Source organism: Callospermophilus lateralis, chromosome 11 (genome assembly GCF_048772815.1).
Source record: "Callospermophilus lateralis isolate mCalLat2 chromosome 11, mCalLat2.hap1, whole genome shotgun sequence".
Taxonomy (NCBI): Eukaryota; Metazoa; Chordata; class Mammalia; order Rodentia; family Sciuridae; genus Callospermophilus; species Callospermophilus lateralis.
In genome coordinates, this window is record NC_135315.1 from 82,244,732 (window position 1) to 82,388,910 (window position 144,179).

The window sequence follows — 144,179 nt, forward strand, 5'->3', positions numbered from 1 at the left end:
TATTTCTTGAAAATCAGTGGCAAGGTATGGGAAAGAGAAGAGTGTGTGTGTACGTTTTTTAAAAGAAATTTCCTTATTTTTTATAGACACAACATACCACCCTATATTTTACTGTTATAATGCAATAATGGCAAAAGCAGTAGAACTTCAGGTCAAACAACTCTTGCTACTAATGTAAACTCATTCTCAGAAAACTATTCTCACATGGACAGTGGTTAGAAAAAAGTACATGAATCTGCTACAAAAATAGAGCCACAAGACTTCTCACAAGTAAAATAAATTCCTCTGTATAAGTCCACAGTTGACCAAGGTCCAGCCTCCTTAACAGTGAGCAACAGGAAATATGCTGCCAAGTCACCATCTTCAGTTCTGAGAGTGAGTTTACATGCTTCCCCAATGGCACAAAGTCTCATGACAATCCAATGAATCAACAGACACTTGGGAAATATTAATAAACAATTTTTTATGAACTATTACAACAAAGAACTTCAGCAAGAAGGAAAATGAAGTTTATGATCTTTGAGTAAACATTTTTAGCGTAACAGTCTCTGCGACCAGATATTTAAAGAGAAAAATCAAGCTTATAAAACACCATTTCTCTGTTATCAACTGGAATACACTAAAAAGAGGGTAATGGAAATACATGTTCTTAAAGCATTTCCACAGGAAATGTCCATAATTATGACATTCTAAATCATTTAGCAATTGTATATGCTACATTAACTAAAACAAAGGTATTCCTTATTGCACATTTTAAAGTTGGAAGGATACTCTAGTTTAAGTGGGAGATATTTAAGGGGAAAATATTTTGGCTCCAAATGTATACTGTGCCAAGGCAGCTTCATTCTAAAAACATAAACCATTTAAAAAAAACTTTTATATTTTGAAGCCAATAATCCTTCAACACAATGAATAGTTCATAGTCCACTTTCTGACTAAGTGTCAGAGGTTAATTTTATGGGCCCTGTTTTAAGGCCTGTGAACAGCCCTCACTACTCTGAGAATCGGGTGTAGTTGGAGGCTCATCTTTAAAGCCTGAAGACATTAAGTCTTTTGCAGCAGGTGGTGGCCCATAGTCTGGGGGACCATGAGTTGGAGGTGGTAATGGGGCACCAGGAATGAAGTACTCTCTTGGGTCAAATGAGCCTAAAGGTCTAAATGGTGCAGGTCCTGGAAAAAAATCACGAGGGTCAAAAGGCAAATCCCGTTGTCCAGGTGGAACACCTGGTGCATATTCTCTGAAGCCTATTGGTGGATGCATATCAGGACCTGGAAAATAAAAAGGAAGTTATGTAAATACCCAGAAATTTCTGAACTTGGGTGATTTCAAGTATGTTAATATAGTCTTTAATTTCTCCCAAGCCTAGAACATCAACTGGTGAACACCCTGACTTGCCAGATGAGGCAAACTGAAATGGAACAAGTTTAGGTTATAGCCTGGCCAACCAGCCATGAAGCAACATATTAAGGATTTAAACATGGCTCTACCTAGCTCCAGGCTTATCTTTTTTCTTTCCCTACTATATAATTGCAGAATTATTTCTATCTCACAAGAGCTCCATTTATATTTGGAAGTACTATATTACCATGACAAGATGATAGATTATGAAATAAGAACTTAAAGAAATTTTGATAAAAGGAAATCCCACTATTTATTACTGTATCCATTAAAAATTCATGAAGTATTTCAGCATGGACTTTACACATGCCATCAGAATCAAGGTGCATGCCCTCCTGGAAAAGGCCTTCAACAGCCACCTAATTAAATCAGCAACATTTATTAGGTCACTGTTAAATCCTCCTCTTTAACACTTCCCTCTGACTTTTCTCAAGGTAAGGAGGGTTTGACTTTTCCTTTTCTATATTCTATAACCTACTGCTTATGCTTCCATTATGGGTGATTACAAACTTTATGCTATAGGATTTTCATATCTGTGACAAAATTTTAAGTTATGGCATGTGTCTCATCCACCTTTCCATCTATTGCAGTGCATATCAACATATTTTCAACAAACATCTGCAGAAGTAATATTTCTGGCTTTTCTCTATATAGCCCTTTATCCTTGTCAATGAGATAGCTATTGCCAATCTCAGTATAAGATTATGTATTGTCCCATATGTCCCAGAAAACTGGAGGAAAAGTTAAAATGTACTCAGCTGTATCCTTTCATTGTTAAGACCTGAGATAGCAACCAACTGTTTTAGCAAGCAATAGAAATGAAAGACGAATGTGATTTATAAGTCAACCACTACTGTTCAGATCATCATACCAAATGGTGGAGGAATTGGCCGAGGCCCAAAAGGCCCACCGAGCTGAAATGGCGGTCCATACCAAAAGGGAGGTGGTGGAGGCCGTCCAATCGGGGGTCCCATAGGGGGGCCCATGAAGGGTACCCCTGAGAAAGGAGGGGGCCCTTTCATAGCCATATTAACCTGCAATTTAAGATTTGAAAGCAGTTAAAAGTTTTAAAATTCCTATGTATTAAGACAAAGTACCAACACCGAAAAAAGATAAAACCCAAAACAGGCACCTGTCCAGAGAACACCATCAGTGCAACAAAACTCTACCCACCCCTCCTGTGTATTCCCACTGACAGCTTACAGAAGTTAGAAGGATTCCACAAGAGGGAGCAGTTTGTTACTGATTATATCTGCACAGGAAATGGAAAGGCAAGAGGACTGGCAGAGGTTATTAACAGAGGTGATTTCTGAACAGTATGTCATGCTGTATTCACTACAACCTATTTCAAAGGGAGTTCCCCCCTCCCCGTCACTTCCCTTTCATCACAGTAGCTCATTACTTCCATATTAAGAATGAACAGAATAAAATGAAAAATCCATTCTCTACCCATGTAATAATAGCTACAATTCAGAGTATCTTCAGTACGTCTTTCATATATTATTCAACCTCTGAGATCTTTAAGTAGACTGTCTTGTTTTAAATAAGAGGGAACAAAAGCAAATGGATTATCATAATTTGTTGACGGCCACACTGCATATTAAAGGATCTCAATCCCAGGTTTGCCTCCAAGCCATGCTTTCCCACCTCTACTCCTCTCTAACAACAGGTCTTTGCTCTCTTTTAAATCTTCTACTACAAAGGGGTTTGGGGGTCTTATCTAAGCTGCCCTTAGATTGCTCCAGAGATGTATGTTCCTGGAATATGTATACACTGGAACTTGAGAAGTATTTTCCAACACAATGCTATATACACAAATTAGGAAGACAAGGCTTTAATATTTACTTTCATTTACTGTACATCATTTGAGATATTGATTTATCATTTCCTATGAGTAGTGGGTTTGAAACTAAACAATTAAAAATTTATTTTATTATAGAGCTGCAGAAGACCTACCAGATATAATAGCAACACAGTTACAAGAGAATGCACTTATGTGAACAAATGAGACCATTGCTTGGGACTGGCTCAAGAGGTCATTTCAGATTATCATTGTTGCACTGAAACAGTATTTCACTTTCAGAAAATCTGATACCAATCTAATTCAAATCACTCAAAATAGGGTTTGCTCAAATGGAGGAATTCTTAAATAGCATTCTTCCAAACAAAAATAAAAATGATGAATTATATAATTTATAATGAATTTACTTTGCCTTAGAACATTCAACACAAAACACCATATAAAGTTAGAGTGATAACTTTTCACATTCTGTAGTTCATTATAGTTGTACACACTTAAGCCACATTTCCAAGTTAAGGAGAAAAGTAAGCTCAAAATTGCATGCAGTTTAAATCAAACAAGATCAGTGTCATGCTCTGACTATCCTTCCCAGAAATGCACAGAATAAAACCCAATTCAGTTCTCAACCTCTAAGTACTTACTCCAACTGGATGCTCAGTCAAAGAAGTAATGGTAGAAACTGAGTGGGTCTCAGGTCCTTGGGGAACAGTTTGCTTTTTAAAAAACAAATGGGATAGTACAAATAGAACACAAAGAAGGATAAAGCAAAGAGCAAGTACTGTAATAAAGCTACATGTTCCTCCACGACCACGTGATTCACAGTAACTACAGAACTTACCTTGCCCTCATCCGTCACCTTAGCTGGAGAAGAACTTCTGGAGCTGCTGTTCATGTGAGCTGGACCACATCCTGGGTCTGTTAGAGATCAAAGAATGGATTCAGACTTATGCTAACATGAAAAGAATAAAAATCCTGTATCCACAATTACAGATTCTTTGAAATTACTTGTCTCTTTACCGGAGGCAATGGGTTTCCCAGATGCCTCAGAAGACCATTGAGTACGAGGTAAAGGTCCATCCATTGACTCTTGGGAAAGAAAGATCAGAGCCCTTGTATGTATTTTTCAGAAGAAATAAACCACTGGTGGACAGGTCAGGGTTCAACAATAACTAGAAAGCAACATTAAAAATGGGTTGCCCAGGGGTTGTGGTCGTAGCTCAGTTGTAGAGTGTTTGCCTAGCATGTGTGAGGCACTGGGTTTGATTCTCAGCACCACACCATCTACAATTAAAAATATTTTTTATAAAAAATGGGTTGCCCAATACAAAAATCACAATTTATGAAGAGACTTAAGTAAAATAAAGAACTCCCTTGGGTTGATAGAATAGCAAATTAATATATACTGGTCCTAAGCTTTAAGCTATAGACTTGAAGTATGTGTAGGTTGGCTTTTCTTTAGTCTATATAACCTGACTTCCAATCTTACCAAGACTACAATCCTATTTAGAATTGGAAATAAGACTCAGTATTTCATATTGGAAATATGTATGATACATAAAGTTTAAGGCTACTTTTATAATATTTGGGAAAGGAACACCATAGAGATTTAATTTAAAGATAAAGGTTTACACTTCACAGTGTAAAATTTAAAAGAAAAAAACAATACAGGGACCTCCAGGAAAAAAAAATGTTTTCTATTCTAGAACAGATTTTACAGAAAACATTCACTAAGATAAAGTAAGAAATTATCTTCTATATATTGTACAGGCCCAAATTCTATGTTTTCATTAGAATATTCAAAAGGGAAAAAAAAACAAAACCTTGAAGCAGTTTACTATAAAGCAACATGCGAATGCTCACCAAATCCATTTCTAGGCATATCTCTTTGATTAAGAGTAGCAGAAGGAGGTCTCCCAGCTGGCTCTGCTGTCAGTGGAGGGGAACATTCTCCACCACTCACGGGGGATAGACCAAAAGAGCCATTATGGCTCAGTGGACCTAAAGACAACAATGTCGTGTTACTACTTTAAGTCAGCCTTCTCCCTGACACCAACCCCCACACCTCCCGCTTTAGCAAATCATTCAGATTATTTCATAACCATTACACACAGAAATAAAAAGTAATTTACATACATTCTGCACCAAGAAATAAAATAGCTCCTTTTACAAAGTGCCCCCTACCTCTCCGAGGAGGATTTTGTAAATTTGGTCTCCCCGGCATTGGTTTTACAATCACAGGTTCATCTTGCCACATTGCCATCTTTTGGGTCATTTCCAGTAGTCTTGAATATTGAGAAAGAATGGGCTGAATTATGAAACAGCAATCCTAAATAATATCTAGCATAACCTTAAAACACTATAAAACATACAGTAAGACACAAAAATCACATACTTCTGTCTCAAATTAGCAACTTCCCTTTTCTCTTCAGCTATAGCTCTTTCTGCAGAATGAGCTTTGAGCTATTAAAGAGAAAATATTCAAATTCAGTTGCGGTAGGCTATGCAAAAAATAAAGAAGAGGGGGAAAAAAATCTTACCCAATTATCATGAGCTTTCTTCTCATGCATAGCAATCTGAAAAAGACAACACATTAAAAAAATGTTTTTAGGGACTCATTATAATAGCCTATAATTGTCTGTATTAGATATCAAAGAATTCTGCAACTACAGGACAGTATTAATTACTACCTGGTTTTTAAATGAGTGCTCGGTTTTCTGTAATTCTTCTTCCATCTCTTCAATTCTCCGCCTAAGAATTACAACAATTGAATAAAATTTGAAACATTCTGACCATTTTCTCTTTATTCCATCAGCTATACTTTTTAAAGACTTTTATCATACATAAGAAAAACATTTCTATAGTTATATGAATCCAGTGTGATCAAAACTAATACTATAGACCAGGTGCAATGCCACATGCCAGTAATCCCATGCCAGATTGGGAAGCTGAGGCTGGAGGATCACAAGTTCGAGGTCAGTCTCAGCAATTAAGTGGGAACCTATGCAACTGAGACCCTGTCTCAAAGTAAAAAAAAAAAGGTCTAAGGATGTAGCTTAGTAGTAAAGCACCAAAAATAAATAAATAAATAAATAAATAAATAAATAAATAAATAAATAAATAAAAACCTAATACTAATAACTTCTTTATCATTTAATTGCTAGAGATTCTGAATTGATAAATTATAATTTCCTTAACTGCTCATCAGTGTGTTCTCAAGTAATTCTGCTAGAAATACCTTCCTCCTTAAAACTTTTTTTTTCTTTTTTTCAAATTATATCCATAGAAGATTTCCAAGGTCTATCAAATGCCACACTTTTGTGGGTCTTGATATAACACACAGCAAACTGATTTCTTAAGAATTACTACAACATACAAAACCCCCAGAACTGTTTGCATTGACCAAGTTCCCTATGGTCTTGCCCATTGGGTACAAGTAAATTTTTGTTAACATTTTTTATTTGTTAAGTTGAAATTTATTTTTTCTCCTGTGTGAATTGAATGTGTTCATATCCTCTCGTTATTATACTTCCATGCTATTTTCTTCTATCTACATTATGTAAAAAAAGATTAAAAAGAAAGCTAACACTAATTCATTAGACATTGACACCCTCATTTAGAAACTGAACTCACTTGTAATTTTTAACTTCCTGTACAGCGGAAACCACCTTTTCATCTGCAGCTGACAGCTGCTGCTCTTTTTCTAGTCTCTCACATTCTTCTTGACTCAGTTTCCTAAAATAAAGCCAGTTATCAAATCAAAAGTTTCTCTTTGTGAATATCACTTCCCACAATTCTATAAAATGCTTAGGCACATAAAATGGGAATTCAAACCTGCAATTTCATAAATCAAACTCTGGCAAATCACTTACATTTTCTAACTTCTCCTCTTAATTCTCTACTTACCAGTAAATAAAATAAATGTGAAAATAACATGTACCCCAAGGGCAAGTCTCCTGTGTGTAAGATAATAAAAACTCACTTTACTTCAATGTGGAAGATCAGGACTGATCAACCTAACATAATTAAACATATTAGGATAAAGCAGGGGATAATTCTTTTCTCGTTTCTTCCATGGGTAGGGCACTAAGTATATCTTTGTCATGGAGGAACTCTTTTCTCAATCCAAGACTGGTACCATAATAAACATATAGTCAGTCAAAGAAAAAATCTTCTAGAATATGTCTTTTAGCTATGCAATTAACCACAGAACATTTTTCACACTTTAGAATTGTAAATTAAGCAAAAAGACAAATCTGAGTTTTGATAATGTCTATCACCCAGAAAAAGAAGCCAAACTGACCCACTATCAGAGTATTATCTACTGACAAGTTTTAACTCTGATCATGAAACTCAAGATGTTCATCTACTGACACAAAGGTAGCCACAGTTAATGATTTAAAAAATACTATTTTCTGCTATCCTTGTACTACTTTAGCCATAGTTCCAATTCAAAAGATAATTAACTTGAAACTTAATTTCCATAAATCAGAAGAACTACAGTAAAAAAAGGATTACTGATACCAAATAGAAAAAGGGGATTATATATTCTTATATAGCTTCTCATTTAATTCTTCAGCAAGTATTTTATGAGTGGCTATAATATACTAGTTACCTTGTAAGATGCTAAAGAATAAAAGAACTCACTGTTTCAGGTATAAATGATGCCTAAAGGAATATAATAATTTTCCCCACTGGCTTAAGAAGGAATATGGAGAAAACTGAATCTTGAAGAACAGAGAGAATTTTGTTTCCAATTATCAAAGAGTTAGTCTGAGAGCACTAAGAACAATCAAAACATCTTTATAAGAATATAAAATTGTGTTTGAAGGTATCCAAGCTAAAAAGTCAGTGAAGATATATGTATGTGGCCAAGATCCATTAGAAAAAGGAATCTCAGAATTACAAGTAAGGCTGGCACTTTAAGGTACTTTTCTCCTATTAAAGATAACACAAAGATATGAGTCTGAACCAAGCCTTCATTAAATTCCTGGGCTTAGAGGAAAAAAGAGGCTACCAATAAAGGGACCCTTAATAAAAGCCCTAGTCTTTGAGTTTAGATTAGAAAGTACTGCACACTTAAGTGATGAATAGGCAAAAAATCCAAAAGGAACAATACTGAAACATTGAAAAGACAAGTCATTTTTGAATTATCTTAATTGCTGACTAAGTTTAAAGTGACAATCTTACTCAAGTAACCTCAACACTTTTCTATAAGAAGATAAATTCGTCTTAGTCCTCAAATTTCATCTATAATTATCACAACAATGTTGGCCAATCAAAACTGACTAGGCACTCCATAAGACAAAATTCTGTGAGAAAAAATCCCACAGAAAAGGAAACCAGCTAATGGGGTTATCTGCACATGTTTTAAAATCACTGTGCTTTATATAGTCAAAAAAGTAAAGTCAAGATTATGAATTTCAGGGCTGGGAATACAGTTTAGTTGGTAGAGTGCTGCCTTGCATGCACAAGGCTCTGGGTTCAAACCCCAGCACCACTAAAGAGGAAAAAAAAAAGATTATGAATTTTGTGAAAGGATTAGAAACTATAACACCAAGAAATAGTTGGGTGTGGTGACCTTTCTACAGTCGAAGATACTCAGGAGGCAGAGGCAGAATTATGAGATTAAAGTTAGCTTGGAAAGCAGTAAGACCCTAGTCCCTTATGAGAAAGAGCAAGGAGTCTGGAGAGGTAGCTCAATAGTAGAGCACATGGCTCAAGGTCCTGGGTTTGAGCTGTAGTACTGAAATAGGACTGGGGTTGTGGCTCAGTGGTGAAGCATGGGCCCCACATGTGTGGGGCACTGGGATCAGTCCTCAACACCACATAAAATAAATAAAATATTGTGTCGGGCTGGGGATGTGGCTCAAGCGGTAGCATGCTCGCCTGGCATGCGTGCGGCCCGGGTTCAATCCTCAGCACCCCATGCAAACAAAGATGTTGTGTCTGCCAAAAACTAAAAAATAAATATTAAAATTCTCTTTCTCTCTCTCTTAAAAAATCCTATAAAAAATAAAATATTGTGTCCATCTACAACTAAAATAATATTTTAAACCCTGAATTTTTTAAAATCCTAAACTCAATGAATGATTTTAGCAGCAGATTTGGGGAGTAAAATAAATCCTACCACTTTTAAGACAGGTCAGAAGAAAATATCCAGAAGAAGTAAATCCAGAATGTAGGAGGCAGGGGAAATCAAATTCTAATATGCATTATTATAATCAGAAGAGAGAATGAGGTAAAATCAACATTTAGAAAAAGACTCAAAAATTCAAGAAGTGTTTAATGGTCCCAAGCAACATAACTGCAAGAGGAAAAGTGGGTGGGGTGGGGAAAACTACACCTAGGCACTTCCCAATACAACTGTTAAAAAAACAGAGAAAAGACTACAGAAACTAGGGGAGGGATAAGACTAAACAACAATGATAATGGACTCCTTAAAGAAAAAATTTAAAACAGACGGGTAATTAATTGGATATTTTTAAATTGCTAAAACTAAGTAACAGTCAAAATTCAGTAGCCAAAAGAAAGATCCTTTAAAAATGGAAACTGGTTTTAACTCTAATCATGAAGTTCATGTCAACCTAATACGGATTATAAAGGTAGCAATGTTTAGTGGATAAAATACTATTCTCTGTTTATCCTTGTACTACCTTTGATACACTAATCAAATCTATCATTAAAGGACAATGTTCAAATAGAATGAAAATAATTTCAAATAAGAAACCAACAGTGTAGAATGCAGAACTACAGAAACTTTAAATATGTGTATAAATTGAATGAATGTCTTGTGGAGTTCACAGTATATGAAGTACTAACATATAATGCCACAACAGTTATCTGATTCAGGAGCTACTTAAAGCCCATAAAAAATAATAATAAACCTATTAATCTAAGTCAGGTTTTTATTAAATCCAGAATATATACCATGGCCTTTAAATTATGAGAAGATGAATAAAATTATAATTATATAATTATAATTCCATTATAATTTATGATTATATCAAGCATACACAGGGGATGAGGACAATAATTAAAAATATATAAACTATTAAAAAGATACAAGGAAGAAAAAAAGAACAGGTCATCAAATAGAAAGCAAATTCTTCATAAAACACAGGCACATATTGACATGGACAGACTTATATTTTAGAAAGTCCACTCAAGCGGCTTTAGAGAAAACTACTAAGAATTTGAAATAAGTTATATACAAATATAAAAAAAATGGAGAATGAAGACAGATGATCTAGGTTAGAAACAGAAAAGATGACAGAGGCATGAACTGACATAGTACCTGGGGATGAGTAAAAAGAGTACAAACCACAGATGATGACTGAATGAATTTTGGAGGAGTTGAGAAAAATAGTGCTACAATTTAATTGCATTACAAAGAAAATTAATTGCCATTTAGGTCATTCAGATTACTAGTAGGGACAGAGAAAACAAGTGTTCTTTAAATAAAAAAGTGATAAAATGAGAAATGTTTCTTTGAAACAGGCCAGGAATTTAGAACTGGCCTGAACAAAAATTTGAGATTCTAAAAAGGTCACTTGGAGATCACAGAATTTTAGAAAAGTTAATGGAAAGGTTTCAATATTTAATGCATTAATTAGGCAACAGAAGTCAAAATACCTAAAAATAGTTAGGTCTGTAAGAAGGTCTGTCTTTGCTTTACAAGATATATATATGCCGAAGAGTAAAATCAGGTGCAAACAAATAAAATCTGACACAACCTATTTTTAGAGAATTCAAGTATTTTTGTGGATTAAAAACTTCAAATGAACTTTCAAAAAATAACTACCTCCACACTAAGAAGATTAATACATAAATATTTACTCCAAACAAGTACTTCTGTAATCATAACTCCTAAGGTCCTTGCCACAGTTCAATTTTGTGTGAACATCTGAGATATTCAAGTCCAAAACTTGTACCATCAATAAGTAAATATTATTCCTTTTTGAAGTTTTTATTCTACTAAAACATGTCATTCCAAATCACTCAGTATTTTTAAAGGTCCAGAGTTAGAGATACAAGTTCAAAACATTAGAATTACATAACTGATCACAATGAAAGGTAATTAAAATAAATAGGGGGATCATAGAAAGGGTCTAGAACTTTGAGAGGTATTTCCACAGTGAATGTTAATACCTTTTTAGCACTTCCTGCCTTCATATGAATTTGACAATTGATTATGATGTCCTCACAGCCTTAGTTTATGGTTCCAACTACCTCAGGACTCTTAAGACTGACGATGGAAAGAAAAATGCAACTTATAGAAAACAAAACACAAAGGAAAAAAGACAAATCTCTACTTATAACAACTAGAAGAAATTGTAAATAATCTTAAGAAAAGATAAAATTATCTATTAGTTCACACATTGATAACAATAACAAACAATGGAAATCTTACTTTTGTAGTGCCATCTCATTTTTCTGGTAGAGTTCATTTAAAATCTCCATTTTCTGCCTTAGAGTTTTGCATTCCTCTTCTAGTCCAACTTTAGAAGACTGTAGTGAATTGCAGTCACCTTCTAATTTCTTTATTTGGTCTGTAAAGGATAAAACAGCTTATCTCTATATGTGTACAAGGACTTAAGAACTTGTTTGAGGGAGTAGTGCCAAGAAAAGTAAGAAGCATGAAAGCAAGAAGCCATTCTTTATCTTTGCAATAAAATTTTAAGTCTTTCCAACATGGCAATTTCTTCTCAAGAAGAACCCACCTTCTAGATTACATTTTGTGGACATCGAGGCTCTTAGCTTAAGTTGTAAAAGTTTTAGATCCTCTTCAACTACTGATATTGTAGTTTGTGTCTAAAAATTGCAGAAAAGAGAGGTATTCTTAAAAGTGAGGCACAGGAAGAATTCACAGGCACTATGGGACTCTTACAAAGAACTATACCTGAGAGACATCCATCATCTGCTTAATTTGATCTTTGATCTTCTCATTCCGATCACCTAAAAAACAAAAGACTTTAGCTTTTTCTTTCCTTACTTTTAACTCTATATTCTCCTAACTTCCCCAAACTAAATAATGATTGTGTTCAAACACCAGAAGAAAAAAAATCAATTAAATAACTAAACTGATTAGACTAATGACTTTTAAGAGAATTGCAAGCTTAGATTTAAAAAAAAAAAAAAGAGAGAGAGAGATGAATTTCAGGCTGGGGTTGTGGCTCAGTGGTAGAGTGCTCACCTAGCATGTGTGAGGCAATGAGTTTGATCCTCAGCATAAAAATAAATAAAAGTACTGTGTATGTCTTAAAAACAAAAAATAAGGTGAATTTCTAGTTTGCACAACTAAAATGTTATCTATGCTATTCTTGTAAGATAAAATCTTTTCTTCTCTCTCAGATCTATCTTCACCTGGGCAAGTAAGTGTCTTATTTAGAAAGATTCAATCCTCTATTTTCTCCCTGAATCTACTACCAGGTGTGGTTTGAAATACTTGCTATGTAAGCAATATCCAACTTGGGAGAAAACATGTGGAAATATTTTCCTCATCAGTAAACACTGTTACACTCCCTCTCTCTAGCTTTCTGATAGTCTCTAGCCTCTGTTCTCACAGCCTTAGTTTATGGTTCCAACTACCTCCGGACTCTTAAGACTGACTGTGGACCTTAAAACCACAGAGCCATAGAGATGATGAGTATCAAAATCAACTATCATCTGCATAAGTTAAGAAATAAATTTCTCTTACTGTACAATGTTCAATACTCTAAGTATTGTATAGGATGTGACTATTGTAGCTGCAGTGTACTTACTGGTTTTCAATGGGATAGAAAAAGTCAGTGTTCTTCACATGCCTATTGCTACATTATACCCCAGCAACCCACCTCTGCCAATGCAACAGACATATCTATAGATCCAGTGATATGTGTCTACAACCCTGAAGCTTAAGAAGAAAATCAGCCAGCTGAAAAGTGGCATCTGTATAAATACTTAATTAAAGACAAGAAAGCAAAAAAAGGATTCAACCTCCCTGAGACTGATCTTACCTGCTACCTCTCTGTTGGTTAATTCATCTGACTCATCTTCTCTATTTTGATCCTCAGATTCAGATTCACATTGTAACCGATTCAACTGTGTGATATAATTAGTCAAAGCCTAGAAAAGAAGCAAAAGGTTGGAAGACTCTCGATTTTAATTCAGAAGATTTCAGGAGAATTCATGAGATGAAACATGTATTTGGAGTATAAACTTACATTAATAGTATCATCTTTGTGATTAAGAGCTACAAGTAAATCTTTCTGGAACTTCTCAAATGATTTGATTTGTTCACTGAGCTCAGCGTGTGATGCACTCCAGTCTTTGACTTCCTGCTGCAACTGAAAAGTCAAAACACATGAATTCCTATGGGTTAGGGGGGGTTTCTGCACTGGATACATCAGGACTACAAGACTTAGACAAATAAATAGAGAACCATACTCCTCGGTGGCCTGCCTCAAATGAGGGGGTTGAGACCTTGGTTAAGGAAGAGGGCAGAGTGGCCCCAACTTTCACAGCTGCAGTAAGAACATCAGAGCTCTCAGGAAGTTGACCCTGCTTATTGCATTCCCCAGAAAATTGCTGCCAATTCAAATAATTTACCTCCAGCAGGAATGGCTGGGCACATATGACTGTCTCCTAAATTTATACTCCTTATCATGTAATCTTCCCTTGGCCGGTGAATCAGTAACTACTCAAAAGAGGATCATAAAATACTTAATTTTCTGGTTTTAAAAGTTTCTTTGAGGCAATGCAAGTTAATAACCGATTGACATTTTAAGAAAATACACATATACAAGATAAAAATCAGGATGAATAAAGTTTATTACATTTGAACAACCATTTTAATTGACTTTGCACTGAAAAAATACACATTTTGTATAGCTTTCACTGGACAGACTATCAGGAGGTACATCTTCAGGTTTTATGTCCATTTCCTTTTCTTTCAATGTCTGTTCTCAATTTCCCTTTGGTTTTCATTTTCATTCTGTTTAAGTTTGTGCAATGGCAGAGAGGACAAGACAGAAAGAAAACCTGTCATCTTAAAAACAGCATATCATTCTTCTGTACTGGTATGATGTGAACCAGAAAGTGCTTGAAATAATATTTAACTACAATTTATCAAGAGATCAGCAGTATCAAGAAAAGGATAAAACATTCAAGTGTAGAGATAAAAAATGCTTTAATGGCTTCAAACTAATATACTCTATATAGTGTGGCAATAAGGGTTGTCAATAAAGGTTGCTCCTTGGTAGAACAGTTTCTCCTACAGCAATGCCAGATTCAAATTATCTTAAACAGAAAGCAAGGCATTTTGACTCCACCTACCTTACATCTAAGTGATCACCAATATGTTAAGCTCAGTAACTATAAAAATACGTCACCTATCAACAATAAAGACAAACAAATCCTACTGCATTGTTGATCTACTGTTCCTAAATGCACCAAAGTCAATACTACCTGTGTTTGCGTACTGCTGCTGCGCAGCTCACAACACAGCTTCTCTCTTCCAGCAAAAGACAGATGCTTTAGTGCTACCAACTCTTCTAAAAGCACCCTTTCTCTTTCTGAAACCAGGTTTTTGTTATTTAATGAGGATCTCTAAATAAGAAAAGAGGTCATGGAAGAATATTGATTGTGATAGAGGTAAAAAGCAGAAACATCAAGCATATTTCTTTTAACCCCTTGGGACCAAGAGACCTTGGTTCTACCTTATGATTCATATTTCATTATTAGGGATTAAAAGGCACATATGAAGTTCAATGCAAAATTCGCAACTTTAGAAAAAAAGTTATTTAAACTTAAATATTCAGGAGTTTGTATAGTTCGAGTAATATTTTCTCTGTCAATTTTTGCATTGAAATTTTAGAAGAATAAATTCACAAAATGCAATGAAGAAAAGAAAAACTGATTTTTCTTTTTTTTTTAAAGGGGAGAGAGAGAGAGAGAGAGAGAGAGAGAGAGAGAGAGAGAGAGAGAATTTTTTTTTTAATATTTATTTTTTAGTTCTCGGCGGACCCAACATCTTTGTATGTGGTGCTGAGGATCGAACCCGGGCCACACGCATGCCAGGTGAGCGCGCTACCGCCTGAGCCACATCCCCAGCCCCACAAAACTGATTTTTCAAATGATATATTTTATTCTCAAATATCAATTTCCCTATTATTTTATATTTAAAAAATACTCGTTTTAGTTTTCAAAATTAAATTCAATAAATTTGTTTTCATAAGAACTTTCATGCAAATATTTCTTGCTTTTCTGCAATAATTTTGTGAGTATATTTTATATAGCAGTTGATAAGAATATAGCTCCCAAATACCATGAGATATTTAAATTTAGAAAAGAATGTTATATAAATTTGAATTTCTCTAATCAACAAGAGATGTGTCCTCTGAGAGAGTTCTAGAAAGAGATTACTTCAGAAGATTTCCATTCACGATTAAAAAGATGGATTAAAGATAGCTAAAGATAAACCTTGGAGATGGTAATTGGTAGACTCACAGAACTACAAATGAACATTGAAAAAGTGAATGACAGCAACTGTATACTCAAGTACCTCAGTATAAAGTGCTTTAGCTATGTATGGTCAATAGAATTTTTAAATTTATATTGTAGTCACATTTCCAGTGCCTGAAAGGCAGTTAAATAAAATGATAATGCACATTATATCAGTTGAGTTAGGTGTGCCTAACAAGGTCTAAAGTTGATCCCAGGAACTTCCTGATGTTAAGCATTTGTAATTTATTTGTATCTAGGAAAAATAATTTTGACTTAAAAAAAAGCCACATGAAAAATACCATTATTTCAATAGAGGAGAAAAGAGACTCTAAAGTTCCATACCTGGGCTAACTGTCTATTAAGTCTCTTAATCTCTTCTTGTAGCTGCTCCATGTGTCTCATGTGTGCCTGCCTCAACAGTTCTGTGGCCTGTTGATGTTCTTCATACTGTCGTACAAGTTCTTGCCTCATATCTTCCAACTGTTCTTCGTTTGACATCATTTGTCTAGAAGCATCCATGCTTGATGTCAACATCTTACCATGAATCTTTGATAGGAAAAAACACAAGCAAAAAACTCAATCATAACATATTTTGTGGTAATTAGTCAGCACTGATACTTTAACTGAATATGAAAACAATTCTATTAACAACATAAAGCATCTGAGTTTTAGTTTTATTATTAAACAAAAGCATAAATCACTTTTTTTAAAAAAATTATTTTTTAGTTGTAGATGAACATAATACCTTTTTTCATTTATTTTATGTGGTGCTGAGGATCAAACCTAGTGTCTCACCCATGCAAGGCAAGCACTCTACCACTGAGCCACAACCCCAGCCCATAAATTACTTTTTTTAAAAAAGTATTTTTCTTATTTATAATTCCAAAACAACATGAAGTTAATTTATTACCACCATACATGTTATTTTCCAAAAGGAAACAGCTACTTACAAGATAGTTTAGCTAAAATCTAATTCTAACAGAGAAAAACAAAATACTCAAGATTCTTTATCCCCCCCTCCAACCCCCACCCCATCCACTTTTTTTTCCGCCCATACTAGAGATTGATCCCAGGGCCTCACACATGCTGGGCAAGTGCTCTACCACCAAGCTACATCTCTAGCCCCTTCTCTTAATAAAGTTATAACTCCTTTATATCTCTTGATATTTTATAATGGGGAAATAATATAAACAACAACAACAAATATACACACACACACACGCAAAGTTTATAGGGCCAGGGTTGTGCCTCAGTAGTAGAGCGCTTGCCTAGCATGCATGAGGCACTGGGTTCAATCCTGGGAACCACATAAAAATAAACAAAAAAAATAAAGGTATTATGTCCATATACAACTAGAAAAATATTTTTAAAAATTAAGTTCATAAAATATAAGGAATTTTGCCTATTTAATTTTTATTCATTGGTCATCACCGTATTATTGAAAACTGCTTATTCAAAGAAAAATTATAATAAATTTTATTTGGAAATAAATGCTTTACATTTATGAGTTTCTCACACTCATGACAAGTCAATAGGTTCTATGAATACTTCAATCCCTTAAGATACTAATTAAAATCATTCTGCCTTGAACAGCTATAGCTAAATTAGTTTTCATAAACATTTCACAAGTTTTGCATTACATAAAAAGCTGACAGTTTTATTTGAATACTCCTCTGAACAAGATATATCTATCGTGAACACATAAAATAAATTTGAAATTCAGATAATTTTAAAAGAAATAGAATTTATTGTTTTCCAATAAAGGCTGCAATTCGTTGGGGTAACAGATCCTCAACTAACAAGAAAAAAGAATTAGTATAGAGATAATAAGATACTTTGAATTGTCTTCTTGAATTCGTAGCAATTTCCTTTTATGTTCTTACATTTAATTGAGCAAATCATTTGGCCACAGGTATTACCTAGTTATAATATAATTAATCTTCAATTAGTTTAAATAAAGCTAACACAGGTATAATTTACAATGAGAACTTAACATGTACTATGTCCATAAGACAACCAAGAATACAATGACCTGATTTATTTTATACTTCACACCAATATTGTTTCACTTAATCAAATACCTTATAATTAATAAAAAACATTAAAGTCAAGACTGGACTTCATACTTTCATTCTCTATTAATCAGCATTATTGCTACTGTTTTAAACTGAAGATATTATTATAAGTTTTTCTTTTTTATATTCAAAGAAGCATACTTACAGATTCGCTAACTATAAATGTTTTGTCTTTGGAGAACATTTCTTCTGAAATAGTTAGTTGGTGGACCTCTGATTCTGTTATATCATCAAGATGATCACTGTTTGGTAATAGAACTTCTCCATCTTCTCCTAACTCTTTACTAAGTGGCTTAAATTCTTCTTTAAATTTCATGTCCAATGCATCAGAGGTCTGAAGATTAATTTGATCCTGAGATAATTTCATTTCATTAAAATAATGTTTTTCATTTTGCTGACAGAAAGTAAGTGCTTGTTTTGATGACATAGTATTTTCTTTTCCCTTTGATAGTCTAGATAGTTCAGTTTGTTGAGTAAATGCAACGCTCATTGACACAATGACCTAAAGAAATCAATCAAACAAACAAAAAAGGATTAGATTTATAAATACCAGCTGGATTTAAAAAGTGGGTCATTACTCAAAATTATATGAATTAGAAAAAAGCCTGGCCTCATAGTTTTAAAAACAAAAATAAATTCTCTGATAAAATGATACAGAGATAGGCTATTTTTCAATAAATTTAACATCAAAGTGTTTTACTGCCTGCCTTTTAAAATAAAACAAGCAAAACTTTTCTAACTATAACATCAATAAATGCTCAGTACAAAAATAAAAAAAAATAAAAGTCTTTATATTTCTTCCTTCCAAGAAAATTCACTCGGTCATGAGTGATAATGTTCTGTGACAATCCTCCATCAGTATCTGTAGTTATTATCTAACATTACAATAATTTATCAGGGTAATACAACTACTTTTTCTCTTCATAACTTTTCCCTCATTTTTAGAATGCCAAACTCCTTCACAAGGTAACTATTTACAATGTAACACATATATAAAAACTTGTGGCATTCTGAAAAATTGTAATTACTATTCTATATCAAGAAAAAATGTTCTTTTCAATGAAAAGCACCGCAAAACATTCTATGAAGCAGCAATTATAGTTGATGCTGTTACACAACTGTTTGATGGAATATATATGAAACTTACAAATAAAAACAAAGTACATACCATCAATAAAATCCATGCTTTTTTTGACAGTTCAAAGATCAAGAAAATCTATAAACCAAGAAAACCTTGCAGATAAACTATAAACTTACCTTAGCAATTTCTTCTTCTAATCTTTCTTGGTATTGTTTTTCCAAAAATTTAACCATGTTTGTTTCTTGTTTCATTCCACATTCCTTAGAAAACTAAATTGAAGGGTGAAATATGACAATTTACACTGATTTTATACCATTAATTTTAAGGATGTAGTCAATATTCCAAAAATATCACTATTTTTGGACACTTTCAAATAAAAATAAATTTCAGTTATCTTTTAACTAAAAACATTTAATCTAATAATCCTACAAAATAATTACACTTAGTATAAACTTAAAGATGCAAAGAGAGAAATATATTTACATATCTTTAATTATTAGCATAAATTCTAGGGTGGGTTAAAGATACTTAAATATAATTAATAAGACATAGGTAAAATGTTAACAAGTGGCTATGTTTGATAATGAAATCATGAGCAAATTTTCTTCTTGGTATTTATTAAAAGAACACAATTTTCCACATACAAATTATTTTATCAATTAAAAAAATAAATCTTCTTTTAGAAATGTAGATATACAGTCAACATGAAAGTATTTGTTTATTTACCAATTATTTGAATTTCATCCAACAGACATTTAATAAGGGATGAGTGTGGCTCATATCTCTTCTTAATATCCAGAATGAGAATGGGCAATAGTCAGTGATTTTAATTTTTACTAGAATTTAGAATTATTTAGTGAAGATGAAGATGCAGTTGGGGGTTGAAAAAAGTTTTGAATAATACCATGTCGAGGACAGGCAGAGAGTGGTTCAGTGGCAAGCACGGTAAAAAAAGCATTTTTCTATCATTATTTCTGTTGGAAGGTGGCCTGATCCATTATTCCAGCCCTAGCACCTTGGATTTTAGGGAATCCTATACACCATTCTGAAGATACGCTCCGGTTCCATAATGGGAAGAAAAGACTATGTTGGCCATGGTACTGAAGCTGATTTGTTACACAGCTCATAAAGAAATGTTACAAAGAAAAAATTTAAACTGTAACAGGGGAGGAAAATTCTCAAATTTAACTTTCTCTGTGTTTTTCCTATGCTATGAAAAATATTTCTATAGACATTCTGGATCTTTTACATAAGGTATTATCCTCATGATTTATGCTTAATCTTAGCCAAATATTTACTACATAATTACAAAACTGAAGACATAAAATTGATAGTAAGAAAAAGTATCAGTGTACATAACTGTTTAAAAATGAAGATTAAAAATAACATACCTCTATTGCATGATCAAAATTCTTTTTTAGACAACTTCCAGGATGTACTACTGATTTCTGTATATTAGATTCTTTAATTACCACTGAATCAACAGAGAAGCTAAATATAAATAAAAAAGTATAAAAAAAAATTAGTGTTGTGTGTTTTATCCAAAGTTTCTACCATGTATAACGTGTACTGAGGCAGTGGGGAGACAAAAATGATAGTTCCACCAGGGTTACAAGTATTGTAACTTAAAACATTTTTGACTAAGTTTTCCAATTAAAAGTAACAATGAATATTATGTCATTTAATGAATTTCAGTATAAATGTATGATAAAAAATTTATTATGTAAAAAAAATTTTTAATAATACTTTTAAAAATAACATCTTAGATATGCTTATATAGCAACAGTGTACATAACATACTATTTACACTGATACTACACACTACTTATATACCTAAGATATATGATACATATTATTCATATTTCATGGATATCTAAATTACACAGACACAAAACATATAATAATATAGAATAGATTATATTGGATTAAATATATTAAAAGAGCCAGGTACAGTGGTGTGTGCTTGCAACTCCAGAAATCTGGGAGGTTGAGGCAGGAGGATCAAAAATTCAGGATGAGCCTTAGCAATTTAGTGAGATTCTCTTTCAAAAAAAAAAAAAAGGGTTGGAAATGCAGGAAGATGGCTGAATAAAGTATTTGCTTCCCTGACAGATCTGTGGAGTGAACCAAGAAAAGCAAAAAGGTCACTTTTATCAATAAGATGGGTGAATGGTCCAGAACTAGGAAGCACTTAACTGGAATTTAATACTGGATACTCAAAACAGATCATGGACTCAAGAGATCCTGTATAATAAAATAAGGGGGAAAGATCCCCAGCTCCAGAGCTGTAAAATAGCTGGAAGTACAAACCAGAATAATCCCTATGTGAATGTAGTAAAGCAATAAAGGAACCCCCAGTCCTAGGAAAACAGAGGTGTTTTGTGGTATGGAGAGCTTAAGAGCTCAGAGATACTGCTCAAAAAACAACAACAACAACAAAAAATCAGTAAGCTGTGCTGCACAGCATGTGTGTACAGGAGGGAAGCCACCAGCTTTCTTGGCGGCATGCATGGAGGACAGCAGAAAGAACCCTTGTGAAGCAGTGGCTGGGGGGCCTGCAGTTAGGTGAGTCAATTATTGGCAGATCGAAGTCTGGCCCCAAAAATGTGCAAGGCAAACCCATGCTGTGTGATAGAGAGTGTTCCAAAGTGACCGGAGAAAATCAAGCATGGAGGGACATTTACACAGGAGAATACTGATCATGGAAACCCACCTGGCTTTCCCCTCCCCATCCAATCAGCTGCTTGCAGTACTGGCTGGAAGAGAAGTGCCTGACTGTGAATTTGAAAGGACAGGCAAAGAAAGAGATCAAGTTTGGAGACCAAATGACGACCAGGGTTCATGGGGTCTGCAGGCAAAGTTGTGGGCTAAGAACAGATTCCTACATCACATGTGTAGAACCTAAAGGAGATTCCAGAGGTACGGTCTTCCAAGGTGGACAGACAATTGCTGAGCCTTGGAGGTGTGATGACTTAAAATCTTCAGACCAATAGGCACGCAGTGAAGAGATTGGAACATACCTAAGCCTACACCTTGGCTCTAGTAGTTCTGCTTCCAGGACTAACACTCTCACCCTAGCAACCCTAACTACCCTGAGGGTAGAGCTAGCATCAAATTCCAGACAACATACCTAACTGCTCAGAAGAGAAGCTGAGAAACTTGAACTGCAATGGAAAAAAGTGTTCAATTTTTCATCCAGATTCCTTTTTTTTCTTCTCTCACATGTCTACCATTTTTGAAACCAAGTATTTTTCATGGATCATTTTATTGAGGACTGGGATATCTGAATAGTACATTACAGTTTTGTTATTATTTTCTTTTAAAAAATTATATATATATTCCCCTCTCATTTATCTGTTTCCTTGTATTCTCTTTCTCACTTTTCTCTTGCTAACACCCAACCTCTATTAAGTCCTCCCTTCATTCTTCCTATAATTTTTTAACTTCTATCTTTTCTGATCCTTCCTCATAAACATCACACCCTACATGACTTTTGTTCTCTCTTTGTCCACCAATGGAAACTGTAAACTTTTTTGCAAACTTAATGTTTATATTGTAGACAATAATTGAACACATCATTTCAGTTTAATGGAATAAAATTGTGGATGCCTTAATAGGAGCTATTTGATTTAAGGCTGTATATTATTTGTATTGGGTGCAGTTATTATTTGTCTCTTCCATAAATGCGAGGTACTAGAAATCTTCAGGGACACTATTAATCTACAGGGTAGACACTGTACTGCTTGAAATCCACACTGCTAGAAGGACAGACATAAGAACAACATGAGAAAACAATGGAACAAAGTGGCCCAAACAAACCAAGATGATCCAATAATTAAACCCATAGACAACACAGTAAAAGAAATGTAGAAAAGGAATTTAGAAAGTACATATTAGACTGACCTGGTACATAAAGAATGATATAGGGAATAAAATCAGAGATAAATTTGAGGAGGTAAAAGATCATTGCAGAGGCAGAGATTCTCAGAAAATTACAACAACAACAACAACAACCCCAGAAATCCTCAAAATGAAACAATCAATAAACCAATTAAAAATTCAATGGAAATTATTATCAATAGACTAGACCATTTGGAAGATAGAACCTCAGGCAATGAAGACAAAATATATAATTTTGAAAATAAAGTTGACTACACAGGGAAGATGGTAAGAAACCATGAACAGAACTTGCAAGAATGATGAAATAACAAGAAAAGACCAAATTAAGATTTATCGGGATAGGTGAAGGCATAGAGATACAAACCAAAGGAATGCCCAGTTTTTCAATGAAATAATATGAAAAAATTTCCAAAATCTGAAGAATGAAATGGAAAATCAAATACAAGAGGACCTCAAATGTACAAGATCACAACAGACCCACATCAAGACACATCATTAAAAAATGGTCAAATATAGAAAATAAGGATTGAATTTTAAAGGCTATGAGAGAAAAAATATCAGATTTCATATAGAGGGAAACTAATTACGATCTCAGGTGATTTTTCAACCCAGACCCTCAAAGCCAGGAGGTCCTGGAATAATATATACCTAGTTCTGAAGAAGATGGATGCCAACCAAGAATTTTATATCTAACAAAATAAAACTTCAGATTTAAAGATGAAATAAAAACCTTCCATATTAAAAAAAAGTTAAAAGAATTCATAACTAGAAAATCTGTGCTATAAAACATTATCAACAAAATATTCCATGAAGATGGAAAAAAAGTCAAAAATCAACAAAGGGAGGAGCAATGCAAAAGGAATAATCAATCAAAGGAGAAATTAATTCAAAGTAAAAAGTAGAAATAACCTAAAATGACTGGGAACACAAATCATATCTCAAAAATAATGTTAATGGTCTAAACTAATAAACCCAAAAGACATAGATTGGCAGATTGGATTAAAAAAACAAAACCCAAAAATCTGTTGTCTCCAAGAGACTCACCTCATAAGCAAAGACATCCACACAGTGAAAATGAAAGAACGGGAAAAAACATATCACTCACATGGACTGAGTAAACAAACAGGGGTTTCTATCCCCATGTCAGATAAAGTGTACTTCAAGCCAAAAGTTAATCAGAAGGGACAAAGAAGACATTTCATACTGCTTAAGGGAACTATACATCAACAAGGCATAATACATTAAATATTTATGCCCCAAACAATGGAGCATATACATATATCAAACAAACCCTGCCTCAATTTCAAGAATTACATAAACCATAATACAATAATACTGAGTGACTTTAACAAACCTTTCTCACTACTGGATAGATCGTCAAACAAAAACTAAACAAAAAAACTATAGAACTTAATAATATAGTCAATAATTTATACTTAACAGACATATAAAGAGTATTATATCCATCAACGAATACATGTTCTTCTCAGCAGCATACAGACTCTTCTCTAAAATATGCCACAAAGCAACAATTATGAAATAAAAAAGAGATTATACCCTGCATTCTCTCAGATCATAATGGAATGAAATTAGAAATAATTGATACAATAAAAAATAAAAAACTCCAACACCTAGAGACTAACCAATGGATATAAGAAGAAATCAGGGATGAAATTTTTAAAATACTTACCAGAGATAAATGAGAACTAATACAACTTGTCAAAATCTCTGTGACACTATTAAGCTAAATTCATTAAAAGAATGGAAAGTCAATGAGTAAATGACCTAACATAAGACCTCAAAGCCCTAGAAAAAGAAAAACAAATCAACACCAAAAGCAATAGAAGACAGGAAATAATTAAAATCAGAGCTGAAATAAATGAAATTGAAATAATTGGAACAATTAAAAAATTAACAAAACAAAAATTTGTGTCTTTGAAAAAATAAATAAAATTGATAAACTCAATCGTGCTAATGAAGACAGAAAACTCAAATCACTAAAATTCATAATCACAAAAAAATATTTCAACAGATACTGTTGAAATACAGTAGAGAATCAGAAGCTATTTTGAAAATTTATACTCCAATAAAAATGAAAAATTTAAAGACATCAACAAATTTCTAGAGACAAATGAGCTACCCAAATGGAATTAGGAGGACATACACAATTTAAACAGATCAATTTCAAGCAATAAACTAGAAGAAGGCATCAAAAGCCAACCATTTAATAACGCCCAGGATGAAAAAGATTCTTACCCAGTACTACAAGACCTTTGATGAATTAATACCAATAAGCCTCAAACTATTTCATGAAACAGAAAAGGAGGGAACTCTTCCAAACTCATTCTATGAAGCTTGTATCACCTGATATCAAAATCAAAGACACATCAAGGAAAGATAACTTCAGACCAATATCCCTAATGAACATAGATGCAAAACTTCTGTATACAATTCTGGCAACTCACATATAAAAACATTAAAAATATAGTTGTTATGGTTTGGTTGTGAAGTATCCCCCAAAAGTTCACATAAGACAATGCAAGAAGATTCAGAAGAGAAATGACTAACCTAATCAGTGAATAATCCCCGATAGGAATTAAAAGAAGTGGCAGGGTATGGCTGGAGGAGATGGGAATCGGGGGGATGGTTATGGAGTATACATTTTTTTATAATGAGAGTGGAGTCTCTATATGGGGTATATATTTTGTATCTGGAGAGTGAAGTCTCTGACTCTGTTTCCTGATCACTATGTGAACTCCTTCCCTCTGTCACACTCTTCTTCCAGATGTTCTGCCTTACCTCAAAGCCCAAGGGATGGAGCTGGCCTTCTATGGACTAAGACGTCTAAACACAATGAGCCCTCAAATAACACCATGAGTCCTTTTCCTCTCTTAAAATTGTTCTGGTCAGATCTTTTAGTAACAGAAATAAAAAAGCTGACTAAAACAATAGTGCATCATATTCAAGTGGGATTCAAGGTTGGTTCAACATACAGAAATAAATAAATGTAATTCATCACATCAATAGACTTCAAGAAGAATCATATGATCATTTCAATTGGAGCACAAAAAGTATTTGACAAAATAAAGCACCCTTTAATGTTTAAAATACTAGAAAAACTAGGGATAGTAGAAACAAATCTCAACACTGTAAAAGCTATACATGCTAAATCCAAGACCAAAATCATTCTAAATGGAGAAAAACTGAAGGCATTCCATCTACAAACTGTAGTAAGACAAGAATACCCTTTTTTTTTTTACCACTTTTATTTGATATAATCCTGGAAACTAGCCAGGGCAAGTAGACAGAAGAAAGAAATTAAAGGGATACGAATAGAAAAAGAACTCAAATTATTACTATTTGCCGACAATATGATTCTATATGTAGAAGACCTAAAAAATCCACCAGAAAACTTCTAGAATTAATGAATGAAATTCAGCAAAGTAGTAGGATATAAAATTAACAACTATACATCAAATGCATTCCTATATATCAGTGATAAAGCCACTGAAAAAGAAATTAGGAAAACTACCCCATTCACAATAGCGTAAAAAAATAAAATAGAATATTTGGAATCAATCTAACAAAAGAGGTGAAAGACCTCTACAGTGAAAACTACAGAAAACTAAAGAAAAAAATTGAAGACCTTAGAAGATGGAAATATAATTAACATTGTCAAAATGGCCATACTACCAAAAGCATTATATAGATTTAATGCAATTCCTATTAAAATTCCAATGACATTCTTTGTAAAACTAGAAAAAGCAATCATGAAATTCGTTTGGAAAAAAGAGACCCAGAATAGCCAAAACAATCCTTAGGAAGAAAAGTGAAGCAAGAGGCATCATAATACCAGAACTTAAATTATACTACAGAGCCATAACAGCAACAACAAAAAACAATGGGATGACACTGGCACCAAAACAGACACATAGACCAATGAATGATACAGAATAGAAGACATAGAGACAAACCCATATAAATACAGTTATCTCATACTAGACAAAGGTAACAAAAATACTCACTGGAGAAAAGATAGCCTATTCAACAAATGGTGCTGGGAAAACTGAAAATCCACATGAAGCAAAATGAAATTAAACCTCTATCTCTAATCTTGCACAAAACTCAACTCAAAGTGGATCAAGGATTTAGGCACTAGAACAGAGACCATGCATTTAACAGAAGAAAAAGTAGGTCCAAACTCTACCATCTCAGCTTAGGAACTGACCTCCTTAACAAGATTTCTAGAGCACAAGAACTATAAGCAAGAATCAATAAAAAGATTCAAACTAAAATGGTTCATCACATCAAACAATCAATAACATGAAGAGTGCCTAGCGAATGGGAGAAAACCTTTACCACACATACACCTCAGAGCATTAATCCCCAGGATATATAAAAAACTCAAGAAACTTAACAACAGGGGCTGGGGTTGTGGCTCAGTGGTAGAGTGCTTGCCTGGCATGTGTGAGGGACCTAGGGTTTGATTCTCAGCACCACATATAAATAAATTTAAAAAATAAAGTTTCATCAACAACTAAAAAAAAAATTAAAAAACAATAAAAACACCAGAAAAACAAACCAATCAATAAATGGGCTAAGGAACTGAACAGACACTTCACAGAAGACATACAATTGATCAACAAATATGTGAAAATACATTCAACATCTCTAGCAATTAGAGAAATGCAAATCAAAACTCCAATGAGATTCTATCTCACTCCAGTTAGAATGGCAACTATCAAGAATACGAGCAACAGGCCTAGGGACATAGCTCACTTGGTAGACTGCTTGCCTCACATGACCAAGGCCCTAGTTCATTACTAAGCACCACAAAAAAAAGAAAAAGAAAAAATATGCAACAATAAATGTTGGCAAGCATGTGGGGGTAAAGGTACACTCATACATTGCTGGTGGGACTGCAAATTGATGTAACTACTATAGAAAGCAGCATGGAGATTCATAAGAAAATGTGGAATGGAACCACCATTTGACCCAGTTATCCCACTCCTAGGTTTATACTCAAAGGGCTTTAAATCAGCATAATACAGTGATGCAGCCACATCATGTTTATAGCAGCTAAATTCACAATAGCTAAACTACGGAACCAACCCAGGTGTCCTTCAACAGATGAATGGATAAAGAAAGTGTGATATATATCTTCCCAATGAAGTATTACTCAGCCTTAAAGAAGAATGAAATTATGGCATTTGGTGGCAAATGGATAGACCTGGAGAATATCATGTTAAGCTAAATAAGCCAATCCCAAAGAACCAAAGACTGAATATTTTGTCTGATATGCAGATACTAATTCACAATGGGTTGGGGGGGTAGGGAAGAATAAACATAATTTGGATTAGACAAAGGGCAATGAGGGGAGGGGAGGGTTATGAGGGAAGAAAGGATAGTAGAATGAATCAGAAATTACCCCAGGTACATATATGATTACATCACATATTCTACATCATGCACAACCAAAGAATGAGAAGTTATACTTCATTTATGTATGATATGTCAAAATGCATCCTACTGTCTTAGATAACTAGTTAGAAGGAAAAAAATTGTTAGAACTAAAAAATAATAATTAGTTATTGAAACTACATATATAGAAATAATAGTTCATTAAAATTGATTTGTCTAACATTACCCAACTGGTATGTGGTAGATCTGAACATGAGATATTTTAAATAAAAACAGTAGTTCTGAAAAAAAAAGAAGAGGGATGAGGATGTGGCTTGATGGTAAAGAGCCCCTGAATTCAATCCCTGATACAAAAAAATTATATATATATATATATATATATATATATATATATATATATATATATATATATATATATATGTGTGTGTGTGTGTGTGCATGTATGTATGTATATATATAAAGATATACCGAAGATATATTACTGAGTTAAAAAAAGCTTGTAAATTCTCACTTGCATTAAAAGCCTGTTTTAACATATATGTCTATATAAATAGGAAAATGTCTGAAAGAATACATATCAAAAGTAACAATGATTGCTTATATTGGAAATGAAGTGTGGCAACAGGAAAGAGAAGGTTCTTAACTTACAGTTAGTTTAATTTTAACTTACAATCAGTTTAATTTTAATTTTATCTACCCACATATCTTTTGGTATGTATGTCCGAATTCTGTATTGTTATATAAGCATTCACTACTTTGTAACAATGTTTTCTTAAAATGTCTAATCTTATAACAATAAGGCAAGATTAGTATTTAGAAATCATGTGGATTTAGAATACATCAGTGACTTAAATAGACAACGATAAGCTTAAGTTCCTAGGCTGGGGTTGTGGCTCAGTGGTAAAGTACTTGCCTAGTGTGTATGAGGCACTGGGTTCAATTCTTAGCACTGCATGTAAATAAATAAATAAATAAAATAACAACTAATAAAAATGTTTTTTTAAAAAGGCTTAAATTCGGAGGACCCAATATGGCTGCCGGCAAGGAGGCAGCACTTTCAATGCCTCCGCAGTAACGGGAGCAGAGAGGACCATTAATTCACCTGCATGCGGCCTGCTGAGGGACTTCTAGCAAAATTCCGTTGAAAGGAGACCTGCCGGGAATTAGTAAGTCTATTAGAGGGGTCATTTTGTCCCAGACGAGTGAATCTCAGCGAGTGAAACTCAGCAGGAACTCACGGCCAACGCCGAACTCCCGCTGCTGCCCACACTTTGCAGCGTACTTACAAACGCCCACAGCCTGCTTGGGCCCCAGCCGGCCTAGCGCAGAGGCGGTTCCGACCACCCCCTCCCCCCCACCGGCTCGGCGCTGTGAACAACGACCCCCACCCCCCCACCCCTGCCCCGCCGCGCTCGTGTGAACAGCTCCCGCGGGGGGCGCAGTCCCGCCAGCTCAGCCGAAAAACCGCTGCTCACACATTGCAGCGAGCATACGGAAGGCTGGGTCCTGCCTTCCCAGCTCTGTGAGCCGCCTTTGGAGGTTTGGCACTGGAAACAACCACCCCAACCCCCAACCCTGCGCTCGTGTGGACAGTCCCCGCCTGCCGGGCGCTGCTAAAGGCCCCGCCCGCCCGGCTCTTGCACGGGGAATCAGGAGTGGCGCGGGACCCACGGCGCGGAATTCCGGCTACCGCTATCACCAGTGCTGACAACTGAGGTCTCTTGCACCAGCTTCCAGGGGCGTGGCTACCAGAGGGCAAGCAAATTCGCTGGGGGTTCTCAGCCCCAAGCTCTACAAACTTAGGCTCCAAGGGAATGGCAAACAGGGAGAATGTGCCCAGGCGTTCTTGAAAACAGGGCTCACAGGAACAGCAGACTTGGTGTGTAGCCAATATTGTGGTGAGCATCACCGGTGCACTCAGGATTAGAGACCCGCCCAGTCCAGGAGGAAGAGCTGCTGCACAGCGATTGGCTCCCGCCTACTGAGAGGAGAAGCGTGGCCCGGTGGGCACAGCTCCACCTACTGGAATAATAGTGAATCGAACTCTAAGACTGCATGTATTTTTTTTTTTTTCCCTCTGGTCTCCTGTTTTATTCACACTATGGATGATCTCTCTCATACCAGAATTGTAGTTAACAATCTGAATTGATGAGTCTAAAAGACTGCATGTATTAAAAATTTTTTCTTTTTTTAATTCATTTTATTTTATTTTTTAATACTAATTTTCATTTTTATTATTGCGATTATGATTTCTTTTTAATTCTTTTTAATTTTCTGTTTCCTTTCTCTCTCTCTTCTTTTCTTCTGTCTTTGCATTTATTTTCAATTCTCATATTCCCCCTTCCTTGAATTCTGCCTGCTTACTCTCATTCTCTTTGGTGACTTATTCCCTCCCCCTATAATACCTTTCCTCCCGAGCAGCAAATAAATTTATAGGAGTAATCAACAACTCAGTAGTCAAACAGAACAAGAAGCAATATGAAAAAGCAAGGAAGGAAAGGAGTACAAACAATGCAGGAAGGCCTAAATATCCAGGAGAATATAGATTCATCAGAAAAATGGTCATATAAAGACCTCAAGGAATACCTTAGACAGATGGAATGGAACCTTAAAGAGGATACGAGACAGCAAATTCAAGCAGCAAAAGAACACATTGAGAACGAATTACAAAAACAGATAAAAGAAGAAGTTAAGCATCTTTATCAGGGGATAGAGATTATAAAAAAGAATCAGACAATAATCTTAGAAATGAAGGAACTTATAAACCAAATTAAAAACTCAAATGAGAGTATCACTAACAGAGTGGAGCAAGTAGAAGCCAGAACGTCAGATAATGAAGACAAAATATATCATCTTGAAAAGAGTCTAGCCAACTCTGATAGGCTGGTTAAAAATCACGAGAGAAGCATCCAAGAGATATGTGATAACATTAAAAAACCAAATTTAAGAGTGATCGGGATAGAGGAAGGCACAGAGATTCAAACCAAGGGAATGTGTAATCTACTACATGAAATAATTACAGAAAACTTTCCAGAAATAAAAAAGGAAACAGATATACAAATTGTAGATGCATACAGAACACCGAGCATACAAAATCAAAGTAGACCAACGCCAAGACACATTGTTATGAAGATATCCAATATACAGAACAAAGAGAAAATATTAAAAGCTACAAGAGAAAGGAGGCAGATTACATTCAGGGGTAAACCAATAAGGTTAACAGCGGATTTTTCATCACAGACACTGAAAGCGAGAAGATCCTGGAACAACGTATTTCAAACACTGAAAGACAATGGATGCCAACCAAGAATTCTGTATCCAGCAAAATTAAGCTTCAGGTACGACAACGAAATAAAAATCTTTCATGATAAACAAAAGCTAAAAGAATTTGCAGCCAGAAAACCAGCATTGCAAAATATCTTGAGCAAAACACTACACGAGGAAGAAATAAGAAACAATAACCAAAGCCAACAGTGGGAAGTGCCCCAGTAAAGACTGACGAAGGGGGGAAAGCTAATCATGGAGAAATAAACTAAATTTAAATAAAAAAAAGAGAGAGAGACAAATAATCAAACATGGATGGAAGTACAAATCATATAGCAATAGTAACTCTAAACATTAATGGTTTAAACTCTCCAATAAAGCGACATAAACTGGTAACATGGATTAAAAAAACAAATCCAACAATATGCTGCCTCCAGGAGACACATGTGACAGGAAAAGACATACACAGGCTGAAGGTGAAAGGTTGGGAAAAAATATACCATGCACGCGGTCCTCGCAAACAAGCAGGTGTGGCCATCCTCATATCGAACAAAATCGACTTCAAGACTAAGTTAATCCAAAGGGATAAGGAAGGCCATTATATACTGTTAAAAGGAACCATTCACCAACAAGACATAACAATTATCAATATTTATGCACCAAATAATGGTGCTGCGACGTTCATAAAACAAATTCTCCTCAAGTTCAAGAATCAAATAGACCACAATACAATAATTATGGGTGACTTCAACACACCTCTCTCACCATTGGACAGATCCTCCAAACAAAAGTTGAATAAAGAAACTATAGATCTAAATAACACAATCAATAACCTAGACTTAACTGACGTATATAGAATATATCAACCATCATCAAGTGGATATACTTTTTTCTCAGCAGCACATGGATCCTTCTCAAAAATAGACCATATATTATGCCATAGGGCAAACCTCAGTAAATATAAAGGGGTGGAGATAATACCATGCATTTTATCTGATCATAATGGAATGAAACTGGAAATCAATGATAAAAGAAGGATGGGAAAATCCTATATCACATGGAAAATGAACAATATGTTACTGAATGATCAATGGGTTACAGAAGACATAAAGGAGGAAATTAAAAACTTCTTAGAGATAAATGAAAATACAGACACAACTTATCGGAATCTATGGGACACAATGAAAGCAGTTTTAAGAGGGAAATTCATCGCCTGGAGGTCATTCCTCAAAAAAAAGAAAAACCAACAAATAAATGAGCTCACACTTCATCTCAAAGCCCTAGAAAAGGAAGAACAAAACAACAGCAAATGCAGCAGAAGGCAAGAAATAATTAAAATCAGAGCGGAAATCAACGAAATTGAAACAAAAGAAACTATTGAAAAAATCAACAAAACTAAAAGTTGGTTCTTCGAAAAAATAAACAAGATTGACAGACCCTTAGCCATGCTAACGAAGAGAAGAAGAGAGAGAACTCAAATTACTAACATACGGGATGAAAAAGGCAATATCACAACAGATGCTACAGAAATACAGAAGACAATTAGAAATTATTTTGAAAACCTATATTCCAATAAAATAGAAGATAGTGAAGACATCAATAAATTTCTTAAGACATATGATTTGCCCAGACTGAGTCAGGAGGATACACACAATTTGAACAGACCAATATCAATGGAGGAAATTGAAGAAGCAATCAAGAGACTACCCACCAAGAAAAGCCCAGGACCGGATGGGTATACAGCGGAGTTTTACAAAACTTTTAAAGAAGAATTAATACCAATACTTTTCAAGTTATTTCAGGAAATAGAAAAAGAGGGAGCTCTTCCAAATTCATTCTATGAGGCCAACATCACTTTGATTCCGAAACCAGACAAAGACACCTCAAAGAAAGAAAACTACAGACCAATATCCCTGATGAACTTAGATGCAAAAATCCTCAATAAAATTCTGGCGAATCGGATACAAAGGCACATCAAAAAAATTGTGCACCATGATCAAGTAGGATTCATCCCTGGGATGCAAGGATGGTTCAATATACGGAAATCAATAAATGTTATTCAACACATCAATAGACTTAAAGATAAGAACCATATGATCATCTCGATAGACGCAGAAAAAGCATTCGACAAAATACAGCATCCCTTTATGTTCAAAACATTAGAAAAACTAGGGATAACAGGAAATTACCTTGACATTGTAAAAGCTATCTATGCTAAGCCTCAGGCTAGCATCATTCTGAATGGAGAAAAATTGAAGGCATTCCCTCTAAAATCTGGAACAAGACAGGGATGCCCTTTATCACCACTTCTATTCAATATAGTTCTCGAAACACTGGCCAGAGCAATTAGACAGACAAAAGAAATTAAAGGCATAAAAATTGGAAAAGAAGAACTTAAATTATCATTATTTGCGGATGACATGATTTTATACCTAGAAGACCCAAAAGGGTCTACAGAAAAACTACTAGAACTAATAAATGAATTCAGCAAAGTAGCAGGATATAAAATCAACACGCATAAATCAAAGGCATTCCTGTATATCAGCAACAAAACTTCTGAAATGGAAATGAGGAAAACCACTCCATTCACAATATCCTCAAAAAAAATAAAATACTTGGGAATCAACCTAACAAAAGAGGTGAAAGATTTATACAATGAAAACTACAGAACCCTAAAGAGAGAAGTAGAAGAAGATCTTAGAAGATGGAAAAATATACCCTGTTCATGGATAGGCAGAACAAACATCATCAAAATGGCGATATTACCAAAAGTTCTATATAGGTTTAATGCAATGCCAATCAAAATCCCAAAGGCATTGCTTGTAGAAATAGATAAAGCAATCATGAAATTCATATGGAAAAATAAAAGACCCAGAATAGCAAAAGCAATTCTAAGCAGAAAGTGCGAATCAGGCGGTATAGCGATACCAGATTTCAAACTATATTACAGAGCAATAGTAACAAAGACAGCATGGTACTGGTACCAAAACAGGCGGGTGGACCAATGGTACAGAATAGAGGACACAGAGACCAATCCACAAAGTTACAACTATCTTATATTTGATAAAGGGGCTATAAACATGCAATGGAGGAAGGATAGCATCTTCAACAAATGGTGTTGGGAAAACTGGAAATCCATATGCAACAAAATGAAACTGAACCCCTCCTCTCACCATGCACAAAAGTTAACTCAAAATGGATCAAAGACCTTGATATCAAATCAGAGACTCTGCGTCTGATAGAAGAAAGAGTTGGCTACGATCTACATATAGTGGGGTCGGGCTCCAAATTCCTTAATAGGACACCCATAGCACAAGAGTTAGTAGCAAGAATCAACAAATGGAACTTACTTAAACTAAAAAGTTTTTTCACAGCAAGAGAAACAATAAGAGAAGTAAATAGGGAGCCTACATCATGGGAACAAATATTTACTCCTCACACATCAGATAGAGCCCTAATATCCAGAATATACAAAGAACTCAAAAAATTAGACAATAAGATAACAAATAACCCAATCAACAAATGGGCCAAGGACCTGAACAGAAACTTCTCTGAGGAGGACATACAATCAATCAACAAGTACATGAAAAAATGCTCATCATCTCTAGCAGTCAGAGAAATGCAAATCAAAACCACCCTAAGATACCATCTCACTCCAGTAAGATTGGCAGCCATTATGAAATCAAACAACAACAAGTGCTGGCGAGGTTGTGGGGAAAAGGGTTCTCTTGTACATTGCTGGTGGGGCTGCAAATTGGTGCGGCCAATTTGGAAAGCAGTATGGAGATTCCTGGGAAAGCTGGGAATGGAACCACCATTTGACCCAGCTATTGCCCTTCTCGGACTATTCCCTGAAGACCTTAAAAGAGCGTATTACAGGGATACTGCCACATCGATGTTCATAGCAGCACAATTTACAATAGCTAGATTGTGGAACCAACCCAGATGCCCTTCAATGAATGAATGGATTAAAAAAATGTGGCATCTATACACCATGGAGTATTACGCAGCACTAAAAAATGACAAAATCTTGGAATTTGCAGGGAAATGGATGGCACTAGAGCAGATTATGCTTAGTGAAGCTAGCCAATCCCTAAAAAACAAATACCAAATGTCATCTTTGATATAATGAGAGCAACTAAGAATAAAGCAGGGAGGAAGAGCAGGAAGAAAAGATTAACATTAAACAGAGACATGAGGTGGGAGGGAAAGGGAGAGAAAAGGGGAATTGCATGGAAACGGAGGGAGACCTTCATTGTTATACTAAATTACATATAAGAGGTTGTAAGTGGAATGGGAAAATAAACAAGGTGAGAAATGAATTACAGTAGAAGGGGTAGAGAGAGAAGATGGGAGGGGAGGGGAGGGGGGATAGTAGAGGACAGGAAAGGTAGCAGAATACAACCGTTACTATTATGGTATTATGTAAAAATGTGGATGTGTAACCCATGTGATTCTGCAATCTGTACTTGGGGTAAAAAAGGGAGTTCATAACTCACTTGAAGCTAATGTATGCTAATGTATGAAATATGATATGTCAAGAGCTTTGTAGGGTTTTGAACAACCAATAAAAAAAAGGCTTAAATTCCTTAATTGAAAACAAACAAAATGAAACAATATTTCCTCTAAATTTATATATATTTGGATACATAAATTACATACATACATTATTTATAAACACATATACATGCACACACAGAATGATTATAATGTATTTGTACATATAAAACAAATAATTTTAAGAAAAAATGAAGTAGAAAAGTAAGACACAGACTCTTTGGGGACGATTTTAATTTATGTAAGAACATGACATCTAAGTAAAGATCCAAAGGAGATGAGGGTATGGGCATACAAATACCTGCAGAATAATCATTCTAGGTAGAAGAAAAAGCCAATCAATCCCTAAAGCAGAAGCATACTGATATGTGATATAATTGAGGATTCACAATGGGGATGTATGAGGTTTTTTTTTTAATCTTTTAAAATTGTTTTTAGTTGTCAATGGACCTTTACTTTATTTATTTATATGTGGTGCTGAGAATTGAACCCAGGACCTCACACAAGCCAGGCAAGCGCTTTACCGCTGAGCTCCAACCCCAACCCCATGGGATTATATGGTTTGAGAACAGTAAGTGATAAGAAAGTCAGTAGGAAATGAAAGTCAAAGATGTCATGGTCCTCAGGACTAGTGAGACTGTAAAGAGCAGAAGAGGATTAGAGTAACATGATGTAACTGAAATTATAAAAGCAAAGGTTCTGGCACTTGTGTTGACTATATAGAGAATATACTGTAAACAGAAGTTGAGTAATCCAGGTGAAACACAAAATAATGGCAGGGACCAGTGGAGCAGTAAGGAGTGGCACAGTTGTGATGTACTTTGAAGGTTAAAAAAAAACAAGATTTTTTCATAGAATGGCAGAGAGTTATGACAGAAAGGAGTCATGATGGATGAAGATGGCTACAGAAGGAGCAAATTTTAGAAGATCTTGATCCAAGAAAACATACATAGTGGTAATTGAAGATCATTTCTTCTCTCCTCATAGATCAGGGTTCTATTTGGGACATGATGAATTTGAGCATTAGACAATCAAATGGAGTAAATTCAAGTCATAGTGGAATGATCATACTTAGACTATTTAAGTACTCACCACATCAACATATCAAAGCCTAGGCATCGAATAAATAAGTAAATTTCTACTACCTGACCTATTTTAATTCAGAAAATAGTTTAATAATAACATCTTTATAAAAGTATAAGTAAAATTCCTATAATAAAATGTCTTTGGTTTATACCAACATTTATTTCACACATTTCAAATACAGAATTATCTCCTGCTCTTATTTCTTAAAAAATGTTACATCCTATCTCTTTGTTAAAGTTATATTTTATTCTTAAAATAACCATTCCAGATGATACTATCATTGTTACTAAGCTACAAATACTGCTGAATGAAGTTTTAAGTAAATAGATACCTTGGGTCCACCGTGGTCTCACTAATGGCTTGAAGCTTCTCCTGCAGAGAATAAATTTCTGCCCTATGATTTTCTTCAGTTTCTTTCAATTGTTTGCGCAAAAAGCATATGAAGTTTTCTAATTCTTGAATTTGTTCTTCAAGTTGTTTAATTTTTTTGGTATCTTTCAGAGAAGATAACAGGAAGAGAAGACAATACACATTTCAATACAAACTTCTCAGTGAAATAACAATCATTTTATTTCAATATATAAAAATATTTATTCTTTGAAAAATGTTTTGAGTGAAACTCAGGTTTTAATTTGACTCATTCTGACTGATGAAAACAAGAAAACAGTGTGATTCAAGATCATTTCTCCTATCCTTATGGTATAGTATCTCTAAATTCAACAATTTTATATCTTTAAAACAATTCAGAAACATGAAACAAAAGAAGTGTTGAAAAGGGCCCACAGGAGAGTAGTTAACACCTTTCACTTTCCTCTTTTATTTTTATTTCTTAAAAATGCTGATAATTAATCACTAAACTAACTTTTTTTGCAAATTAAATGAGCCATTAGTTAACATGCAATTTGGGAAATAGTGGACAGACTACCTCAAGAAGATATCAATTTAAAAAAATACAAACTTAAAATATTACTATATTCAAAGAACCCCTGAAGTGAAAAAGCATGGTATTATCTGATATGCTTGAAATTCTATTCTATTCACCAAAGCAATTACAATAATAAAACTCATTCCTAAAAGCAAAGGTGAAGGCCTAGAGATACCTTGAACACAAGAAGTCTAGTTAACTGGCCAAATAATCATGAAAGAAAAACATTAACTGTGACTAATTGTTTATGGTTCATTGTATGGTCCCTTAACATTGTTACTTCCCATTATGCCATCTTGGTCTTTTAACTCACTCTCTAGTTTCCCTTGATAACTCATTCTTGTCCTTGACCTCTTGTCCTTGACATTCATGCTGATTATAAATCTTTACCACATAATTAAATTTTTCTCCCAGGTTTCAGACTTCTATTTTCAACTAACTCCTATATATTTTTTCAAAGTCAATAAGTATTCTATTCTTAACTCAATATATTTAAAACTGAATTATTATTTTTTTTCACAAATTGGTTCCTTTCTATGATTAGAACCATACTCTAGTTTCTTAAGCTAGAAACTTGGGTATCATTCTTTTTTTTTTAAATATTTATTTATTTTTTTAGTTATTGGTAGACACAACATCTTTGTATGTGGTGCTGAGGATTGAACCCGGGCCGCTCGCATGCCAGGCGAGCGTGCTGCCGCTTGAGCCACATCCCCAGCCCGGGTATCATTCTTAATTTCTGCTAACATTAACGACAAACTAGAACCAAACTCTAAGTGTTGAACTTAACTTTCTATCATACTCAATTCAATCTGGCTGGTCTTCCCATCAATAATTTCATCCCTTCCAACTGATCCTAATGGTATCAACTTAAAATAAAAATCTTATTGTTACTCCCACTATTTAAAATCCTGCTGTAGGTCTTATCACCAATAGCATAAAACATAAACATGTTTCATCAGAGTACATAAAACATTTTCTGATCAAGCTCCTTCCAATCTCTCCAGTTTTATCTAGCTAACACAACCTGAACTCCCAGTTCTCCCAAAAGGATGCAATCTTAGATAGAGCTCAATGCTTAAGACTCCATAGCCTTCCCCAAATTTCCAACCCAGTTACTCCTACCCATACCCTCATCCTACTCAACTCCCCAGGAAAGACAAAACTCTTTTTTCTCCCTCCATTCTTTACATTTCAGAAACTTTCAGTGTATTTTATATATGCTTTCCCAATGGATTATAATTTCCTATGGGAAAATGACTCAGTAATTTTAGTTTTCTCTAGCACTTGAATGAATATCCAATGTTTATATGAACAAATAAGACTAGGGCTTAGATACACAAGTCACCTTCCCCTGTGAGTTCTAAGGACAGAATTATGAAATGGTGGACTCTAAGTGATGCTTCATGGTAATTATAAGTCAGAAACTATTTACCTGTTTGTGTTTTTACATTCTGTAGTTCTAACTGGTATATTTTCTGAAGCTCCTTGATCTTTTCCTCTTGAGTAGAAATAAGCTCCTCTTTAAGATTGCAAAGAGCTTTATCTTTTTCATTTTCCATATATTCACGAACCTGATCCACGTCAGCTGAATAAACCACTGAAAAGCATATGCACTGAGCTTCCATCTGTAGCGTTAAATCATTCTGAAAGTGAATATATATTAGAAAAATTTAAAATAATTTACTATAAAATAATTTGCTTTTTGCATATACTAAAACAAGAGGAGAAATAATTTATAGTTTAAAACTTCATAAGAGAACCAATGACATTTTTTCTTCATTCTTCATTCAATTATACTTAGCTACTTCTTTTTTCAAGGAGAGTAGTATCATTACCTCAATTTTAGAGCAAATTCTGATATTTGGTATAGCTTATGATTTGTCCATATTGGAGAGTATTTATTCTGACTGTCTGGGAATGCTCCCTACAGGAACAAGTTGTCTCTGCAGGAAACAGCCTAGAGCCTCAACATTTTAGGATATTTAAAGGCGAAAACCACATCCAGATTGACTTGGCAACCAGCAAGCAAGCAAGCAAGAAGTAGTACAGAAGCTGAATAAAGCCATTAGCAAAACAATGCAATGTCTTAATCAAATTTTCATTTCATTCATTTCTCCTGGGATTTTTTCATAATCATAATCAAAAGAGAAATGGATCAAAATGACCCTAGTTGAATACAAATTAAAGAATGGCTACTAACATCTAATCAATTATTCCCCAGAAAGGTACACTGCCCAAGGAAAGTGGGAACCAAAGAGAACAATTTTACATTGTGCAAGAATTGCTATTCTGTATTGCAAGTAGGCTATGCTAGGCAATTGGTAATGTGGTACAGTGATGGGACTTTCCTATGGGAGAAGCTCTTCTTACGTAATATGGAGTCTCAGGGTAAAATGAAGTCTGTTTGGTCATTGCTTATATAGCCTGGCCTATAACATTCCCCACTGGTTTTATGGAACTAATCAAATCATTAATTAATCATCATTGGTTTACAGCTACTGTAGTGAGTATGGAGGACCATCAGTTTTACAGAATGTATTTTTTGTTTTATATATCTTATTAAATAAACAGTTAAAGATGCAGGGTCCAATTAAAAACCCTAAGAGGACTAACAGCAATGGATCGGCTACAGCTGTGTAAGAGAAGTTAGCCAAGGAGACCAGGAGAACAAATTTTCATACCAATTTCTCTCATGTTGTCTTGGATCTTCCTTATCTTTCTTTTTATTTTCAAATAATATTTTATTTTCATGGCACTGGGAATTGAACCCAGGGGTGCTCTCTACCTGTGAGCTACATTTCCAGCCCCTTTTTTTTCAATATTTTCATTTTTATGTGGTACTGAGGATTGAACCCAGTGCTTCACATATGTGAGACAAACGCTCTGCCACTGACCCACAATCCCAACCCCAGCCCTTTTTGAGGCAAGGTCTCAACAAGTTGCCAAGGTTGGTCTTGAACTTAGAACCCTCCTCTGCCTTAGCCTCCCAAATAGCTGGAATTACAGGCATGCACCACCATGCCTGGATTTAAAATATTATTTTAAATATGGAAAAATGCAAGCAATAAACTCAAAACCCAAATTAACAAGTACTATAACATTTTCTCTATATTTTTCATTCCCTGTACTCCCCATAAACTTCTATGTTCTCATCACTCCTTTCTCACAGGCAACCATAATAGTAGTTTGGTACAAATCCAGTCCAATTCTTACATTATCACTTCTCATTACAATACATTTTGCATTCTCAATGCACTGTATATTTTGTATTTTTATGGACTTACACAAATGATATTAATTTTACAAATTTATTTTCTCATTCAATATGTCTCTGGTATTATTCCATGTAGGTAATGGGGGGTTTAAAGTCCAGTACCACAAACAAACAAAAAATAAACAGCATGAAGGCAACAGGTTAATTCATTTTAACTGTGGTATTATGACTATACCAAAATTTGTCCATTTCCTTTCAGGAGATAAATTGGTTTATTCCTAATTTTTGGATAAATATGCTAATTTCTTTCTAATTAGTGGTTCTCAAATGTAACATGCATCAGAATCACTTGGAATGCTTATTAAAACAGGTTACTTTAGGAACCTAACCCCATCCCCACAGTTTCTGATTCAGGAGAGGTCAAAGAGCTTTGAATTCTAACCCGTTACCAAGTAATGCTGTGCTTCTGGTCAGGAACCCCACTTTGAGAACTACTTAGAAATATAACTGCTAGGTCACAGATAGTGCATTTTTAACTGTGCTAGATTTGATCAAATTATTTTTATATAACAGTACTAATTTACAATGCTACCAGAAGGTTGAGTACTTATATACTCACATCCTCACCATTCTTTATATCAGACTAACTTCACCAACCTAAATGGGTATAAAATGTTATTTTATTTTTACACTGAATAGTAAGGTTGAAAGAATATTTTCATGTTTATTAGATACTTTGATTTCCTATTCAGGCACATGTCTTTCACATCTTTTGCCCATTATTATTTTGTTTTTGGACCTCTTGTTACATTAATTGTTCTTTCTATATTCTTGATATCTTTTGTTTGCAACTTACATTCATGGCAAATATCTAGTCCCAGTCCTCAAATCTGTTCTACATCATTGTTTTTAAAAGATACAATAAAAATTTTAAATGTTTTCCCATGCTTTGTCTTTATTAAAAGTTTTCCCTATCTTAAGATTCTATTTTCTTCTTATGTGTACATTTTTAACCAACCTGATTTTTCCCCTAAAGTGACAATGATCTAATTCCCTAACTTCTAACCTCTAGTATCAAAAGTCAATTGTGCTCAAAACAATTTTGTTTTTTTCCTCCCAAACAATTTTGAATACTCTAAGCTTCTGCTAATTTGGTTTATTTTTTTGATTTCCTCTGTCTCTGCTCAAATATCATCTCACCAAAGTAGTCTTCCTTGACCTACCCTATGCAAAAAAAGCCCTACACTTAGGGAGATCTTCTTATCATACTGTAATTTTATTCATAGCACTTAAGACCACCAGAAATATTTGTCTGTATTTTCTAATGTTCATTTAAACCCTAAAAAGTAAACTTTATTCTTCCTTGACCATTTTCATTCACTGTTAAATTATGAATGACTTGAACAGTGCCTGGAATGTAGTAGAGATTCACTAAGTGATTCATTGACTTCTAGGGCCTTCTTGCTAAATTTTTACAAGATACAGATCTGTTCTGGGCTTTTCATTATATTCTACTCATCTATTTAACCATCCTGGCATTAAACCATATTGTTTATAATGATTTTGTAATAAGTTTTGATAACAAATACATACTTTTTAAGATTGTCTTGAGTATTCTTGGCTATTTACTCTTCTATATCAATTTTAGAATCAGTATTCCACATTCATTAAGAAACCTTATTGTAATTTTGACTAGAACTATTAATTAGGAGAGAACTGATATTTTTCTTTGTATCTTTCCATTATGGATATGATATGTATTAGCACACAGTCAGGTCTTTGTGTCTTCAATATTTTATAACTTTCTTAACAAAAACTCAAAACATCTTATTATCTTGGGTTTAAAGTTTTGCCTGATCTGTTCATATTTTTTCTCATTTCCTATTCTTGTCATATTGCAAGAACTGGAGAAGCATTCACTAAGAACTACAAAACCATGTTGCAATAGTAATGTTGACAATGGGTATGTATCCTAGTCCTATACTTGATTCTAATGGAAACGCTTCTAAATTTCACCATCAGAAATATAATCTGTCAACATTTTGATGAAAATCAGCATCATGACTAGAAAATTTCAGTGCTATTCCTGATTTCCTAAAGCTTTTTTTTTAACTTATAAATGGGTTGTCAATTTTTTATGTATTTTTTTCTGAGATGCACTAAAATAATCATGGATTTTGTCTTGGTACATAAAAATGTAGAGATTACAGTCACAGATTTTTTTTTCAAATGTTTAACTATTTGTCCACTCTTGGTATAACTTGCTAATATTTTATTTGGAATTTCTGCAACTACACTTACAAGTTAGATTACTCTACAATTTTATTTTCTTTACAATTCCTATCAGGACTTCATATTAATATTGGCCTTCTAAGGTGAACTGGGTGGTTTTTCTTTCTTCAGTTTTTCTTCTTTCCTTTGTTTTTCCATTCTCTCTTTAATCCTACTTTAGTGGACAATTACACTTTTGTTCTTGGAGAGTTAATAACAATTACTTGTAAAATGGTCTTAAGTCTAGCATTTTGGTTTGAGATGAGGCAAAAGGAAAACATCTGACCACTACTTCAACTCTTTAATGATTACTGACTTATTCATTTCTATTTAATGGTTATTTGAACTTATTCATTTCTATTTGCATTAGTTCTGGTAGTTTATATTCTTCCAGAACACCATCTAGACTTTGCTTATATTTTCAAATCGATTGGCAGAGATTATTTGTAGCATTTTTTATGACTTTTAAAATTTCTTGTGGTACCTGTACTTATGTCCTTATTTCATTCTTGATTTTGCTTATGTGTTTTTCCCCCCTTGGTCATATTTTCAGAGATCTAATACCTGTAAATAATCTTTTCAAATAATAAACCTCCAAAGTTCTTGAAAAATTTTCCCACTTGTTTATTACAAGTTCTCTTATTTTTGCTCTTTATTTCCTTTCTTCTACTTCCTTTGAATGTGGATATTCTTGACACTTTTCTATGCTGTTTAATACTTAACTCATTTCAATATCTCATTTATTAAATTGATAGTATTCTAATTTTATTTATATTGGTCTTACACATTTTTGGCTAATTTTGACATTTATTTTACATTAGGTTTTTTGGTTTCTTTGCTTAGATTATTTTTCTCAATTTCTTAATTACACCTGTGAATTATCTACTTCTATTTATGCCATGTATCTTTTTATCTTTGGAATAGTTAGGGTTTATAGAACAATGCTAAATAGCAAGCGACAAAAGCTATTCTGATTTTCATTCTAACATGAAGGCCTATCCTGATTCACAGCTGATTCTTGATAAAGCGACTTTGTTTATTTCCCCTATTCACCCCTCATTCATCCATTTGTAAAACATTATTAACTGCTGATCATGTGCAAAACATTATTCTAGGTACTAGGGATATAGTAGCTGTCTATATAGCCTATATAGTAGTGTCTCTTCACTCACAGAACTGATATTATGGTTTCTCTTGAGGTTTCTAAGTTCCAGTAGATGTTTCTAAGCTCAGTATCTCTTCCAATACCAATAATTACCTCCAATTTTAAACACACACACACTTGAATTTATGGCTTCTCTCAGCATCAATAACTAGCCAATATCTCTAATGTTCCTGCCACTCCTTATTTCTTGCACCCCAATGTTGAAAAGACTCTTTGATAATATGGAATTATACTCCAAAACTATTCATTTCTTTCTTTTCAGTTAAAAAATTATTTTTTTCTTTTTCTTTTTTCTTTTTTGGTACTGGGGATTGAACTCAGGGCAGTCGACCACTGAACCACATCTCATCCTTATTTTGTATTTTATTTAGAGAGAGGGTCTCACTGAGTTGCTTACTGCCGCACTGTTGCTGAGGATGGCTTTGAACTCACTAGCCTCCTGCCTCAGCCTCCCTCAGCTGGGATTATAGGCGTTTGCCACTGCAGCTGGCCAGTTAAAAATTTTTAACAGCCACATTTATTTTGGTTTCAGTGAGATATATCTGCTCTAATTACTAAGTTTAATACTGAGAGTAGGAGTATTTTGTTGCCTCTGCAGTATTTCAGACAAGTAAACAGTATCACTATGTAAGTCACCGCTCAATTTCTTCTGTGAGCTTCCCTCCACCTGCATAAATACCTTACTCCCCCCTCTGTATCAATGATGGGGTTTATTTTAATAATGATAAATGGGAGCAATTTACAGACTTGCTTTTCTTCACTTTGTTTAGTTAATTTCAAGGAGAGAGTATCTAAATACCATTGCAAGTATCTTCAATACAGAAACAAAATTCCTATTAAGAAAATTTCACCAATTTGACAAATGTGCTTCAAATTCAGGTCTTCTTCGAATAATGCTTTTTAATAAAATTTAAATTATGTCTGACATTTTTTAGGAGTAATTACCACCATTTATAGTTTTAAAATCAATTTGCAATATTTAACATAGCAATAGTAGTTAAGCAATTTGAATTTCTTGGGTCTATTCAAGTTATTAAAAACGTAAAGTATGACCACATTTGATAAGATCATCAACATGAACATGTCATTAGAAATAAAAACAAAAAACTTTCCGATGACTTCCTATTTTACTTAGGGATAAAAATCTAAACTTACAAAGTCTATAAGGCTCCCTATGATTGAGTTTCTTCCTTCTTCAAACTCTTTCCAAACTCAACTACATAGGCCTTCAATTCGGTTCCTCAAATTTACTCATGGTACAACTGCTCTAATTTCCATAATGCAGCCTCTTCCCTCTCATTTGAATCTCAGTTCAAGTGTTAATTCCTCCAATCTCCAGACCACCACCCACCCCCACCCATCATTCTCAATTTTTTTTGTGAGCTTCCCTGTTTTATTTTATCACGATATCGTGTTTTATTTCTTCATAGACTGTTAACAATATTTCTGTCTTATTTTCTCATTTATTACCTGTCTTCCTCACTGAAATATATACTCCTTAACTTCTTCTCTCTTTCAACACTAACCTCTTATATCTGCAAAAGATATTTATTACCTAAGTTTTAGAAACACATAAGTTTATTTAGCAGGCTACAGTTGTGGCTCAGTGGTAGAGAGCTTGACTAGCATGTGTGAAGCACTGGGTTAAATCCTCAGCACCATATTATAAAAAAATAAAATAAAGGTAAAATGTCCATCTACAGCTAAAAGTTGTTTTTAATTATAAAAAGTTTATTTAGCATTATCATACTGAAGATACACATCAGACTTTTCTGTTATTTCTAATATGAATAGCTGACATAAAAGGAAATAACCTATTATTTTATGTGTTTTATTTCTTTAGCTGTACAGAGAATTAATACTATTTTTTTTTCCTCCTCAGGTATAAGACTCAAAAAATTCTAGGGCTTAAGTGTTTTTCTTGCACAAAGGAAAAAGAATTTATAACTATTGAACAACTGCATAAGGTTCTAAAACACTCAAAAGAGTTTGTTTACAATTGTGGAACCTTGAAAAAGACCAGTATGAAATAAAAACTCTAAAAGTCTTTGAAATTGCAACAAAATACTAAGTTATAAAATCAATAACTTTTGTAAAGTTGAGATTCTAAACAATATTATTTAAACTATTGTCTTTACAAAAAAAATATTGCTTTAATTTCTGAGCAGAATACATAATAGATTAGCTAAAAGAAAAACAGTTTAAGAAAAAAATAGGAAAATTAAATGATAAATGATAGATCCAAATGAGAATTACATAATTCACTTTCATTTTCTTTTATAAATTTGTTTTAAGAAGGTGAAAACTCTTTTTAGCATGAAATGTACATTTTCACTGTGCTATACCATATGTAAATAAGTAAACATACCTGTTCTGATTTAAGTACATAAAGTTCCTGATGGAGTTTATAGTTTTCACTTGATTGATCTGTCCCAGGTGAGGACTCATTTGTTACTGATGGTGAAAATAACTGTTCTTGCTTGCTTTCTCTTCTAATAGCCACATTTTCAAAAGAAATTTTCTCTTCCACTACTGTTTTTGATTCTTCTCCAAAATCTTCACCTACATTAGATAATGATCCTTGAGAATCCTTGTTTATAATAGTTACTATTCCATCTTGTAAAGAACTTAAATGAACATCACACATGTTTATATTTTCTGTTCTATGATGGTTAATTAGGAGTTCTAGCTCTTGACATCTCAATAGAATTTTCTCTTTCTCTTGCTTTAAAGATTTGACTTCTTCACTGAGAAAATTAACCTCACCATGTTTCTGTTTTAATTGTTCAAAGAGATCAGACAGTTTCTCTGACAATTCTAGCTTTTCTCGCTTGGTTACCTCAAGTTTTTCCATAAGTTCTGTTGTATCTTTCTCAACAACTTCACAGATTTCTAATGGCTCTGCGACAAAAGCTTTGTCAGTATCAAGCATGGCACTTTTCACTTTGATTGTAGCTGGATTTATTCTTTGTAAATGAAGCTCTTCCATTAAGTGCTTTAAGTTTACTTTTATACTCTAATTCTTGTTTGTTTTTACTGTCTTCTAAATCATCTTTTACCTTGAGAAGGCAAGTATACTCCTCCTGTAACTCTTGATAGTTAGCTTCAAAATTTTTTTCAGCAAATGAAAATGTACTTCTTTGATTTTCAATTTCTTCATTTAGCTGAATACACTGTTGCTTGAGGGCCTCATTCTCTTTTGTAAGCATTTCCATTTCTTTTTGCGAGCTGCAATCTTTAGATATGGACTTGCTGGAGTCAATGAAAATCAATTTTTCTTCTTGTTCAGCAGGAACATAAATTTTCAACATGTCCTCAAAAGCTTTTTTCTCATTTTTAAGAATGTTATTTTCTGCTTCAAGTTGTGAAAACTTCTCTTTAAGGTCATCCTCTTTTTCCTTTATTTTTTTCTCCAATAATTCAATTTTAAGTTGTAATTCCTGAACTTCTTGTTCAAGCGTACCTTTTTCTTTTTTTTCTTGTCTTAATATTTCGATTTCCTCTTGGAGTTCATGCATCTGAAGGGTCATTTCTTCTGATTTTGAATCCATGATGGACTTCTGTAAATCTTTTAGTTTTGAAATTTCCAAAACCAACTGATTCTGCTTAGTTATCAAATTATCTTTTTCAAATTGCATTGTTTCCATCTTTTGACTCATTAAATTTTGTAAGCCATCTATCTGCTGTTTATAGTGAATGCCTAAGCTATCTTCAAGTTTATCAATATTTATTCGATGTTCAAATTCTAAATCATCTTTTAGTTTCGAAAGTTCTTCTTCATGACTAAATAGGAGCTGTGTTCTCAGCCTCTCTAATTCAGCTTCTTGTGATTCAGCCATTCTGTCTAATACAGCATTTTTTTCTTTTTCCAACATTTCAAGTTTTATCTTGTAATTTGTAACTTTTGCTTCATGTTTTAACTCTAGTTCTTTCCTAGATTCAGATGCCAGAACAATCTCAGCTTTTAAAGTTTCCACTGTACTAAGGGACTTACGTGCTTCATTCAGTTGACTTTCTTGTTCAGCTATTATCATTCTAGCTCTCTGAATTTGGTCCCTTAAAAAGTTCAATTCTTCAAAAAGGTCATCAAGTTGTCTCTGCAGAGTAGATTTTTCTCCTGAAACTATTCCTAGTTCTTCTTGGAGTTTTTCCTTTTGCGCATTAGTATCTTGTAATTTCATATTCAGTTCATTTATTGCCACGTTCATTAACTTTATTTGATCTTCATTAATTGTAATATTTAAATGTGATTTTAAAACACTCTCAATTTCTTCCTTATGTTGTGCTTTAAGTTTCTCTATCTGTGACATGTGTTGCTTTATTAACTCTTGTTTCATCTGTACTATCTGTTGCCCATACATTTCATCCATCTCTGCTCAGAGTTGTTCTAATCTTTTCTGCATTTCTTGTTCCACCATTTTCTGTACCACATCAGATTCAAACTGGCTATCTGTGTAATGATGTCTTTTCTGAAGGTCTTCAACTGTACCCATTAATTGTTTAATTTCTTCAGAACATTGTCTTTCTTTTTGCTTAGAATTAGCCAGCTCTAATTTCATACTTGCAATTTGTTCTTGTAATTCTCTCATTAATTTTTCAGTGGCTGTGACTTGATCCTTTAGCTCAAGATTCTTTTTTTCTTCTTCTATTATTCTTATATTTAATGCCTGGATGATCGCCTCCTTTTCTTGTAATTCTTTTTTATTTGACTTTTCTACTTCATCTTGTTCCTTTAGAAAGAAAAGAAAATGAAAATATAAGAATGACATTTTTAGCTTCTGGCAACTTCTTATGGGTGTCTCCTTTTTATAAAATTCTATAAAAAGCAACTGTTGGGCCTGCCCCCCCCCTGTTTTTCCCAGTCCAAGGAGACCTAGGACTCAGTACATATGAGCAAACAATATAACAGTTTTACCCTTCTTGGGAAGAAATTTCTCTTACACTGTGCTGTGATTAAATATTTATATTTAAAAATGCAATCTAATTTGCCTAGCATGTGTGAGGCCTTGGGTTTGATTTCTAGCACCACCAAAAAAGCAAAACAAAACAAAAACCAGTCTGACTAAAATATCTATATAAACTATCACATTTTCATTTTTCTTATTAACTGGTCAATATTCTAAATATAAGTATTTCTGATGGCTAGTTATAGTACTACATACTATCTAGACACTCTCAGAAGACACAAAAATATAAAAACCTGTCCTCCCCTGGATTCCCATAAGAAACAAAAAAAATAAATAAATAAATACCGGTCCTCCCCTGGATTCTAGTGATTTGAAGGTATTTCATGGACAAGTGCTATAAAATGAGAACAACAACAAGAACTAAAGTGGATTCCTTAAAGTCTTCCTTAACTTTATTCCTGGGGTTTTAAGTGAATCAGAAATTTAGGGATATGCAATGCTTAAGTGACTGAACATCAAGTGACACCTAAGACCACTACTGTATATTTACAGCATACCAACTTGGGCTTAGACCCACAGTTCACACAGAAAGATAAAAGACCATCAGATAATTTTCCCCAGTTCCTATCTTTGGAACTGGAGATTAGGCTAAGACGAGACATATTAACACATATTCATTAAACAGTTAAGAGCTATAGTCCCAAAGACAAGGAAATAAGTGAAATCCATATAACTGATGAAAATATAGGTAAGGAAGTAAAGTTATCTTAAGGGGACACGAGTCCTTGCCAAACAGGACTTTTAGGCGCCTTGAATAAATGTACTAAGAAAATGTAGGCATTGATCAATTGAGTATAGTTCTTGGAAGAAGACCAACGCACCATCAACCTTTTAGAAGTCTGATCCCTCTCGAAAAACCATACTGAATGCAGAAAACAATGTTGGGAGTTACAGCAAGGAGCATTTAAGAAGTTTAGTCTACAGACATGAACATTACTACTCTGAGATGGATGTAACAGGTTATCTCAACCTCATGCCACTGAACATCTGATTCCTCCAACACCCTTTCATCTAATACTTAATAAACAACTTTTAAAATTATTACCTGGCTTTTAAAATTCATCTGTCCATAGAAAGAATATAAAATCCAATGATCTTAAAATCTGAAGTTTGTGATAATTATTTCTCATTGTAAATTCATAGTCTTATATTTAGACTTAAACATTAACCTCTTGAACTAATTCACCTCTGATATAGCTCAAGAAAAAAAAATATGACTTCTGAGCCTAACAAATAAAGGCCAAATTTTGCACTACATAAACCAAGGTTATCTTGTGCAGCCTCTTGAGTGAGACTATGAGCTGTTGTCTGAGTGTCACATATTCCTTTTCCAATTACATCATATGTTATTACCAAGTGCTGAGCCTTCTTAATTTCTACACTAGAATGCAACATTAGTAAATTAGTGTAATCTATTAATCCTGGTATTTCTATCTGTACAATAAAGATAAATTTCCTCTATCTCCCAGAATGTGTTTGAGGTTAAAATAAAATAATTAAGGTATTTTATTTTTACTGAGCTTTATACAAATATATTCATATACTAGAAAGAAATTTATAAATCATTTGGAACCTATATAAAATGTAAAATTAGGACTGGGGCTGGGTCTTAGAGGTAGAGTGTTTGCCTCACACACATGAGGCACTGGGTTCAATTCTCAGCACCACATAAAAATAAATGAATACATAAAGATATCTTGTTCATCTACAACTAAAAAAAATTTTAAAAAAGTAAAATCAGTTCATGATGGTCAATTTTAGCTAAACTGTTAAACAATAACTAGTTTTGAAAAATGTTAACATTGATATAAAAATCTGTTATAATTTTATTTCCTGATTTTCTATAAGATGAAAGGAACACTCCTCATAAAAGAAAATAACTTAATTCAACACTGTCCAACACCTAATATGATAACCATAATTCTTCATTCAACTATTAAACACCACAAATTCACAGTTTTCTTTGTTTAGCTTTTTTCAAATTACATGGTTTTAAATCACTTGTTCTATGTTACAAAACTGAGAGCCCTTCAGTCAAGGAAACCTCTATATTTAGAACTACACCTGAAAGAGTGGGGAATAATATACTTCCTGTTTGTGACTACTATAACACAGGAGGTTTGGAGGATTAGGATAATGAGCCTTTGACAATCAATATAGTTACTTCAGCTGCTCTGACAGAACTACTTCTCAAAGGGATTAATTTTTTTGAAAACTGAGAAATTAAAATATAATAATAAGAACAATAAAAGTATTATTGCTAACATTCAAATAAACAGTTTATTTTCATTACTAAAATGAATTACATAAATTTTAGATTATCTGAAATTATACTGCCTAGTGACAATAAGAAATAATAAAATCCTAGATCCAGGCACTTTCAACTTAGGCCTCAATTGTCTTTCTACTCTTACCCTCCAGAAAGACACTTCCAAAGCCTATTGCTTTCTAAGTAAATTACTTTTTGCTCCCTATACATTTTCAATATTTCAGCCTGGGTCTTTATGCCCACTCCATACCCCACAAAGAATATCCTGCCTATCTCTATTTGTCATGAATTCATAAACAATTCTCTTGATTACCAAATAGGTATTGAATAGCTGTTCCATATATTATACCAATTTATGGGTAAACAAAATATAAATAACACATTATTCCAATTTATAGATCTATCACAAATATTACTTCCCTGCTGATGTCTACCCTGAATCTTTTCCTCATAAATCAGACCTCGTCAAAACATTCATAACACTTGTTACCTGCACTTACTTTTTATTTGGTGGTAACTTGTGTACATGCCGCACCTCTCCATGGGTTCAGTGAAGAAAGGGGACATCTTAAGGTCCGTCATTGTGGTGAGCCATTGTTGTAGATTGTGGCCGCCATTAGAAGATGGCGCCGGCTTCCACTGTGGCCTGTGATAAACAAATTCTTTTGTGGAGAGTTGGCACGCTATCCCTTGCCACCCTATAAGAAAGATCCACGCGGCGGCTTAAGATTGGTACGTGGGAGGCTTTATTAGGCTGTGCCTGGGCGCTCGGGGGTAGAGAGGGGGGTCACTAAAAGATACTTTAATCAAGGCCTAAATAAACTGCTGAAAGAAGATTCCTGAGTTGCGTCTTCCTTGCGGGCAAGGGGTCGCGACAAGTGGTGCCGAAACCCGGGAACCAGAACTTTCAGCAGTCAGGGGTGGTACACCGGTTAGTCCCAGGTAAGTGGGACCCGCTATCAAAGCGGAGATCAGTCCTAGATAATTGGGACCCGCTATCAAAGCGGAGATTATTCCCAGGTAATTGGGACCCGCTATCAAAGCGGCAGCTCCTCTGTAAAGCCAGAGAGAGCATTACATCTTATTGCAGCTGCACTGTGTACTTTCGCTCTTACTTTCACTCTTGTTTTTTGTGTGTCTTTTCTTGTGTCATGGGTGCCATATCTTCAAGTCCGCTTCTCCTGGCCCTAGATAACCTGTTACGTTCCAAGGGCCTAAAAGTGAAACGTAGTACTTTACAGAGATTTTTACAGAAGACAGATATTGTTGCACCGTGGTTCGCATTCTCGGGCAGCCTTACTCTGCCTAGCTGGGATAAGTTAGGCACAGATCTTGACTTTGCTTCTGAGCAGGGCATATTAGAGGATGGGGTGATACCCCTTTGGAAGATGATCCGTAGTTGCCTCGCAGATGGCAGATGTCAGGAAGCACTTACTAAAGGACAAGAAATTTTAGAGCAATTACATGAAGAAAGATCAAAAATGGCAGGCAGTGAGGTATTTCAGGAGGGTAAAAATGTGCGGAGCGAAAAACAGGGGAGGAAACAATTATCTCCGGCAGGCAGTGACGTATTTCAGGAGGATAGCAGTGTGCGGAGCGAGAAACAGGGGAGGAAGCGATTGTCTCTGGCACGGAGTGAAATATTTCAGGAGGAAGGGAATGTGCAGAGCGAGAAACGGGGGAGGAAACGCTTGTATCCAGATCTCAGTACACTGCGCACACTCCCATGCAAAAGTGGGTCAGAAGAGGAGGAGGATGAGGAGGAGGAGCTCGGGAGACTGTCTCGGCAGCTAGGGAGTTTAACTATGGGAGAAGGGAACAAAAATAAACAGGAGCTCAATAAAAATGATCCTCTGGACCCGCCGCCGTACGGTGGGGGTATTTCGAGGAGAGCTTTCCATGCCCAAACATGGAGGGCTGTTAACACTGAGATGGGTCTTGCTTATCCAGTTTTCCAGGATGACAATAGGGGGAGATTCCATGAGCCCTTAGATTTCAAAATTGTGAAGACCCTGGCAGAGTCTGTGCGCACGTATGGGGTGGATGCCGCCTTCACATTAACTCAGGTGGAGAGTCTGTCTAGATACTGTATGACTCCCTCTGATTGGGCTAGCCTTGTTCGGGCTTGTGTTTCTCCAGGCAAATATTTGGACTGTAGAGCCTTTGTGCTAGAGGGCGCTGTAGAGCAGGCTGCCCAAAACTATGCGGCGGGACACCCCCATTGGGACAAGGATATGCTTTTGGGACAAGGCAGATTTGCTAATCAACAAACAGGATACCCCCCTGAGGTATATGAACAGATCAATAACATTTGTATCCGTGCATGGAAATCACTCCCAAATAGAGGAGAAGTGTCTGGCAATTTAACAAAAATCATGCAAGGCCCCACAGAACCTTTCTCGGACTTTGTTGCTAGGATGGTGGATGCTGCAGGAAAAATCTTTGGTGACCCTGATAAAGCAATGCCCTTGATTAAACAACTTGTTTTTGAGCAATGCACCAAAGAATGTAAAGCAGCAATCGCTCCTTATAAAAACAAGGGCATAGAAGCTTGGATGAAAGTGTGTAGAGAGCTTGGAGGACCTTTAACTAATGCAGGTCTTGCAGCTGCTGTCCTTCGGATTGCAAAAGGGGGCAGTCCTGGTGCCGGAACATGCTTCCATTGTGGTCAATCCGGCCATTTCAAACGTGACTGTCCCAAAAAAGGCAATTTTACTGGACCTCCTTGCAGTGGCCCTTCTAATGGCCCTCGTCAACCGGGGCTGTGTCCAACATGCAAAAAGGAGAAGCATTGGCCAAGAGAGTGTAGATCAGTGAGGGACATCCATGGACAGCCTATTTCAGCTGGGCCAAAAAACGGCCGAAGGGGCCCCCGACCCCAGGGCCCACGAATATATGGGGCAATGGAGAATGTCACACCCGAACCCGAGACATGGCCTTCTCTGCGCCATCCCACGAGATGCGGAGAGCCACTACAGGTGCCGCGGGATTGGACCTCTGTTCCACCTCCAGACTCGTATTAACACCTAAGATGGGAGTCCAATTGGTGGAAACTGAGTTCAAAGGGCCTTTACCCCCTGGCACTGTAGGTTTGTTAATTGGACGTGCATCCTCTATCCTACAAGGTCTTCATGTTTTCCCCGGAGTTATAAACCCTGATACTGTAGGGGCAATAAAGGTTATGGTGGAAGCTCCAAGGGGCATTGTGTCTATCTCCCCAGGGGATAGGATTGCTCAATTGCTAATTTTGCCTAGTTTGCATAATCACTTCCCTGCTGACTCAAGGTCACGGGCAGGAAATCAGATTGGTATCACCAGAGGAAATTGTGCCTATTTGTCACTGGATATGAGCAATCGCCCCACTTTGGAATTAAGCATAGAAGGTAAATCTATTGTGGGATTGCTGGACACAGGAGCAGATCGTAGTATCATAGCCCTTAAGAACTGGTCTAGGGGATGGCCAATGCAGGCTTCTGATCAATCCTTAAGAGGACTTGGATATGCCCAAGCCCCTCAAATCAGCTGTAGACATCTATCTTGGAAGGACTCGGAAGGACACGATGGTACCTTTCAGCCTTATGTACTTGATTTACCTATTTCTTTATGGGGCCATGATCTGATGAAAGACATGGGGTTCACTCTTAGTAATGACTATTCCCCAGTGTCTCAACATATCATGCAAAATATGGGGTATAAGCCAGGTCTAGGACTAGGAAGGCACCTACAGGGACGTAAGCATCCTGTGCAAGGTCATCAAAAGCTTAACAGGTTTGGTCTGGGTTTTTCCTAGGGGCCACTGGGGCTCAAATACCCATAACATGGCTCACCGAGGAGCCTGTTTGGGTGCCTCACTGGCCTCTTCCCTCGGTTAAACTGGCAGCAGCCCATGATATAGTCAAAGAACAACTTGATTTGGGTCACATCCAACCTTCTACTTCTCCATGGAATACTCCCATATTTGTCATTAAGAAAAAATCAGGGAAATAGCGCCTACTGCATGATCTACGAGCAGTTAATGCTCAGATGCAACTTATGGGGCCCATTCAAAGAGGGCTGCCTCTGCTCTCCTCTGTTCCTCAAGGCTGGCATATAATTGTTATTGACATTAAAGACTGTTTCTTTTCCATTCCTTTGCATCCTAAAGATTCACAACATTTTGCTTTCACCCTTCCCTCGTGTAATCACGAGGAACCAGATCAAAGGTTTGAGTGGGTGATGTTGCCACAGGGGATGGCTAACAGTCCCACGATGTGCCAGATGTATGTGGGGAAAGCACTCGCACCTCTCAGACATAAGTATTCCTCCACCAAGATCATTCACTATATGGATGATGTGTTATTGGCCGCAAAATTAGAACAGACAGTTTATGAGGCTTATAAAGAACTCGTGATGCTGTTGGCTCAACATGGACTGCACATCGCACCTGAAAAGGTTCAAACGGGGGATTTTATCAGGTTTTTAGGAGCGACAATTGGGTATGACAAATTAAAACCACAAAAAATTACCATCAGGACTCAAGATCTCCAAACTCTAAATGATTTTCAAAAATTGCTGGGAGATATTAATTGGATAAGAGCATATTTACATATTCCTAATATTGTGCTCCAGCCTTTGTATGCTACTCTTAAGGGTGATCCAGATCTTGCTTCCCCTCGTAGCCTCACTACTGAGGCTAGAGCGGCCCTTATAAAAGTAGAACAAGCTATACAGCATGCCACTCTATGCAGGCTCCAGAGTGATAAACCTTTCCAGTTATGTGTGCTTGCCACTATGCGGCAACCTACTGGAGTACTGTGGCAAAATGGGCCTTTACTATGGATCCACCCACATGTATCCCCAGGAAAATCCTTAGAATATTATCCTGATGCTGTTGCAGCATTGGCACTTAAAGGGATTCAACAAAGCATTCAATTTTTCGGCCAATCACCTTCTTCTCTTATCATACCCTACACTAAAGCTTAACTTAATGTTTTATGTGCTACTCTAGACAAATGGGCTATTCTGTGTTGCTCGTTTCAAGGGGGTATTGATAATCACTACCCTTCTCATCCATTACTCCATTTTGTTAAAGAACATCCCATCATTTTCCCTAAGGTAACTTCATCCAGTCCAATTCCGGGGGCTGTTAACATTTTTACTGATGGTTCCAAGTCTGGAATGGGAGCTTATGTAATTAATGACTCTCCCCCTATCCAGCATCAATTTGCTCCTGGAAATCCACAATGGGTAGAACTACAAATTGTTATTGAAGTTTTTAAACAGTGTTCTTTTCCTTTTAATCTTATTTCGGACTCCAGCTATATGGTACAAGCACTAAAAGTCCTGGAGGCCGTAGGAACTATTAGTGATGCCCACAATGTGTCTGTTTACTTTACTCAGCTTCAACAGCTTATCTCTAACCGCACTGCTTCCTTTTATCCAATGCACATCAGGGCTCACACCTCTCTTCCTGGTCCATTATCCCAAGGTAATGCCTGTGCGGACTTAGCCACTAGAGGTCAATTGATATGCTTGGCTTCCTCCTTAGAGGGGGCTAAGTTGTTTCACCAAAACTTCCATGTTAATGCATTAACGCTGCGCAGGCGTTTTTCCATTTCAAGAGCGGATGCTCGGCAGATAGTATTGCAATGTCCCCATTGTGTCACATTTCTTCATCCCCCTAATTATGGAGTAAACCCACGGGGATTAAAGCCATTGGTTGTTTGGCAAATGGATGTGACACATATACCTGACTTTGGTAACCTTAAGTATGTGCATGTTTCCGTTGATACGTGCTCTGGAATTATCCATGCTTCTGCTTTATCGGGAGAAAAGGCACGTAATGTCATTACTCACTGTTTAGAGGCATGGACAGCATGGGGTGCACCTGCATCCCTTAAGACTGATAATGGACCTGCTTATACTGGCAGACAATTTACAGCTTTTTGTTCTACTATGGGAGTGCAACTTACTCATGGTTTGCCTTATAATCCTCAAGGACAAGGCATTGTTGAGCGTGCTCATCGCACCTTAAAGGAAACTTTACAAAAACAAAAAGGGGGAATAAAAGCTGAACACACTCCTAAAGAACGCCTGTCCTTAGCTCTCTTTACCATTAATTTTTTGAATTTGAATATTCATGGTCGCTCTGCGGCCGATAGACATGTGTCCCCTCAGCCCTCTGTGATTGGCTATGTTAAGTGGAAGGATGTTCTTACGGGCCAATGGAACGGCCCTGACCCCGTGCTGACATGGGCACGAGAATCTGTATGTGTTTTTCCCCAGGATCGTACGGAACCATTGTGGGTCCCTGAACGCTTGACAAGAAGAGTCTCGACATCAACTGACCAGCAACAAGAGATACCACAATAACCCTGTGATGAGGATCTTCATTCTGCTAAGTGCTCTGGCTCTGGTGCTGGTGCCGAAGGCACAGGCGACACCAATGCGGTGGTGGGCAATGGCACGGGCATGGCCAATGCCGATGCCGGTTCATGGTAATTCTAGTGTCCTCCCCACTCTTTTTTCAACCTCATGTGAGATGTCTGCTCCCTGTGCCTCTCCTAGAGGGGACATAGAGAGAATTTTTAATCAATCTCAAGTTAATCTCACAGGAGTTTTTTGTTTCAGCCTTAGAAACGCTAATTGCATTAGCCTTAAGACCAAAAATTTGACTAACTGGGAGGACCCATTGTGGTCCAATCAGGTCTCAGGAAGCATTATCAGTGCTGTATTGAGCAAGGTAGCTTCGGGGAAGCAATCAGGCTCAGGGACCCCCACAAACAGCAGCTCTGCTCTTAACATAACTACCTTGGCTATTATCTCCGAGGTACTAATCCCAGTGCCTCCTTCTTCTAGTAGTATTTATAATGCCACTCATTTCAAGGCCTCTCCTTACTGTTCCCCTAATCTTGGTTTCCCCCCAACATTTACGCCTTGTCAGGATCATTCTTGGGAGAAACATCAAGTTGCTAAAGGTTTCTCCCTTTCCCCCTCTCTTAATAGGTATGTTTATAACTTTAACAAAAGTGCCAGCTCCTCTACAGGAGTAGGTTGGTCCTGGTTTCAATGGCTGATTTCCAATGAAAAGGGGGCTTCAGCCAATATTTCTGCACTGGCTCAGTTGGTAGGAGCCAAAAGTTGGCTGGCTAATATTTCTGGTACTGTTAGGGAAAGTGAACAAGGTAATAGACTTACATCTGTTTCATTCAACTCTTTGTTGTATAATGCCACATTGCCTCCTGCAATGGTCTGTGTCCAATCCCCCTTCTTATTCCTCTTGGCTAAGGCCACCTTGGGGATGCTGGATTGTTCTCATACTACCTGTCTCTTATCTGAGTGTTGGAATGGTTCCTGAACTGTAGCAGTGGTTATGAAAATTCCAACTTTTGTCCCAATCCCGGTCACTGCGGATCCTGATAAATTCCCTATTGTTGAGCTACTTAGAGTCCGCAGAGATTTTGGAATCACAGTGGCTATAGTGACAGCCGTGGTGATATCTGCTGCTGCAGCGGTTACGGCCGGAGTGGCTATGGCCAATCAAGTACAAACTGCTGCCACCATTAATCAAGTTGTCCAACAAACTTCCACCATACTTGAATCCCAAAATACAATTAATCAACATATTTTGTCAGGGATTTTAGCTGCCAACCAAAGAATAGATTTACTCCAAGCTCAGGTAGAAGAATTGGCTGACTTAGTGCTTTTGGGTTGTGTTGACCAACGTGCACATTTATGCATAACCTCTGTCAGATTTAATGATTCCAGGAAGGCTTCCCGCATCATTGGCGAATATTTGGCTGGAAATTGGTCCATGGAAGCGGAAGACATGATCCAGTATCAACTAACCCAGATAGCTGTCTTGAATAGCACCCGTGTTGATCCCGTGACTTTGGGTCAATTCACCAATTGGATATCTTCTGCCTTTTCCTTTTTTAAAGAGTGGGTGGGGGTAAGCATTTTTGGTGCAATGTGTTGCTTCGGTATGTTTCTCTGTTTGTGGTTTCTCTGTCGCCTCAAGGCCCGCAATGCTCACGATAAGGCTATGATCATCCAAGCTCTTGCAGCTTTAGAAAATGGCAATTCACCTCAAGTCTGGCTTGCGCAGCTTAAACAGTAAATCTTTGACATGGTCGTTGCACCCCAAGTTGTTATAACATTGCACTGGGATCGGCATGTCTTTCCTCGTTATTCTCTTAGTGTTGGAAAGCCCTTGCACTCTGCCGGTCTTGCTGCCATTACACGCAGGTGGGTTTCCACACTAATGTTTCTCTATTGCCTTAAAGTCCGTGCCTTTCTTTCAGGGTGCTGTCAACTCGTTTGTCGTTGTGTACAGCCACAGAACAGCCTCAGCTGTCCCCCTTCGTCTACCTTCATCACGATGCAGGATGCGAAGCAAAGCACTGCACTTGAGTGATCCCTCAACGGACCTCAAGGAAAGCATGTCCTATTGCATGCGGGTTTGACGTCCACGCCCCCGCCCTACGAAAAAAGGTGTCGGCTGATATGGGGTCAAGTCTGGGGAAGGCGCCTCCTTAGGACTGAACCATACATTGCAGCCGCTTCTGCACAGTGGGATAGGACCTCTACTTTTGCCTGCATTGTTTTATAAATTAGAAGGGGGAACTGTGGTGAGCCATTGTTGTAGATTGTGGCCGCCATTAGAAGATGGCGCCGGCTTCCACTGTGGCCTGTGATAAACAAATTCTTTTGTGGAGAGTTGGCACGCTATCCCTTGCCACCCTATAAGAAAGATCCACGCGGCGGCTTAAGATTGGTACGTGGGAGGCTTTATTAGGCTGTGCCTGGGCGCTCGGGGGTAGAGAGGGGGGTCACTAAAAGATACTTTAATCAAGGCCTAAATAAACTGCTGAAAGAAGATTCCTGAGTTGCGTCTTCCTTGTGACAAGGGGTCGTGACACGTCATATATCTTTTGCAAGGGTTACTACAGAATAGGTATTCTGTAAACACTTGCATAATCTTTAAATTACCTTAGTTGAAAAGCATGCCCTTCTCATAATTTTAATTTGTACATTTCCTATTTTTCAAAGAGGAGTCTCTGGAGTCAGATAACTGAGCTTTGAAATCTGGCTCTATCAATACATCACTTCTGCACCTGGATTATTTCCTTCATCTTGCATTGTCTTGGTACCATCATTTGTAAATGATAAAGGTACCCTTATCTCATGGGGTTGTAGTGATGATTCAATGCATTAATATGTGTAAGAGGCTTTGAATACTGCCTGTTATAGAGTAAGTACTTAATAAGTGCTAGTTAAGGCTTTTGTTATCCAAACAATATTCTTGTCTTGGTAATTTCTCAACTTCCTGTGGAATCTTCTAAGTTTATAAAATATGCTGTATTATATGTATTCTCCATCTTCATTGTTCCCAGATTCTGTATTTGCCTACTTGCTCAAATTTATTTGAAACCCACAAATTCATACCAATGGTGCTTTCATAGACATTTGTAGACACACACAGAGTGATGGAAAGAAATTTGAGTTACTGTAAAATGATGTTCAGCTACATTCAAACACGGTGATCACACTGCCTTGTTTCAGCTCTCACAGAGCAAAAAAGAGGACAGAGATGGCAAGGATCAGAGTGCAGTGTAGTGCAAGGAGCTCAGAATTTCAACTCTGGCACCTGTTAATGGGGAAGCTTCAGGCAAATCACATCTAAACTTCAACTTCTCAAAAAAACAAACAAAAAAATGGAATCTACTAGCATGAATTGCTTTTAAGATTAAAGATTACAATCCATGTGATACATTTCCTACCAGGAGCACTTATTGACTAAATAATTCCCCCAAACTGGAATATAACTCAAGTGAATAAAAAGAATCAACCACAATTTTTTCTAGTTTATATTTACAAAATTTCTTTTTCAGAATTTTATAATCATGGCTAAAATAAGAAGAAATACATTTAGTTGGAGGAAAAAGGATAAAAATCCTAGTCATAAAAATAGATTCTCCTGAGACTTTAGTTTAACATAGGCAGATCACTTTTAAGGAGCAGAGTAATGAGTAGTATCATCTTTAAAACTATTACTACGAAATTCTCAATGTTTTTGAAATATATTATTTTATATAGTCAAAGAGTTTGTCTCAATTATGAAATTTTGGGTGCATATGCATAAAAAAAGATAAACACCTCCATTAAAAACTTTTACGTTAATTACAAAGCTGCTACAAGTAGGTTGACTTCCTTAAGACACACATACCATTTCATATACTTTAATTTTCTCCTGTAAGAAATTAATTTGCATTTTGAAGTCTTCTTTCTTTTTTTGATAATCTTCTAATAGATGGTCTTGTTCTTCAAGCTGTTGTTGATGAGTGAGAATCTGTTGTTTGGCTTGCAGTAAATCTGCAGCTGTGTTACTGCGAGTGCTGTTTCGTAGAGTTTCACTAGCCTGTAACTTGAAAATAGAAAAAAATCTCAAAATATTAAATTTTGAAGTGACACTTTATTGTACCCTCAGCCCACAGGGGTTCTCTGGAAACTATGCTCACTTCATAGGCTTACTATCTCAGTCAACATGTTTCCATGCTGTCAACATGCTGATAGGTCATGTGCACTTTAGGTAATGAGCCAAAGAATTTACCTTTCACATTATAAAGCTGAAAAAATAGGAGAAATAAGACAGGCAGACAGGCAGAGAAAAATGCGTACTGAAAGTTCTTCCTGGATTCTTGATGACTTTTCAAACTCTAGTTCCAATTTCTCTCAGAGTTCTGATTGTATTTCTGCCCTTAAGTTCTATAAACAAGCCTGTATTCTTACCTTAAATTGCTCCCTTTTGTTTACGCAATTAGATTATAGTTCCAACTAAAGATAAATGGAATATATCCAGTTGTCAGTCTAGTTATAATTGAGAACCTAATTAACATAAAACCACACCAGGGTTGGAAAAAGTAGGGTGTAACTGCAGGTTAAATTTCTGCAAAAATACACCTGATAAGACTTTGTAGAATTTTTAAATAGAGACAGGGAAGAAGTACAAAGAAAACAACAGCAAGAAACTACCCAAGAAGTATAAATTAAATTCTTGAATAACGTAACACTTATTCACTAGTTTTTCCAGTACGAATAAACAAATGGCTTTATAACAGATTTGTTCTAGAAAGTGAAAAAATTTAAAAATTCATTATAAAAATCGAGTAAGTCTTGTTCTACTTGTAATACGTACTTGTTGGAATTGAATCTGCAATTTTTGACTCTGCTCCGTTAACTCTAAAAATTTTCTCACCGTTTCGTCCCTTTCCCTTCTTGCCTGTTGTAAATTGGCAGTGAGCTGTGTGATAATACTATATCTTTGTTTAACTGCTGCTTCAAATTCTTGTAACTAAAGGAAATCAGTGAAAATAATTACATTCTAGGCTTATATTTTACATAAAACTGGTTATCATTGTTACAAGCAACTTTTTAAAAAATATGAGATTCAAAACACATCAGTGGAATTCTTACAATTTGTATGCTATCTCCCACATTTGAAAGCTATGAAATTTAAGAAATTTGTTTTACTTCCAAATCAATCTGAAAGAAATTAATGTGCACATGCAAAAAATTTTCACTTGTTCTGGCTTTTCTATATATCTAATTCTAGAAGCAAATGCCTTTATATTGGGGAGCTCCCCCAATCTGTTACCGGGCAACACCACCAACTTGTTTTTGGAGAGGATGAAACTGAAATCTATTCTGTCATCCTCATTAATATCCCATTTTCATCTTGATTCATAACTGATTACTTAATACAAGAGATCTCACTCTAACTGCAGATAATATTTACAGGGATTTGCTGACATTCTTAATGGGTTTAAGTCATCATTTTAAAAAAAATATGATTTATACCACAATTTTCTTTCAGGCTCATTAGAAAAACATCTGTCCTGAAATCACTGAAGTTATTTTACTCTATCTTATTAAGGTAAATAAACAAAGTAACATACATGTTACCCCTATTAGTTGAATTCTAGGTGTAAAATGGGATTCTTAATACTATGTGCAAGAACCCCATTTTTCTAGTGAATGAGATAATCTTAAGTTAACACCTGTAATTCTCATTAAATAAAAAAACTATCACTAAAATTTGCTGGAGGGCTGGGGATGTGGATCAAGTGGTAGTGCACTCGCCTAGCATGCATGAGGCACTGGGTTTGAGTCTCAGCACCACATAAATGTAAAATAAAGATATTGTGTCCACCTTAAAAAAATAAATATTAAAAAAAAAATTTTTCCTGTTTTTGTTTTTGTGAGTATCAAACAAAGGCCACAGAAGGTAAATGTACCTGATGCAATCCGTCAGTCACATAGGTGGCCCTCATTTCTTCCAGTTCTCTGTTCAGTTCTTCGGGCTCATGTTCAGGTTTTCCAACTAATTCGTTTTCTATCAACTCTAGGCAAGTCTCACTATAGTGTGTGCCTTGTTCAGAATAAGAATCAACGACACCAAATTCTTCTTCCTAAATTAATCCAATATTTTTAATAATTCAGTACTAGCAACATTCCTGAGAGAGGAATTCGAATATTGAATTCCATAGCAAAATCCACTTTAAAACATCACTCTTCACTTTGAAGTTCACTTCTATGGTAATCTGGTTTGCTATTAATGTGATATTACCCCTAAACAGCATATCTGCAAATTTTGTTCCAATTCCATGTTATAATAAAAATGAGGTAACTTTGTTTTGTTAAGCAGTAAAGAAGATCTAGTAACTTTTAGAAATCACATACAGAAAGAATTACATACAGGAGAAAGCTTGGTTAGTAAGTCAAATGGTTTTAAATAATAAAAAATATTAGTATCATGAGTAGTTTTATATACTGTACCATTAATAAATTGGTAGGCTTTCCTGTTTTCACCACATTACAGCAATCATTTACCTGTATAAAAACAATTTCCTGATATATTATGATAGACCAAATTTTATTTACCTAACAATAATATTTCTACTAACTGTGTATCTTTTACATCTAGGGAAAATTCCTTAAGAGCAAAACAAATATGGTAATTATATTTAACTGAAGTATCTAAGAGGCATATCAAATGCCAATCATTCCTCAAACATCTAAGTTCTTACAATGCAAAAGACACTTTCATTTAAGTTAACTGAAGTTCTAAGTGCAGTTCCTATTTAGTCTTCAGAAAGAAAACTAAAAGCTTCAAGTTACTAGATCTTCTTTTACAAAATGCTTCCTTAAAATTAGCTAAATATATTTTTAAAATTAAGCCTTATTTATTTTCAAATAAAACCATTTACTGGTATAAATTTTATTAAAGGCTAGTAAGCAAGCCAAGGGAAATAAAGAGGTAAAGAACACTCCCCTAAAACTTTCCTCTGGGGATAGTACTATTGCTAGTCATGCAAATCCAGACAGATGTGGGGGCTTTTTTTAACATATCACCACTTGTCTGTAGAACAGATATTTTGTAGTAAGAGAAAGGAGGATGATAGAATATGTATATAGGGTTTAAGGAGTGGGAAATTAATTTCTTATCAATTAATCATTTAATTGCCTTTTTACCACTAAGAATACAAAAACCAACTTCATTCCTGCCCACATTCCTGCCCATATCTTAAGCCTTCACAATTCTATGTTAATAGAACCCAGGAGAATGAAATTGTTAACATTGAAATATGTGGGACAGACTAGTCAGAATGTCTAGAGTTAGGATTAAGTCTGTATGAGCCATGACACATTTAAAAGTAAAAATCCTAGGACTGAAGATGTAGCCCAGTTGTAGAGCATCTGTCTAGCATGAGCAAGGCCCAATACCCACAACTGCCAAATAAAAGGGGGAGAGGGTCCTAACTAAGAGACTTTTAAAAAATCAGTTTGATTCCTCTACTTTTATTCTAAGAATAATCTCTGAGAAATAAAGCTAAAGGGAAGGCAAAAAAACAAGTTTTGTTAACACATTATTGTAATTGGTGAAAAACCACAAGAATGTAGAATACTACTTCTAGATATAAAGTCACTTGTGATAATTTTCAAATTATAATACTTCTAAATTTCAATTAGTTTTTCATGACTCAGAAATGACACTTTCTAATTTTAGTGCACACTAAAATTTCTATTTTGAAGTAACAGTGTAATAAAATGAATATTTGTAAATATCATCAAAGATCATGTCAAATACCATGTTATCAGTATTACATAAATTATTTAACCAGTAAAATAGTTATATCTAATACCTCTATAGCAAATATTCAGTTAGTTCTCCTCTAATTCAGTTTAAACATATTTATAATGCCCAACAATGAGTTGGTTAGGATCTATCTCCAAGTACTCTCTGGCCATCATGTTGCCCATTGTAGAGTTGTCTTGAAGTGCCTGGACTGTTATGATCTGCTCTGAGTTCGCTGTTTAGCCCTGAGTGCTAGTCACAATGCAGCAGGTTGAAGACAGCCTACTGGAGGATTGTCACAACCTTCATAACTAAGATTCTCAACTTCTTATCTAAGATTTTTTTCATAAGTTTGCAGAAGAGTTCTCAAACTTCACCTCACTCTCCTCCATTTCAATCTTCTCATCCTCATCTTTAGTTAGTTGCAGGCCTTCCCACCAAATTCCCCAAGCTACAGCGTATAATACTCATCAATATACAAACTGAAAGCCCTGTTTCTCCACTCCACAAAAGCAGAGTTGCTATCTGATCTTTGCTCTCATCAGTGATGAGACCTGAGTCTCCTTCAGGCATCAGACATTTTTGACAGAAAAGTGATCTCACCTCCAGACTGGGAGGTATGATAGTCAAGCAGCTCAGAAAGGCATCAGTAGTTATTGGGAGTCCTCAGAGCTTCTAGGTTTTAGAGAGTTTAAGAGAATGCCTCTGAAATTTTTTTCCCTGTAGTTTTCTTTATTTTGTGCCAGCTCAGAAAAAAGCTCAAGGCAAATTTTAACAATGTCTTTGTGAATGACTCAAGATTTTTCTCTGCTGGAGCATTTTCTAGGGAGATGTTCAGAGGCAGGTCCTCAGAGAACCACACCATGGAAAAAGTTGAGATAATTCTGGTTTGCAAGTACAAGGCTAGCCTGAGCAACTTAGCAAGTAAGTTTCAAATAAAAACAGCTGGGAATGTAGCTCAGTGGTAGAGCGCCCCTGGGTTCAATCCCCAGTAACAAACACACACCCACACTCAAACAACAAAAATAAAAACTAATATGTTAATTTAAGAACATAGTTTTTTGAGCTGGGATTGTGGCTCAGCGGTAGAGTGCTTGCCTAGCATGGGCAGGACCTGGGTTTGATTCTCAGCACCACATTAAAAAATAATAATAAAATAAAGGCATCGTGTTGTGTCCATTTACAAAAAAGATTCATATTCATTCTCATTCTCTCTCTCTCTCTCTCTCTCTCTTAAAAAAAAGACATAGTTTTTCTATTAGAAGCCTACAATAAATTCAGACTTATGAAATATACTAAGTTGCTTAAACATTCAGAGTAAAGAATAATTTTCCATGTACTCTAAACTTGGGAGCAAAGAAATGACAATCATATCTAAAAAGAATAAGATAACAAAGTGATACTTATTGCAAACATATAAAGAAGGCAGGTATTTCTTAAGAGACCAATGCCTATTGTATAGTTTATCACCTAAAATAAAAATCATCATTGTCAGGCATGGTGATGCACACCGTTCATCCCATCTTCTCAGGAAGCTGAGACAGGAGGATCACAAGTTCAAAGATAGCCTGGGCAACTTAGTGAGAATCTATCTTAAAATAAAACTGAAAAAAGGCTGGGAATGTAGCTTGGTGACAAAGTGCTTTCCTAGCATGTACAAGGCCCTGAGTTCAATGCCCATGCACTCGCACAACACTACAGCAACATTAATTCCAATAAATATTTATATATATAAATGTGTATATATGTGTGTATATATATATATATACACACACACACACACATACATATATATACACACACTAGTATTCAAACATTTGTAAAAAGCATTACTATAAAAATCATACTAATTATAAAATTTTTACTGTGTTAAACGGCTATCTTAAAATGGTCATGGATCGTAGAAATGCAGACTCACTTTCCTAAAAACCAAAATAGGGCTGCTATATAATTAAGGATTAAGCAATTCAAACAGTTAAGACTTTAGCTAACCACTGGAAAAAGATACAGCAGTAAAATATAATTTTCAGTTTTTCAATCCATTTATATTATATTATGTTACCTTAAATTATATTAAATATATACAGAAGCATATAAATTTATAAGAAATAAAGTACAAAAAATCAATAATTTCAAAAAAAATATCAATTTTATCTATGACATTTTTAATTGGGATATGTTAGTCTTACCTCCGAAGTGTAATCTTCTGCTGTGGTTGAAATCTCACTTTCCGGCTACAACAAAAGTAAAACATGATTACAATTATGACATTTTTCCCCTGCTAAATATCATACTTTACAAAAAAAAAAATCCTGCTTTACTAAGACGTTGCTGTTAGTAACAATGATAGAAAATTCAAAAAAATACTATTAAAAAACTAGTAAAAATTATCCAAATCTTTAAAAATTTCATTTTATTATGAATTATAATGACTTATAATAATGCATATAAAGTTTATAACAAGGCATTGTTATAAATACAAAAGTTACCAAGAACTTTTACATATATAGTAGATGTCATCTGTAAGCCAAAAGCATCAAAGACACCATTCCTCTAATTCATGTAACTCTTTTAAATAAAAGTAAATCCTTAACATGCCATCAGAAAAGTTCAAGTTCTTTAAAAGAATCATCAGTTCTTGAAGCTAAAAAGTCAATGACTTTGTCAAGCTTCCCTCAGGTGGATGTTAATGACTTTTCACTGCCACTACTTTCTAGTTAGAGGTAGAATGTTTTAAAATCTGGATGAATACTTACATCAATAGAAAAGACCTCCTCATGCTTAAGCATTTCTTCATTGTTTAGAGTTCTCATTATTGTGGATTCAGGCATCACGGCTGATCCAACACCCTGAGAACTATTTGTGAACATCTCCTCACTCTTTGATTGATCAATATTCAAGCCATGAACATCATTTTTACTGCTTGAGGTTTTCTTCTTTTTTGGCTTCTTATGAGGGTTTTGTCCATCCAATCGAGCTCTTCTTTGTCGAAACTGGGCAAGCTACAGGAAAAAAAGTATCATTAATATCAATGATAATTTTTCTTTGGGATCACTTTATTTAAAAGATCAAACTATCACCAAATTAAAACGATGATAATAATATAGATGACTTCACAGTTTCAGAATAACTATTGAATTGAATATTCGGGTTGTAAAGGTTGTAAAACTAGGTACTTGTGAATGAACTTATTAAATATTGAGGGGTAAGAAATGAACATGTCAAGTCTAAAGAAGAGGAAATTAGCTGAGTTAGGGGAAAAACTATTCTATAACTAGAATAGGGGAATAGAGGGACTCTCATTCACAGTATAATCTCTGGATTTAAGATTATATGAAAATACACACAAAAACAAGGAGCTCCAAACACACTTGTTCTGGTCTACTACTTTATACAAAAGATATTGTCTATAATTATCTTTTATACAAAAAAGATAATTAGCCTATTAGCTATACAAATGCTCAATGCAACCATATTTATAGTGGGAAAAACCTTACAAGTAACTTAAAATTTTAAACAGCAGTGTTTTCTACCCTTTATCATTTGTCTCTCATCATCAGAATTTGTACCAAATCCTAGTCATCGACACATTATCATTTACTTAACATATTTTAAACAGTGTATTTTCTTTAAATTTATTTTAAAAGGAGATGTAATCTCTGGCATAAATTGAAAGTTAATATCACTTGTTATTTCTTTTAGGAGATAAATTGAAAATAAAAGAAATGATAAATCTATTATTGAAATTTTAGTAAGAGGTTGCTGAAGGCTATGAAAAAAATGGACAAAATAAAAGACTGTTAAAGAGAGACAAGCATCAAACAGATTTTCATTATCATAAGCAGAAAGAAAACTAAAAAAGGTAAAAACTTTCTTACTATGCTATCCAAAGTTTTTTAAGACCTAAAATATTTTCTTACCACCTAAAATCAGAAGTACACATTATATACCAGGTAACACTAGAACTAATTATGGTGAACTTATATTAAAAATGCCAATGCAAGCAATTGCTATTAAAGACTTTGTGATATAATAGCAGGTATAAAGTAGTATTGTAGCATATCTATTTCTTTTGATGAAAGGAAAATTACACTTCATTTTTTAAAAGATAAGGCAAGTCTCAGGCTCATAGCTTTCAATGATTATATCCAGTATGAATTTAAACATCATTATATTCATAGGCATAGGTAAATTCTGGAAAACTATAACCTTAACAACTTTTGTTTACATTTGGAGTTCAGATTACAGGTATTTTTCCTATTGCTCACTTACATTTTATTTATTTATTCTTAAGAATTTTTTTTGATGGACACAATACCTTTATTTTATTTATTTTTATGTGGTACTGAGGATCAAACCCACAGCCTTGTATGTGCTAGGCAAAGGATATATTGCTGAGCTATTACTGTATTTTTTTAAATACAGTAAGTATTCTGATTTTTATATAAAGCAACTACTGACAAAGACTTAAATTTAATTTGAGCTCCTGAACACTCTTAAGAGGAGAAAAAAGAACACCTCATGTAAGTTCCTTTCTGCCTTAAAAGAGGATATATATGCCTAGAATTACCATAACTCTTAACCAGACCAATTACAAAGACAGCAAAGAAATTTCTTATTATTTAAAGTATTAAAGCAATCTTGCTAATGTTACTATCAAAATATGTGGCAAATACATTATTTATAAATAACATTTTATACTTAAATTATCTGCTGTAGATGAAGAAAAGCATATAAACAAGTTCTATTCCCTTAATAAAGATATTTAATTCACAAGTCAGAAATAGCTCATGATTATACTTACAGAGAATAAAAATATATGACATTTAACATTTTTCCCAGTTATTTAGTAACTACCCAGTGTGTTGAGGAACAGGTGCAAGACCAGTTGCCTCTATTTTCACATTATTAAGCTGCTGAAATGTACTTGAACTACTTGGAGCATAGCAGATCATTCTTAAAAATAAACTAACTAGAATATTGGCAAATACTTTATCTATAAATAGAATCAGAAATCCAGGAGCATTATTTAAAAACATCCCTTTGAGAGAATGCAATGCCAAAAAATAAATACTAATAATAACATTTATAATATTTATACTCAATTTCAGAAACTTCTTGAAATATCACGTTTCTGCATCAGAATATATTTAGTCAGCAAAATTTATCAAGGCAAAGATGAAGATTTTGCTTAAAATTCCAAGTGTTATATCTAATATTTATTCAAATATCAAATATATAACAAAGGAAAAAATTATTAACTTTGCATTATAGAAAGAATGACTTAGATCTGGGGATGTGGCTCAGTGATAGAGTGCTTGCCTAGCAAGCACAGAGGGCCCAGGTTCAACCATCAGTACAAAATGAAAGATAGATAAATAAAGAATGGAAAGTTTGATTTAAACAACAACAACAACAACAAAATAACAAAAAAAAAACCCTCCAAAATACTAATATCTGTTACTAAATGCAAAAAGAAGCACACAGATATGGAATAAAAAGTAGAAATAGTTCCATTATAGTATTTAGAATGAATCACTTCTACAAACATAATTAAAGATACTGTTCTAGGCCTATACTACTCATTATATGAGTCATATTATTTTTTCAGAAAAACTAACCAGAAGGTAAACCCCATGAGGGCAAGGATTTTTTTTCCTCCCTACTTCTATATATAAAAAGCCTAGAGCAATATTAAATAAATATATGTTGAATTTTTTATCTATTTTTTTAAAAAGATGTTAGAGTCTGTAAACAAGTCTGGATGGGTGCCTGGCATTTTGCCAGAGGGAGTGGTTTGTGAAATAATGCCAGTGAGCCATTAAATGTGGAGATTCCTGATTGGTTGACTGCTGTATCTAGTTTATGTTAATTAGATAAGCTGTGTGGAATGTATAAATACTGCTCCTGTCCTACAATAAACGGCTCCCATTCCTGCTGTATCAACGTACACAAGTTGTTCGTCATCCCCCGGCTAGTTTGCTGCAGCCGGACTGCGGCAAAAAGAGAGAGAGAGAGAGAGAGAGAGAGAGAGAGAGAGAATTTTAATATTTATTTTTTAGTTATCAGCAGACACAACATCTTTGTTTGTATGTGGTGTTGAGGATTGAACCCGGGCCGCATACATGCCAGGTGAGCGCGCTACCACTTGAGCCACATCCCCAGCCCCTATGTTGAATTTTTTAAAAGGATAATTTATCTTTTATTGAAAAGTCACCACACTAAGCAAGATCATATAAAAGGCATACCTAATTCTACTTTATTAAAATGTTCCATGGTTTCAAAATTAAAATGAACAATTTTCAAATTACTTGAATCACTCTTAAGAGGTGAAAGATAAAAGAATGAGACTAAGTGAATTTCTTTGTTCCTTAAAAAGAGGAAATATATGATTGGAATTACTGTAACTATTAAATAGACCAACTACAAAAGTGGCTAATAAATGAATAAGAACATAAAAAAATCCTTCTCACTATAACCTCCCTCCTCCACCAAGAAAACCAAAACATAACAAAAAGTTTCTCATAAAAAATAATATCCATAATAGCTTTCTGGTAAGACTACTGTTTTATAAAAATGTGAGAGGAATAAGATTGTATCATGTATTCAATTATTTATAACTATTTAGTTTTATTTTAAATTTGAAAAATGGCAAGCTAGCAGATAAGCAAAAAAATCTGAATCAATTAGATAACCATCTGATACTGAAATGATGCACTTTAAATTACTGAGAAAACATTTATTCTAAAACATGCTGAAAATTCAGACTACAGCCATCTGTGTTTGTCATTTGGAAGCCAATTATAAAAGTGTTAACATATGTAGTCACAGAAATAGTTGCAAGATTTACTGGAAAGATATTATGTTCACATATTTGTCTTTCAAAAGTAGACCAGATCACAAGTAAATGTCTTATCTTGACCAGAACATGAATAAACAACTGAATATAAATATATTGAGTTCCTTAAACTCAATATTTATAATTTTATAAATGATCATTCTCAATAAAACAATACATTTTCAAAATGTTATATATAAAAACATGCCAAGTTTTTATAATGTTCCTTCAAAAATAAATGACTAATTGAAGTCTGTTTAGGTTTTTGTGTGTACATTGACTATTTACTACATGCCAGGCACTGTGCTAGACATAAATGAAACACATGGCCCCAAAGGTAGAACTTCAGAGTATAAAGCCAAACTCTATTATTAAATGGAGTGAGAAATAAAGGTTAGAGCACAATTTCTTAAGCCTGGAAATCGTTCATATATACATATATGGACAGCGAGAAGAGAGAGAAGAGGTGTATTGTGTTATAGGAAACTGTACTGTCCTGATTTTCTTTAAAAAGGACTTCTGAAAGAGATGTGTTGTAGTTTTATGCCTGGAAAGCATAAAAATTGGATTTATGTCAGGTTGTAAGTATATAGTTCAGTTATTTAACAAATACTTATTGACTGCCTATCATGAGCTATGACAGGGCATGTAGTGATAAATAACACATATGAACTCTCATGAATTATAATCCAGTAAGAAAGATAATATTAAACAAATAAAGAAATACGTACATCCAAGTTATAAAAAGTGCTTTGAAGAGAAAGTATATGCATTAAAGACAGCATACAATGGAAATTCAACTTGTGGGACTGTAGGGAGAGGTCAGAAAATATCTTACTGAGACAAAAATGTAGAAGCTGATATATAAAAATCAATTTGTTAGGGGCTGGGGTTGTGGTTCAGCGGTAGAGCGCTCACCTAGCACATGCGAGGCCCTCAGCACCACATAAAAGTAAATAAACAAAATAAATGTATTATGTAGAAATAAAAAATATTTTAAAAAATCAATGTTACCTGATCAATATTATAATCAGTGGCAAAACAAAACAGAACTAGAGTATCTGACTCCAAATCCAACCTTTCATTATACTAATTTGCTTTCTATGTATTCTTAGGTCCTTTTTCATTGTATTTCACAATCCTAGAACATTAATTTTAAAGCATGAACAAATGAAATTGCCAAACTGACAAGTGTTTTTTGATGACAGGAAAAACAAACGTGAGAATGCACATACCTCAAAGAGAATGTTACAAAAATATGTAATCTGGTAATCTCTATAGTATTTAAAAATAACTATAAAAAGTGATTTTTATGTAGAAAATGGAAGAAATCCCAAATAATTCTAATTATGGTGACTTTGTTCTTTGCAGGGATGTCATTAAGCCTTTTTAATATTTCTTTATGGATGATAAACAAGAAGCTATATAAACTATCACAGAAAAACTTTGGTGGCCTAACCATGGAAACAAAAAGATTATAACGACTAACCTAAAAACCAGCTGAAGAAGGGGAAATGAGAGCAAAGATAAAAGCAACATTTTAGGATGCTCTGAATCATATTTTCCAAAATAACAAAAAGGTACAAACCAGGCCTAGTAGAATGCCTGTAGTCCCAGCTATTTGAGAGGATGAGGCAGAAGGACCTCCTGAATGTAGGAGTTTGGGGTCAGCCTCAGAATCAGCAAGACACACCCCCCGTTCAAAAAAAAAAAAAAAAACCTGTAAGAAAAAAATAGTGCTAAATAAAACTAAGGAAATCAAGAATGGAAAATCCATAAGACTTTAAATCATTGAGCAACCAAACCTATTTATTACCTATAATCTCATTCAATTCGATCACCTTCATGTTTAAAAAGAAAACAGATTCTGTAGCTTAAGGAATCATCTTAATTTTGTGTACTTCATGGCCTGGGTATACAGACAACCCAAATATTTCTTGAATTTCAAAACAATATGGACTACATATAATATAGTGCTGAGCTGTCATATAGTACTAGCTATGTGACAGTGGACAAGCCACTTAACATCAGGAGAATTCAGTTTCTTCAACTGTATAATGAAGAGATACATTAGAAGGATCATTTAAAATTTCCTCCAGGTCTTGGGGTTTTTTGAGAAAATTTTTCAATTATTTCCTTTCCTTTCTCCTTTCTTTACCTGCAATTCTAAGGAAACCAGCATTTTACTTATGAAAATTTGTAAACTGTTGCTTGAAAATACAAGCCAACAAAAAGTATATAGCTATTACTAAATAATCCCAACTGAAAAATGGTATAGGATACAGAAAAAGTGGAATGATTCAGTGTTGAGAACGAATCACATCTAACTACATAAAATTACCAAAACATTATTTTATTCTCATGTTATTAAGTATCATTCAGAACAAATTACTAGAAAGTTCCATAAAGGAGGGGATTTTTAATAAAAATCAATCATTATACACTCCAAGTCTAGAACAGTGACTGCATATTAGCTCTGAGTAATTGCTGAATTTTTTAAAAAACTGATTTTTTGTGAAAGAGGCACCTCTAGGCATTAATAATAGGCATTATTTCTCAGAACTTCAGAATTCCTACATAGTTTCTTTAACCAAAAACAAACAAACAAACAACAACAACAACAAAAAAAAAAAACCTAAGATGATGCATTCAGGTCCATGGCTACACATGGCTATAATTACTTAATGCAATGTAATGTTATGCAGCTATCAAAAAATATTTTCAAAAAATTCTAATGTGGGAAAATGTTCTCAGTATAAATCTGGGTAAAATAAGAGCACAAAACTGCATAAAATGAATCAAGTGGAGTTTTTAAATATATTTGTGCATATAAACAAACTATTAAAAATTAAAACAAATTATTAAAAATAATTACTTGTAGATTATGAGACTACAGGTAATTTTTTCTTCTTTGAAAGATCTTTACTGCCTTCTACCCCTACATATCTTTAAAGAATATTCACTGATAATATTATCATGGCTCCAAGTGTTACTATAACTATTTTTTATGGTGCCTATGTTTTCCATTTACATCTTCTTATTTTATACATATAGATGCATGTAAGTGTATGTGCATACACAGAGAGATCTCTGTATCTAATATGCACATATAAACATATACAACAAAAAATTTAGGTCATTAAACAATCTTTTTAGTTTCTTCCATGAATCAATACAATGATATTAGCACTAGAATACCAAGACAGAGTGAGGGACAAAGTGATAAATGCTAAAGCAGTGGCTACAGTTTCATATTGGAGTCTCATTTCATTTTACTATCACATTGGTTCCTATGTTTATGATGAAAACCAAGAGTGTTTTCTTTTTAGCCTGAAGTCAACTGAATCCAGTACTCCTGGCTCTAGGGCAATCCAAATCAATGTGAGAGTTTCATTTCAGATGCTTGATAGAAAATGTCTAGCAAGAATATCATTTACAATTGCTGCTTGGGATAGTATACTCAGTCTTTGTATGCTTATGTCTCAGGCTGTCTTCTCCCGCCACTGTCATTCCACCACCATTCCACCACCATTCCACCTTCAATAATAACTATTTTCTTAAAGAATAATAAAACTATATACCTACTAGAAATCACATCCAAAAGAGTATTATTCAGATACCACCTACCTCTGCTTCATTTCACTGTCATGCAGGCTATTTAATTATTTATTAATTTTTAAGTCTAGGTTATAAATGACTCCTTCTGGTAAGCATATAGTTTTGGCAGGCAATATCAACTCAAAAATACAAGAACTGGGCTGGGGTTGGCTCACTGGTAGAGCACTTGCCTTGCACGTGTGAGGCACTGAGTTTAATCCTCAGCACCACAGGAAATAAATAAAGATATTATGTTCATCTACAACTAAAAAAATAGAAAAAAAATAAAAGAACTGCTACCTCTGTTCAGGTCAGTGATCCATGTTAAAGGTCAATGGGTATCAAGTGTTCATCAATAGTACCCAGGGATGTCTGTTTGATGATTTATATAATGAAACCATGTAGATAATATTAACAAATACAAGTTTTGCTTTTTTCATTTTTTTTTTATATTTTAGTGGTAGATAAACTCAATTCCCATTTTATTATTTTTATATGGTGCTGAGGACTAAACCCAGTGCCTCATATCTGCTAGCCAAGTGCTGTACTACTGAGCTACAACCCCAGCCTCACCAGGTTGCTTTTGATTTCACTCCCTCTTTCTACCTCATTTTCAAAGACACTCTCTAGTACTCAAGGACTAAGGGAACACAGGATTCATGATTTCTATCCAACTCTAAACCCTTGGCACTTGCAGACAAAACCTAACACAATAGAAATATTTGTAACAGTAACAAAACTGGAAATGACCTAAATGCTCACTGATGAGAATGGACTCTGAGATAAATTTCTATAATGGAATACTATTGCAGGAGTGAAAATGCTCTAATGATATTGAACAAAAGGAAAATCACTGAAGATGTCACATAATGACACCACTAAGTTCAAAAACAGAAAACTAAGTATAGTTTATGTACACATATGTGGTATAAAAAGCAAGGTGATGATAAATTCAGAACTATAGTTAGCTCAGGTGCTAGGGGTAGAATTAGATAAAGATTTTATTGCATTGGTAGATGAATGTTTTTAATCTAAGTGACAGATGTAGAGGTCTTTTTTTCACTTGTTTTAATATTATTTATATATATATATATATATATATATATATATATATATATATATATATATATATATATAATATATATATATTTACCATGCATTCTTCTGTAGGTGAAACACTGAAGTACTTTTAAAGTATGTAGAACTTCCTTCTGAGGGAACTGGCCAGTACTTACAACTTCTACCATCCATGACATCTGTTTTCACCCTCTTTTGATAAGAGGAGTGAATCAATTAGATTCTTCTCTTGAAAGTAGGGAACAAGGAAGTAGCAGAGCTGTCCAGAAAGGTTATAGAGAAGAGATATCTTGTATGAAGGATTCTAAAATTAGTGCATAATTTGATCCTCATGAAATTACAGCCACACCACTAAAATGACCTCTAAATAACAGTACACATGATCATCCTACAAGATAAATTGCAGCCCAAGACACTTTTCTCTATATCCAATACAGCCAGTTTTCCTTCTGGCATTAAATAATCCTTACAGAACCACACCAAGTAAAGTACCTGGCTTATAAGAAGTCATAATATATAATCACTCAAGTATTGCAAAATCTTGCAAAGTGGCTCTATCAATGGTTTTAGACTTTTCTGCTCTTTGAAAATCTTTTTAAAATAGTGAGACTTTCTGATTTTGGCATGGTGTGTGTTCTAAACAGTAAAAAGAATTTTTAAAAAGCTTACCAGAAGCTTCGAGTGTACAACAAAATTTGGGAACCACCGGATAGTGGTTTATTTTCTGAGATTTGCTTCCACTGTTTATATATTGTTTTTTTTTTTTTTTGCCTTTTAAAAAAAACTTAAAATGTATTTAATGGGAAACCATTCCACTATATAGCATAGATTTGGAAATTCATCCTATAATTTTTGTTCATACACAAACTGATGTGTAAATAAAGGAAGTTAATATACAAAAATATGGAAATGAGATAAGAAATGGTGGCAAGAATGGCATCAATTTCCCATGGCTTTTCAGATTCTCTGAGGCCCTACTACACATCTCCGTCCTTCCTCTGAAATCTCTGCATTTTTACAACATCCCTCTCTTACCTCATCTTAACTAATCTTAGTTTTTGTTTTGAAACAAGGAAGTCCTACCAGAATTAGACTGTTTATATTCAGCGATCTTAATCAAATCAATACTTCATTAAAAAAAATGATAGTTTTATTGCTTCATTTGTACAACAGTAAAACATACCTAGCATCTGGTGGCAGCATACCTACCTAAAAATAATAAATTATTTGGAAAGAACCCTTTCAGAGGTTAAGATATAACACACTTAAAAAAAGTTTTCTGCTATATTTAGGTTAAAATTCATACTACTTTTAAGTGATACATACAGTCCCTCATTATCTGATCCAAGCATATTTCTCTACTCTAGTTTTCTGTTATATAGCGTTAATCTTCTAAATCCCAACATGACAATGATTTTAAGAATGGCTAATAATTCTTTAAGACTTTTTACAGCCTGACAAAATTCTAAAGTATTTTATACTAAAAGGCTAAATCTTCACATCAACCCCAGTATCAACATTTACAGATGAGTTACTGAGTTACAGAGAGGTTAAGTATAACTTCATAAAGACATATAGCCATAACTGACAAATTCACACTTGATCCCAGACAATCTGGGTTAGCCACTATAGGTTATACTTTTCTCAACAAAATTTTTGAAAAATTCCACTCAGATGTCTCATAAGGAACTTCTAATACAAAATATTCCAAACTGATTTCCCAATCTTGCCTGAAGTCAACAACTGAAACTGTTCTTCTTTTTCTCTTAGTGATAACACCAACCTTCTATCCATGTTCTCTCCTTTACCAACCAATCACATTCTGATTTTATCCTCTCTATATTTCTTGATTATCCCTACACTTTCACTCCTATTTCACTGTCTCAATTGTAGTTCAACAGCCTCTAAATAGTTTTACCCTCAAGTCTATCCTCCATACAGCTGAAAAATGGATCAATCTGAAACTCAAATCTTTTTAAGTATCAGTTAAAAATAATTTTTTAATTGCAAGAATTTAAATGAATGAATGTATATGTAACCATATTAGTCCTTGTCTTAAAACCCATCAACATATCCCACAACCTTCAGGATAAAAATCTCCTTAACATGAAATTCAAGACCCTCAGGATACAGCCCAGACCTACCTTCTTTAGCTTCATCTCTTGCCCTATCTTGCTTATACCTTTATACTCCAATAATACCAATGCTCTTGTACACCTTCCCCCAAAGAAGTCAAACTGTTCCACACCTCGGTGCTTTACTCTTCCTGTCTCATTTTCCTGAAGTTTCTACCCATACCTCTCTCTTTTTCACCAAGTTTTTCTCAAAACTTCAAGGCTTCATTCAGAGTTTATCCATGCAAGAAGCCTTCTCTATCTGCCAAATGGAATCAGATATTCCTCCCTTGTGTTTTTCATAGAGCCAGAATTATATTACATTCCTAAATTTATAAATATCTGTTTATATTTCTGCCTACTACTAACTAAGTGAATCTTGTATTTAGCAGATTTCATGTCTTTCACATTCTACAGTCTAGCACAGGAAATAACAAGCAATAAGTGCACAAATGTATTTATCAAATGAGTAAATAAATGATTATCTGCACTTCAATTACTGTATTGTGGTTGATTTTCTACTCTATTAGAATGTGAAAATATTAGGGGCAGGCCTGTGGGTATTTTTATCTCTGAATCTACACCGACTTGCATGGAGGTCAAATAAATATTAAATAGATTATTAAGACTGAAAATACCTGAGTAACAAAATGAAAGGGACATTTTAAGATCAAGACAGTGACAATGTACAGAATCAACTTGAGAAAATTAACAGAGTCCAAAAAAAAAGCACATAAAAGGTGAGTTAGGCCTGATTTTTTTAGGGTGTGAGATAGGAATAGAATGAGGCAGATTTTGAATTTAAAAAAAATCAGGTTTGGGATTTGGCTATGAGTATAAAAAAATAATCCCATAATGTTCAAAGGATTTTTCAACCAAGATGCGTCTCGAAATAAATACTACTGTGCATAGAAAATATGATTGTGTATGAGACAGAGAAAACTTAGAACATTAAAACAATTTAAGTTCATATCCTAGGAAAAAAATAAGTATAGATTCTTCTTTCAAAAAATTAAAATCTTGAGGCCTATATAAAATATTATTTCATCTTTTTAATTTACAAAAAATAAATATCATATACAAAAATAAATCTCAAATTAAACTTTTTCTGTCAAACTTTATTTTAAAAATTGGTATTGGTTGTTTGAAGCAGAAAAATGAAAGTCATTAGAAATACTCAGACATGTAGTTCACTAAAAAGGAATTTATGCAAGTCAAAAGTAAACATTAGTTTGACAAATATAAAAGATTTCACACCAAAAATATTTATCTATTAGTAGAATATAGAATTTCTGTGACTTTTAGCTAAAACCCATTATTACATTTAAAAAATGTCCTCCTAGTGCACATTTGTTAATGCAGTTTTTATACCTTTTCTAATACCTTGATCTTTAGAGCATCTACTAATTTATTCAACTTTCAAGGAATCAACATATACACATGCACTCAATAAAATATTAATGATGCAGGAAGTTAACTGAGATCATTTACCACACCTATGGCAACAACAACCCCCCACATCTCCCTCACACACTTTTCACACATTAAATTTGATTCTTTAACTAGTATTTCATTTATAATTGGTTCCTTTTTCTATCTTCCCTGGGGAAAACAACTAGTAAAGAAACACCAACTTAAAAGCAACAAGGAATTTTATAGTATATGCAATATCAAGAAATAGAAGGCCTAGCATGCATGAGCCTCTGGGCTCAATCCCAGGGTTGCTGAGGGGCTAGGGAGTGGCTAGAGAAAGAAACTGTAGATCTTGTTAGTTTTTCAGAAATCTATAAGTCAGAAAATCTAATCAATCAATACAATTTATAAAGTCAAATTTTTAAATAGGACTTTGTATAATATATAGAGTAGTTCTGAATCATCAAAATAACTTGAGGCTCTAAAAAATGATCTCTAAAAGGGGAAACACATCAACACACACACAAAAATCTTAGAATTACACAAAAAAAATTTAGATTACATAAAAATCAGAGCAAACAGTAACCCAAAAGAGGACAGCAACTGCAAACAACAATTACATTTTTCGTGTAAGATAAAGGAATTTTACATAGAACAAAAGAATATAGATTTAAATAAATAACCTAGGCAAAACTACTCCTGGAACAATGCTAAATTTATGAACAGTCTTAACATTTAGCACTTTTGAACAGTGTAAAATCCATGAACAAATTAACCAAGCTTTAGGAGGTGTACCAAAATGGGCATTAAATATCCTAAGTTCTATTTTGGTGAAAACTACCACAAAAAGTAAAAGGAGAGTCAATATGACAATAAAAATCCTTTGTACTAGTTAGAATACATACACATGTCTATCATGTTCACACAGAAAAATGACAGGGCTTTTTGTTATGGAAGACTAAGTCATTTTTCCCCCCAAACTGATATGTATTGGTAATGATCAAGCCAAAAGGCCAACATGTGCCCATTTGACCAGCTGGTCAAGGAATGGAATGACTCACTGCACCTCAAAAAAACTCAAACTTCACCATCACGCTGTAATCAACTCACCAACAGCTTATTCAAAGGAAGTACCAGTTTAAATTTTGGTGAGCCAAACAAGCTTTAAAAAAAAAAAGAGATGGAAGATAATCCCACTGGAAATGTGTATTTCTGTCTGTTCCTCTCTTGTACATGATCATACATGCTCTCTCTCTTGATGCATATATATATATATATATATATATATATATATATATATATATATATATATATATATACACATTAATAATAATATGTAAAACAAATTCCTAACAACCAAATTACAAGATAGGTAAAGGACTTGAATGGTCTGAAGATCTACAAATGGCCAAAAAGCATACAAAAATGACACTCAGTGTCATTAGTCATCAAGAAAACAAGAATTAAAACCACAGTGAGAAATCCCTTTATGCCCACTATAATGGCTATAATTTAAAAAAAAGAAACCAAATTTGTTGAGATACAGAGAAACTAGAATTATCATGCATTATCAGTGGGTATGTAAAATGAAATGGTACAGTAAAATGGTAAAGCCACTATGGTAAGCAATTTGGAGATTCTTCAAAATGTTAAATGGAATTACTATAAGACCCAGAATTCTTAATCCTAAATATACGCCCAAGAGAAATGAAAACAGGTATTCAAATGCTTGTATACAAATGTTCAAAGCAGCACTATTCACAATAGACAATACATAGAAACAATCTAAATGCCGATCAATGGATTAAAGTGTGAACACATTGCTGTATATACACACACTGGAATATTATTCAGTCATAAAAGGGAATGAGGCATGGACACATGCTACACCATGGCTGAACCTCAAAACATTATACTAAGTGAAAACAGCCAAACATGTAAACACCATTGCACGTGGCCCTTCTTATTTATTATTTTGAGACAGGGTCTCACTACGTGGCCTAGGGTCTCACTAAATCGATGAGACTGGCCTAGAACTTGTGATCTTCCTTCCTCAGTCTCCTGAATCACTGGATTACAGGCATGCATCACCATGCCTGGCTCCCAATTAAACGGATGCTAACCAATTAAATAGAATGCCTAATTTTAATTTTATAAAAATCTTACTAAGAAATAAAAATAATGTCCCTTATCACTAATGTTTCACAATTTACCAGAACTTTTTTCTATTTGTCACATTAGAAGAAATTAATTCACATTTCAATCATCAGCAGCCTAAATTAAATGTTTAATAGTCATAGTTTTGCTCTTTCTACAAACCTTTTTATTTAACAAAAATAAGAAATGTTTTTGTTTGAAAAATTTTTGTCCCACTCTTGTCATAGTCAAATCCTTTGGATGAATTCTATCTTTTTTGTTTCCTCGTTGCTGTGGGTTATCATTCAGTAAGGATGTCTGTGGTGTTCTGTCAATAAAACTGAAAAGTGAAAAGAGAAAGTAAAATAAAAGACACATCCAAGGGACTAGATGAGAACAGGAGTGGGATAAAAATTGTTCTCAAACAAAATTATCTCTTCATTGGACTTTACTGATGCTCTGTTTTCCTGCCTTAGAGAAATTCTTTAACATACATTTAAAGAAGCCTGTCATGTCTATTCTTTCCTCTCAACACCATGTTTTCTTTTATTTCAGCAAAGCCCAAAAGTCATGAATTAGTTTTAAATCACAGGAACGCACCAGTCTCTGATGGAGGCATCAAATTGCTATATTCAGAAAAAGCTTAAAGAATTGTACATTGTAAAACTGTTATCAAATGTAACTTTGAAAATTAAGTAAGACCTGTCATAAGTATAAAAAACTAGGAAGATTAAAAGAAAGCAGAGAGGGAGAATAGCTTTCTTCACTGTGGAGCAGAATATCTGAAAATGCAAGGAACAATTTTATACTATAACTAGCTTGCCTATCAGAGCAGCACAGTAATTGAAAAATCCTATCAATAACCTAATAAGAGAGCTTACACAGAACATTACAACACTGGCATTACTCTACAAACCAAAAATGCTTGTTAAACAACAACAAAAAAAAAAACTCATATAATTCCAAGTTACTGAATGTAGTAAAAATTTTAATTATTCAATAAATAATGACAATTATATAAAATGCTATAGAAGTATAATACTTTGGTTTTGCAGAATTCTAATACATTTGAAGTACTTTTAAAAAATATAGCAAAAGTGATTTATAGGACTAATTTCATTCTAAATACATATATATAATAAATATATAATCATAAATAATTTTACTTGGAAAAAATGAAGTCATTTAAAATGGAGTTGAAATAGTTTGGTTGATTCACTACAAGGATAGCCTATGTGGGGCCATCTCTGTCAGGAACTTGTAAATGAGGTCAAGCCCAGCTCTGAAAATATTTAATAATGTAATTAACATCTCCAAGTATTGGGCTTCTTGCAACATCAATACTGAGGAGATAGTTGAGGACCCAACAGCAAACCAAAGAACTACCTAGCATCAGAAAAAGTGAATTGCCGCGAAGTCCTTTCTACTAAGTTCCATTAGCCCTTCATTCTTACAAATCATTCCATTAACCTCAGTTTCTGGGTTCTTTTGTTACAACAAATCTAAAGCAGCAAGTTAGGGGAAAAGGCAAATGAGAAAATACAAAGCTGGGCAAGCAAGTTCATAGGAAATACCAAAAAACTGACAGCAAGGAAAATGGATAAGAATGACAAAAACAAAAAGGCAATCCATAAATGTCCAATAATATAGAATTCTGACTACATAATACAAGCGGTACTGGAGTAAGAATTAGAGTTCCAGGACTACACTAATGTAGGAGACCTAGTTATTTTGCATTTCATATTCTTGTTCTGTATGAGAGTCATACAACATTAACCTGTTTATCATACTGTATGTAATATCTTTTTCTTAAAAATGATACCTGGGGCTGGGATGTACCTCAGTGGCAAAGCGTCTGTCTTGCATTCGCAAAGCCCTGGGATCGACCCCCAGTTCCCAAAATACAAAAAAAAAAGAACCCCACCAAAAAAAAAATGAAAAAAAAATGATACGTGAAAATTGTGCCTGATCATAATAATGTTGTAGAGAATTTGTAAAATAAAGTATAAAAAAATTAAAATACCTATAACCCACTACCCAGAGATAACCACAAGTGACATCTTGGTGCATGTTTTTTCAGATGTCTTCATATATAAATACTTACACGTACCCTTTTTTTTTTTTTTAACCTGACATTATCTGTGGGCATTTTCCCAACTTGAAAAGTGTTTCTAGAATTATTTTAATGGCTACATAAAATAATTCATTCTCCTATTACTGCAGATTTTGGTTAATATAAAATACTTTACAAAGTACACTTCTATACTGTAGGGGTTGGGGTTGTGGCTCAATGGTGGAGCACTTGTCTAGCAACATGTGCAGCTCTGATTTCAATCCTCAGCACCACATAAAAATAAATAAATAAAATAAAGGTACTGTGTCCATTTACAACTAAAAAATTTTTAAAATTATACTATACTGTATACATGAGAATTTTAAAATGATCATTTATTATAAGGTCTTGAAAAAGGAAATTTAGAGAAATCTAGAGAGAAAGAAACAGAAGACCAATTACCAAGAAAAAGATTAAAAAGTTGTATGTTGTAAAACTGTTATCAAATGTTAACACTTAAGTCTTATGAATAAATGAGATACTTGGAGAACCAAGTCTCTGAATAAATTTTGGGAAATGATCATTTTAGGTGGTTTCTGATACCAGCAATAAGAGACTTCTGATTAAGAAAATTCTGGATTACTCTTATTAAATTACAACCTAGCTGGTAACACTACACTCATTAAGAACTTATTCTGTCATTCTGCTCATTCATTCAAGAAGCAAATGTCAGGGACTGCCCTGTGCATAAGCTAAGCCCCTCCAAAAGTCTTGAGTAAATGGGATATTGGACTGGCAACATACGCCACACCATGTGTTATACCAAGCAAGTGGCCTTTACCCCCACTCATCAAGGAAGAGCCTCAGCTCTGGGCTTGAGCAGTACCCAACAGGATTGGGCAATCCCTGCTGAAACACTATCGCCTGCCTTATTGGGGTGGAACATTCTATCAAATGTCTTTTCCCTAATAAATAGAGGGGTTCCAAGTGCACTCGCTCTCTTTCCCTCTTGCCTTCCAGCATGGAAGAGGACCCTTGAGGTGGCAGAGCAGGCCCACCCTCCACCTGAGAAACTGGTGTCCATAGGTTGCATGATTCTTCGCTGTTTCCTTACTTTAATGTTGCCGCCAGCTCTTTTGACCAGCTCATCTTGCCAGCATGCACAGCTGGAGAGAAGCAAACACTTATTGATTACCTGCTATTTGAAAAGCACTATGCTAGGTTGCATTTAATTGATATTGAGAGTTTTCCTTATAAAATATTCTAGAAAATGAGTCAGTAGCATTTTAAATATTTTAACAAAATGTTGTGGGGGGGGTAAGATCCAAAATCCAACCTCTCACTGTGCTTATTACCCAGGAGCATCTGTCTCTCCTACTTTGGAAAGCAGAGACTGTTGCCATTTCTCTATTTCCACCTCTTGATCTAAGTTTGCTGATTATGTGTCTGTTCAAAGTTAACTATGTTTAGTAGAACTGCTTTATAAATTTTGTTTGGTGTTGGGGACTAAACCTAGGAACTTGTGTTCTACCATTGAGCTATATCCTAGCCCATGAATAACTATATTTATAATAGTTTTTCAATCCCATTCTAAAAGCACATGTTTATACAAATGAAATAATGTACATACTTTGTTTAGTTTTGTTTTTGCAGTAGTGGAGATAAAGGGCAGTAGTGCTCTACCTTTGAGCTATAATGTAAGCTCCCCCCCTTTTTTTCCCCTCAGACAGGATCTTGCCTCAGCCTCCTGAGTAGCTGGGATTACAGGTGTATACCACTGCAACATCTAAACTATTTCTGATAACGTTGTTTTCACTCTATTTACCATGTCCCTCTCAGCCTTAATCCTTTTAATGATTGTATAATATTCCATTGCACTTACATGGCTGAGGAATCATGACCTAAGTATTTTATACCAGATAGCTAATGTTACAGCAAACATATGTTGCCTTAAAGGCCTCAAGGATCTCTTACTGGAAACTGGGTTCATTTCTAGGGGAAAATAAACTACAATAAAAATTAACTTAAAAAGATTTTTACCCCATAGGTAGACTTTTGAAAGATAAAGAAACATATACATAAAGAAATCAAAATTCTACTTTGCCAAATCTACTTAGAGTAAGCAATTTAATTATTATGAAATGTGACTGTTCAAAGTTAACTATGTTTAGTAGAACTGCTTTACATACATTTGAGAAAGATACATTTGGTAGAAGGCAGTAAACATTCTTAGGTAACAAATAAAATATCTAACCAGAACTTCCATGCTTTTGAAAAGGTACACAAAATTACTTTCAATTCCTTAGATGCAGAGTGTTTGCTTAGTCCCTTGCTTAACCTTGGGTTGTTAACCCTTGGGTTGCACAACTGTAAGCAATTTTGGGCTTCTGAAAATGCCAATGTTCCTTCATTTATATATCCTAGAGTAAAAAACAAAATCTACCTGTTTACATACAAGCATTTAAGTCTTAACATTAAAAGGGGGAGATTATAAAAAAGTCAATTATATTTTAGAAATATGAAGCTGGTTAACCTACACATTCCTTTAACACACTTCTGATGAACATCTACTACTGCATCTCTGCAGTAAGGCCTTTTTTTCATTGATTACTGAAATCATTGACCTGGTTTCCTTTGTTTATGTGGAAGAATGAAGAAAGAAAGGAAGAGAGGAAAAATAGTTAATTGTGTTTCAAGTATGATTGTTATCCATTAGCTCTAAAAAGAATATCACCTATAAAAAGTAACTCATTGTAGGGAGGAAGGGGGCCTTTCAGGCAAGCCTAAAGAGCTGCTCAAATATGTAATTTTTTTTTAAAAAAATGCTATTCAATTTATATTTTGACTACGTTAAATTTTTCATGATGCCCCAAGAAGGATATCTATGCATAATACAATTTTGTAATGTTTGCGTTACAATTTCCATACATATACACACACATAAAATCAGAACTTCACTACACACACACACACACACGCACACATAAAACATATTATTTAAAGCAGGAATTCTAAAGCTTTGTTCTGTGGAATCTTTCCGTCTTCAGAACTTCCAATCCACAGGATACAAAATCAACTGCCATGACAAAGACCTCCAAACAGGAACGTATAAAGACACGCTTTTAAAAACGTCCCTAAAGCCAAGTTCACAGCTGGCACTTGTGGCACACTCAGGCCACTGCTGAGGCAGCTGTCACAGGCCAATTTCACACACGTCCTCGAGTGCCAGCGTGCCACCTAAGGAAGACAAGCTGATGATCAGCGCACCAATTCCCCACTGAATAAAAGGAAAGCTCTAAATCCCCACCCTGGAAAACACAATGCCTGCACCACCCATAAAACTCCCTTTAAAAGTGAAGGGCTGAAGGTTTAAAGGCTATTAATTACCACCTAATTATCAATACGGTTTAAAGAAAAGAGAGAGAGAGGTGTTTTATTGGGGCAGTCGTGAGAAAAGAGCCACACCATTCAGTCACCATCGAAGTCTCATCAGCTAGGTAGCAGCACCGGGCTTTACACGTCCTAGGAAAAGGGACAGGAGGGAGGGGAGGAAACCCAGACCCTGCAGTACCTCCCTCCGAGGGCAGCGCACCAGGCTGCCACAAACTCGTTCCCCAGGCCTCCTCCCACCCTTTCCCAGCCACCGCCTCCCACCTCTGGCCTGGCGGTCCCCGGCTCTCCTACCTTCGCTTTACCAGCTTCTATCTTTCTCCTTCTTTCTTCGTCCTCCATGGCTTCTGCGGGGTAGGCAGGGAAAGAACACGGAGGGGGTCGGGGGTAGAAAGGAAAACTCGGTTCAGACCAAGGTGGGACGGCTAGCTCCGTGACCCAGGCCGCAGGGCCCAGCCGGGAGCTGCCTCCCCACCCGAACAAAACCAGTCAGACACTGCAATCACTGGCGAATCGTCCTCGTCCACACTAGTACAGCGGTTGCCACCGCCATCTTCGTCTCCACGTAAACACAGAGTGAGGCGGGAGTCAAGACACGTCACAGTGGGCAGGCGCCTGGAACTCCATGTTGCCTGGCAACTCTGCATTGCCTGGCAGGTGCGCCCGTGGCCCCGCCCCACCGGCACCGCTGTGGGGGTGGGGATGGCCCTAGCCTGGAGCCAAGTGCAGCCCGCCCGGCGCCGCCCCTCGGAGCCCCGGGCCCCACCCGCCGCCCCCAGCCGCCTGCGGAGGAGGGGGCCGAGACCCCGGTTGCGCCAGCGGAGCTCGGGAAGCCGGCCCCGCGCCGCCCCCGCCCCAGGCCACAGGAGAGCGCGGGCCCTGCGCGAGCCGGCCGGGGAGTGCGTGGGGCGGGCAGAGGGGGGCACGGCGGGGAGCTGCGGAGAAGACTACTTTTGACTCTCTTGGCTAAACTCCTGCTATATGGCTCATCCAGATATTTCACTAATCCAAACCAAAGAATGCACAATGCCAAATGATTGTGGTGAAATATTAAGACAAAGAATATGTATTCTGAGTGCTAAATGACAGGAAGCAACAATCAAATATGGTTTTAAGAGTAACCTCAAAATCTATAAATAACATTACCAAGAAAAAGCAAATGAAGACAAAAGAAAATCTATTTGCAACACATATGATTTATCCTCTTAGCATGGATTTTTTCATTGTTCATATAAGCTGCATATTTTATAAAACAAATGCAATCTAATTTTTTCACATTCAAAATAAAATGTGTGGTTAGGAACAAAAATAACTGTGGAAGAGCATGTGCCAAAATTATTTTCCACAATAGGCAAACGGAGCATACAGTATGAGTGCTTCATTTCACTATAAAATATATATATATTTGGATAGATAGAAAGATAGATTTGAATTATGAGACACCTTTGCTAAGAAGAGGGAAAAGGTCTGTTGGTGAAGATGGTTGTTCAAAAAGTGAATATACCCAATGCCACTAGCTGTATATCAAGGAAAAAAAGATTAAAATGGTAAATTTTGTTATGTATATTTTACAATTAAAAGAAATGTTAGTAGATATTGTTGTACAGATAAGATTCAATGTGGACAAAATGAATTGTTCATAGTAGGCAGGAGGCCACACTGTTGCCTTATTATATCTGTAAGATCCCCAATATCCTTAGCACCCCTTTCAGTTTGAAAGGACTGGAGGTCATTTTAAGTTTTAAATTCCATTGACATAGAACTATGTTAGAGAGGACCTAGCCTCATGAAGAACTCCAAAAAGTATTTTTGAGAGTCACCCAAAAGAGGATTCTATGCAATTCCTATTGCATTGGGCAATACCAGTTTCCTGCCACATACAACATTGTTGTGTTTATTGAAAAACAGTTAATATTGCACTGCTGTTTAAGTGTGTGCATAAAGCCTATCAAGAAAAAGTTTATAGGGCTATCCGATAGGAAATGTTTTTTTTAAAATATGGGACTATGTTTGTATATAAAGTCAGATTAAGACCAAAATGCCATACTACTATTAATATCCCCTATCCTTTTGCTTATTTTTTGAGATCTCAATTCCATTATGAAATTTCACAAATGTTCTTTTAACAAATTTACTCCACCCACTGAAACTTCTTAGGCTTGCCCCTTGGCTACCAAACCTTCTGTTGTCTAAATGTGGATTTTTTTCTATATAACTAGATTTTGAATGACAGTTTAAGCTATTTTGGACCATTGTTAAAGAAGTATTCCAGAGGCTGGGGATGTGGATCAAGCGGTAGCACGCTCGCCTGGCTCGATCCTCAGCACCATATACAAACAAAGATGTTGTATCCGCCAATAACTAAAAAATAAATATTAAAATATTCTCTCTCTCTCTCTCTCTAAAAAAAAATTTTTTTTAAAAAAAAAAGTATTCTGGCTCTTAAGGAAAAAAAACATTGCTGAAGTAAAATATATAATAATAATGGATTGTTGGACATTCCCTAGAATACATACACATAATCAATCACAGATTTCAAATAATAATATAAGTGTTTGCCAAAATATTTGAAACATTCTCCATATTAAAATTCCAAAAATGGGCCAAAGTTTATTTTCAATCACATAGTCCAAAAGAAAAAACAAACAAATGAAACATTTCTTTTAATATTTGAGTGTTCCTTTATCTTCTATTATTTGCATATTTCAAACATTTACAATGAAATCAAAGTATATTTTAGGTATGGTATTCCAAGTGTGTTACAAGTAGGCAAATTCATTTGTTTATTTTTCAATTTTATTTATTTATTTATTTTTACATGAGCTCTATTATTATTATTATTTGCATTACAATTCTTAATACACATTTATACCACAATTTATGATATCTCTGTATGTAAGATATGTTGATAGCAAATTCTTTTAGAGGCAAAAATAGAAAGTACAGCATCAATCTGTGACCACATTAGACAACTTGTGAGTGGAAATGATTCCTACTGTATGTAACCAATACCCAGATTCATTGCAGGTGTCACACCTAATTCTTTCAACATTTTTTCTATGCTCATTCAGCACTGTTTCTCACTGCACCCTAAGAGGAAGCATCTCTTGCAGTATTTAAAGCTTTTTTATTGCCACAGTGCAACGTGGACGTGAAATAAATAGTAAATATTAAGTATCTGAAATATGATGAAGGACCATGAGATGAAAGAAAAACATGTGAAACATGGATAAGAGCTGCTATAGTTTGAGAGACTATACTGAAAAACAGCCACCTAGAGGAAAAGAGAAATAATAAAATGGAATGGAAGAATATACAGTAAAAATGTAACTATCACTAGTGATGATGGCTTGAGGGTATAGAGCACAAAAATGCTTTGTTAAATGAGTTTTGTTTCTTTGTTTCACCAACAAAATTCTCTACAGCACTTAGCCACAACTAAAAACATCAAGAGGGGTATTGAGAAAACTAAATTAGGATAAAAAAAAACCAGTGATATCATGACTCTTTGAAAATCTATAGGTCTTTAATTTCACCCAATCACTAATTTGAGTCCAAAATCAAAAGTACTTCAGAATACCTGCTGATTTCAAATGTGGCTCTTAGACCTTTGGGCTCCCCAGAGGTAAAGGTAAATACCTCTCTACAGATTTCTAGGTGAGAGTGGTAAACAGGAGTATGAATGCATTTGTACTGTTGATTCTGAACCCAATTAACTCTGAGAAGAAAGTATGTAAATGTATAAATGAGAGAACTTGAGTTTTTGAAATGTTAAATAATAAAATCATGTTCATGTTTTATATTGTTAGATACTTTTAGGATATTGCACGTTACTGATACAGTTAGACTTGAATCTGGGCAAAATATTAAAGTAAGTATTTTCATCTGCTAAAATTTCTTCCCCAACTACTAAAAAAACTATGGCAACAGATTTCATAAAACCCAGATTTTTATGAAAATAAATAAATCATAAATTCATAAATAAAGGAAATCTTTCAAGAAAAGAGGGATATATAAAAATCAATAGACTGATAGACATAAGTGCCACATTGATTCAATTACTTATTTCCTCCAAGTTTCTGTGTTTTTAAATTGTGTGACTTGATACCATAAAAGCCTTTGTTATTAATATCACAAATATTAAAACACTTATGATTTATGAAGAAAACCAAAACCAAACTGGTAAGAAAATGTGTAAGAAAATGGACAATGTGTAAGAATAAGCAATATAGAAAAGGTGAATTATGAATGGTAAGGAAACATAAAAAGATGCTCTATGTCACCAGGAGTCAAACACCAACATAAAGAACGTTTTAGTCTTACTAATCAGAATGGCCAAAAATTAAAATGTTCAGCCATATTCAATGCTGGGAAGAGTAAAGGAAAACAGTCCATCTGTGGTTTATAGTCTTGGAGGCAAAAGTTCTAGTCACACTCATGAATAGAGGAACTGTATCTCTGCCTTAACAAGCAAGATCATTAAGTACCTATACAAGATAAAAAAAATCATAATGGTTTTATACTAATATTTACTCCAGGATCATTTTTAAGAGCAATTTTCTGTAAATAATTTTAAAATTCCAAAAAAAGGAACTGTTAATATTATGGTTTATTCAGATTATGAAATAATATACAGCTATCTGAAAGACTGGTGCGTCATAATAAATTGATTTTAAAAGCTATCCATGGTATATTTTAAGTGAAAAAGATAATAAGTATTTTTTTTAATCTTTATTCATTTATTTTATGTGGTGCTGGGAATCGAACCCAGGGCCCTGCACTTGCTAAGGGAGCACTCTAACACTAAGCCACAACCCCATCCCTAGGTTATTATTTTTCTAAAAGAAAAAAATACTCAAAATACCATGTATGCAAATATAGGTATAAAAGCAATGTAAAAAGCACAAAACAAAAAAATACATTATGTTACAAAGATTGATGTAAATAACAAATGGAAGGAATGAAGACTAATCATGTTACTTCAAATGCATGCATAATACTCAACTACTTTTTAGGATCAAGAAATGAAGCCATTTGAATTACAAAATGTAAGCATGCTAAGTCTTCAGATATAGTTTTGGAATCTTCTAATCCATAACATATGCTAAGAAGAGTCCCTTGTTTTAAGCTTGAAATTTTGTCATGATTTCTCAAGATAGCACAATCTCAGAATTTCATTCTTTTGAAACAGAGTCATCAAATTTCTAGTAAAGGAAATTAAAAGAAGCAGTAGATAGTAGAACTTTTATCTGTTTTATACATACAAATGAGAAATCGGGGGGCTGGGATTTGGCTCAGTGGTAGAGTGCTAGCATGCATAAAAGCCTGGGTTCAATCTACAGAACCATTAAAAAAATGAATGAAAACTTGTATACTATGAACACATCATAACACCACTTTGGATCATAACCATGCTTTATGTTGAAATCAAATGTCACTTATGTGTGGGGTTCTAGTTAAGAGATTCTGAACTCCTCTACTGAAAACAGTGTTAAAATAGGATTCCAGTGTATCCCACTCACTGCTGGCAAATGCTTCTCCATGAAGGAAAAACAGAATGTGATCTAAATAAATATTCTCCAGTGAAAATATTGAATGATAAAAGTTTCTACCAACTAAACTGAAGCAATGACTATATTACTTTCCTTTACACAGAACATTTTAACTTTAAATTATGGTTAGAGATGTTAGACTTAGGCTCAGTAAAATGCACTTAAAAAGTGGTAACCACTGGCTTGAGAAATCTCTTTTCCTACCTTTACATTATCGGGATGGAGCCCCCCAGGGTGCTTGTCCATGTACTGACATAAACAGTGTGCTAGAAGGAAAAAAAGAAAATGTATTACTATCCCTCTGGCTGTAACATGATGAAACAATATTTTTCAACTTCAAAGTCACCATTACCTTCTGAACAAAGCAAATACAAGACAAGTGGGTGGATTTTTAGTGCTTCCACTCTATGCTCCCCACCCCCATTTTTAACCACAATTGAATCATTATCTTTACCTCTAAGTTTTATGTTAAACATGTCTATGAATTAAAAGGAATATGTGTCCATAATTTGCCAAGCATTTAATTTCCTCCTCATTAAATATATATCGCTAAAATTTGACTAACATAATAAAAATAAAAGCCAACTAATCAAATTGTAATTTTAATTAACTCACATTCTCCAATTACAAATGCAGGTTATTATTATTTATTTCATATGAGACAAAATCATTCTAAATCTATTACTCTAGTAAAATTTATCACTGTACTTATTTAAATTTTTCATGACTATATTCACAAAAAATAAAGTTTCCACATGTCCTAAATATATGTGAGCAAATAAGCTCTATAAATTACAGAAATACATTTAAAATTATAAAGCAAAGATATTAAAATATATACTAACAAGAAAATCCCCAGATAACATTTTATGGTGTTAATCTATTAAATACGGCAAGCTCAATTTGACAATAATAATATTTTTTTCTAAATTTCTTTTCTGTTTATATTGTAAACTACACACAATTTTTCAAAAAAGTATGTAGCATTGTAACTCAAAGGTTTTCTTATCTTATGGCTACTATAAATTGAAATATTTAATTATCCTGTAAAAGCCAATGGACAGGAGCATTTGTATCTTATTATTAGGCTTGACTTATTGAGGAATTATGAGTTTTATAATACATTCAAGACCTTGCTGTAGCCACCAAAACAATTAAAATTTTGTTACTGAGTTGTTATTGAATGCTCTATGGTAATTGTTGAGGATACAGAGGATGCAGAGCAGAATTTGTCCTTCATTCATTTATCCTGTTACTTCTTGAGCTCTTGCTATGTTTTCGGCATCAAACTTAGTCACCATGACATGATGGAATAAAACAGATGTGCAGGGGAAAAAAATAGACACACCAGGAAATAGTACAGTGACCTATGTATTATGTTAAGAACAGTGTTGCATAATGTTCTATTTGGCTTTGCTATACAATTGGTAAACTTCTTTCATCCTTTGCTGCTCATGTCTTACTTATATATAACTTCTTCTAGAGATCTTTCTGAAATCTTTAGACTATATTATGTTCCCCCTGCTATATGTAAGGCAAAGCCAAATAAAGCAGGGCAGAATAAGTGCTAGTACACACATTCTGACACATAACTGCCTATATGTAGGACCACATCCAAAGTTTATGTGTTGAAGGCTTGCTTGATCTCTGCTGGCAGTGCTATTGGGAGGTGATGGAAATTTTAAGAGTTGGGGCCTACTGGAAGGGAGTAGTTCACTGGGGGCATGGCTTTGAAAGGTTTATTATATCCCCAGTCTCTTCCTTTCTCTCTCTTTCTCTTTGCTTTCTGGCTGCCATAAGGTGTGCAACTCTTTTCCACTATGTGCTTTCCACTGATTCACTGAAGGTCCAAGGTGACAGGGCCAAATGAACATGGACTAAACTGTGAGCCAAATTATACCTTTTCTTGTTTAAACTGATCTTCTCAGGAATTGTGACAAGTGATGGAAAGTTGATTAACACAAATGGGAAAACACTTCTGCTCCTCTAGACATGACTTGAATTGTAGTAGAGACCTTCTCCAGAAATTAGTTCTTTGGAACTTTGATAAAAAGTTTTCCAAATATTTTAAATTTTAAAACAGGGTATGAAAATGTATGTGTGTGTGTGTGTGTGTGTGTGTGTGTGTGTGTACTTGTGCACACACATAACAGATATATACACATGGCTGTCACTAGCTGTGTAGCCCTGGTCTACATAACCTCTGTATATAAGTACTATCTTCATCTGTGGAATGATTATAAACCTAGTATACCTACCCCATATGGTTTAGGGGGAAAGTAATGAGCAAATATCTATAATACTTTGAGAACTTTTCCTGGTACCTGGTAGATACTATAGATGATGATGATGATTTTCTAGGATGTATTTAGGAGTACAAACAGGGAAAAATATTTAAAAGGATACCAATTTAATAAAACAAATATTAAATCTATATAGAGAGATCCCAGGACTGTACTTCACCTTGATGTGCATGTTTCTCCCTCCTGCATGCCTAGACATCTCACTCACCCTTCTCAGCTCCTGCACTCCTCTCAAAGCACATCTAGCAATCACAACAGAACCTCAGATTGCTCTGGGTGATTAGGAGCAAGAATCTGAGAAATTTCAGATAGAAGACGAGACAGGAAGCAGTACAAGGCCATACTTTGTACCCCAATATCCATGTGTCACAAATTTCTTCTTTACCTACATTAAAAAAAACTGTCTCTTTCTGCTAATTTTTTTTATTGGTTCTTTTTAGTTATACATGACAGTAGAATCAATTTTGACATAATTATACAAGCATGGAATTATTCTAATTCTGACACCAGTATCTTTACTTCCCTTTCCCCACCCCCTACTCCCTTCCCTCTATTGATCTTTCTGCCATTTACCATAGTTATTTTTAAAAATTAATTTCTAGTGGATGTACACTCTGGTGAGATTCACTGTGTGTATTCATATGTGTACATATGCCCTCCCTCCTTCTTTTGAAATGCACAGTACTCTTTGGCTTTGCATTAGATGTGACCAAATTACAACTTTCATTACATCTTTCTTCTTCTCTCTCTCTCTCTCTCTCTCTCTCTCTCTCTCTCTCTCTCTCTCTCTCTCTCTTTTTATACCAGGTATTAAACCCAAGTGTGCTCAACAACTGAGCCATATCTCCAGCCCTTTCCATTTTCTTTCTAATTTTAAGATAGGGTCTCCCGAATTTGCTGAGGCTGGCTTTGAGCTTGCAATCCTCCTATCTCTGTCTCCTGAGCCATGGGGATTACAGGCATGTGCCACCATGCCTGGCTAACATCTCTTCTTTCTTGACAACTTCTTTCTTTAGTCCTGTTAATTGTATTATGTGACCTTTATGATTTACAGTAGTCTAGAAATGTAAAACCTAACAAAGCATGCCAGAAGGCACTTCTTAGTCATTTCAGTGTTAAAATCATTGTAGGTATAAGAGTTCTGAACAGAAGGCCCCTATGACATAACAAACAGATCACTCTCTTGGAATGCCTTGATAATATTGGATCCATCTGGCTTGATCTCTGACTATTTCTTGTTTCTAATATCAAAAGGAGCATGCACAGGTAGACTAGCTCCTTGATAATACCTATGAGTGTCTGCCATGGCTCTGAGCTAAAATTCCTCCTCCCTTACCGCACTGTGCCTCGCCTCATCCACCCACACCACTCCTCTCATTCACTCCATCACTGCCACTGTTCTTCAGCATAATACCACTAGAAGCAGTAGAAGTGCTTGTGTCTGACAGGTTTGTGTCTGACAACTGCCTAGAAACAGCACATCAGTATTCCATAGAGTGGGTGGTTTTGAAGGAAGCTATCAAGGGTGGCTAGACTTACAAACCAAGCAGAAGACAGAGGGAGTGCAGCCAGTAGCTCTAAGTCTCAATCCCTGCATGAGCACATGTTCTCCTTTTTGATTACCCACTGCATAACATTTATTTGGTTATTTACAAAGGTGCAGAAATGTTTCTAAGGGGGGAGGGAATTTGAGGAGAGGATCTGAAATAAGAATCCCTTGGAGGATAAATGTTTACTGTAAAATAATTTGTAAGATTTAGAATTTGTTTCCTCATATTGATTTCTTTTGGCTGGATCAATTTTGAAGGCAGAAGACAAATCTCCCTTTGGAAAAGGCAGGACATAGAAATAATATGGAGAATTGAGAAGTCTTTTTACTCATAAGCATTTTCACACAGTATAGTCCTGGTTAATTTTAATCATAGGCAGGAATGAGAATGACAATGACTGACACTAGTTATAAGCTGCATGTACCCATGTAGCTTAAACATAAAGACATGGAAGAAAGCACCAAAGATAAATTATGTATATCCTGATAACCTTTAATAATGTATACCATGGAAAACACCTCTTTTGAAGAGGACCAGGAGAAAGAGGCCAGCAGGAGGAAAAGATGGGCAACAGCTGAACTGTGACATTGATTTCCATATTTTCCACTCCATATCCCTTACATTTTTTAAATCTTACCTGGGTCAGAAGAAAGAAGAAATATCCCTCTACATAAATCTACCAATAAGAAAGCTAGATGAAGCCCAAACAATCTGTTGGACACAAAATAGTGACTAATTTCCAGGGCAGAAAGAAGTATATGTCAAGTGTGAAGTAGGCTTAGCCATTCAATGCATGCTGATGTGTCTTTTGATTTTATCTAACTCATTATTCATGAACAGGGATTTTCCAGTAATTTCCCTTCAAATGGTTGAACCTCCTATTCAAGAGGCATCAAGTTTCTCAGAGTAATTCTGATTTTGCAATAACGTTGACTTTCATATTGGACTTTTCTCATCGAGCAAATAAATCCCTTTCACAGAACACATGTGTTTGTTTCCATTTTCCTATAATGTTAAGGATGAAGTTCCACTATTTGTCAGCTAATTCTGATGTCTTCAGAAGCACTGCCAAAAATATTAGGTTGAAAATAGCACAGCCTTATTTTTAAGCAACTAGGCTAAAAATAAGGAGATCTTCTTGTGGAGAAAGCCAACAGAAGCCTTCATTTTGAAGTTTGGTAGCAGAGCCTCCGTAGCCCTTACTTTTGTTTCACTTAATTTTCCATTTATCAGGGAGAAGACAGTCAGTGTATTCAAGCTTGTTATAGATTTTATAACACTTTAAAGACCTCTGTTTCACAAGCATAAGAAAATTGAAAGATTACAGAAGATAAAATCAATACCAACCTTATTTTTAATAGGTGGACTTGATTACTGTATGTTTAAACACCGAAGTTCAGTCATTCAAAACTTAGCTAACCAAATACAACAAAAAAGGGACCCAACATGGTGGTCAGTGAGGAGGCAGCACTTTCAATGCTTCGGCAGTAACGGGAGCAGACAGGCCCATTAATACGCCTACATGCGACCTTCTGAGGGACTTCTAGTAAAACTCTGCTGAAAGGAGACCTGCCGGGAATTAGTAAGTCTATTGGAGGGGTCAGTTTGTCCCAGAGGAGTGAATCTCGGCAACGCGGAGATAACATATAATAAACATACCATCATATGTTTATTTCTCTTTATGGTGAGTAAAATTAGTGTTTGGCCACTCTAAAAAACAAACAAAAAAATGTTTATTCTCAAAACTACTATTTCCCAACTGAACTTAATCTTACAATATACTGTATGAACATAAGCATATAATAATAATGTAAATTAAGAGTAGCCACTCTCTTCTCTTCACATTCTGCTTCCATATGTGCTGCTTTTTCATTTTTAAATGCCTCTCCTCTGCCTACAGTGTCCATATAAACTCGAATCATTTTCAAAATTGCTTCATACATTTACTGTTTCCATGGTTCTTTGCTGCTATCAAGCATTCATTATGGCATATTAGAGTAATACAACTTGCATTCACCTCAACCAAGAGCATCTTGAGTACATAAATTTTATCTTCTATCTCAGTAGACCCATTCCCTAATACATATCAGTAAAGGATGTAAGTATTATATTTAATTAACAAACCAAATTCTCAATTCGCTAGTAGGAATTTATCAGTCATATTCTATAGAATGCCTACTTTTTCACAAATACCAAGCTGCATAGAAAAGATTCCTTGTATTACTGTTAGAGAAAATTTATACAACTGTGCATTATATGTTCAGTATTACAGAAATAGCTTTACCATTGCTTAACATCTATTTGACACTGAATTTTCATAGCACATACTCACAAGTGAACAATTGAAGTTACAGGGATATATATTTCTGAGAGAGCTTCCCAGTGACATGGAAGTTTTCTCCATGTTATACAAGTCCCCTTGATTTTTTTCTATTTATGAAATCAGAATCCCAGATACATATGCCAGACATTTCTGCTTAAAATTGATAGACTTTGAATAAACTATATTGCTTTTACATAACTGGTCCCTGTGTCTTCTCTTATTTTAAGATAAAAGATTTTTATCTTACATGTCAGAAAGCTTAATACAAAAATATATTCTTCTACATAACTGGAGAAAATTTTGCAAGCTAATTCACTGATAGGGTATTAACAAACAGAAAAAAACCACCCCCCCCTCAAAAAAATAACACCAAGGTGGTGTTGTGGCTCAGTGGTAGAACAGTCACCTAGCACATGTGACGCCCTGGGTTTGATCCTCAGAAGCAAATAAAATAAATAAAATCAAGGTATTATGTCCAATGACAATTAAAATATAAATATTAAAAAAACACCAAGCAAGCAAAGAAACAAACAAACGAACAACAACAACAACAACAACAACAAAAAACTACCCAGTAAATAACTGGGCAAAAGAACTAAACAGGAATTTCTTAAAATAAACACATATGTCCAAAATACATATAAAAAACTCTTCTACATCTCTAACAATGAGGTTAATGCAAATCAAAACTACACTAAGACTTTACTCCAGGAATAATGGTAATGATCAAGAAAACAAACAGTAATACTTACTGCTAAGGATGTGGGGGAAAGGCACATTTGTACACTGCTGGTGGGACTACATACTAGTACAACCACTCTGGAAAACAGTTTTGAGATTCCCCAAAATTTAAGAAGGGAACCGCAACATGAACCAGCTATCCCATGCCTTGGTATTTCCCCAAAATTAGTAAAATAAAATTTTCCTACTATCGTAATACAGTCACATGTGTGTTTACAATAGCACAATTCACAATAAGTAAATTATGAAATTAACCCAGGTGCCTCTGAATAGATAAAAGGATTAAGAAATTGTGCTGCACGTACATATGACGGAGTATTACTCTGCCATAAAAAACAAATTATGTCATTTTCTGGTAAATGGGTGGAATCAAAGAATATCATGCTAAGTTAAATAAGTCAAACAAAGAAATTCAAAGGTCAAATATTTCATATGTGTAATCTGGAGTTAAGTAAAAAAATAGAAGGGAAGAACAAATTATCAAAAGATGTAGGAAAGATCATTAATGCAGAAAAAGGAGATTCAGAGGCAGAGTAGAAATGGGAATGGGAAGGCAATGAAGAAGGAATTCTTTTTTTTTTTTAAAGAGAGAGCGAGAGAGGAGAGAGAGAATTTTAATATTTATTTTTTAGTTATCAGCGGACACAACATCTTTGTTTGTACGTGGTGCTGAGAATCGAACCCGGGCCGCACGCATGCCAGGCGAGCGCGCTACCACTTGAGCCACATCCCCAGTCCAAGAAAAAATTATTTAAAATTCATGTTATTTGCATATATAAGTATACCACAGGAGACTGCACCTTTATGTATAAGTAAAAAGAAACAATAAAATATAAATAAATAGACAAGTGAAAGGAAGTCCAGGAGTATAGAATGAGGAGAATGGAGAAGAAGAGTAGGCCAAGAGAGAAAAGAGAGAATCATGAACTCAAGTGGAATTCCATGCATGTATGATTTTGTTGGGATAAACTAAACTACTATGTCAAACTATAAACTCTAATAAAAATAATATTGAAAATGTATCCTCACTTGTAATGACAATCCTGGTAACATAATGCTAAGCTACTTTCCAAAATTGTTTTGACTCTCATTTTGCTTTAATTGCTACTTTAAATTATTTATAATTTTAGGCAAAATTAAATTAGAAATTTTGTGTATCAAGATTCATGCTGATCTACACAGATTATTTTTATCATCATGAAAGACACTAAAGCATCTACATTTTTAAGAAACAAGGCTGAAGAGTAATACATAGTACAGCCTGCAACATCAATGAGTTACTACTTCTAGCAATATTATATCCACTTCTAGCAATAAGTAACCTAATCAGCCTTTCAAAAATTCCAATGGGAACATGATTTTTATTGTATATAGTAAGAAAACTATTTAAATGCCAAATTCTAAATTCAAAAATTTAATTCCATTTAAAAGAGATTCTTAATATAGTATGTAGCTCATATTCTTGTATATCAGTAGAAATCACCATTAAATCTTTATAAAAATATATTATAAAAGAGGAGTTGTAACCTGATTTATAGAAACAAAGTAGATGATTTGAGTGAATGTTGAAGTTGCCAGTAGCAAACTGAAGAACATGTGTGCCCAGTATGTGGGAGGCAAACCCTGCAGACCCCACAGAACAGTATTATGGCTCAAGGGGGACCACATCAGGTTCCCTCACAGAAGCTTGAACTTCAGATTCCTGTATAAGTCTCTTGAATTCTAAATATGTACCCAATTCATGAAGGCAAACTAAACATACAAATGAGCTACAAAAGATGGACTAGGAACACAAGGAAAACTTCCCACATTTGCTACTGTTGTAATAAAAAAAAATCTGCTTATAATCAGTGTTTATTAACATACACCACTGTTAATTTTAAGGAAACATTTCAAATATTTTGGAAATAATGGTGATTGATGTATATACCAAGTTTTTGTCTTCAATATCTGCATTGAATGAAAGCAGTTTTGTTGTTACTTATTTGTTATTATAAATTATTCATAGTGGAGAAAAGTTTTACCTTTGTTGTGAATATTTGTATTAGCAACATTTTATATAAGAATAATTTCACAATCCTCTTCTTCATATTGTAGGGCCTGTTCAGTTTTAACCAAGAAATAGATTGTAAATTTGGGAAATCCAAGAAAAATATTTCACATTTTACTCATTAGATATAACTAAATGGTATTAATCATTTTACTTTCTAAGCATTTCATCAAATCCATTTCCTACAAAACAAATGGCTACATTTACCTTCATCAAGGGTGTGTTGCCATCATGTCACACAGGTTAATGTTACATTTCCTCTTCACTAGAAGAGCCACCATGGGGGAATTGCCATGGGCGTAAACCTGTGACTGACCCGTGCAGCCAGATCCATGTACCACACCAAATGCTGGATTAACAGCTGCACATGCACAACACCACTTCCAACAACTGCCATAAGCCACTGCTCAACATATTTAGCAGCCTATTCAGTTACATACTTGTGTATCACCAGCTCTGTTTCATGGTGATATGAACATATGTACAGCATCCAGAGTCCCATTAACTGTACCCACCACCATGTAGGTTTGCCAGAAAACAGTTGCTCTGTGCCACTGCACACATGTTTCTCCTCAGCTCCACTCACCAAACAATAATGCATGTTTATAGCCCTGCTCAACACCTGCATGTTCCTGCCACCATACTTGAATTTACAGCTGAGGTTTGTAGCTTTATGCATCCATGATTAGGCCCCAGAGATGTACATACAGAGCAGCCAGATAAAGCTCTGCTTCTGACTGCTTCCCTGAAGGCTTATGTGTCTAAAATCAGACCTGATTTATAGCCAGGTGCATTAAAAAAACTAGGTCCCACGTCATAGGCACTCAGCCAGCCCTGGATTCCATCCTTGGTCCTAATTATTCCTTACCACTTCTCTGCCAACAGATACTCTTATCTGCAATGCACATGCCTGCAGCTGACACTGCACCAAATTATTCATACTGCCTGGCCCATACATCTCTCACCTTTTCTAGTCCCCTCTGCATGCACCTAGAGGCACTACAATGTGCCAGCTAGTCCTCATAGCAACTCTAGATTTCCCATAGCTCTAGCCACCAATGACCATGAAGGTTCTCATGTCACCAACAGTTGTACCAAATAAAAGAGAAGCAATGCTTCATTCAACCTCAGATAACAAATTTAGTGCTCCATGTCACTAGACCAGACCTATACCCGGTCAGTATATCCTCCCATACTGTTCTGCAGGCAAAATCCCTCCCATCCTAAAATAAGTCATTAAGTCATTTTTTTGGAAGAAGTGATGGTTTCTTCAAATGTGCAGGCACCTTTTCAAGCTACTAGGCTCAAGAAGAAGTAACACAAGGAAAACTAAAAGCCTTCAGTAAATGAATGGTCCAACAAAATTAGAGAACTTGATATAATGAAAATGGAAGCACAACATAACATCTGGGTTAAAACAAAATCAGTTCAATGAAGAAAGTCTACACCAGGAGCCAACCCATGACACCCACCCTGCTTCAGGCACAGATAACTTCCTACTCCTCTTAGAATAAAGCTCAAAATACTCACCATGGCCCATAGTACCCATGACCAGTCAGTGATCTCCCTAATCTTTTTGTATCTTCTCTTGACCTTGCTCCCTCCCATTAGGGCCTGTGGCTTTATTTCATATCCCTGCACCTGCTCGAATGCCTCTGGTAACACCTTGCTCATTAAAGGTTTGGACCTATTCTTCTTGCCATCACAGGATAATGAAGCCTCACACAGAAGCAAGCCAGTCTTAGACCCCTGCACACTGAACACCTAGTTTATGTAATTTACACAGCCTTATTCATTGTATTCACTGTACTTAATATATTTTATCCCTAAATATTCACTGAAATGAAGGACAACAAATATATTATCTTGCAAATTGTTCTATCCTATATAATTGACTCACACTTTGGCTTCCAGGACTCAAGTCAAATTTGTGAAATGAGTGAATGGATGCATGGATATAATCAGGGCCTCTCTGCTTCTCTAAGCTTTCAGTTCAGGACCTCCACATATGGCCCACACCAGCCAGTATCCATGATCCCTCCATCTCCCTTGATAAGCTTCTTCTTTTGCAAGAATCATTTTGGCATTTTTTTAAAGAGATGAGTACCATACCCAGATTCTCATACTTGCTAAAGCACTCTACCACTAAGCCATATACCCAACACCTGTGTCAATGTTTTTAAACAAAATAAGATTACTATAAAATGGTGTGGTGTTGGTGGGGGTTTGAGGAGGTGATAATTGGAGGAAGTCACAGATGTAAGACAGAGTTTGTGGTAGCAGATGAAAGGCCTTGTGAGGACCACACTCCATGCTCTTCACACTGCTGAGGTTTAGGGAGACATTTGGTACCATGCCCATCCAAAAAGGAAACCCTGCCAGCCTGGCTTCTTCAGAACTATATAAATAGTATTAATCAGATAGACCAAATAGATATCTGTGGACTGTTTGCTTCTCCATGAAACAATGAGTATTCTTTAAAATAGCTCATATTGCCAAGGGTGGTGGAGAATACCTGTAATCCCAGCAGTTTGGGAATCTAAAGCAGGAGGATTGCAAGTTCAAAGCCAGCCTCAGTAATGGCAAGGTGCTAAGCAATTCAGTGAGACCCTGTATCTTAACAGGGCTGGAGAGGTGGCTCAATTGTCAAGTGCCTCTGAGTTTAATCTCTGGTAACAAACACACAAGCAAAAAAAATCATATTTTTGGGTACAAGGTAAATACAAAAAATAGAGATAATTTCTTGCACTCAATATGATCATAAAAGAAAGAAATAAGAAGTTAATGACAAGATAAGAATTAGAAACCATTTAACGCCTGGAGGTTAAAATATATAACTCTAGATTAGGATTGGATCACAGATAAAATTAGGGGAGAAAAATTTTCAGCAATAAATGGGAATAGGGATAAAATACATCAAAATCTATTAGGTAATTAACACCCATAAATCAATTATGTACCTATATATCAATGGCAAATGAAATGAAAGAGAAAGTAGGAAAACTATCCCATTCACAATAGCCTCAGAAAACAAGAAAATACTTGGGAATATATAGAACAAAAAATGTGAAATACTTTTACAATGAAAACTACAGAACACTGAAGAAAATAAAGAAGACCTTAGAAGAAATGGAAATACCTTGATAGGCAGAATTAACATTGTCAAATTAACCATATAACCCAAAGTGCTATACAGATTCAATGCAATTCCTATAAAAATACCAATGACTTCCTGTATAGAGCTAGAAAAATCATCCATAAAATACATTTGGAAATATTAGAAAACCATAATATCCAAAGCAGTCATTAGCAAGAAAAGTGATGCAGGAGGCATCAAAATCAATACCAGATCTTAAACTTACACCACCAAGCCATGGTAACAAAAACAGCATGGTATTGGCACCAAAACATACACACAGAACAATGGTAAAGAACAGAAGACACAGAGGAAAACCCACATAAATACAGTTATCTAAAACTAGAAAATGGCACCAAAAACATGCATTAGAGAAAAGAGAGCATCTCCAACAAATGTTGCTGGGAAATCTAGAAAAACACATGCAGCAAAATTAAATTAAACCACTACTTCTCACCCTGCACAAAACTCAAAGTGGATCAACACTTAGGCACTAGAACACTAGAGACCCTGCAACTAACTGAAGAAAAAGTAGGCCTACACCTCTACCATGTCAGCTTAGGAACTTACTTTCTTAATATGACCTTTAAAGCACAAGAAGTAAAATCAAGAATCAATAAATGAGATAGAGTAAAAGAAGCAGCCTTTAAACTTCTTCTCAGCATAAAAAACAATAATATAAAGAAAAAGACTACTGAATTGTAGAAAATCTTTACCATATGCACCTCAGATACACTGGTCAACCCACTCTTGTTTATGCCTAAAATCTCTGAACTATTTGGCCCCACCACATTGTCCATTTGTCAAAGCCAAGAATGATTTGGTATCTGTGCCTTACTGAGTTGAAGGGTGTCAGCTCTTAGTGATATCTTTCAGGCTCTAAGTGATGGCCTTAAGATCCCAGCTCTGACCCCAGAGGCCTGGGAAAGCACAGGGGTGGCACCTGTCATGGCCCCACAATGTGTGGGTCCTTCTAAATCAGTATTTATATTAGGGCCCTTTAAGAACTGCCCTTCTTGTCATAGTTCTGAAGTCTTGAGATTTTTCATGATTTACCTGAATATTTTCAGCACACGTAGGTAGATGCTATGAGATGCACCTAGGTATCCCTATCACTCATCAGCTCTCTTCTGCAAAGACACTTTAAAAGCTTTCTGTTCAGTACAGCCTCATTTCCATGGACTTTCAAAGGGTAGTCATTCCACTTTAAAAAAAAATGAGGCTCTACTCATTCATATATGTGGTTGTTTATTATTGTGCTTAGAAGGATTTCTGCTTTCTTGATATTACAAAAGAAATATATATATATATATATATATATATATATATATATATATATATATATATATATATATATATATATATATAGGCAGGGTCCTAATGTGTCAAATAAGAAAACTGCAAATCAAGAGTCCAACTAATACCATCTCCAACTGATGGAAGTACAGAAAACATGGATCCTTCCCCATGATGCTTGAATTTTGGCCACTTAGATTCTATGAATAAACAAACATGCTAATAACCACCTAGGAAGATAGCCCAGAGTGATTCATGCACACATTTGGGCTGGGGTTCAAATTGCCTATAAGAACAAAGCGAGAGGAAGAATGATTGGGAAAAAATAATCTAAATGGGAATGTATGTATGCATTAATATTATACTTGGAACTCCAATCCCTCTCCTGTACTCCACCAAAGAATAATGGCCCCATGATCGCTTGGTTTTAATTTGGCATTATCCAAGTTTGTTTTGGAATACCATTAGAAGAATCACAATAATATTGAATCAGTTAACAAACCAAACTATGGGCCATAAGGGGAAGATCCTTCACATTTATCAGTCAAGTTCTTTTTTCCTCAGTGTTACATGGAATTATGTTTAGATCAGCTACTGATAACAAACACATTTAGTAGGTATCTGCTTTGTCTAAGACACTTTTCTACTGTGATGGGAGAGGTTGTGAGTAAAACGAGATATCTCAGTTCTAACTCTGTGACTGTGGCCACATCCTTAGCACAAAGTTTCTGAGATCAGATTTCCAGTCCCTTTTAAATGAGGATTTCCTTCTCAAATTCTTACCCATCAAAGTAAAAGTAAGTGGACATACAAAAGAAACTGATCACTGGATATGTAATGGGGTAGGTCACCTTCTTTTGCTTCTCTGTGGAACTCCCACATCTGGAACCCAGGGGTGTAATTTCAAACTGACACTAGATCCCTGGGATTCACTTCCTACAAAGTTAGATTCATGACAACCCATTCTCTGCATTACGTCTCACATTTAATATGGGAATAGAATTCATTCACATGGAATAGTTGGGTTGCTTCCACGAGTCCTGGGTATTAAACCCAGGGCCTTACACATACTACAAAAGTGTTCCACCACTAAGCTATATCCCCAGTCCTGTATAGTTTTTATTTTGAGACAAGTTCTCACTAATTTGCTGTGGCTCTTGTTCACTTGAACTTACTACCATCTTGTCTCATTTTCTCACAGGTATGTACTAATGCACCAGGTCCATGGAAGGGTTTTTAATGGTACAATGGCGGTATTCCCCCAGCAGGAGGGACTGAATGAGGCAGTCTTGAAATGTCTTGCTCCTCCTCTAAAGACCAAGGAAAAGGGAAAGTGCTGTGGAGACAGGACTCCAAACATCAGGAGTGATACAAATTTAAAACAAAGAAATTAGCAAAAATTCTAAAATGAAGAGAAATAAAAGTCAATAATTAGAAAAACATGAGAATTTCAGGGGCTTTGTCATATGCTTCTAGAAGCTAATAATTAGTGGTCAATAAAGTTAGCTTGAAAACTGACAGAATAATTCTTGAGGAAGAAGATGGGTGCAGTTAACATTCCTGGCTCCAGGCTCAGAGACGTGAGTTGCTGTCAATCTCCTCAGCCTCCTTCCTCCCTCATGTGCAAAGTATAGGTAATAATGACTTTACCTCCTGTGCTTGTTTTGAGGATTCAAGGAGTTAAAATATGCAGTGAACTAAAATTGGGCAGTCATATGGTAAATTCTGAAGATGTGTTAATTCTTTCCATCTCCATCGCCATCAAACAAGAGCAAGATTGGACAGGATCTGAAAGTTCATCTGTTTTCTCTTCATCAGAGAGGAACTGCCACATTTTCACCCTATCTAGTACTTCTGAGGTGTTCCTCATTCAACTTCATGTTGACATCCTGGCCACACCTTGTCTTTGGAAGACAAGAACTGAGAGCTATATGTGTGCTCAGATTGAGGAACAAAACAAGATATCACACTGTGTTTTCTGGTTGCAGTTTATTTATTTTTAACTTCCTGTTATATTTTATTTTACTACACTTATTTTCCATTTACTGGTTCTTTTTTCACTTTTTTCCCTATGCTGTTGTATTTGATACTATTAATATTTAAAGCTACTTTAAAATCATTGGGGAATAAAATTGATCAAAATTAAACCAGCCAAAAATGAGTTTGTGAAAGACTATTGCTTCTCGTTTTCTGGTACATAGGTGCACAGACACAAACACATATGCACCAAATAATAAATAGGATATCAGAACAGAAAGGAGAGGCAGTGGGCAGTGGAACTTAACAGGAATGGCAGGTGGTTCCCACATAAACAATGTGAGTGTAGATGCAAGAGAAAGTGTCCCAAGACTGGGAACATTTACCCCTGTGTTCATAGTAGCTGGGCAAACACCTAAAGAAGTATAGATAGACACACTTCTGTTTCCACATTCAGTCATAATAAAATGTCCATCTCACACTAGTATGGTAAAGGAAAAGATAAAGGACAACAGTCATCAGAAACATTTCAACAGGACCAATGTCTGCGGAGTCTATTCTCAAAGTCAACTAACTTTCAAGCACAAGACAATAAGTGCAGTACATGCTACCAATTCTCATGCATTCATGACAGGTACATTTTCAAAGCTTCTCTTCATCAGAAAAAAATTTTGCTTCTCACAAAATCATAAGATTAATTTCATACATGAGCAGGATATAAGCTGCTTACAATTACCATAGACAGATACACATTTCCACTCCATCCTTTCAAACCCTTGTGATGTGACACTGCACATATTTCCATACACAGGCACAGACTACATCTTGGCCTTGAATCTGAGTTGAGCACGTGACCAACTTTGGCCAAAGGACATTTTGACAACAGCACAATATTTAGTAATCAGGCACAAAAAAGGATAGTTCTCTTTTGTAAATCTCAAATATGTTTCTGGTATATATGAAATATGAAGGATTTCTTTGCCTAAAAGCACAATAATGCAAATCAAGAATCAATACATGGGACAGAGTAAAACTATAAAGCTTCTTCTCAGCAAAGGAAATAATGAATAATACGAAGACAAAGCCTACAGAGTGGGAGAAAGTCTCTGACATACACAAGAGATAGAGCATTAATCTCCAGGATATATAAAGATATATAAAGAACTCAATAACAATAAATAAATAAATAAATAATCCAATAATAAATGGGCTAAGGAGCTGATATACAGTTGATCAACAAATATATGAAATAATATTCACCATCTGTAATAACTAGAGAAATGCAAATCAAAACTAAGATTTCATCTCACTCTTGTCGGAATGGTAGTTATCAAACAATAAGTTTTGGTGAGGATGTGGGGAAAAGGTACACTCATACATTGCTGGTGGGACTGACTGCAAATGGGTACAACCACTTTGGAAAGCAATATGGAAACTCTTTAGAAAATTTGAAATGAAACCACCATTTGACCCAGCTATCCCACTCCTTGGTTAAAGTTTTATAAAGATAGAAACAGAAGTTATTTATCTTTTATTTTTTATTTTTTGGGGCAGGGAGTTTGGGATTGACTCAGGGGCACTCAAACACTGAGCCACATCCCAGCCTTATTTTGCATTATTTTTATTTAGAGTTATGCTCTCATTGAGTTGCTTAGCACTTTACTTTTGCTGAAACTGGCTTTGAATTCATGTCCCCCTACCTCAGCCTCCCAAGTTGCTAGGATTATGGGCATGCACCACAGTGCCCAGGTATGTCATTTAGTAGCCTAGTGGAGACATAATCTCCAAATAAAATATGGTCTTACTTCCTGTTGAAGTTCAGTTTACATCTAATTATCATATATTTCTTAAGAGAGAGAGAGATGGAGGGAGGGAGGAAGGAAGGGAGGGAGGGAGGGAGGGAGGGGGAGAGGGGGAGAGGGAGAGAGAGAGAGAGAGAGAGATAGAGAGAATTTTTAAACATTTATTTTTTAGTTTTCAGCAGACACAACATCTTTGTATGTGGTGCTGAGGATCAAACCTGGGCCGCACGCATGCCAGGCGAGCATGCCACCACTTGAGCCACATCCCCAGCCCCTATCATATTTTAATATTTGTTGTCCAATGAGCACATAAAGTCCTACAAGTGATTTTCAAACCAGTTTTCTCCTTTCTGCTTGATCTCTCACTGGTGACTTGGTTTGGGGGACTCATAATTCTCTTATGTAGGTCATATTTCTGTGAACCCCCCAAAAACATAGATCCTGCTCTAGAGAGTTAGAAGAGCTAAAACAAGAATAAGAGTATTTAGGTTAGATGCTTAAAATATTTGATGACATTAACTCTGAAATAGAGTTCAAAAAGAAACTGTGTAACCCTAGAGCTCGAAGAACAACTCTAAATGAAAAAAAAATCTCTTGTAGTCTTTCCATGTAATGCTTCTAACTTAAAAATTGTGGTAAAAATTGTAATCATTCTTATTTTTCATCTATATCAAACTTAAGCATCAAATATCAGGATAAATTTACCTTTATATTGTTTAAAGCAAGAAAATAGTACATATTTCATTGTAGAAGCTTAAAAAGCCATTCATCCTGGATAGAAGTGTAGCTCAGTACAGAGCACTTGCTTGGCATGTGCAAGGCCCTGGATTCACAGTCTACAGCATCACACTCCCAAAAAGAAAGAAAAAAAGTGTTTATAATAGTGGTGGCTAACAAAAAACCTCAATTTATACATATATATTCATATATATACACAAATATATAAATATGTGTGCATACATATACACATGAGTGTGCGTGTGCACACACGCACACACACACACGGTAACCTGTATCCATGTGAAAACAACTGTAAACAGTTCCAGCTAATATTGCATACAGATTGTAATGCTAAATGAACCAAGATTTAGGCAAAACACTGACTGAATTAGTTCCCTCAGTTCAGTTAACAAGGGAACTCAGCATGCTGGTGGTCAAAAACTTTTGGTTTATAAAAGGAAAGAAAAAAATTATTTTTACTCCCAGCTTTTCATACCAATAAGCAAGACATTCCTTCCATATTCAACATTCATGGAGTGACTTGCCCTGGTTCAAGTTGAGTTTAATAATTTTTTTTCACATAATGGATATGCTAAAATTAAATCCATTCCTTTATATAGACTTGAAAGAAGCTACACTCAATTTTCAGATGCTATAAACAATGTCACAGTAATCTTCATATATAAATAGTGTGTGTGTATATTTGTGTGTGTGTGTGTGTGTGTGTGTGTGTGTGTGTGTGTGTGTGTGTATATATATATATATATATATATATATATATATATATGTATATATAACTTGTTATATTTTGGAAGAATAGTCATGAGCTAAAGGGTGTTCATATTTTTTAGTATTTTTTAAAATCAGAAAATACATTAATTTGCTCTTTGATTAGTCCAAATGCAGCTTCAACTCTTCCCATTGTCCTCCATCTTTTACAACACAGTTGTTTTCAGTTATTAAATTGTGGAAAAAATAAATACATTACTCTGAAACAACTCTTAGTAGGCAAAAAATTTTAAAAAAATGTTATCACTAAGAGATAATCTATAAATCTTTGTGACACTTGGTTTAATTCTCAGCTCCAAACTCAATAAAATTCCAGGCATTTGCATAAGTTGTTAATTATCTAATAAAGTAACACTATCCTTCATTTTTCTAGTCTAAGGTAATACTATATTACCTGTGTAATATATGGTGGTAATAAATTTATCCTTTTTCACCATAAGTAGTGGACTTAAAATCCAGTTAATTTGATCATTCTGTTGCACATTGGTGTTTTTTTTTTTTTTTTGGTTTTTCATTACATTGACTGATTTGAGTGATTTTCATACTGATTACTCTTCCTTTTATTTTTTCCTCTCTTCCTTCCAACACATTTAAAACCTGGAATTCTCTTTTCTTTCTTTCAAAGCAATTTCTTTTCTTTTACAAATATTTTTAGATTTTTTTAAAAAAATATTGCCCATCTCTAAATTCTAAAATGATTTTTCACCTTAAAAATTTTTACATATTAGTTAGTATGTATTTCAGCATTTCTTATATGTTAATGCTGCCTCTGTATTTCTTATTTAGTAAGGTATGTGCCCTGTCTCTTCCTAATTGTAAAAGCATTATTTTTTTTTCAATTGATAATATCACCTTTTCATGTAAATTTTTACTATTTGATAGATATAATACTAAGTTTATTTGCAATTTATGGATTCTTTTTTTGTGAAGTCACTTAAAATAATTTTGCAGTCAAATCTCTCATTACCTTTTCTTATGTTAGTCTTTTCTATATAAAGCCAGTTCAATGTAAAATTAAAAATTGGCTCATTAAATTTTTCACACAGTTATGATTTTGTATTTAATATTTTAAACAATGATTCATTTGATTTTCAGCCTGAGAAGAACTGGGTTAAAATGCCCATTTTCTCCATTAATATTTTACAACTTGGAAAAGTCAGTGATCTTTGAGCATCTTTAAATGGAGCCTATTAGGAACCATGGGTGTTAAATTAGATAATGTGTGTAAACTGTTAACAGATGTCTTGCTGGTAGTAAATAATAAGTGACGCAGAAAGTTATTTATGGCTTTTACATAATGAGGTGTTTTAATTTATTATTTACCGAAGACATGTTTATCGTAGAAGTTTAGGCTAAATATGTCTTTGGTAAATAATAAATTATTTTTATTAGTTTTGACTTATCTCTTGAAGTTGGGACATTCAAGAGATAAGTCAAAACTTACATGAATATTGACCTGAAAGTAATATGAGAGTTTTTCCAATTATAGTTGAAATATAATGAAAAATTAAAAAGTAGTCATGGATACAGGACACATAGAGAAACTTCCTGTTCAGGAACATCACTTTGGTCTTTGGAGATTTATGTCTTTATTCTCTGACTCTTTAAATGGAACAGTACAATAAATAATTAATGTCTTAAGAGTGATTGCAGATCAACAAGCAAAGATAAATACAAAAATGGTACACGACACAGTGTTCCTATTCAATATCCTTGAAGTAGTTTCAGATTTAGATTTATTCTAGGCACCCAGTCCTCTTAGACATCATCAGGAACATCTAAATTGCTTTCTCACAACTTCTACAATGTTGGGAACCACAAATCAAGTCAAAATGGCATCTGGCAGTTTGCCAGGAGGAGTGTTTTGTAAAGCAATGCCACGGAGCCATTAAGATGATAAGGATTCCTTATTGGCTGACTGCTGTATCTAGATAATGCTAATTGAGTCAAGTTGTGTGTAATCAGTTAGGTATATATACCTCTGCTGTTCAGCAATAAAGTGGTGCCTGCTACCTTGGGTACCTGCTACCTTGAGTTCCTGCTCAGTTCCCCCTGAGTTTCTCCTCAATAAAGCAGTTCCCGCTTCAACCTTCAAGTTGCTTTTCACCTCCCGGTTATTTTGCCCAGCCAGACTGCAGCACTACAAAGCCTTCTTTTTACTCTTATCACCTCAATTTAGAAGGTACCTCATTAAATTGCTTTTAGCCAATTCGCTTTCTAAAAAACTCACTTTTCACATACAATAAAGAAATTTTTTTAGCTCTACTTTTTTAACTTGCACTTGATAGCATACGGGCATTCATTAAGTTTCACTTTCAGCAGAACAGCACAAATTTAACAGTTTTGTGATCCATTTTTACTAAATAGTAGAAGAGAAAGTGTTATGTTAAGGGCAGTGTGAGTTTAATTTTCTGTGTCATTTAAAATTACTTGAGTGCATCCCCAAAGAAAACTAATAATTAGCTTCAATGTAAATAAAACCTTAGCATGAATTGTTTGCATATACTAGCAAAAGATATATAAGTGAAAATAATATACGAAAGTTCATAATGCTTATCTAGCACACAAGAAATCTATGGATAATAATAACAAGAGACAAAATTTGATGTGTATCAGAAGAATATATTTTAGTGAAAAAAGTTTGAAATTTAATTGTGGCTTTAAAATACTCTTCTATATTTGATTATATAAATACACATATTTCATTTTATTGTAGTTAGCAAAAGAGAAATATTGCATCCTGGTCACTCTCCAGAAATCTGTCCATGTCACAGACGGGTGGACAGACAGCACTCTGACTCACCCTGTGCAGGCAAGCAAGGAGCTTCCTGTCCCAGCCACATCAGAGGAAGATACAAGACAAGCACCAGTTCACCTACCATGCTATGAGGGAGGATCTAGGGACCAATGCCCAGAGACACATTATTTTTAACAAATGCAACACTCACTTTCTCAGCCACTGGAAGTGGAACATGGGTCTACAGGGGGGAGTGGCCAATCTGACCTATGACCTCTCACCCACCTACCAGCACCACTCACCAGGCTTGCTAGGAGGTGCAGTCATTGACTGACTTGACCTGGGAGAGACTGGAGGGGGATGGGAGGATTTGAGGATATACTTTATGTGTATATATAAGTATTTACATATTATATCTTTATATGTGTGTATATATGTATGTATTTTACATCTTTATCATGTCATTTTATGTGTGTATATATACATACATGCTTATGAACTTTATACTTCCATGTGTATATTGATACGTAATTGAGAGTAGAGCTTCTATTTATCATCTTTATTTTTTTTTGAATACTGTTTCTTCCACATTGGTAACTCTGGTTTGGAAGCATAGAGGGAATAATTTAATTTTCATGTCTCATAAATGCTCATTTCTTTTGTCCCATAATACATATCAAAGAATAAACTTGCAATACTTCCACAGTATGATTACTGGAAGCATTCTGGGGTTTTATTGTTAGTTTTGGTTTTTAGCATATACTCTCTCATTTCTTTTTTTTTCTTTCTTTCATTTTTATTTTTTGCATTTTCTTTTTCTTTTTTGCCAGTTTTTTTTAAATTAATTTTAAAAAAATAAATGACAGAAGAATGCATTACAATTCTTATGACACATATACAGCACATATTTTCATATCTCTGGTTGTATATTAGGTATGTTGACACCAATTTGTGTCTTCATGTATTTACTTTGGATAATGATGTCTATCACATTCCAACATCCTTGCTAGTCCCCTGACCCTTCTTTTCCCTCCCACCCCTCTGCCCTATCTAGATTTCATCTATTCCTCCCATGTTTCCCATCCCTACCCCTCTATCAGTTAGCCTCCTTATATTAGAGAGAACATTCAGCATTTGTTGTTTTGGGATTTGCTAACTTCACTTAGCATTATGTTCTCCAATGCCATCCATTTACCTGCAAATGCCATGATTTTATTCTCTTTTATTGATGAGTAAAATTCCATTGTGTATACATGACACATTTCTTTTATCCATTCATCCACTGAAGAGCATCTAGATTGGCTCCATAGTTCAGCTATTGTGAATTGTGCTGGTATAAACATTGTTGTGGCTGTGTTCCTATAGGATGCTGTTTTTAAGTCCTTTGTGTATAGACCGAGAAGAGGGATAGCTGGGTCAAATGCTGCTTCCATTCCCAGATTTCCAAGGAATCTCCATACTGCTTTCCATATTGGCTGCACCAATTTGTAGTCCCACCAGTAATGTATGAGTGTGCCTTTTTCCCCTACATTTTTGCCAACACTGTTGTTGTTTGTCTTCATAATAGCTACCATTCGGACTGGAGTGAGATGATATCTAAGAGTAGTTTTGATTTGCATTTCTCTAATTGCTAGAGATGATAATTTTTCAAATATTTGTTGATTGACTCTATATCCTCTTCTAGAAGTTTCTTTTCAGGTCCTTGGCCCATTTGTTGATTGGGGTTTTTCTTTTTTTTTTTTTTTTTTTTTTTGATGCTTTTTGAGTTCTTTATATACCCCAGAGATTAATGCTCTATCTGATGTGTGAGGGTGTAAAAATGTGCTCTCAGTATGTAGGTTCTCTGTTCACCTCACAGATTGTTTCTTTTGCTGAGAAGAAAGTTTTTAGTTTGATTCCATCCAATTTATTGATTCTTGATTTTAATTCTTGCGCTATAGGAATCTTATTAAGGAAGTTGGGGCTTAATACCACATGATGAAGATTAGGCCTTCTTTTTCTTCTATTAGACACAGAGTCTCTGGTTTAATTTCTAGGTCCTTCATCTACTTTGAGTTGACTTTTATGCAAGATGAGAGGGATTTAATTTAATTTTGTTGCATATGGATTTCCAGTTTTCCTAGCACCATTTGTTGCTGTCTTTTCTCCAGTGCATGTTTTTGGCAACTTTGTCTAATATAAGATAATTGTAATTTGGGGGTTAGTCTCTGTATCCTCTATTCCGTATAATTGGTCTACCAGTCTGTTTTGGTGCTGATACCATGCTGTTTTTGTTACTATTGCTCTGTAGTATAGTTTAATATCTGGTATAGTGATGTTTCACTTTTCTTGCTAAGGATTGCTTTAGATTTTTTGGGTCCCTTATTTTTCCAGATTAATTTCACGATTACTTTTTCTGTTTCTATGAGGAATGCCATTGGGATTTTGATTGGAATTGCATTGAATCTGTATAGGGCTTTTTGTAGTACAGTCATTTGATAATATTAATTCTTCTTATCCAAGAGCAAGGTAGGTCTTTCCATCTTCTAAGGTCTTCTTTTATTTCTTTCTTTAGAGACCTATAGTTTGCATTGTATAGATCTTTCATCTCTTTTGTTGTTCATTCCTAAGTATCTTATTTTTTGAAGTTATTGTAAATGGGGTAGTTTCCTCATTTCTTTCTCAGAGGATTTTTCACTATTATACAGAAATGCCTTTGATTTATGAGTGCTGATTTTGTATCTTGCTACTTAGCTTAATTCATTTAGTATTTCTTAAAGTTTTCTGGTGGAGCTTTTTGGGTCTTCTATGTATAGAATTATATCATGAACAAATAGTCCCAGTTTGAGTTGTTCTTTTCCTGTGTGTATCCTTTTAATTCTTTCATCTGTGTAATTGCTCTGGCCAGTGTTTCAAGAACTATGTTGAATAGAAGTAGTGAAAGAGGGCAACCCTGTATTATTCCAGTTTTTAGAGAAAATGCCTTTAATTTTTCTCTATTTAAAATTATGTTGGCCTGAGGCTTAGCATAGATAGCTTTTACGATGTCGAGATATGTTCCTGTTATTCCTAGTTTTCCTAGTGTTTTGAACATGTAAAGGTGCTGTATTTTGTCAGATGCCTTTTTCTGCATCTATTGAGGTGATCATATGATTCTTTTCTTTGAGTATATTGATGTGATGAATTACATTTATTGATTTTTGAATGTTGAATCAACCTTTCATCCATGGGCTGTATCTCATTTGATCATGGTGCACAATCTTTTCGATATGTTCTTGTATTTGATTTGCCAGAATTATATTGAGAATTTTTGCATCTATGTTCATTAGAGATATTGGTCTGAAGTTTTCTTTCTTTAATGTGTCTTTTCCTGGTTTTGGTATCAGGGTCATATTGGCTTCATAGAATGAGTTTAGAAGTTGCTGCCTCTTTTTCTATTTCCTGAAACAGTATTTAGGAGTTCTTCTTTAAAGGTCTTGTAGAACTTAGCTGAGTATACATCTGATCCTAGGCTTTTCTTGACTGGTAAGCCTCTGATGGTGTGTTCTATTTTATCACTTGATATTGGTCTGTTTAAGTTGTGTATGTCTTCCTGATTCAATCTGGGCAAATTGTATGACTGAAAAAATTTGTCCATGCCTTCAGTGTCTTCTATTTTATTGGAGTATAAGTTTTCAAAATAATTTCTAATTATCCTCTGTATTTCTGTAGTGTCTGTTGTGATATTAGTTTTTTCATCATGTGTGCTAGTAATTTAAGTTTTCTCTCTTCTTCTCTTTATTAACATAGCTAAGGGACTTTCAATTTTATTTATTTTTTTTAAAAAACTAACTTTTTGTCAATTTTTCAATTGCTTCTTTTGTTTTGATTTCAGCTCTAATTCTAATCATTTCTCGCCTTCTACTGCTTTTGCTGCTGATTTGTTCTTCTTTTCCTAGGGATTTAGATATAGTGTGAGGTCATTTATTTGTTGACTTTATTTTTAAGGAATTAACTTCATGCAATTAATTTTCCTCTTAGTATTGCTTTCATAGTGTCCAAGAGATTTCGATATGTTTTGTCTATGTTCTCATTTACCCCTAAGAATTTTTTAATCTCCTTCTTGATGTCTTCTGTAACCCATTGTTCTTTCAGTAGCATATTGTTTAGTCTCCAAGGGATGGTGAAAATTTTTATTTTTTATTTTGTAGTTCATTTCCAATTTCACTTCATTATGATCTGATAAAATGCATGGTGGTATCTCCACTTTTTTTTGTATTTGCTAAGAGTTCTTTGTTGGATATTATATGGTCTATTTTAGAGAAGGATCTATGTGCTGCTGAGAAAAAAAGTGTATCCGCTTGATGCTGGTTGAAATATTCTATATATGTCAGTTAAGTCTAAGTTATTGATTTTATTATTGAGTTCTATAGTTTTTTTATTCAACTTTTGTTTTGAAGATGTGTCCAGTGGTGAGAGAGGTCTGTTAAAATCACCCAAGATTAATTGTGCTGTGGTCAGTTTGACTCTTGAACTTGAGAAGAATTTGTTTGATAAACATAGCTGCACCATTGTTTGGGGCATATAATATACATTTATGATTGCTATGTCTTATTGGGATATGGTTCCCTTGAGCAGTATGTAATGTCCATCTTTATTCCTTTTGATTAACTTTTGTTGGAAGTCTACTTTATTTGATACAAGGATGGAAACCCCTGCTTGCTTCCACAGTTTGATGTGCATATTACAATTTTCTCTATCCTTTCACCTTCAGTCTGTGTATGTCTTTACTTATGAGATGAGTCTCCTGTTTGGAGAATATTGTTGGACCTTTGTTTTTTAATCCAGTCTGCTAGCCTATGTCTTTTAATTGGTGAATTTAAGCCATTAACATTTAGGATCATTATTGAGACATGGTTTGTATTTCCAGCCATATTTATTTATTTTTATTTAACATATTTGGAGTTTCAGGCAAACAGAAATTCAAACTTGATTTGCATTAATTGAATAGATAGTGTATTAGCTTATAATTCACTACCAGGGATCTTAGGAAAGGCAATAAGCTGTGAAAGCACAATTTCCCAAATTTGCCTTCCTTGATTCATTACTACCATACAGGAGGTATGGAGTGTGCTCCCAAGGTTGATATGTGGGTTTCTGTATGGAATCAGGCAGCGATTCGATAACATCTATGACTCAGATTTTTAAAATTCCTTCAATCCTGCAGTTGTTTTGTCCTCAATTTTATGGGTATAACAGATTGGCTTCTCTTAAAGAAAAAATTACTTACATATTTAAGAGTATTTATTGGTTCAATAAAATAGAATAACCAGTAATAGGCAAAGACTATAAAAGTTTGGTAGATTCAGTTGGTTAATAAAGTCACTAGTGACATAGTTTCTCTGTACACTGACATGAGGGGGGCCAGCTTTACACTAAAATGAGCTCTCTGGATGGAATTGGATGGCTTCCAGCACAATGAGCACCAAGGGCTGCCTCATTTACAATCAGCTCAAGAGAGAGTGCTGGAACAACATAGACAAGTTGTCAGGAGCTTTATTCTTAGAGAACTAGCTGAACTAAATGTTTCACAAATGCACAGAAAAGTTCTATGAACTCTCTGCTTTCCTTCTTTTGCAACTGGTTTTCAATAGTCTATTTCTTTCCACACTTTACCTTAATTGCAAATTACCAGTACAATGGTTTCAGTTTTCGCTAGCGGTGAAAAAGCATTCCATTTCTCATTTGACAGATGGAATTTGCATTACATTTCCTTAAGTCATAAAGGAAAAGAGGGGAATGATAACTCTAACTCCTAACAATAAGTGCCCTCCAATGCTGCATTAATTTAATGTGCATGATAATTTCAGAGGTAATTCATTATATCTGAAAAGTCATACTATTTATCATTACCAATCTACTAAAATTTGCTTAAAATTTGTGAAAGATGATTGATAAAGCTAACATTATTTTAACCACTTGTGGAGAAAAATAGTTTTAAAGGAGAACATTATTGAGAAATGATAACCATATTTTATGACTTATAGTACTTGTTTGATCCCACTAGTTATAGTACAATTGCATGCTTTAAACTAATATTTTAATATTTTTAGTTATTTATACTGAGCATTATCATCTAAGGGCAAAGCTCTTTTAATATGTGGAATTAAATTTGCTATGTTAATATAGCATCAATTTCTATTCTAAAAGGTATTGAAATTCAAGAAAAACTGTGTCAATGTATTGAAAAAAAATAAGCTGAAGGAATTTTTCCTCAATCTTAAAATTCATATTTCTTTTAATAAATGTAAATCCACATATATTACCACAGCCTTTCCCAAAACTATTTCACTGCAAATATTTATGTAGTGTTTTTTTTTTCTTTTTTTCTTTTTTTTTTTTTTTTGTTGGGCTAATGATGAACATTTTGAAATGCTACATTATTAGTATTACTATTACTATTATTACTATTATTATTTTTAATGTTATTTTCAATAATATTCTTTTATTATTTTTAACATTATTTTTAGTGTTCATTGTCAATACAAGATTCTTGGCAGGAACATATCTCAACATCCTAAAGGCTATCTACGCTAAGCCTCAGGCCAACATCTTTCTAAATAGAGCAAATTAAAGGCATTTCTGCTAAAAACTGGAACAAGACAGGGATGCCCTCTTTCAACACTTCTATTCAACATAGTTCTTGAAACTAAAGAACCTTCTATTCAACATAGTTCTTGAAACTACAGAACCCTAAAGAAAGAAATCAAAGAAGACCTTAGAAGATAGAAAGATCTACCTGGTTTTTGGATATGCAGAATTAATATTATCAAAATGAGCATACTGACAAAAGCACTATACAGATTTAATGCAATTCTGATAAAAATTCCAATGGCATTACTCATAGAAATAGAAAAAGCAATCATGAAATTCATCTGGAAAGATAGGAGACCCAGGATAGCAAAAGCAAACCTTAGCAGAAAGAGTAAAGCATAATAAAATATAGAGTAAACTATAGTGATGCCACTATACCAGACCTTAAACTATACTGCAGAGCAATAGTAACAAAAACAGCATGGTATTGACACCAAAACAGATTGCTAGACCAATGGTACAGAATATAGGAAACAGAGACTAACCCACAAAATTACAATTATCTTACATTAGACAAACATGCCAAAAACATGCATTGGAGAAAAGATAGCATCTTCAAAAAATGGTGCTGGGAAAACAGGAAATCCATATGCAAGAAAATGAAATTAAACCCCCATCTCTCACCATGCACAAAACTCAGCTCAAAGTGGATGAAGGACCTAGGAATTAAACCAGAGACTCTGCGTCTAACAGAAGAAAAACTAGTCCCTAATCTTCAGCATGTAAGATTAGGCCCCAATTTCCTTAATAAGACTTCTATAGTGTAAAAATTAAAACCAAGAATCAATAAATGGAATGGAATCAAACTAAAAAGTTTCTTCTCAGCAAAAGAAACAATCTATGAGGTGAACAGAGGGCCTACATTCTGTGAGCAAAGTTTTAACTCTCACACATCAGAGAATCTCTAGGGTATATAAAGAACTCAAAAAGCTAAGCACCAAAAAAACAAATAACTGAATCAACAAATGGACCAAGGACCTGAACAGGCACTTCTCAGAAGAGGATATACAATCAGTCAACAAATATATGAAAAAAATATTTCATCAACTCTAGCAATTAGAGAAATACAAATCAAAACTACTCTAAAATATCATCTCATTCCAGTCAGAATGGTAGCTATAATGAAGACAAACAACAATAAGTGTTGACAAGGACGTGGGGAAAATGGTACACTCATACATTGCTGGTGGGACTGTAAATTGGTGCAGTCAACATGTAAAACAGTATGCAGATTCCTTAGAAATCTGGGAATGGAACCACTATTTGACCCATCTATCCCTCTCCTCGGTTTATACCCCAAAGACTTAAAAACAGCATACTACAGGGACACAGCCACATCAATGTTATAACAGCACAGTTCACAATAGCTGAACTGTAGGGCCAACCTAGATGCCCTTAAGTGGATGAATGAATAAAAAAATGTGGCATATATACACAATGGAATTTTACTCAGCAATAAAAGAGAATGAAACCATGGCATTTGCAGTAAATGGATGGCGTTGGAGAGGATAATGCTAAGTGTAGTTAGCCAATCCCCCCAAAACAAATGCCAATGTTTTCTCTGATATAAGGAGGCTGACTGATAATGGGGTAGGGAGGGAGAGCATAGGAGGAATAGATGAATTCTAGATAAGGCAAAGGGGTGGGAGGGGAAGGGAGGAGGCAGGGGATTTGTAAGGATGATGGAATATGATGGACATCATTACCAAAGTACATGTATGAAGACACGAATTGATGTCAACATACTTTATATAAAACCAGAGATATAAAAAATTGTGCTGTATACATGTAAATAAGAATTGTAATACATTCTGCTGTCATTTAATTTTTTAAAAAAAAATCAATAATAAATAAATATGTTTTAGCATGACAAAAACTAGTGAATCCCTTTGAAACTAGATGCAGCCATTTGCCTTAATTTTAACTACTATATGGTGAGTAGAAGTACACAACATTCTTCTCACATTATTTAAAAATAAAATTATTTTTCTTAAAAAAAACAACAAGAAGAAAACCCATTATTTTTAATAACAGTCATTCTGTCTGAGGTATGATGAACTTCTAATGTAATTTTGATTTGCATTTCTCTAATAGCTAAAGATTGTGAGGGTTTTTTTTTCAGGTATTTATTGGTCATTTGTACTTTTTTGGGAATTATTTTTTTCAGATAATTTGCCTTTTTCTATTTGGAGTACTAGTTCCTTTGTTTTAAAAATTTTTGTGCCTTTCTTTTTTTGAGTATAAAGATTGATTGAGGGACCATCTCTCACTGAGCTACAACCTCAGACTGTTCTAGATTTTTTATTTTTAATCAAGGTCTTGCTAAATTGCAGAGGCTGGCCTTGAACCTGTAATCCTCCAGTTTTAGCCTCCCAAGTAGCTGGGATTACAGGTGTGTGCCACTGTACCTGGGTTTGAATTCTTACATATCCTAGATATTAATCCTCTGTCAGATGAGTAGCTGATAAAGATTTTCTCCCATTTTACAGTTGTCTATTCATTTGTTGATTGTTTCCTTTGCTGTGTAGAAGCTTTCTAACTTGATACAATCCCATTTGTCAATTCTTGCTTTATTCTCCTATGCTACTGGAGCCCACCCATTCAGGAAATAGATTAGAATAGGGCATATCAAATAACTTCATATTTAGGTAGGTCAATAAATATCTCGAAGTGTTTCCCTATTGGTTTCAAAGTTTCAGGTGTTACGTTAAGGCCTTTGATCTACTTTGAGTTTATTTTTGTACAGGGTGAGACATAGAGGTCTAATTTCAGTCTCCTCCACGTGGGTATCCTGTTTTCCCAGTACCCATTTGTTGAATAGGCTGTCTTTTCTTCCACATAGAATTTTGGCACCTTATTCAGAATTAGATGGCTGTAGATGTGTAGGTTTATTTTGGGGTCCTCTATTCTATTCCATTAGTTTGCATGTCTGTTTTTATGACAATACCATGACATTTTGTTACTGTGAATCTACAGTATATTTTGAATTAGGTATTTTGATGCCTCCAGCATAGCTTAGGAACACTTTGGCTATTTGAGATTTTTTTTTTTTTTGTATATAAGTTTTCATGAGGTTTTAGGATGATTTTTTTAATATAGTCACTGGTATTTTTGATGGGAGTTGTGTTTAATCTGTAGATGGCTTTTTCAATATGGCCATTTGAAGAATACCAATTCTCCCAATCCCTGAAGTTGGGTATCCGTCTTTTATTGTTTTCTTCGACTTATTTCTACAATGTTTTATGCTTTTCATTGTAGAGCTCTTTCACCTCCTTTGATAGGTTTTTTCCCTAGGAGTTTTGTTTATTTATTTATTTCCAGGCTTTTCTGAATGAAGGGTTGCTTTGCTGATTTCCTTTTCAGGGAATTAATTACTGATGTATAAAAAGGCTACTGATTTTTGTACATCAATTTTTGTATCCTGATATTTTGCTGAATTCATCAGTTCTGAGAGTTTTTTTGGTAGACTCTTCAGGGTTTTCTAAGTACAAATTCACACTGTCTCTGATCAGGGATAATTTGACTTACTCTTGGTGGAGGTTTGTTTTGTTTATCCCCCTTTCAGGAACTCGGGCTCTGCGGGGCATCTCCCTGATCCTCACTGCCTCTAATCCCAGTATTTTAAATCCACCTTCCATCTGCCTCACTCATCTAAATTACAACACATGTAATCAAAGACTAATTTGTGCTTGCATTCAAGGCAGCCTGGTTATAAGAGCATCTGAAAATGAGCCATGCCAGTGCATTCAGTGATTATCCAACTGGCCTGTTAAAATTTTCTTGTTATTTCTGGTTGGAACTCACACCAAACTTGAACAGCCTGGACTATATTCTATTATCTTACTTTTTAGGCTCTGTTTTCTGTCCAGCAGCTACAATTCCTTCCAATATTATCAGCTCAAATCTTTTCCATAGTAGCATTCCCAAATCTAGTTTTTTGTTTGTCTTGTGCTTGCTAGATCAAGATGGTTCCATTGTTAGTAACTGGATTATTCCTGATGCCAAGAATCAAGCAATAATCTTAGTCCTTGAATGAATGATACCCAACAATCTACAATACAGTGAGTTTCTCTCCCAACTTCTGAGGCTCACTGTGAACTATTATGCCATTTATCATTCTCTAGGTTCCTGAGGAGTAGGACATTAAGGAGAATGTTTTTCTATCATAAGAACTGGCACTGAGCTTGTAATCTGCTACCCTTGATGAATGGCTTACAGCATTGGATCTACATTTTACTGGGTTTCATCCACAACATTTTCTTTACAAGTTTGAGATTTAATTAGATTAAGTTTATATGCAGCTTGTGAATTTACCTAAAAGCAGATGGAGGAGGCACTAAGGAAAGAATTTATTCCAAAATCAAAGAAGCCATTGCCCTGGAGGCATAATCTGGTTTTCAAATGCTTTTGGCTATCATCCATGGTAAGAAATATATTTACATTGCCAACTAGTACCTCTATCCTCTTTTCTCTTTGTCTTTCTCTCGGCATCCTTTTTTACCTCTCAGATACACACACACACACACACACACACACACACACACACACACAACATGTATGTGTGTATTTCCCATCTGTTTATATGTTCATTTTATATATATATATTTACATACAACATGTGTATATATGTGCACATATATTAAAAATTTTTAAAAAATTTCATACTTTTATTTTAATAAATATGATATAATTTGATATGTCCTATTCTAATCTATTTTATTCTTTCATCTGTTTAATTAAAAAATGATGTTCTTGACTCACTAAATTGATACTGTGACCCAATAAAGGGTCTTAAATATGATTTGACAGATACTAGCTTGGGAGTAATGAAAGATGTAATCTTCAAACTCTGTTCCTTGGCACTTTCTCTGTCTCTGACTTTTGTCTGTCTAAGATGCTTCAAAATGTTCTCAAATATAAGAGGCTGGGAGAAGTTATTAGCATGTGTCTGTGTGATGGGAGAGCGAAAGCGAAACATTTTAATAGTGTTATGGCCTCTCCTTCTCAAGTTCCCTTAATGCAAATACTGCACATGTGGTTTAAGTCCCAGGAGCATTGTAGGACACAAATCACAGATGTAGAATAAACATCATCAGAGAATATGACTTCATGGTCTCCTCCTTGCCATCAACAGATACCCTTGTGCTCCCATGATGTCAGGCAAATACCATAGAGGAGATCTTGAGCAAAACCAAAAAAAGGTGGGTCCCTTAAGGACCTAAGATGGTAAGATTTAAAGTTGACCTGAAGGCCTCTTGGTAAACCATGGCAGAAGCTTCCAATATATCATGGCTTTCATAGAGCACTCACAACAATGATAACTGGAGTAAGTCTTATTTATCCTACATGTACCAGAATTGCCAAAGAATTATGCTCTGTGTGGAACAGATCACTGTCATAATGTAACCCAGATGATACAATGGCAGAGGCAGATAAAATGGACCTGGTGTATCTTAGAAATACAATGAAATTTTTGTCAGTTACTCTGATCTTCTGCACCATCTTGAACAAGACTATAATTCTGATTGATGGCCATACTGAGATTGTGCTTTGGGTTATGCACATTCTATTTTCCCCTCTCTTTCCCAATTTCATTCTTGTCCAAAATTCTTAGGCTCAAAAAACAAAATGAGTAAATGAGTAAATTGAGTCTCTTCTACATAGCCCATTATCATTACTGTATTCAAAAATTGCCACTGCCTTGGAGAAGCCTGGGTACTCCTTTTACATATTGATGAACTGCATTTTCCCACATTTCCCATAAGTGAGATTTCAGTATCCATATGCTGACCTGAACTTAAAGCTTATATTGGCAGTATTGTCAATTGCTATGTAGTGTGATTCAAGGAACGTTAAGAAGCCTCTTTGGGTGACAAACTAATTCCCTAAACCTGCTGTCTAAGGTCAGGAATTTTAATTATCATGTCATTCTTTTAGGAGAAGCTTTCTAAACAGTTAAATGACAGGATAATATTTTTCTACAATTATTTTTTCGGACATTGGTATAATACTATTGTTCTGAGAAAATATGGAAAAACAAACTATTTCTAATTACTAACACAAATGAACATTATAGAATATGCAGAATCATAACATGTAAAATAAAAACTAAAACCACATCTAATCACATTACTAAAATATAGCCTTCTTAACATTTAATATATTTCTTTCCAGACATTTTAAATGCACATACTATGCATGTTATATATAAATCATACACAGTTGAAATTATATATAAATCATTGTATCTTGTTAGTATTTTTTATCATTATATCTTGAAGGTTTTTCTGAGAACTATTCTTTGAGAGCATCACTTTAATGGCTGCATAACATTCTGCCATAGAGATTAACTGTAATATATTTGTCTTCCTATTTTTCCATAATATACTTGTCCCCATTTTTTGTCTGATAAATGAGTCCACACTGCATGAATTTCTGTTAAAATTTCTGATTTGTTTTTTACAGGAAATTCTTGGAAAGAGAATTGCTAGGTCAAATAATACAATTTTGAAAGGCTTCTGAAATGCATTACTAATTACTTTCTAGAAAAACTGTACAAAGTTTCATTGTCTCATCAAAATTCAAGAATGAACTCTTAAAATAATATATTTATTTTAAGTAATAAAAGCTGTATACTTCATAAATTTTGTAGAAATTATTTTTTGTTTAGTAGCTTTTCTTTTGTAATTATACATTTGCTTTTATTCTTAGAAGTTGTTGCTACTGTTCTTTAATATTTTTAATTTTAGTATTACTAATATTTATTAGAATGAAGACTTTAGTAAGTTTACTAACCTACGAATAATTACTTCATATATTTTTCCCAATTTATTTTGAATAAAGCTTTTAATGTAATTATTTGTATATAAATATGCTATTTTTATTTTACATTGTAAAATTTACTTATTGCTCCTTATGGTTTTTCTGATCTATATTTTAGTTCTTAGAACTGACTCACTCATCCAGATATCAGATTTTAACTCATATTTACCCATTACTTTTTAATATAGTTTTACATTTGCATCCTAAATTCTTCTTGGATTTGCTTTATGAGTGTTTGTGTATATATTATTTTGATTTTTTTTTCTAAAAAATAAATTTGTTATAGAGAACTATGTATTGGATAATCCTTCCCTTTTATGCTGATTTGTGATTTCCTTTCATTGTTTAGCTGCATGGTCTTTTGGAGGTATCTTTGTATGGTCACATGACCTTTCTCTTGATTTATATTATTTCAACCTTTTTTCTTTTAAATTTTTTTCCTAAATATCACAGGGCATGTTTTCCCCTTGTTATTCCTTTGAAAAAAATTTGGGGAAAAACTATTTTTGACTCTAAATATTTTAAATGAGCTTGAGTATTTATTCTCTTTTCCTAGAATATCCTACAAGAATTTTGATAATTCTATACTAACTTAAGGAAAATGAAAATTTTGCAAATGGTACAACTTCATCAAATATGAAGTATAGTTCCCAATTTTAATGTTTTGCATGTATCACATAGTAGACATTTATAGTTTTATTTATACAGACACAATTTGTAATAGGTGTTTGGAACACAATTTTCAGAGAGGCATGAAAAACAAAAACAACTTGAGGACAATGTGTATTTTAGAGTAAAAGAGAAACTATGATTCGAAAGAGGGAAAAAAAGGCTTAGATCAAATAAATGGAGAGCACTTTTTCTACTGCATTAATTAGCACACGGCCTGATATCAACATCCTGAATGAAGGCATTCGATATTCGCTATGGCAAACAATTCTAAAAAGTACAATGCACAATGTCTGTAAATGACTCTAAGCTAACAAGGTCTATTAGAGTAATTTAATCCAAAGACGTGTACATTCTTTGATAATGAAAAATAGAGCTCTCAGCCAGGCATGGTGCACACCTGTAATCGCAGGAGCTTTGGAGACTGAGACAGGAGAATCTCTTAGCACGTTAGTGAGGCCCTAAGCAATTTAGCAAGATCCTGTCTCTAAGTAAAATATAAAATTGGTTTGCGATGTTGCACCCCTAGGTTCAATCCCGGGTGCAAAAAAAAAAAAAAGCGCTATCAATACTCAAAAGGGCACCATTCCTATTGATCTGAGTTTCTTATAAAAATTATTGCACATAAAACCTCTGTCAGTAGCTGAAAAACTGTCATCTAATTGTAGATTCAGAAGTTTACCTTTCTCCAAAAAATCTGTTTATCGACTTACTATAAATTCTTCATAAACCAACGTTTTTGTAGTCATGAAATATTACATCATTTGAAAACATCATATCCCATTCTCAAAACGTGAAAGTATTGCTGTAATTTCTTTTATATTCTGATAATGTCTCATAAAACAAGAGTCTGAAAGTTTGAGTACAAATGAAGATAAGGCTGTTTAGCTTGAGACGAGATAGCTCAAGTTTGAACATGTGGGCTCTCCTGATAACTCTTCACTTGGATCTGTGCCTGCTGTACACAAGCTTGAGTTTCGGACAAGTCACTTCACTATCTGGTGCTACAAACTCATCAGTACCTAGACCAGTCATGATAGAGTAAACCAGCAATGACTCTCCCTACGAAGGTAAATTCCACAAGGGCAGCACTGTTTCCTCCTTATTTACTGCAGTGTCCCCAGGACTCCGAATGGAGTATACCTATAGTAAGTACAGTTATGTGCACCAGAAGGATAGATCAGTCAGAGGCAGACAGCACATACAATGGTGGTCCCCTAAGATTATATGGTCTCATGACATCATAGCCATCTTAGTTTTGTGAGTCCACTCTATATGTTTGTACTTAAAGACAAAGATACCTCATGACACATGACTAGAACATGTGCCTGTAGTTAAGCATCCCATGACTGTACTCAGTATTTACTGAATAAATAAAAAACATAAAAAATACAAGTTATTGTCTTATTTGCTATGACTTTCCCCTTCCCCTTCCCCTTCCCCTTCTCTTTTTAAACCTAGATCCCATCTTGGAAAGGAGACATGGGAGGGCAGACTTTCCAAGAGGTTCTATCTAAGAAAAGTGAGTTAATCATAACTGGCAAGTGTCAGAATTTTTGGTTTTGTTCTTTCAACTCTACCTACTCATAGAAATGGGTGATCTAGGGGGAAAAATGATGAGTATAGAAATATTCTTTTTAAAGCAAAATTTCATTTTTTTCACAGTCATTTTTTTCCCGCATTACCATTATCTCTATCAAATCCTATTTAGTTACAGAAAATCTTTTAGTTATAGAAAAACCAATCCTCTATCATGACAATCTCTTTTCTTGTTCTTCTCTTAATTCCTCAACATCTCAGCTTTTCTTGCTATTACCCTAACAATTTAAATGATTTCTCCTAAGCCAAATTTTCCTTTGAGTCACTTCTAAGATGACTTAAAAACTGACATATGTTTACATGGTATCAACAATTATACAAAGATCCTCACATTTGCATACATTGTTTCTCAATACTTAAATGTTCATACAATAAATAGACCTTTATTTACAAAGTTCCTATAAATAGATATTTAACTTGGATACATTTAATATAACTATTATGCTATGAAAAGTAAATGCTACAACCAACACTTCACACACATATATATTTTTATAAGTGCAAGCATATGATAGATTCTCAAAAGTGGAAGAACAGGATCAAATATAATGGACACTTAATTTTAATGAATTCTGGCTGACTCAACTCTAAAACTGCAATTACACAAACAATGAATGAGAATCCCTTTCTCCAACACTCTATTAAAACTGGACATTATCAATCTTTTTAGTGTTTACCAATATGATAGGTGTCCCATTTAAGGTTACAATTCCCTCTTAGTGATGTTAAGTCTCCATGCTATAGCTTATTAGAAATATTTAATTATTTCATTTTTTACAATTATTTTCCAGTTATATATTGGTATGTTTCTTTTTCTCTAAGGGTGTGTTGTATTTGTCTTTCTTGCAAATACATATTTTCCTAACTGCCATTTCTTTTCTATTACTTATTCACAGTGTTTTTTTTTTCACTTTATATTCATAGATGTCAGTTTATTTTTTCCAGAATAATCTATGTTTATTGTTTGCACACTACTTTTTAGAATCAGGTATTGAATTTTAACAAAAGCTTATTTTTAAAACATTGAATGACATGATCATATGGTGTTTATCCTTTAATGTATTGTAGTAATGCTATAGCAAACTGATTTTCTCATTAAGGTATTATATGGACTCTTGAAATAAATATTTTACTTAGTCAATAGGATTTGACTAACAACATACCATAATTTTGCTTGACCTGCCAGTAATTTTCTTTTTGGTGCCCCCCCCCATGTTTTATTGTTTTAAGGTTATGACACAATCATAAATATATGAATAATCTTTCCATATTTCTACAAGAAAATTTATACAAAATGGAGACTGCTCAATCTTCAAAAGTCTGTGGATATGCTTCTATAAAAAGTGTTCCAGGTACTTATTAAGACACAGATGCTTTATTTCTTTTAAAATGTCTTCCATAAAAAGTTCTATATTCAGGTTTTTAATTTCTTGAGTTAATCTGGAAGTTTAAATTTTTCTAAAAAATAATTCCTTTCATCTTGATTTTCTGAGTTATTAACTAGGTCTTTTTTCAAATTTTCATGTAAGTTATTTCTTATTGGTAGTCATTTTTTTTCAATTTTAGCAGTCTTAATTTCACTTTTTTTTAGAATTGCCAAATATTTTAAAATTTATCACTTATTTTTTTAAGAAACAAGCTGCAATTTTGCTGATAAAATTGCAACATTTATGATTTTCTCATTCTCTGCTTTTATTTTTAGCTAAATATTTTATATCATTTTTTTTGGATTTATTTTAATTTTTAAATTTAATCCCTCTTATATTTATTGTTTATTTGTATATTTTCTAAATATTTGAATTAAAAAGATAAATATTTCTTGAAAACCTACTTCACATTCTGTTTTATTTATTGATGTATTTTTTTGTAGATGGACAAAATACCTTTATTTATTTATTTATTTTTAATGTGGTGCTGAGGATCAAATGTGCTAGGTGAGCACTCTACTGTTGAGCCCCAGCCCTGTATTTTATTATTATTATTATTATTATTATTATTATTATTATTATTATTATTAAACAAAAAATTGCCAGCAATGGTTAACTACCTCCAGATGAGCTTTCTGCTAGAACCTCCCACCCCACACACTTCTATTTGAAAGCATTGAAAAAAAAAGAACTAAAATTTATTGGGAATAAAGTTAAAAGATCTGAGAAATATGTAATTGGAGTCCCAAAAAGAAAGGATCCAGAGAATTGTACAGAAAGCATATGAGGCAAAATTTCAAAGGGATTGGGAGCCCAGAGGGGTGCACTTATAATTTGATCTTGTTTCTTCCCTTGACACATTCTGTTTTTGAAAATTATGGATGCACACTGAATCATTCATCAGAGTTTAGGGCAGTCTCACAAAAAAATTGAAGTTTAGTTTTACCAAGATGGAGGGGCCTCAAGGCCTTCAGCAGGGACCCTGAAGGATTATGCCTTAAAGTGGGGAACAAACCAGAAATGCTCCAGTCCTTACAAATGCAGAAACCCAGCATTGAAGCAGCTTAATCTCTACTTAGATTTAAGTTATCTGCTTATAGTACAAAGTGCCTGACAGAAATAAAAAAATAAATAAATAAACATGATCTAGAAAAAATAAATCATCTGAAGTTATCTCGATAATTATCATACGTAAAATCATTTTAAAAGTAAATTTGCAATAGATAAAAGATCCACAACAAATAGGAAAAGTGATGAAAATGAACTCAAAATAAATCTAAGTAATCTGATTATTAGACATAATATTTTCAGGAAATAAACAGAATTGAAGTTTGAGCATAAAATTGGAAGAGACTTCCCTTTGTACCATATTTAACTCATTTCTATTTTGTATTTCTGAAACAGAAAACACCTCTCATCTACATAACAGGAGTTTTCCTAATTGACCACCCTGCTTCCATTCCTAGCCTTCTCCACTCAATTTCATTATGCAACTGAGAGAGCAATCATTAAAAATATTAATAGGATCAAAGACATCCTATGGAAATTGCAGCACCATTGGTAATAGGTAAGATATAAAATCCACCTAGTGTTCTTCAGTGAATGAAGAGATAAAGAAAATGTGGCATATATCCACAGTAAAATATTATTCAGCCATGAAAAAAAGGAAATCCTGTCTTTTATAACAACAGGAATGAACCTTGAGAATATTATGTTAAGAAAAATAATCCAGATACAGAATGATTAATACTGCACCCTCTCATTTATATGTGGCATCCAAAGTTGATTTCATGCAAGTGCAATAGTGATTCCAAGGCTTGCGGGTGCTTAGTAGGAGAAGGAAGGGAGAAGTTAGTCAAAGCATACATTATCACAATTAGATAGAAGGAATAAGTTCAAAAAAGCATAGTATATATAGCCAATGACAATATATTGTATTCTTGAAAAATGAAAAGAGTGCTTGTTAAGTATTCTCATGACAAAAATAGTATAGTATCATGTCATTTCTCTCCTCAGAACAACTGAATGGTTGGAATTGAAACTATCATAGCCTCAAAGGTTTATATGACCTTAATGTTGCCGACCATATGGACTTCTTCCACACTGCACTCCTCATTCTGACACAGCTGCAGTTGCCTTCTAGTATTGCCATTCAGTTTTGAAATGTAGGTTGCCTCTCAGGAATACTCTGGATTTCAAATGTCCCTTTTATTTAAGATTCTGCTTCCATCTCACTGTCTCAGAGACACCTTCCTTGACTACTGTCTATCATGCTCAACCTCCTGTCCATACTTTATTTCCCTTACGTTCATTGACATATTATTGATACTTGACATTTTGTACTAAGATGTAAACTCCTTTCATACAGAAAAAGTCTTCTTAGTTACCAATATATTTCCAGTTCTTAAAATAATAGTATCTTGATAAATATTAATTGAATGAGACAATCAATTTATTCAAATGTTACAACCAAACAGTGTCATACATTCTTCTCTTATATGTGCAAAGATGAATGTACAGGGTTCTTATATTTAAAAAATTGATAATAGGAGAGAAACACATAAACAATTAGAGATCAATGTGATAACTATAATAAAAAGACAAAGTCCCTATCATATTGATGGAATTTTTTGCTGTTGATTTGGTAGTAAGAAATTGATTTATTTATGTGTCTTCACACAAGCAGTGGATGATTATCCTAAATACTTTCATTCAGACAAACACTTTCATTTAAGTTTAATGAATACAGAATAAAAGAGAAATGGTTCTTTATATATGTACCATTTTATCATCTTTAAAGTATATGGTTTCAAAATTTTCTAATTAATATGGATTTTATTACTACATTCCCATTTCCATCATTATGACTGAAGCCATTGTGCTCATGTAAATGATTATCATTAAAACCTTGCCCTAACCTCAACCCATACTTTATATTTTACTCAAATGCCACCTTTCTGAAGACTTCTCTTGTCTTCTACTTAAATTTCCATTCCCTGTTTTCTGCTCTAATTTTCTAGTTATCATAACAATGTGTAATGCACTCTGTGCTTTAACTTTTTATTGTTTTGCTGTTTTCAACCTCTCTAAACTAGAATGTGTCCTCCCCAAGAGTAGAATACTTCTGTGTTTGTTAACTGCTACATTCTAGCAGATATCCTAATACTTGGCATAAACATATACCTGGCTTGAAAAAAAGTAGGTGCTCAATTAAAAGTTGTTGAAGGAATAATCATGTTTTCCCATTTTCTTCCCTCTAGGATTGAATTTTAATATTGTGTTCATAATATAGGGAAATGCTGACACAGAGGTGAGCATATTATAATTGATAATCATTTTGATCACTGTTTTTGGATGAATATATTGAGCAAGTATATTTACATTGGTACCCCAAATGAGTTTATAACTATCCACATGAATAGTTGAAATATTACCCAAATCTTCAAAATTACCAAAACAAATAAGTTTTCATATTACCAAGAATATTCAACTTCATAATAATTCATCATGACATTTGATTTAAATTGCAAGTTTCCATAAATTAAAAGTCTGTTATGTTTTAGTTTTCTATATATCACTTTCCAAAATTATCTATACTAATACTGAAATCAGAAAGACTTTTGGGTGGATTTAAATGACTAATTTCAATTTCAATTTCATTTAATTTTTAAAATTCAAAATCTACAAAAGTGGATTTCTGAAACTCAAGTGAATTTCTTATTCCACAATAGAGGAAATGAAGGGTATACTTATCATATGCAAAGTACCAGTCTCTGTGTTGGGGGATATATAGGTAAATGATTACAATTCTTCAGGGAATTCCTATGATACAGAAATTTTGATCTTAATCATGAAACCTTAACAAGAAGCTCAATAAGTTTGATTAAATATGTGGTTAAGCCTAGTTATAGGACCATTGGAGATATTCCCATGTGGAATTAACACTTCAAATATGACTGTGTCTCCACTTCTGTTTCTGACATAAATTAATAAGATTCTATTTGGTTAAAAAATTCTCTCATTAGTGTCCCATCAAAAATAGCACCATTTGCCTCATTAAATTTAATGAGGTTGTTGTTGTTGTTCCATTGGTAGGTGTGGGTGTGTGATATATGTGTCAATGTGTTAGACTTGTATCTTTAGAGAACAAGCTTTACATAGGCTGGATTTTCTTGAAGCTAGCTATTTCTAGAATGTGGTGCATGCGCCTAATGGGCTCAGTACCCAGGTAATATATCTTTTACTTTATTCTGAAATATAAAATGTGCCAGAAATCAGTGCATTTTATGTCAAAAACTCATAGTTAATTGATGGCCACATCAGAATATTTTATAATTTATATAATACATATAAAATATGAAAATCGCTAAATCAATATTTAAAGGAGAATAAAAATGTATGTATCTCTTTTGTCTGTAGTCTCTGAACAACAACAAAAAAAAACCTCAAAATAATGAGGAGAATTAACTAAAGCTACCCTTTTTCCATCCCCCATAGTTGTAATTTTATTTTGTGAAAAGCTAAAATATTATTTATTATTATACTGATTAAGTCTTCTGTTTTCAAACTTACAAAAATTAACATGTTATTATTTTAGATGTATATAAATTCTAATTAAGTGATACAAATACCATCTGTATTAAAGAGGACATTTCTATTTCCTTTTAGCAATTATCAACAAAATAGAGGCACTTGAATACATATACAATATGGATACATTTAAAGAGCATATGTAATGTCTACAGAGTTTTTAACTCACTTGAAATTATTATGGGCAAAAATGATATGAGAACTAGTCACATTCAGGGAAAATATATAAGAAAGTAGATTTCAGGACTCTTTCATCCAATCTTGACTGTCAGATGGGATTAAATGATTCTTAAGAGAAAATAATTTGTTCTCAAAAATAGATGCAGATTTGGACACATGTAACCTAAAGCTGGAAAAGATTTTAAAAGTCCTGTCCAGAGTTCCTTGTAAGAAAGGAATAGAAGTAGAAGTTCAGAAATATGAAAGGGCCCAAATATAGCCCATAGATTAAAATGAAAAAAGAGTAGAGAAGAGAAGGAGAGAGAGAACAGGCAGCAGGCAGAGGAGGGCTCAAGGAGAATTTAGCTACTTTCTCCAGATTAAGTACTATGGGTTTGAATGGTACCTTTTCTATGCTAAAATCTGTGAGCAAAAGCATCCCATCTGAGACTCATGAACAGATCTTACAATTTTGACTCTAAGAGTAGGAAAAGAAAAGATAAAAACTAATTAGGAGTAATGAGAAAGGAAATATACATTAGAAGAAAAGTTATTACTGGAACTAGGAGAAATGTTACATATCATATTCTATAACTTTAGAGAAAAATGAAAATTTGAACCTATTAAAAGAATAAACATTAATAGTAAAGGACAATATGCCAAAAAAATAAAATGAGAATTTGCAGACTTTAAAAGGAAAATAAAATGTTAAAATAAAAATTATTCCATAAATTAAAACACATTACAATGCTCAAAAAGTAGAACAGGTATAATGAAAAGGTTAAGAAAACACATTGTATAAAAAGAAAAAGGTTCAAAGCTCCTTTAGAGAATATTGGAGAAATTTAATTCAAAATGGTTGAATACAAGTTTATTTCTTTTAATACTGGGAATTGAACTCAGGGGCACTTGACCACTGAGCAACATCCCTAGCTCTATTTTGTATTTTATTTAGAGGCGGGGTCTCACTGAGTTGCTAAGCACCTCGCAGTTGTTGAGGTTGGCTTTGAATTCATGATCTTCCTGCATCAACCTTCAGAGCTGCTGGGATTACAGCAGCTGGGACTGTGCCTGGCAGAATACAAATTTTAATTCTACTCTACTGTCATATTTTAACTATAGCCACAAAAGCTAATATACATATGAAGAATATCCAAGGATTTTTTGTTTGTTTGTTTTTATTGGTGGATGAAGATAATTAAAAATTATCTTGACTCACTCAATGGTAACAATTTCCAAAGCTCAACATGGATGAAACTAGACGAACAAAAACAAAAAAAATAGTCATTTAATTTCCTAAAGATAGAATAGAAAAAGAAAAAATATGACCATCTATGGTTTAAATTTTCACATAAAATCACAGAAATATCAAACACTTCATCTTAAAAATTAATTTTCCCTTTAATGAACAGAGTTTATAAAATAGAGCTTAAAATTAAATGTATCAATATAATAATCATAAGAGACAAAACTAAGAGAAGAATGAGGCTGAACAGGAAGGATGCAAATTTATGCTAATGAAATGTTATAAAAAATGCAGCACATCCAATATCAGGAAAACAAAAGAAATTCTAGGGATAAGCATTAAATTGTGAGCCAAACATTTCTATGTTTCATCAAAATAATATCCTCCTTCTGGGAAAGCAGCTAGACGTAGTAAATTCTTGAATGGCCTTTTAACATTCCTGTGAACACTCCTCTTTCCCCTTTCCCCAATACGTACCCAAAGACATGAAATTCTGAGGACCTAGAGGAAGGACCTAGAGGAACCAGAGAGGGAAGACTCTGGAACCCCTTTAAAACCACGTAGTTCACTGCTTTACTGAGAATGCACTCAAGAAACTATGATCAAGAAATAAACTGCATCAAGACACAGAATCCGGATTCTAATGTTAAGGTGTATAATGCTATCCTAATAGTAGTCCATCTTGCTAAACTACATTTTCATATAGAATATGATATAATAGTTAGTGTCAGATTATATAAAGTACTCAAAGCAAAAATGATTATAAATATAAGAACAAATTTGAAGATCGTTAATATATTTGCTTGAAAAAAAATCAGAGACATGAAAATTTGAAGAACAAAATGATACAAACACAATGATTGACACATCATAACAAAACAAATAAGAATATTTGAAATATTTAAAGAGATCCACTACAGATTAAGCCACAACAAACATATCAATATATCCTCCAAAGCTATATCTCTCAACTACAGTGTTCTCCAATTAGAAATTAAAAGCAAACAGGATAGCTGAAAATAATTTTTTTTCTATTGAAAGTAATAACATGCAAAGAAATAGAAAATACTCTTCTAAAGTTTATTTGGGTTAAATGGATATTAAAGCTAGCATTATAAACTCTTAAATATGAACATCAGATTATAAAACTGTAGGGATGTGATCAAAACACTAGGTAAGAGGAAAATTCCTTAACTGAGGTTTGTTCATTTATGAAAGATGATAGATGTGAAAAAATGGTCTCACATTGACACTGACTATTAATGCAACTGAAAAAATTCAAAATCAAATGGAACAGAAAAATATTCAAGATCTCACAGGTGAAAATTTTCCTTCCTTGTTTTATGTATAGATATGATTCAAGTGTTCCAGGAAATTTTTCCATATCATTTAAATCCTAAAACTATTTCTTGTAAGATTACCATATTTTATGGCCAAAGAAAAATCTCTTGGTCCTATAGGCAGAAGTACAAAGTCATTTATTAGAGGGGAAAAAAAGCCTGGCTTCAGACTTCTGCATATCAATACTCATATTTAGAGAGTATTAGAGAAAGTCTAGGAGTCAGAAGAAACAAAAGCATTACTCAAGTACTTTATAGCCACTCAAGTCTTTGTTCACTTAAAAGGCATCAGAATGACTTCCTTGGGCAACATGTATATCATAATATCTATATTTTCAACAAATTCAAAGAGTTGAAATAAAATAGTTCCAAGTGAGCAAAATAAATGAGGATTAATCCTTAAAGTACAACTGAGAATTAGAGTGACAGAAGAAAACAAAAATATTGTCAATCTGATGCTATAAAAATAAAACTAAAATACATGTAGATCATTGATGACCAAGTGGGAAGAAGTATACACATTTATCATATTTCATAAAAGGCATTTGCTTAAACTGATGAAGAAAACACTAAAATTTATAAGAATACATAGGAGAAGAAGTAAATCCCATAAGGGAGGAAATGATAAACACAAGTGATATGCAAGGTTGAATGAAGAAAACAGTTGTAAAGCAGATAAACAAAAACCAAGAGAATTGCTTATATGTTTTTTTTTTTGTTGTTGTTGTTTGCTATAGGAAGGTAAACCTTATAAGGTGGAACTTAATAAATTCACTTCCCCAAACATATTCTTGTGTTGCACATTAACTTGGTATAAAATCCACTGAAAAGACTGGTTTGTACTACAAGTTATCTGACTAGGGATAATTCTATTATTCTGAAATTTATCATGATTTCCCACAAATTATCTACATATTGCAGAATCACTGCAAATCTAACCTACAGATTGTTTTCACATAGAAGTTGTACATTTTGATAATATGAGTCTCATCTCAGGTAGCTCTTGAAAAATTTCATACTGTATATCCCAATAGAATCTGTCTATACTTTAAGGCATAATTTCTTTACCAATACCTAAGTAATAAAAACTTGCATTAATTTTTAAGAACGTGACCATGAGTATCCCGCTTGCTTTTTCTTTTTTCATTAGGTCAATTCAGTTCACCAATAATCATCAATGCTGTTGCCCAATGAGGCATCCATCTTTTTCACTTGCTCTATTCTACAGTCTAAGAATATTCCCTGGCTTATGCCTAACCCATGGTAGCAACTCATGAGTAGGTACTGATGAAAGAGTAAATGAATCATGACTTCATATTTCATATTTTATTTAAGATGAACAAAACTATTTAAACAAAAATACTAATAAATAAAAATTTAATGGCAATTACATATTCAGCCTCAGACATTTAGTTTAAAATTAGGAGTAAATAATGCTTAAGGTGACTAATAGGCTTCTGAGAATAGTATGCATTTTTCTATTCAATGAAGTGACAGCTAAATTTTCAATCTATAATTTGATTCCATCTCTGTCAACACATTTATCTTCTACAACTATCTAAGGATCTCTATCAAATTTTTGTTCTTCAATTAAAATTTATTCCTTAATTCACTGGATTGGACAAGGAGATGGGAGGAAGAGAGGGGACATGGGAATGGGAAAGATAATAGTGTGTTCAAATTTGAACACATAAGCAGTGTAACTCCACAACAATGGGAAGTTACACTCCAAGTTTTTATGATATATCAAAATACATTCTATGTCACGTATAACTAAAATAAAATTTCAAAAATAATAATTTTTAAAAAATTTCCAGAATCCCAAAACAAAACAAAAAAAATTTCTTCCTTAAAATGTGTTGCCTTCAAGTTGCTATATTTTACACCACCTCTACCAGTATAGGAGAGTTACAATTTCTGCACCTCTTCAACATTTATTTTCTTTTTTTTTTTAAATTTAGTCATGCTAGTGATTATGAAGTGGCATTTCATTGTTATGGATCTGCATTTCCCTGATGATTAATGGGTAAAACATCTTTTCTTATGCCTATTGGCCAATTGTATATGTGTTATTTGAAGAAATGTTTATTCAGATTCTTGGCCCATTTTAATTAGGTATTTATCTATACTACTGAGTTGTTAGAATTCTGAATTCTAGTCCCTAATCAGATAAATGACCTGTAAATATTTTTCTTCATCACATAATTTATCTTTTCACGTTCTTAGTGATATCCTTTGAAACACAAAAATTTTAGTTTCAATAAAATTCAATATGCATATTGGACTTTAAAAAAAAATGTGTTGCCTTCCAGAAGACCAAGTAGAGAAGGAGAAGAGGAATAGAGGAGGGAAGAGGGCAGAGAAAGAGGAAGCACTGGGGACAGAGTGGAGCCAATTATATTCCATGCATGTATGATTATGTCAAAATGAACCCCAGTGCTATGTATAACTACAATATACTAATTAAACACTAAAAACATAGAAAGTGTCAGCTCTGTATTGTCATAATTCTTTCAATGCCACCATCATCTTTTTTTAAAATATATTTATTTTTTAGTTTTAGGTAGACACAATATCTTTATTTTATTTTTATGTGGTGCTGAGAATCGAACCCAGTGCCTCATGCATGCTAGGTGAGCATGTTACCACTTGAGCCACATCCCCAGCCCATCATCTTTTTTCATCTTTTTTATCAGGTCTTGTTCTACTGTTCTGTTTTGTTTTCTACGTCTTGTTTGTCCACAGTACATCATCATTTATGATTTGTTTGCCCTCAAAAGTTCAGAATAACCAGTATATTTCACCTTCTATTTACTCACACCAAGGTTTGACCCTGTGTTAACTCTGGGCTCCCTCTCTCTCAATTCCTTGATCATTTCATAGTTTTAATGTAATAGCTGCATCATGTTTCTCCATAATACAACTCCAAGACCATAAAAGGTTAAGATGACAAAGCTTCTGAATTGAAATTGGAGAAATTTCAATATACTCTTACTTTTGAAAAATAGCTCCCACTTTTTTTTAAACCTTCATATACCAGTACTATTTATGTGATCCTTATTCTACAGCTCCCAAGTGAGTTTTGTCTGAATAGTTGTTACTGGTGAAACATTTAAGTTCCATTTATGTTGGCTTTATGTGCTCAGAGTAGAAACTCAACAAAAATAGTGAGTGATTTTCTGGAATGGTTATTTTATTAAATTTGATACAATTTGCTTTTAAAGTTAGACACACATACATTCTATGTGCACACATGTGCACTCGCGCACATGCGCACACTTCCCCTGATATTTCCTGAAACTCTAGGTTTCCTTTTATGGTTTTAGCATCTCATTTATAATAAAATTTATCTTTGTATGAACATAACTTTCCAATAATCGTGCATTATGCAATTTTTTTCAAAGAAGTTTAGGGAATTGTTATATTTTTTCTTAGGTGGTTTTATATTTGTTTCTTTTTTTTTAAAGAGAGAGTGAGAGAGGAGAGAGAGAGAGAGAGAGAGAGAGAGAGAGAGAGAGAATTTTTTAATATTTATTTTTTACTTCTCGGCGGCGGACACAACATTTTTGTTTGTATGTGGTGCTGAGAATCGAACCCGGGCTGCATGCATGCCAGGCGGGCCCGCTACCGCTTGAGCCACATCCCCAGCCCTATATTTGTTTCTTGTTTTCTCCTTAGTAACAACAGATATATTTTTGAGAGCAACAATTATCATTCGCTTCTAATTCTCACAATACTTAAGTCTATCTATGAGTTAGTGATTAGTAACTGAAAATTGAGTTGATCTTTTGAAAATTAGAAGAAATATATTAAGTCCCATGAAAGTGAAGCATGTGCATTGAAAGAGGTCCACAGGAAATCATACTCAGGGCTTTAGGGAGTCCTTTGTTTCCATCTAGCTTTGAATAGCTTTGCATCTTGTTAATTATTATTATTTTTTTTTCACTTTGGATTTTTTTTATTTTACATTTCATATATTATCCAGTTTCACATTCTCACAGGATCAACAATTACAACAGCCACCTAGTCTCCCACATCTGAAATGGCAAGACAGTCACAGCTGTGACTAAAGGTAAAGCACTGATATGCTCACAAAACAAAATAAAATTGCACAATTTTTTTCT

General features: G+C 34.4%; 1 protein-coding gene across 1 annotated transcript; it reads right to left on the bottom strand.

The window, feature by feature from the left end:
• Positions 1-744: 744 nt before the first annotated feature.
• Positions 745-88,986, bottom strand: LOC143410633 (A-kinase anchor protein 9-like). Its single transcript, XM_077110644.1, is given in 28 exon segments — positions 745-1,269; positions 2,271-2,433; positions 4,039-4,115; positions 5,061-5,198; positions 5,382-5,505; positions 5,738-5,773; positions 5,888-5,948; positions 6,831-6,932; positions 11,611-11,749; positions 11,921-12,011; positions 13,403-13,525; positions 14,057-14,152; positions 14,643-14,786; positions 16,026-16,229; positions 17,904-18,260; positions 19,016-19,108; positions 20,231-20,330; positions 37,399-37,561; positions 39,428-39,638; positions 47,014-47,631; positions 47,633-49,375; positions 62,089-62,286; positions 63,058-63,213; positions 64,157-64,330; positions 64,698-64,751; positions 68,187-68,231; positions 68,754-68,999; positions 88,910-88,986. Coding segments are annotated over 28 exon segments (6,018 nt in total). The 5' UTR covers positions 88,958-88,986; the 3' UTR covers positions 745-955.
• Between the last annotated feature and the right edge of the window lie 55,193 nt (positions 88,987-144,179).